The sequence below is a fragment of the Ammospiza caudacuta genome, chromosome 8 (assembly GCF_027887145.1).
Source record: "Ammospiza caudacuta isolate bAmmCau1 chromosome 8, bAmmCau1.pri, whole genome shotgun sequence".
Lineage (NCBI taxonomy): Eukaryota > Metazoa > Chordata > Aves > Passeriformes > Passerellidae > Ammospiza > Ammospiza caudacuta.
This window is the reverse complement of record NC_080600.1, coordinates 16,308,749-16,419,025: the sequence shown is the minus strand read 5'-3', so window position 1 is coordinate 16,419,025 and position 110,277 is coordinate 16,308,749. Positions and strand designations below refer to the sequence as shown.

The window sequence follows — 110,277 nt, the reverse complement described above, 5'->3', positions numbered from 1 at the left end:
TGATGCAGATGTTAGATTGTTGATAATGAGTTAATTCCATGGCCTTTGCTTCAGAGACCACTCACTTTGTTTTAGTTGCATGTGAACTTGATTGTTTGGAAGGTTACTCAGTGTCAGGCACTGAACTATCCCTGCAGTGTTCCCCTGTGGGGTGTGTAACATCAGTCTGGAGGCACTGTTAGTTAGGGTTGTATCATCAGGTGTTAACAAAGCTTTGTTTTGGTTTGAGAGACTGAGAAGAAACCAAGTAGCTCTGAATATTGGTTTTCCTCCAGGAACTGGCAGTCACTGTTGAAATACTGAGGCCTTTTCATTTATATTGCAGCTCATCTTTGTTCAGAGTGCTTGCCAAGAGCAATGGCATGACATCAGACAGCAGTGACTGAGCCAACCTTCCAGGAGTTGAATCTCTGTAGGAAATGTACCTGACTTAGCTGGGTGAATCCCTGTAGTTGAATTATATGTGTACTGGGGAAGAACCACATTTCCTCAGTGCCTAAAGTTGTGCTGTTTTGATGTTCTGGCATTCATGGCTTCTTGTTCCTTTACACTGCACTGTCCTATTGTGCTAGTTCAGCTTTCTGGAATGTGGAGATTGCCATGCTGTTCAACAGAAGTCATTTAGTTAACCATAGATCTTCAGATGAGGGTTTTGGGGGTTGGAGAAAGGGTCATGTTCTTTTTGGCCTTCTGCAGTTTCCCACTGATAATAGTGAGGCTCCACACTCATGCTAGGAGGGAGTGTATCCCCATGTGCCCTGTGGGCATGCAGTAACTGATAGCAAATCACCTTTGTGCATTGGCTTTCACATTCCCATATTAGCAAACTAGGTTAATTTTCTGGCTTCCACCCCTTAGAATTTAGGAGAACTGGTTGGTTTCTTCTACTGAGAACCTGGTTGGTTTTCTACTGAGCTAGCTGTTACAGTATTTCTAGCAACTGCTGTCTGCTTATGTTACATTTCCACTGCAGAAGGTTAGTTCTAGCATTTTCTATTTCATAAAGTAAGTGCTGGATAAAAGCTTGGACAGGCAGAAAGTTACTGAAGTTGTCTCTCAGGTATTTTTGTATATCTGTTTGGCTATTGTTTCTTGTAAAATGTAGAATTCTCTGGTTTATTAGTACTTTTGGTTCCTGCTTCAGATCTTTTGCAAAAGAAGTCTGTTGTTCCTGAAAAACTGTTTACAGTTTTAATTTTAAATTAGAATTTCTTTATATTCAGATACTCATTTTCCAAAAGAGCTAAGAAGTCATTGAGTAAACTGCATTCCAGTAGTAACTAGCAGAACACATGGCTCTCTTGAAATGTTTTTGTCTGTTTAACAAAGTTATAAAATGTGAAAAGTTGTATGGCTGCAAAATAGCTTTTTTTTTTTTTTGTAAAATAGTTTTGTGCCTTTGTAATGTGGAAGTACTACAGCAGGTTCAGTTCACCTGCTTTAAAAACTTCCTAAGTTTCCTGTTGAAATAAAAACTATTCACCTTAAGTCCTTATTTTAAGGATGTAGAATACAGTGCTATGTGTGCAGTCCTGCACACTAGTCCTTATATAGCTGTTATACAGAAGATCCAGATCTAGCCCATCCAGTTTCTTTCTAGAATCCATGGGTTTAGTTGGTGGCTAACATATGGCTGAGTGTTTGATACTGTATTGGAGATACAGATGATACACTTGCTACTGCCGTGATAAGTGAGACACTGTGAGTGCACAGAGAGAAAAGTTGAAGAAATTTGCAGATCTCATTTTAGAGAACTGTTTACAATTTTAGAAATTAAAAGCTCTTTTAATTGAAACTGCTTGTAATACAGCAATAATAAACAAGCTTCTGTATTTTTGGATTTCTAGTAAAGTTCTGAGTTAGTAGCTACAAGTTTAATTCTAGCTGGTCTATATTTACTGTTTGGATTGTAACTTTTGTTTATTGTAGTGTCAGAGTTTTAATATGGGTTGAAAAAAAATGAAAAAATGAAATTTGACTTTGATCATTAAACTATGTTTTAATGACTGCAAAAGCAAACTATTGTTGTCATCTCTGTTCATTGGTTTTAGAACATTTAAGTTAAAGCTTACAGCAGAAAAGCTGGCTTTTCTGCTCAAGTTAACCTGTTTAACAAGACTGTTCCTGTCACATTCACAAAACTCTTCCTTCAAAGGCAAATCAAAGGCTGAAGAAAAAAAGCAAATTGCCAAACCTCAGAGCCTTCAGAATGGAATCCTGATACTTCGTTGGTATCTTTAAATGGAGTCATTCTAGAGAAAAAAGAAATGTCAGTGTTTTAGTTAAATCAAGTGCTCTTGGGAATGGGGGTGTGAAAAATATTTGACAACTGAGTTGCAGAATTCTTCTGATGGAAGCTTTTTGCTTTTTCTGTCATTATACTCACTCAAACAAAAACTTTACATTTGCTTTAAGTCATACAACAAAGGAAGTAAGCCTGAAAAATTTAAAAGGGGAACTAAAGTTCAAAAATGTTGCAATTTGAGGTTTTTAATATTTAGGGGGGTTTTAAATGTGCTAAGTCCTCAAACTAGCTGTTCAACTACCCTCAGGTTCCAAAGAAATCTGACTAATTTAGCTTGTGTTTGTAATTTGTTTCTTGTATCTTATTTATGTCTATGCCCTCTGTTTACATTTTGTCAGTGATGACTGATCTATAGCCAGTACCAATGCTGACTTCTTTATTGTTTTCCATGTATCCTTTATAAGCATGCTAACATTTCAGCCCAAATTGGAAATGTGCTTGATCCAAATATTTTACATTTTGACTTTGTTAGACGGAGTTATTTTTTTATTGAGTCAATTTTGGTCCTAATGAAATCTTTTTTATTAATAATACTTTAGGTAATTGGTAGAGGTTTAAGGTATTTGCATTTCTGCTGCTCACTACATCACCCTTGAGAACAGGAATGGATCTTAACTGGTGGTACATCCATGAGAAGGTTATTCACTTAAAATTTTTCACTGATGAGCTTACCTGTAACAAATTCACTGATACAGGCTGCCCAGACTAATGTTTTTTGTCCCAGTGGTGGCCTAACAGGCTGGAAGATTGGAGATGTTCTCCTCTTGGAGTCCTCATCCAGTTCTAAGTCATGGGATTGAGCAGGAGTCATGTCATGGTTGTGATACACCTTAAATTTCATAGCCCTTAAACAAAGTCTGTGATTTATATTTCAAAATGGAAAATTACAATACTACTGCTTTTGCTTATTTTTGGAGTTAATGTAGCATTAAAGCAGTGTGATTCCTGTTGCTTTTAACTCACTAGCCAGTGTCCTAACCAGAGAGAGAAGGGTTGTGTCTAGGATAACATTAGGTATTTGGTATGCTGGTATAGCTGACTGAACTGCAGATTCAGTAATTTAGGATCTTTCTTGAGTTTCAGTTTAGATACTGTTCATACAGGCAAGAAACATATTTTGTGTACTTGTATTGTTTTCATAGTTTTCCTTACATTTTATTATTTCAGTGAAGGGAAAACTGATCCGGTATCATCTCCCATTCTTGATCTCCTAAGGTAATGGGGGAGGAAATGTTTAAACTGCATTATTAAATGGCTTATGCAGATCCTGGGTTTTGGAGAAGTAAATATTTTTATTCCTGTAAATAGGCTTTGTGTTCAGATGGGTTTGTCACAGATGTTCTAAACCTCAAGAAGGGTTGTCTTAACAATTGTCTGAACAATTCTAGCAAGAGAGATCAAAAAGGGATGCCAATGCCACTTGTTTGGCACCAAGGCCATAGGCAGAGCCTGCCCTGGCTGTCATATTGATTGCAGCTTAGCAGAGTCAGCAATAGGAGACATCTGTTTCCAAACTGCAGTTTCAAGCAGTTCCAGTCCTTTTGTTCAATAAGCCTAGTAAGGTAATGAGAAAAACAAAAATGCCTCCCACACAAAAGCTTTTAAACCTCCCTCAGACAAGAGGGAACAAAGCAGATCATGAGCAAGGGGAGGAACAGCCCTGAGGTGTGGGTAGACAGCAAGGCTTATTTGTCTCACAGTCTGGTCAAAGCTGCTGTGCACAACTGCTGCTGCTGCTTCTCATCCTGTGCTGCCAACAGGCAGTCAGTAATCCAGCATGGGACACACATCCCTACTGATGTGCTTCTCTTGCTGTCTTGGGATCATTTTTCCATTCGATCAGAATAAAAACTGTTGGGGATCCTGGAAGCCTTCCATGGAGGCAAAGTTCCTTTGGACTCATTGGCCCTTTGTCTGGCTGTCTTTACCTTCTTTAAGGTCTAAAAATTATATCAAGCTTCAGTGAAGGAGTCTCATGCCCTTTCAGAGATGGCACTGTAAATACAACTTGCTGCTGAATCACAGGATAGTTTGGGATTTGCTCTTTTCTGGTACCCATTCCCAGAGCCTTTGCATTTTGCGTCACTGGAAGTAGATTGTTTTGTAGTTTGTATCCACTTGGTAACAGGAAATTGCAGCTCTTTAGCAGCTCTTGAGTCTTAAGAATCTTGTGATCCTGTGTCTCTCCTGAGTCATTCAAGTGTTTTGATGCAGTTTTAAACTCCAGTGGGAGATGCTGCTCATTCTTGCTGATTTTGTTTTGTTTTCTTTTTTTTGGTCTGTGCAACCTTTGGTTTTATTAGTGACTTGAGTCAAGTCTGCAGTGACAGCTGTTGACTGACTTCCAACTTGGGAGCTTATAACTATTCATACTTATCTAGGATTGCACAAAATATGGACCATTGCTTTTATCTGGAACTGTTATTCTTCCTGGTGTTGTAAGAGTTGGTTTATATTATGGAAAGCCCTATCTTGGTGAAGGGGTTGTAACATTGTGTAAGCCTTGTCATGAAGAGTTCAAAATACATATTCAAAATGGCCTAATTGCAAATGTAGTTATTTTAAGTTAAATAAAAATGAAAAAGCAGCCTGCTGACAACTGGACTGGTGCTGCAAAAATGTTGTTTTACTTGCAGTTATCTTAGTCATGCCATGGCTTCATACAAGCAGTTACAATGGAACTTAAGGGGAGTGTAGAGTGAAGCAGCTGGACTCTCAAGGCTGAGTGGACACTTTACATGTATGGCTGATATGGCAACAGTTCAGGGATAACCTTTACTGAAAAAAAAGTAGTGTTTGGGAGCAATTTCTGTGTGAGAAGACTCTCAAGAAGTTTAAGAATTCTGCATATTTGATGTGTTTTCTTAGGTTTTAATTGAGAAGACAATGCTTGAGGATTTCCTTTCTGTTTCAGCACCTGGGAGCGTGTTTTAAAGACTGCAATAATTGCAACTTCAGTTCCAGGCTCTGCACTAAGTGATTATAATTTTTTTTCCTAGCATTAAGTGACTATAATCTATAATGTGTGTTTCAAAATGTTGTAGTCTCTAGGCATATAATTCCTGATAAGCTACTTAAATAAAAAGTTAGATCACTGTGCTTGCAGGAGGACAGAAACCTGCAAATAGTTAATGTCTAACTTGAAGTTATTTTTATACAAAATTATTAGCATTTTTAATAAGGTATATATATTTCATTTTTTTCTCTAGATGACTGAATTTCTTTAGGTGCAGTCTAAAAATAAAAAGGCCAATTTCTAACAGTTCATCCTGGGAACAGCAGGGCCACAGAAAATAACTCAGTGTTTTTTTCTTCCTATGCATTATTGTGATCTGCATCAGGTATAATGCAGACCACAATAATTACAAATGACTTGCAATAGTTAATGGAAGAGTAAAGAGAGCCCTTAAATTATACTGAATTTTTCGAACCTAAAGAAGAGTTAACATAGAAAACTTTTTACAGTGTTGAAAGTCTGTGGCTGTACCAACTGAGGTGAATTTAATAGAAGAGAAAAGGGTTCTGTTTGTTCAATACCCATGAATAATGGAAAACAAAGTTTTGTAATTTTTTTCATATGTAGTATTGACCAAGTCTATACCATTTGAAATGAAGAATATTTCAGTGTGATTATTTTTGGTGTTTTTCAAAACCAGTTACATAAGTTAATTTGCATGCTGAAGATTCTTATTGATTTTTCTGGACAAGAAATTACTACATATTTTTACACTATTACACTGTGTTCATGTTGTTTTTGTTTGGTTGGTTTTTTTCCTCTGTAAGAAAGTCTGTGTAGAAAGGAAATAGGAGCCAACTCTCAAATCTAAAATAAGGACTAAACAGCTTTTCATTTGCCTTTCTACCCTTTGAGATGCCAGAAGCAATTTCCTCTTGAAGCTGACTTCCTTTCTGGAAGTGATTTTCATCTCCAACCATGTTGAGGCTCTTTTCTCATTCTTTCATTCTGACTAACTTGCTTTTTTCCTGTCTGACTTTCTACTGCAGTTGGGAACTTCTGGAGGTAAGTAATGACAGACAAGTTTCTGTATAACTTTGTTTTTCAGTTCTTCTTCCCCCCTCGCCCCCCCTCACCCAGTCAGTCTAGAAGGACAAACAAAGCACTATTGGTGTCCTCTGCAAGAGAGCACTGATAGGGGCTGGCTGTAAATTGACGTGGCATGGAAAATCTCTGCTAGTTGGGAGCAGCTCTAATGTTGCTGCGAAATCCAGCCTACTCATAGCCAAGTTTGTAGCTTGAAATCATCTCGAGCTCACTGCTTCTATATTAAAAATGAATGGAAAGTACCTTTGCTTTTCGGTCTGGGAACTGGACTTTTTCTCTGTTTGGATTTACAGCTAATAGGGGGAAAAAAAAATCGAGGGGAATTATTTGGTTCCTTTTTTTTCCCCTGTAGTAGGAGCGACAGATCTTGCTGCTCCCCCCACCTTTTCCTGCGACTTAATCATTTGCAGATCTTGCCATGGGGTGCGGACTGAGAAAGCTGGAAGACCCAGATGATAGCAGCCCTGGAAAAATCTTTTCTACGCTGAAGAGACCACAAGTTGAAACAAAGACGGATTCTGCTTATGAATATGTATTGCTGGATTTTACCTTAGAAGGTATATTTTTATGCTGTATCTTTACTGTTTTGAAGTAAGAAGGAACAGGATTTAACTTAGTTTTCTCTTGTTTGATTTACAGTAAATCTTAGGCACTTTTGTCAAAGCTAGCCAAAATGTAAGACTTTTATTTTGAAACACAAATCACGATGAAGCTTCTCACTTGTATAAAATTACAATGGAAACTGCTGAAGTATTTTTAACAACCAAACCCTGCAAATTATACAACTGTCCTCGTTAAGGAAGCTGGCTAGAAACTGTTAAGAGATTTTTCCTGGTTTCCTGTGAGTCACATACTGCCGTCTGTACTGGCTTTGAATAATGGTTGTCTGAATTCAGTGTGACGGTTCAGAAAATACACTGTGCCTGAGCCTTAATTGAATAACAATTTTTTAAATGCACTCAACTTCCGAAAACAGGCTGTCATTGTCCTTGTTTCTTTATGCAGAAGTAAGTCTGTTCCTTAGTTGTATATCAGGAGTAACTTCCCCTCTTACGCCCACCGCAGTCTCTTGGTAGAAGTTTCTGTTATAAGAGTCTGAGTTTTGTCTTGCTTTTTTTCCCAAATGCTGTACTTGTAGTTGTTGAATAGTCTTTTGAAATTGTGACTGAAATGAAACTAAATCTGTATGCATAGCTAGAGGCAGACAGTGCTCTGTGGGATACTTCCTTCCCGAGGGTGTCCCATCTCTAACAGAGCAACTCCCTGTTCCACAAAGTTGAAAACATAAACAAGCCCAGATGGCTGCCCTCAGAGCACAGACAGCTCACTTTTACAGTCACTTTATAGTAACTTGCATTTTGTAACAACCTAGTGTACTGGAAATGCTTAATAACAAGGATTTGAAGTAAATGCTGTTACTAGAAGGGTTGCATAAAGGGAAACAGTGTAAGTGCAGGTCTTAGTGCAATTGCAGGAACTTTTTCATAAACAAAATTTGGCTTTTGATTATTTTTTAGTGTTGTAATATTTTTATTTTAAATATAAGAGTCTTTTCATTAAAAAGCTATATGCGACTAATAGAAGATATATTCTGCTAGGTTACATAGTACTAGAGATCTAACTTTGTTCTGTTGATTTACGTAAAATGTTTTTCACTGGTTTTTTTTCCTTTTGAAGAAACAAAACTATGAAATAAGTAGTGGTAAGATATTGGAAATAAAGCTAGGCTACCTAGTGCATACATTAATTAACTACTGATACAGGAAGGATAAATTTTTTGGAAACTGAAGAGCATTCAGTGTTCCTAAATAGCCTCTGTTCCAGATAGTTGTTTTTTTTTGTTTTCAAGTTACAGTTTCTAATAGTGTTTTATAAATTACTTGTTTTAAAGGTGGCTGTGACCTTTGAAGTAATAGCCCATTGAACATGTGCAATTAAAGGTGTAGCTCTGTTTTAATAACCTAGCACTACAGCAGTAAAGATTAATTTTCTGTTGTTTGTCTGATAATCAGAATTGCTCTGCTTCAGTGGAATTATGTTAAATAACTGAGATCAGTTTCAGATAGTTACCTCACTCTTTTTTAGGTTTCTTACTGGAAGAAAGGGGATTTGTAAACAAAGGTATCTTTCTGTTGAATCATTCTAGATATGTGTATATAACCTTAATTTTTTTTTTTGAAGTCTCTATTTTTAGAGCTAAGATGAATACAGAAAAAGAACATGGTACATATTTCTACTGCCTTGGAGGCATTTTTCAATTCTGAGTGTTTCTGAAATGGGTGGACTTGCTCAAGTATGGTGGAGAATATACTGAGCTTTTTTTCTTTTTTCCTTCAGTCAGCTTGCTCATGTACTTGTTGCTATTTGAATGTCCTTTGGCTTAATTAAACTGGGACCCCTTTATCACTTCAGACCAAAGTTTTTCCTCTGCTGTCAAGTTGTGTATTTATGGCACTCATTCTGCTTAGCCTACTTCCAGAACAAAGTCTTCCTCTGCATAGGGGATTTACGTGTGCCCAAGTGATTTCTTGTCACTGGATCTTGCACCAAGAAAAACAGAACGTCTGCACTTAATAATATTTTAAGATCTTACAGTAAACCATGTCCTGCATCAGGATAAAAATATACAAGCGTAAATGTGTTATTTCAATTTAATATGCCTTATTCTGTGCTTTATCAGGTGATCATGTGCTTTATCATATGCAACATGAAGTCAAAATGAGCCTGCTGGGGAAACTTGCATCAGTCCCTGATCTTTTCTCCCAGGCCAGGATGCAGATTAGGTCAACCATGCTGTGGTCTGAATTTGCTGGCTGGAGTCCCTTTGCATCTTAACTACTTATTAGCTGTGCACTGAACCTTGGCTTCTCCCTTCCTGGTCCCCAAAATGCTCTCATCCCTACTGTAAAAATTAGCTTTGAGTTCCATGGAGGATGAGGGCCATCAGGGGAATCCCAAACAAAAAAAAACCACAGCAAATCTTTTATTTTGGTGGACTGGAGTAGTACAAAGAAGAGGGAGCAGTGGACACTGAAGTGTAATTTTAAATGCTGGTTAGTGACTGTAAATCCCAAAGTCTCAGTCATGAATCATATCCCAATCACACAAACAGCTGCTATTTTGTGAAGTCAGTCTAACCAAAAAGTAGGGATAGTTTCTATATTTCTTCTAAGCAGAAGATAATGCTTGTGCATTATCCACTATCCTCCTATTAGGGAAAAGAAGAAATATTGATGCAGCTTGCTAAGATGACATACTGTCAAGTTCCTGTCATTCTGAATACCAGTGTGAATATGTGTGAAATAGCTGTTTTGTCATCATCTACAGTATCCTGCATCTGAGATTTACCATGCATCTGGAAAGTTAGCTGGAGTTCTTATTGCCACAGTATTTTGGCTACCTGTTGAGAGCACATCAGGAAGGGAACTTTTGTTATGAAAAAGGATTTAAGACATTCATAAAATCAGGGATGTGGTGATCAAATTGCATCATTCCTACTTTTTTGGTCTGTAGGCTATGGAGCAGTTATTTCTCAATACATGGGCTCTTGGATTTACAGAGTGGAGTCATGGGATGGGAGTATTGCTAATGACAAAATATCATCTGTTTACAAAAGGGAAGCTGTGATAGTGTCAGCTTAAAGAAAAAGTGCAACAGCCTTGTCCTTATGACTGAGAATGACAGTTTAGTTAATAGCTTGAATTTGCTGGATATCAGCAGTAAACCATCAATATGTGTGTTGGTGATAGTTTTTGGTAGTGTGTGTTTCCCTGGTATAAATTATCCTGGTTCTTCTTGATAGCTTTTCTGTTAAGGTTCTTACAGTGATAAGCAAAGTAGCCCACCATTCCTTTTCCCATTAGTAGAAATTGGTGTTAAAAAGCATTTGAGTGTTGTAAAATACTAGTTTCTGATAGTTTGTGGGGGTTTTGTGGTCTTTTTTTAAAGCCCTCAGTAAGTGTATCTATGTCAATATTACCTACATTTTATAGAAAGCAGTGTAGAGAGGCTTTACAAAGCACTGCTTGTGAATCAGCAGAGTTCTAATTCAATTTATTAGAATAAAACATTTGTGCAAACTAAGGAGTCATATCTCTGGTTTATGATAGTTTAAAGCAGTAGGATAGACAAACTTAGTGACTTCTGTGTCTTAGGTCCTTAAATTCCTTGCTATTGCCAACCTGCACTATAATGCAGATAGACAAGAGAAGGCAGGGACAAGAAATTAACTCAGCAAAGTGATGAGAGATTTATATAAATGCTTTTACTTTATTTTTTTCATGCTTTTTTTTTAATTACAGAATCAAAGAAGAGTTAGTGTATTTAGTTATTTTCAGTTGTATGGTTCGATAGGGAATGTTCAGGGCAGCACATTACACTTGCTTGTATATATATATATATATATATATATGTATATATTGGAAAAAGTGTTGCTTAGTTTTGACTCAGGCATCCTTTGATGCAGATGGGCACTGGTATTAATGCACAGAAAGTCCTGCAAAGAGGGATCCATCAGGATCCAGGCAAATAGGCTGCTTGGAGCAGGGCTCACCAATAGACCAGCACATTTCCAGCCAGGCTGTTTTGTTATCAGAGTTCCTAAGTGCAAAAGATGAAAGCTTTGGCAAATCCGTACTGGTGTAATGACTCTTCTGCTGCTATTTGTGTATGAGTATTGATTTCCTGCTTTCTGAGGGCATCTAGAGTTCCAGCTGCACTTGTGAGAAACAGGAATTACTGACCCATCAGACTGACTGTAGCAGAATATTTATCTGTTACCAGTGTGGAATCTTTCTTTTCTCTTTGCAAAGGCTGTGGACCATTTTAAAAAGGTTCTCCAATAAGTTTTCCCTTTATCTCTGTAGTTTTCCCTAACAATAATGTATTATCCAGTTGCTGCCTATTGATGCAAAATCCCTGCACATGCTGAGCGGGACCCTCCCTAGAAATCAGCTTATTTAGGTGATGTGTAAGTTTGGTGAAAAAAGGAACTGGGACTGTCAAAATGTCAACTGATACTCCTCCAGATCATTTCTAAGTGGAAAAAAAAATTAATGGAAACAAATCAATTGTCATTGGCTTAAATCTGTTACGTGGAAATTTACCTGAAAACTGGAGTTGAGGGATACTGCATTAGTATGTTTAAGGCTTGGACTAGACAAAATAGTTGCTTTGTTAAGTTCAACTCTATTATGTGTTTAGATGTTAACACAGCTTTTAAATCAGCTTGGCAGACCTTGATCAAACAGACAATGTTGCCAAGTACGTTAAAAATAGATTGTATTAAGTTGTAAAAATAGGTACTTGAAGTAGTTGAATAGTGTTGAATCATCCGTAAATCTGCTTTTTCTTGTATAAATAGGACTGTAGGTTTTCTGGGTTTGCATAAAAGGAACTCACCCAAAGAGTTTATAGACATACACAGTATCATGTGCTTCTCTTCTGCTTTCAATGCTTTGTAGCTTCTTCAAATCCAGAAGTGATCAGGATCAGTTCTGTGTTGGATATAGCAGCTCGGGTGGAAGAGTATTACAGCAAAGGCTATGTTGTGGGAGCTGTGCATCCCATTCTGCTGCCAGTGGGACGGAGGAGGAGCTTCCCTGCAAGTCACATGTATCGAGTGGTGCTCTCCCGGTCAAAGCTGAGGTAACAGGGAAATTACTTGAGTACATTGATCCTTTACTGAAGCCATTTGTGTGTGGGCTGCTCAACATTCATTGCTTATCAATTTGAAATGAGCACCTCGGATTGGCCAGTTAGTAGTGTCTTTAATTAATGCTAAGCACACGCTAAGCTAATGTTTCCTTTGCCTTAGTAAATAGCCTAACAAAATCCAAAGTGTAATATCATCTGTCTTAGCACTTGCAGCAAATAAGATTAACTAAAATACTAGGAGAGTAATAAGGTGCTTTAAACTATCTCATGCTTGCTTTTTCTTGGTTTTCAAAACTTTTGTCTTCCCCAGGGGAAAATGACATAGATTGTGAATTAATTTGTCAGGGATAGTTTGGGCTTTTCCTTATTAAGAAGAAAATCTTCATTCTGGAGCAGAGGTCATACAAAAGCTTTGTTTTGACACTGAGGGAGAGGCAGGAGCTTGTTTATGTTCCAGATCCATGGTCTTGTTTATTACTCCTGTTTTTACTGCATTAAAATCACCATGTGATCCTAAAAACACATGCAAAGCAATGTTACCATTCATTAGTTCCTTTGAATGCAAAAGAAAATAACCTCTTCTTATTTTGAATAACTAGAAAGTGGATTTCTTACAGCATTAAAAGCTGTGAAGCTTCCCCTTCTCTTCTGAGTCCTTATGTGATGCACAAAGGTGCTTGTCTTTATTTGAGGGCTGGGAAGGTGTGAATTGGAAGCTGCCTTGCTGCCACTGCAGTAATGCTTTCTCTAAGTGTTCATTTAAGAGAAATTCTCAAACCCTTTGATTAAACAAGCATTTTTGGGAGTATTTGCTGTTCATGCAACTTAACCTTTATAGATTCATCTGCAAACAAGGTGAATGCTGTTCCTGTGGGCAGAAAGTTGAGTAAGAAAGCAAAATGCTTGCCCTGGAGCTGAGGCTTCCAAGAGCTGGCACTCCCAGCACATGGCTCCCATTCTTTGCCTTATCCCTGTAGATGTGGCATCCTTTGGAAGTTGTTCGAACCTTTAGGCCCTGAATGGGTGAAGGATGAGACTGTAGCATACCTGTGGAACTGGTGTAGGTTCCAGTTTCCTTCCCAGGTGCCATATGTACCAAGGCTTGTTTTGCTGTGGGCAAATACACCTTCTCCAACTACTGTTTGGAAGGTCAACTTCTATATTTGAATGTGTCTAATCATTTCATTTAAAATTGATTTTCTAAATGAAATTATTATACAAAGAAAGCATCAAATAAAATCCCATTATATTATTGGCATACACTAAATATTGTCTGACTAATAACTGGCTTTAGATGAAACATGAGTGCTATTCTATGACTTTAAATGGAAGTTGGGGTTTGTCAGCTTCAATATGAGATATTCAAACCTTATTTAACCCTCAGTAAGTGTTTTTGCATTGTGTTCCTTGAATTTGCCTATACTGTTTCATTTAACAGCTGCAACTCTCCTTTAGTTACAAAAACTAAGCAGCAGCATGTTAACAGTGTTAAAGGACCATTTCTATTCACGGTGTGTTTTCTACAAAACTGAATCTGCTTTGTGCTTACTAAATTTAGTTTTAATTTGTGTGTTTTGCATTCTCAGAGATTTTTGCATTTATTTATTGCAAAGGCAGAGCTGTTTATCAGTAAAGCTTCATTTCCAAAATATCTCTCTGCATGGTCTTTAGATTAAATTCCTGTTAAATATTAATATTCTCATCCTGGCATTGAAACACATAGTACCTGTCACTTTGTGTAAGAAACAGAACAAAGCACCAAAACCCATTGACTTCTAAATAGTATGAAGAAGCATTGTCAGGATTTCATTCATAACTATTCCTAAAGAAAAGAATTCTATATGCAAGCATTTGCTCAAGTTAGCAGCAAACTCCTGACAAAGACTGCTTTCTTTCTGTGTTCTAGCCAGAAGCACGCAGCACCCAGAGCACAAAGGCACCCCAGGCTGGTGATTGAGGAATGTCCTTTAACATATGAAACACTGACAAATGAAGTAGTGAAAGAACTGCTAGAAAAGGTAAGGGAGGATTTTTCCAACTTCTCTTCAGATTTTTGTTTCTATCATAAGTGTAAGTTACATTTAGTGGTTGTGGTTTTAGTTTTGTGTTGATTTTATAGAAGCTACAAAATTTCTCTCAGAGTGAGAAAAGAGTTACTTTTTGTCAATATCTCTGTAAAGCTTTGGAAGTCTTCACTGAAAGCAAAATCAAGCTCAGTCTCTCATTATAAAACACTTGTATGATATGTGAATTTTATGTTTTTCCTGAGTTAAGTACCCAAGAATAAATGTTCTTTTCATTCTTCAACAAAAAATACAACATGACTCATGGCTCATGAGAGATACTGACCTCCAATACTACAGAAATGTTTTTAGTATGACTGGCATCACGTATTTAGAGAAATATTATTTATTGCTCTGCTATGCTGCTTATCAATACAACACAGTAAATAAAGTACTTTGGGTTTGTTCTAAATGAGGGATTTTGTTTACTCTGAAGTCATACCAGTGTTGGCCACCTTTCTTGGCCTGACTCCAAAGGCATGCTGGAAAACTTCCATTTACTTTGAAGCAGGAGCAGCATCAAAGACCAGTCACCCTTCTGTAATACAGTGTTAGGCCTTTATGTCCTCAGCAGTTTAGTAAAGTGGTTCATGTATGTACAAGTTTTAAAGAAGAAAAAGATCTATGCAATTGTAAAATGACTTTGCAGCTAAGTTTATGTTGTATTGCAGGTTAATGAAGCTGCTAAAAGAGGAAAGAAGTTTGTGGGATTTGTAACACAACATTTTCCTCATCCTAAAGCCTGTAATGGAACAAGTGCAGATGGAGGTGCAGAGCTGGAATCAACACTGGGCAGAAGAAATAGGGAACACAGAAGAGAAAACTTTGAGGAAAACTATAAAAACTGGAATGAAGGGACATTGAGTGGTCACTCGTCTGAGAGTGGGATAGAGGAAGAAATGCATGGAGAAAGCAGACTGTTAGAGGATTCAGATTTCCAGTTTGGAAAAGAAGTCAGCCCTTCTAAACCACGGAAAGGAGATGGTAATAAATGCTGCTTGTTTGTTGCAGAAATAAGGTATTTTATTGAGGCATTGGAAAAAATAAAACAGTGTTTTCTGTTGTATCAAATACTGGTTTTGGAAGATACCTCTATGCATGCATATGTAAATGCATACTATTTCTAAAAGAGTTGCCAGTAAAAAAAGCAGAAGGAACACTCACCTTCTGTTTTATGTATGTGAGCTGTAGTAATATATTAAAATGATATTTCAGTTTTCATATAGACTATTGTAGATGTGCTGTCAGAATTCTAGTTTGCAATTTAAAGAAAAAAAGAAAACCAAACGAACACCCCAAGATCGCCCACAGTGTAATTGTGGATTGAAATGTGGCACATTTCATGGTTTTTTGCTCAATATGTGTATAACAAACATGTGGCAGTAAAAATCCTTCCTTTTAGAAGGATGCAGTTGTTATAAAATATTTTCTGGAATGCACATGTAGGTTTACTCAATATAAAATTATAAACACGTAATGATTTCAAAGTATACATTGTGATTCCAGTTGTGCCTGTTTCAAAGATGACAACAAAGAGAGCCCCTTCCAGCTAGAGCCATAATTTTACATGCTTCCAGGCAACTCACATAATGTACACCAAATAAATCCGTTCATAATGGATTCTTTCTGGTTAACGTGCCTTCAAGAAGTGTCCTGAAAGAGATCACTGAAATTAATGCCTTGACCATGAAATTGAAGACAATAATTGTTACAAAATGAATTTCTTAGAGAAAAGTAAGCATTAGACGTATAGGAAGGAAAAACATAATTGAAAAAATGCTGATGCTGTGATAGACTACTTTGTTGTAGAAGGATGAGGTGCTTGGTGTAGTCTGTGCAAAAAATGGTCTGAAACATTGACTTCTGGTACTGAAACTCTTAAGGCCTCCTGGCTGCTAAGAGGAAAAGGTAGAAAGAAAGAAGTCATCTGAGTAAGAGAACTAATGCAAGACAGAATTATGTGGAAAGCAGGCAGCATGAAACTTTCATGTCAGGCTGCATTCCCTGATGAGCCAGACATGTTTTAATTGCTCTCAAAAGCCACCTTTTCACTTTCCTGTTAAAACAGCTCTTCAGTTTGTAGACTCTGAGAATGATGACTCTAAGCACAGAGATAATCAATGTCCCTCTTATTTTTAAGGCTTGAGTAAAAGCAGTTTTCCTACAAGTGAGCCTTTATAGCATAATCTGGTAAAACTTAACTCTTCTCTTACAGCTTTAAATAGTGGGTTTGCTATATATTAGCAGTCCTGTAAGGAAGAAGTGGAAAACTGGGTTCTGTTCGGGAGCAGTGTTTGTGTGGCTGGTGTGACCAGGTAGATCAGCAGTCAGTGCATCCCCTACATGCAGTGTTTTCAGGAAACTTCAAAAAGCTTAGGAAGGATATGCCAGGCTTCTCTACACTAGTCAAATAGAAAGTCACTGGAGTTCATGAGATAAAACTTCTGGAAACTTAACCACCTTTCTTTGTTTTATGTAATTGTCATTTTGAAAAATGCTGATGTGAATTTTCCAAGGCATTCTTGCATATGTGTAGGTATATACTGCTATGCCAGTGTGCCACTTCCATTTACCTCTGCTCAAAAGAGGCAAGAAACTATGCCCAAGTTATAGATTTGGGGATTTTAAGTATGAATTTTTACTGTTCTATTGCTTTTTGAACTATTTTATTGAATTTTGACTATTGCGGAGGTAAATTTCTGGTATATGTGAGGAATTGAATAGTTTTATTGGGAAACAAGTTCCTTTTTCTGTAGAATAAGAGATCTTACTTCAATATATGGTAAAAGAAATTAAGGTTTGTCATGATAAACACATTACTTGGGATGTAAGCACCTGTGAAAGTGATAAAACTGTATAAAGAGTTATCTCTTACTGAAAGCTCAACATTTTGTTCTGAATTCCCCTTATTCTAGGCACATGATGTCACCTGCAGTGAGTGTAGTAACGCTACTCAAAGCAGCAAGAGATTCTCCCAGATATTGGTTCAGATTACTCAGAGTACAAATCCTGTTTTGGAAATTTCTGTTTCTGGAGCCTAGAGAGACTGACTTCTTAACTGGGGTCATCTTAGCAAATTCCTTTGTTTTGACAGTGCAAAAACTTGGATATTTAGAGGTTGGTTTGCATTGATTTAGGCTGCCCAGCAGTATTGGGCAATCCAAGAATATTTCTGGGCAGCTGCTTTGTTTTACTTCTCTACACCTGTGACAGACAAGTGTATTTGTAGAACACACTCACACAGTTGGGGTTTTGTAACTTGCACCAGTGATTTCCTAATATGCTATGGCTATGTCAGTTTTTAGTGAGTGCTTGTGTGTGACTGGTTTTGTTACAGCACTGGATTAATACCTAGACAGAAAACCAATTTAAAGATAAATTGGTTTTGTGTCCTTAATTTCCACTGATCCATCATCATTTTACTGTGGGAAAATCCCAGTCAGCTAAACAACTAATTATACTGGTACTTCAGAGAATAATGGGTTAAAGTCAGTGCAATGCATTCCTTATATTTGCAAGCTTAGAAAATTGGCTTTTGTTTTTATAGTTGCTAGTATTTGTAGCCAGAAGTTCCACAAGTGGCAGAAATGAAGGCTGTTTGCACTGATTTTTCTTAGTCCTTGTATGTTTTCTTTCTTGTATGCAAACCCCAGCTACCTGAAGAATTCAGTGACAGCCCAGCTGTAATAAGTTCCCATTTTCCTTATATCTCAAAGTGTACCTCCCCTCACACCTTGTCCTGAGTGTGTTTAGGTCTTAAGCAGAGCAACATTAAGAACCAATTATTAAAACTGTTGCATAGAAATAGAAAATTATGTTAAAATAGGAGATTAGTAATATTGCAAATTTTGGAGCACTGTCTTTGAAGTTCATTCTTCCTTTCTCTCTCCTTAGACAAGCTCTATACAGTCTTCAATGTTTTTGATGATGATTCTACCTGCTGGACCTACCATGAAGGTGTTTTGTCTATGAAAGTAACAAGAAAGGGGCCAGTTGTTAGTACACTGGAAGCAGACTGGCTAGAATTAACTACATTTTATTATAAACAAGGATTGGCCTTAGTTGATTCTTTTGTACACTGGGAAACTTCTAAAGGTGAGTACTGTCTCCGGGTATTATGAAGCTTTTGCTTGTTCACATAGAACTATGCAATTTGAAAAAATTATGGCTATATTTTGCTTCTTGATGGGAGGGCATATATGTGAGTATGTCAAGATGGATCTGTAACTGCCCAGAAAATCAATTACTCCCTTTTAGGTATCAGATTCCACAAATTTATAGTAGACGAAGTAATTGAAATTCTTGCTTTGTTTTATCAAATTGCCAATTTCCAAAGCAGCAAACTAGAGCAGCTTTATAACAAAATAATCAACCTTTTGTGCTAGTTCTTCTGGTTGGGTTTTCCTTTTTCAAGGAAAAGACAATAGGATTAAATGTGTTTAGAACTCTTGAACTCCGTTGCTGGTAAAATATGTAATTAAGAGATTCGTTTCCATTTGAATTGGATTTGTCTGAAAGCCAGAAGTTAAAAGTGTGCAAAAAACAGTAGTAACTACTGTTATACAATTACTTGAAAAAAAGTGAAGAAAATTGTAGTTCCCTAGTGTTAGGAGTACAGACCAAAGCAAACTGAGATGATTAATAAATTCCAAAACAATTAACTATTTTAACAAATGTTGTTTGATAGCAAACCTACACTGTATACTTCACCAAGGTGATGCTTTGGTTGCATTTGTACCTGTCTTGCTTGTACTAAGTTGCAATTTGTTGATCTTCCTTTAGAATTAATTATTGCAGTGTAAGCAAGCAAAGTACGGGGTTGCAGTAGAGAAATGTCTTGTCAAATCTTAGTTGAAAAGGCTCCAGGGACCTTAAGCAGTTTTTTGTAATGCTCAGGATGATTAACAAGTGTAATAGATAATTAATAATGTATTAAAGTGGCTTTCATAAGTCACTTTGTCTTAATTATACGAGGAGGTAAAACTACTGTCAGTTTGAGCAGCTGCTGTATTTACTATGCCTTATGCTTTTTTCTCATAATTTTGATTTAAAACAATATGAACTCTTGGATTATTGAAGGCCTTAAATGAAAAAAAAAACCTGCAAAACACAAGATCTTTGCAATTTAAATTATGATTCTTAAAAAACAAAAGCCTGACACTAATGACAACTGTTCAGTTTTCATTGCTCTCTATGGTTTTGAGTGTGAATCACTGTGTTTCTGTAGCTCTGCAGTAAATTTTGTGACTCAGAGGCGGATAAGCTCATCAATGTAGATTTACTTCTGATGGAATTTGGCAGCTAGTCCCTCTCAAACTGCATATTTTGTGCACATGAGCAGTCTAATGCCACAGTTTGTAGCAGTCATCTTTTTTACTCTGAAACTGTTACTCCTTTTTATTGAAATCAGTGAAACAACTAAATTTCCTTCAGTGGAAGAGAGGTGAGAATTCAGACCTCTAGTTTTCATTATGAAGTTTTTTTAGAGCTGGAAAAGAACTCTCTGGAGATCTGTTACAGTTCACTGAAGGGTGGTTTTGCAGCTGTTGAAATTAATCTTTGCAGCTGTTGTCCAACAACAGTTTTACAGTGTTCCATTCCCCACAGAGAGAGCTGTCTGCTCTTCTTTGCTTGAATAACTCCCCATCTTTAATACCCAGGTAATAACATGTCTCATCCAGTATTGGAGGGGATTTAATGCTGATATTCTGAGGATTACATGATTTTGCTGTACCAATTTAGTTGGTTAGTCAGCTGTCAATGTGAATCTCCATGAAAGGCTTCCCAAAGGCTGTTAGGAGGAAGAGAACCAGAAACTGAATCTGTATTTGATGCACAGCTTTAGTTTGGGCCAAACGGATGCTACCGGCCTTTGACATGTGAGTCAGGCACTTGTGCTCTGAACTTCCTTCCCATCAGGAATCCTCCTACAATTACTTGTTCAGGCTCTTCCTGTGGCCATTTGTGTATTTAAGTGGCTGTAATTGAGCTTTACACTTCATGGTTCACTCATTTTTGTGCTCTCTCCCACCACACCAAAAGCCACATGTCTTGTCAGGAGGACAATATTGAAGTTGAGGAAAAAAGGGTTGTGCCCATCCTCTGTAATGGATATGTTGAATACAGGGAACTGGAATTCATACTAGAGTATGGGAGGGGTTAATGCTTTTGACACAGTTGTTCATAGTTCAATTTGTGTAGAAAAGAAAAAGGAATTTTAATAATAAGTTGACTTGCACAGTCCATAAATAACCACAAATTTGAGTTTGCTGAGTCATTTAATTTTATTTTAGAGAACTGTTCAGTGAGAAAGAAACATCTTGTGTACATCTTGGTAATCTATCAACCTAAAACTTAATGCTTATGTCTATGTTCACAGGGGATTATTTGCCCAAATCTTTAGAGGGATTATTTATCTATGAAGAAGAAGGTGCTGGAGTTCCAGGTTCTACCAGGAAAGGAAATGATGCAATAGTTGTTGAACAATGGACAGTCATTGAGGTAAATAGGTGATGATTTAGCAGTGCTATTTCCTACTGGTATTTTTCTTTGTTTTTTTCCTTTAGGATGCTGGTACCAGTGTTCCATAAGCATTCAGGATGGTTTCCTGAAGTCACCTGCATAGGCTTTACTAAAGCCCCAAATGATAAAAATAAAATCAGATTTGTGGGCATTGGTAAATGTGCATAAAAGAAATATGCCAGAGGAATTCTGGCCTGACATTTGTAAATGTTCATACCAACAAGTACAACTACCAAAGAAGACATCTTGGGGGATTTTTTTGTGTGTTTCAGACCAATTTAGGTGTAATTTCAGCAAGTGCTGGTCACCTTTTTTTAAAAGGGGGAGAAAATAGCCAGATCTAGAAAAACAAGAGAAAATTGATAGTAAATTAATTCAGTGCAATGTTCAGATATGTATTTTTACTGCTAAATATGGAAGACTTGGGTTTCCTAATAAATTTACATCTGCTGCTGTAGTGGGTTACAGCAATAAAATTACTTAAATTACTCTTTAGAAATATTCTTATCATTTAGGATTATTGCTATGAATGACATCTGAAAGCAGTTGTTGTTGGATTATGTTGTTGGATTTTCTTACTTGTGAAATATCCAATGATAAACACGTTTACAAATGCAAAAAAAATTAACATCAAACTGAAGACTTGTACATTTAAAAAAAAAGACCACCACCAAAAAACCCACCAAAACCTTAAGTATGTAGCTAAGTGATATGCTTATTTATCATATGTGGAGTAAATAAAGATGTCAATTGAGACACCTAATTATGATGCTTTAAAAGTTTTAGGCACTAATTTAACAAAGTGACAAGTTTAATGGGTGAGCTGCTTTGAATTATGTCTTGATGAGTCAGAGCTCATACCTAATGTTAATAAATTCAGTTTTCCATGGATTTTGTAGTCTTGAACTTCTTAAGTTGTTTTCAGTTTGAAGTAATGAATCTCCACCAAACAACAGTTTGATGTCATCTCAAAGGATTATCTCATTAAAAGTGAGAGGGGAGGTGTTGTAATTGTGTAGAAATGCCAATAAAACCTGTACAGAGTCTCTTTACTACTTTTTATGATTATTAATGTAGGGGTGTGAAATTAAAACAGATTATGGACCTTTACTGCACACGCTGGCTGAGTTTGGATGGCTGCTGACCTGTGTCCTGCCTACACCAATTGTACGACATGACAGGTACCCAGACTCTTGATTACAGCATTCTTGGTGTGTATGGCTGAGAATTATTCAATAATTACTTGCATACTTGAATGTCAAAAGAAGAAAAATACTGCTGATGTTAAATGTGTGTAAAGCTTGAGATGTAAGTAGCATTTTCATGAGGGCTTTGCCCTATCTGCTTAGGACTACTGATTTCAGTGAGTCTAATTCTAAATTTAAAATACATTGTGTAAATCTAAACATGAAAGATTTTATGTAGGAAACTTTTTATCACCTACCCAGTCCACAGCAATGGGGCTTACTCATGCTTCAACTAGAAACAAGTGTTGAAATGTTTCACTAGTTTTAGGACCTTGGTGAATGACTGATTTAGACCATGGAAAAAGTCATGTTGTCACATGACAGTCATGGAGTGTTTGTTGCAAATTAGGGCAGAGAATATGCTAATCCAGCAAGCTATTGGGCTGTTTCTCCTCTCTAATATAGACACTATGGTTCAACTCAAATACAATACCAGACTACTGGATTTCAGGTCTCTAGCTGTAATGCTTAGTTAGAGCATTGATGGGACTCTTTTCTACATAAGAAGAGCTAAACTGCAGACCTGGATTCCCCATAAGGTTCCAGACTTGCTTTTTTTCTTCTTTTCCTTAAATAACCCTTCCCAAGAAAAGATACAACACTAGATGAAGCATTCTTAATGCCTCCCTTCTCTCATCTTTTTTTTTTTCTTTTTTTTTTTAAGTTCTCCACCCATTAGATTAAGATTGCCAAACTTCAAAAGCAAACAAATGTACTGAGGCAGGTCTTAGGGCTCATTAACAGCTGTGGAAAGAGTGGATGGCTTGAGTAATCTTTGGATCCCAGGCCTCACTGTGTTAAATCAAGTCATGAAAAAGATGTGCATGGAAGATTCTAAGAAAACTGTTGCAAGAAAGTAGACTTCTGCTTAAGTGATTTGGCATAATTAAATCAACTCACCCCATGTAAGAAGGAGGCTTTTGTGATCAGGAAATAGGTGCTGGGTTTTTTTGGCAGTGTTTTTTCTAATAGTTGACTTTTACCAACTGGTTAAATGCAAAGACAAAAGAAGTTTTGGTAAAATATGGCATGTTCTGTACCTTTTTTTTTTGAGAGTCTCTGTTTTGCTTTCCTATGGAAGAAGTGGTTTCCAGAACATGAAACAAATGGTTATCCTTTAATTTCTTCAATAATTTTGTAGTCTAAGTGTATTAGCTTTGAACATAGTGACTTATAGACTATATGAACTACCAGGCCTGGTTTTCATTAACAGCTGAAATTTGGCCACATCTTGGTGCTTGAGAGCAAGTCTTCAGAATCTGGGTATAATCTTTGAAGGATGGCAGGGAGATTTTTGTAGTCATGGTGTGTCCTGAGTCATAGGATGAGAGAATATTGAACTTCCAACTTTTTGTGTCCCACAAGCCATGTAACTGAACCCATCCCAGAGGGTTTGGACAGCAGGGTCAGGAATGTCCTGAGCAGCTGCTGAGTGACACTGGGAGTGTCAGCCTGTGCTTGCAGCACATCAAATGGTGCTGGTTTGTACCTCAGAGATCACAGAGCCAAGGCAGGGCCAACTAAAAGAGACAAAGTGCTGTAAGGGGGAAAAAAATAGGATGCAGTGCTGTAGGAAGCATTAACTGATTGATTAGGCTGGGGCTGTTCCTTGGACCAGTGAGAATGTACCAGGAAGATATTCAGGTCTCAAGCAGTGCTGTATCCCAGATGTGAAACAAGCAGAGCATTAATTGCAGTGCCCATGCTAAAGGGGTTCTATCCTGGCCAAATCTGAAACTGGATTCGTTTTGTACCCACACCAGAGTAACTCAGCCTAAGAAAAAACATTTGTTTTCTGGCCTAAATGGTTGAGTAGGACTTTGTATGAATTGTCTAATGCTTGTTATCCCACTGTAGCTTGTGAGTTACTCTTGGAAGAAATAGGATGAATCATGCTTTGTGTGCCTGTAGTGTATCTCATATACGGCAATTCAATTTGCTTTTAAAAAATGAAAAAAGCTTATGAACAAGAATTCCTAATTAGGGATTGAAAACTCATGAGAATCAGAAAATGAATGTCTTCCTGTTTTGATAGGCTGAGTTGTGATTAATAACTACTATTTCTAAGCAATGATGTTGGTATTTAAAGAGGAGAAGAAATTCCTGCATGGTTGCTGTGTCTGCTGTGAAAGATGCCATTACTGTGGTGGTGGTGGGTTATCCTAGGAATGCAAAAGTCTTAATAAAGAAGGACACTTTATGCTGCTCAACAGCTGGTTTTTTCCCCAGACTCAAAACTCTGACCTCAAAACCCAGCCTGAATATTAAGTGGTTGCAGAAACAGTGAAGAAACTAAATAAGCAACAACTTGGAATGATCTGACAAAATTATGTTTTCATGTTTACTTTTAAAATAGATTTTTTGCATAGCATTTAAAGAAAACTTATCTATTATCCCCATTTTTACTCACTATAGTATTTTCCTGTGTTCTGTCTTCCTTTTCTCCTAATTTATGGTAAAACTTTCCCTCATGTCAGATCTTTTGTGAGTATTTGCTTGTAAATTAGTATTACTGCAGTTTTTAGTAGTACCATGAGTTTGTAGAAGTCCATATATGTTTGTCATTGAAAACTAGAATTACTTTTAAGGCTTTTTAAATTTTTCATTTAATAGAACCTTTAAGCCAGGACACTTAGTATCCCAGGCTGGTATCTGTCTCTAAACTGAAAGTCTAGATGCTACCCAGTTCCAAAGGAGTGCAAAGTTATATTTTTTTGAGAAATGAAAATACCCACAAAAAGCACACCTGCATACATGAAAATAATTTATCTTATTCCCTTTGGTCATTTCCAGAAAATCTTGTCTAATATCTTTTCTAAATGTTTTTTACATCAAATATTCATGCATTAAAAAATGGATCTGTAAAAGCCAGAGCCATTGGCAGTAGTACTGAGCTTGTAGCTTCATGGTGTTTTGGAGGACTTGCAGACGTGTAAGAGGACACAGTTTTGCCCATATAGCATAAGCAGACAAACAAATTGCTGGTGTTTCAACAAAAGAGTCTCTGTTGCCCTTCACCACTCTTAAAAGAAGAGACAGGAAAAAGGCTTCAGCAGCCTTACTCTGCAGTGACCTTTATTTCCCTTCCCTGATTGCTGTAGTCCCTGAAATGGCCAGGGCAGGCTCTGGGCAATGCACTGCAGAAACACTGACTTTATGGTTATGCATTTATCCTGGCTCACCACTTAATCTGTATTTTCAAAATGCCCTGACTTATGAGGCAAAGAGGGGATGTAGAAATGTGAGAGAAACTGTGGAGCTTCCCTTGCTCTGAGCACTTTTTCTCATTTAAATTCTGTGGAAATCCCACTGTCATTGAGTTCTTTGTGAATTAAGCTCATAGCTGCTTTGTCGTGTGCGGCATTTTAATAAGGTCAGACTTAGAAATTTGTTAATTTACTTCTTGTCTACTCACCATCATGTCCTTTTTCTGTTCTAGTAGAATTTGTACAAGCTGTAGCTCAGTGTTTGGGTTTTTTTCTTTTCTCTGTAGGAATGCAGACACTGTTACAAAATAAGCCTTAGGCTCTTCCCCATGCCAGAGCCTGTGCTCAGCCTTGTTGCTTGGAAGAGACATTTTTCAATTGATCAAAAGAGACATAACTGAGGCACAGAGAAATACCTAACCAAGTGGAAGAAGGTTGCAGGATTGCAGATTTCCTTGTAATGACATAAAATCTAAACACTGTCTTTTAATGAATGCAAATAGTGAGGTAGGGACTCTTGGAACAGGAAACCTTGTTAGGCTTAAGGAAACGAATGAATTTGTTCTCCTGCATTTTTGTTTTTCCCACAAGCTGGAGTTTTAGTTCTCTGTTCTCATCCAAGGAATACATGCAAAGATATGCCGTGACCTGAGTTGAGCCAGACTGAAAAAAAGATTGTGAGGGGCCAAACAAAATCACAAATCCATCATCACTAACTATTGATCTGAGTGGCTGTTTATGCTGAGAATAGTACTGGTTTGTGTACTTTCTCAGAGCTTACTTCCAGAAGCTTTACTGGGGCAGGCTGTTGACAAGCTCTTCTGAGCTCATAGAACAGTTCTAATCCCTGGTTTTTCTTGGAGCAGGTCCCTGATGTTAAATACAAAATAGTTTTCAGTTGTGAAACATGCACCAGTTGCCTTGACTTCATATGTGTGGTGTTTGATCTTGTGATATATGCATACTGAAGTAAAAGCTTACATTGTTTTAGTAGTTCTTAGAAATGTTATGCATAATAACACAGTTTTATGGTTGATAGAATAGGTAGAATCATAAACACTTCAAATGAACTGCCATCTCTTTGGTGTTACTGTTTTGCTACTCATTTAGTGCACTATTAAATATGTAGTCACCCTTTGGCCAAACAATTTCATTGTTTTACCTTTATATGCTTAAAGATCTTACTGAATACTGGCCAAAAGCAGCTGAGGGGAGAAGAACTTATAAAAATATAGTATCTGATATTTAGAAGAAAACAGGATTTTTTAAAATCTTCATATTCTGGAGTTCTTGTCCTGAAATTGTTTCACTTTCAGTGACATGGAGTTGGGGTTTGTATTACATGTCCTGTCCATGTGGTGACATGTATTTCTGGTGGAAAGCTGATGGAAATACATTAAAACTTACAGGATGTATTTATCACCACTACTAAGGGGGTGTAGTGCTTATGAAATATCATATCAGTAATATCTGGTCTGGGGAGCAGCTTCACTTGTCGTGTTTATTTTTCTACAGAATTCCCTTTTGGGAAAAAAACCAACACCTTTGCTTTGTCTACCATAACAGTATTAACATCTGTAAAAGTTCCAGGACTGAAGTTGCTCTTTTTTTTTTCCCTTTCTTTATTTTTCATACCAAATATTGTCTTGTCCTGCCTATGCTGGTACCTCCCTCATACAAAACACCTGGTGTCATTCATCTCATTCTTGATGCAAAGCTTATTAAAACTGAGCTGCAGCCCTTTATCCATAGGTGATGAAGCAGCAAGTGTCAATTAGATGACATTTTACAACTTTTATTTAGCAGTAAAGAATGTTAATTCCCAAGTTTCATACCACAGAGTATTGAGAGATTTGCTGAAGCTATGGATCTATTAAGATTGGGCCTGGTTGTTGTGATATTAATAGGTAGTAATGTGTTGCTGTGTATTTAACAGTGAAGGTTAAGTTCAAAAAAGACTTGTGAAGGTTTGATTCAGATGTAAATGTGCAGACTTGGATTAAAAGCAGGAGCTCTGATATGTAAACTTTCAAGAGCACACATGTTAAATAACTCCAGTCATGGTAATACAAGTTACTGGTCTGTCCCTATTTTCATGTGCATCACTTTAACCAAGTCCTATGCTTCTATTTTTAAAAAAAAATATCATTATAGAACTATTGAGGAGTTAATAAACTGGATAATACTCTAGTCTGTCCTCTTCTCACTTGTGAACTTACACCCACCCTAAAGTTGACTTCAAATATGTTGGTGACAATTACTGCCTTGAAAACCTGGAAAACTATTTTCTTTAAATTTCAGTGAAGGAAATCTGGCCACAAAGCAAGTAATTTTTCTTCAGAGACCTGTTATGTGGAGTTCTGCTGTCCAGACACCAGAGGTGAGTAACATTTTTGCGGTATTAATATTAAAAAAATTAGTACTTCGCATAATGGTAAGATACAGAAACAAACTAGACTTGAGAATTAACAGGGGAAAGAACTGACAGAACATGGTTTCCCTGCAAACGAGTTCAGGTTTGTGGATGTTTTTTGCAGCTGGATCACATGTTATCTTTTTTCCTCAGCTTAAGAGATATCTTAAGCCATAGAGAAAAGCATGAGCAGGCTAAAAACCTGTTTTGTGCTAAGGAATTACTGTGTCTCAGGTGAATGTGTTTGGCTATGCATTATTTCCTTGGAAGTCTTTAGGGAGTCTGGTCAAAATCCTGCATCTCTTGCACATAAAACAGAAAATTGTTTTGACCTTCAAAACGTCAACTTTCACATTTTTAGAAGAAAGGAGTGTTAAGCTATGCTCTAAGGGAATACAGTAACCTGCAGGTTATCAGGGTGAAGGGCTGTTGTTGCATGAAAATTTGTGACAGAGACAGAGGCTTTAAAATTCCTGCAGCTGAACCTCAACAACTGCAGGAATTGCAGTTAAACCTCAACAACCTTGTCCCTTTTGGTTGGAGGTTGTATCAAGTGCTTTGAGGATTGACTGACAGTCTCCACTGCTCCAAGTCAGTGTCACAATTCTTGCACCAGCACACTGCTGCAGTAAATCCTGTTGTGGCCAGAGAAGAGTGAACTCCTGGTGGGCTTTTCTTTGCCAGGTCTTTTGACATACTGTGATGGGTTTCCATTTTTGGTTCTTTCTCAATTTCAGTGGCTCATCAGCCTTTCTCTAGTCAACATGTCTTTCCTGTGATAACCTTAAGCAGTTAGGAAAGCTATGAATGTTTTCACTCATGTCCAGCAGTGGAGTGGTAACTTCACAAACTGATTCATGGCATAGAATTATATGGCAGTGATACCTAGCTGTTTCTTTCTCTATTTGTATGAATATTTCCATAATTCTTCAAATTTCTTGCATTGCTATTTGATCTCTCTCTGTGGTTTTTTTTGACTGTCTGTTCAATGTGTTGCCATCATCTGTGTTTTCCTTTGTTTAGTGCTTCTAAAATATACTCTTCCTTTTTTTGTTCTTCTCCAGGCTTCTGCTTATCTCCAGCCTAACTTCCTTCTCAGTGTGTCCCCTGATAATTAGTACTTCCATGCCTGGAAGAACTTGCCTTCAAGATGTACACTTCAAGTCCTGTTTGTTTTTGTCTCTGCCACTGTCTCAGTTCCCAGATAGTTCTCATATGCTATAATTTATTTCTTCATTTTCAGAATTGGAGCTTTTGCTTTTTTTCTCTTCTGAGTTCTGTGTAGTCTCCTTTGCCAGTGTCTTTTATCTCTCTCCATTCATACCCTCTCCTAAATTCTGCCAGTGGATTTTTTTCCCTAACCACCCACTGTGTCAAAAGCACCTCCAGCTTTTATCTTTAAAACCTTCTGACTTCCTCCCACATGTCTGACTTCGTAGTCTTTACTTCTTTTCCTAATTAATTTCTGAAAGTACATTTTGGACCACAATTTTTGATAGCAACATTGTAAATGTATAAAGCAAAATCATGCCAGCCATAAAATAATGCTTCTCCTGATGCTTTCCTACTTCTTCAATACTCTGTATATAATAAGGGCATGAACTCCTGATACTTTAACCCTTGGGAAGGCATAATGTCCCTTCTAACTATGTCTCTTAAAAGGCAGTGTAACTGTATGTCACAAGTTGGATTCTGCCAAGAGATGTAATACAAACCAGTTCTGTAAAAACATTCAGTCTCAGGAACTGATGAATCTTTGAGACATGGCTTAAATTAAAAATAGGAAGCATTGTAGTCACTGTTTAAATTCTTTCACCCTCTTGTAGGGTGATGAGCAGCCTTGGGTATACAAATAAAATGTGTTTTGTAGTTGTTTTATTGTTGTTGGAATGGGAAACATTTGACTTAAGCATTAAACATACTCAAAGTAAACAAGAAATACCTGATTTGCAGCTGTTTACATCAGGATTTCTATGTTTGAAATCTAAACAAAATGTGGTTTTTTCAGTACTAGTGAGTGTTTTTCTTCTCTACCAGAAATTTCATTATGCTGAGGTCATTTAGCTTGGGATAAATAGGTAACTGGGCTGAAGCTGAAACATTTAGCAGAGTTACATTTTCCTTCTGTTTTGCCAATTGCGTTGGTTTTCACCATAATTTTAATCCTCCATTACTTGGTTTCTTAGTCTCACAGGGTCTCTTTTCTGAGGATGGAGGATGTTATGTCCTCCCAGCTCATCTCTCTGCCTTCTTATATATCTGTGGGGCAGTGAGTTATGGCCTGGTTTGTGATTTATGTGATAGCACAAAAGCCTCTTGGGTTTCAAGGGCTGTACTGTCTCTGTGGACTTTGTTTGTCACAAACCATTTGTTTTTCTAAGAAAGGGTTCAGAGGATGAAATGCAAGATTGAACCATGCAGTGCTTGAGGGGGTTGTTTTTTTTCTTTTCTCTTTTTCTTTATTTCCCTTAAACAGATTTTTCCACCCTCTTTCTGTGACGTCCAGGCAAAACTTATTTCCTTCTGTTTCTCCTGAGGCAGTGCTGTTTCCCTTTGTTTAATTTCCCAGTGTTCCCTGTAACAGCTTTCCTAAATATGTTTCCTTTAGCCACACAGGCCATTGTTTTTACTGTTTCAGAAGCGTTTGAGAAAAAGCTTAGCAATGTACAAAAGGGGGACACAAACTTGCTGAAGCATAGTAAAAGTCTGTAAAGTGTTTGTGGAGGTTTTTTTAAGTGTCTGCACTGTGTCCTTCTTGCACTGAAATGCAGCTCTGTGCTGAGGCTGGATTCCCTCTCAGCTCCATGTGCTCCTGCTGTGGGCAGGGCAGTGTCCCCTGGCAGACATCTCCTGGTGTAGCTGTGCCCGTGCTGAGAGCAGGTGGCTCAGGGCACTCCTGCCTTGCTGGCCCTGCTCCTCTGTGTGGCTCAGGGCACTGACATTATCTCTGGAGAGGCTGCACCATCACAGATCTCAGGAACTCAGGTAGCTCTTGATGCTGAACTGAGATAAGCCCTTAATTTATTGTTGTGCCTCAGAGAACCCTCAGCACAGTCTGGTAGCTCTATCATTTGCAGAAATCATGATCTGCTGACTTTCCTTTTTGACATTGGCAACCATCACTTCAACAGCAAAGATGTCAGGGAGTCCCAATGATAAAGTCAGACTGTATTAACCCTGAGTTCTCCTGTGCAAGGACTCTGTAGATCCCATTTCAAAGGACTGTATAGAGCAGCCATTGACTTCTATCTGCATAGATTTACTATGGGAATGGGAATTGCCTCCTAAGATAATGGCAATCTCTTGTTTCTTGAGAATTGCACTCGTGATTAAAATGCGGCTACACCAAATTTATCCATGATCCATTGCAAAGTGTTTGGCTCAGTTGTTTTTCCCCTACATAAACTAACATTTCAACTTTCTCTCATTTTTCAGAGGAAATCCTTAAGACAGATAACTGGGGAAGAAAAAGGCAGGGTGTCCAGCAGAAGTGTTGGATCAGACACGGCTACTTTCTGCCCTGTAGAAACTGGACAACCACCTGATGAGTTTCACCTGTCTCCTTCTAAACAATGTTGGATCAAGGAGGGATCTTCCCATTATGGAGGCTTCCCAGGATTCAGTAGCAGTGATGGAGTATTAAGGGAACTGGATGATGGACAGTTTGACCAGGAGGATGGAGTCACTCAGGTCACATGTATGTGATAAGTACGTAACTGCATCAAATGGACATGTACATAAATCACACAAATGGGTTTTTTTAAAAAAAACTACACTACTTTAAATACATTGGTATAATCCTATGACTGTTCCCAAACTCTTTTTTGTATTTTTGTCATTTTCCATGTTGAGTTAATCCTACTGTAGTAATAATACTACTGCAAAATAATTTGTTTTTCTGTCTGTCTTTAATAGTATAACTACATGACTTGGGTGATCTGCTAACTTGTTAATGCTTTTGACAAGCAAGGAAGCAAAAGCTGCAGAACAGTGACAGTTTGAATTGTGTGAGAGAGAAAGGAATGAGGATGTTCAGAATTTTCCACAAGCTGGAGGAATGCTTTTGGGTTTGTTTGGTTGTTTTATTGTTGGGGGTTTTTAAGGATGTTGTAAATATTGGTGGGGGAAAATGAACTGTCTGACTGTTGTTTAGTTTTTTTAATATAATTTTCACTTTTTTTCCTTGCCTAAGTTCAAAAGCCTAGAGAAATGTCAAGTCTTACAGTAGAGTGTTAATAATTTAAGCTGCATTCAGACTTGGTATGGACAGGAAAACTCAGGAGGCTGTAGGTAGGTAACTTGTTCCTGGAATATAACTTCACCTATGCAGTTTTCACAGAGTTCCTTGTACTTGTAAGCCAGGAGTTTATAACTTGTATTATAATGATGTATTCATAATGTACTTCTGAGTGGAAATTAAGAACTGCTCATCCCCTGAAAGATTAACTTGCAGTCTGCAAACATGTAGTTTGAGAAGCTCCCTAGGAAGCATTGAGAGCAGTGTGATGCTGCTAATGCATAGGAGGAAGACGTAGGCTGAACTTCATAGGCAGTATTAGATGGATGTATATATAAAATGTCTCAGCTAAATGTATCTCACACTGGATAAAGTGTATTGAGCTGCATCCAATACCAGACTTGATGTTCAGAGGAAAGGATCAAGTTGCTGTCCTTCCATCCTTGCTATGGGGACGGGCTGCTTGCATTAAGGGAGATTAGTGCTGGCAAGGTGCTGTGGGGAGGGGAACAAACAGCAACTGCTTTTATGCTGCTGTCTGGAAGGTGTATTTTACAGAGGACAAGCCAAATAAAAATGCATCTCCAGAAGGTAAATGTGATTATAACTACCATGTGCATTTTTAATTTAGTTCTAGAAGAAAAAAAAAAAAAAAGTTTATAAATGCTCATCATTTCTAAGCTAGTGTAAAATAATTTGGTCAAAAGAAGTCAGAACTGAGCAAATGTATTCATAACTCCACTCTGTGTTTGCAGTTTGCAGTACAGCACACACATCACCCAGGGATTTTGGTACCTGTCTTTGTGTGTTGTGCTGCAAACGTAGATGTCATTAATCATTTACCTACAACACCCCATTCCCCTTGGATGGCATCCCACCAGCTGCTGTGCACTCTGCCTAATCCACAGTGGTAGATGCTGGCACTAAATGCAGTGGGCAGATTAATGCAGTGACTGGAACACCAACAATTAACTCCAAATAAGCACCCCAGGAGATGGCCAGGATAGTGGAAGTTCAGCTGCAGTCTCAGAGCTGTTCAGCAAGAACATAGCTGCTTATTTCAGTAAGCAAAACTAATTAATGCAGAAAAAAAATATCATTTTATAGGGCAGGGGGTGTAGGGGGAAAACCCATTCTACTGACATAATTAGTATAGGGGAAGCTTAAAATAATATTGCTTTAGAGCTGCTTCCTGAGCTACTTAGAAAATTCTTAGTGGCAGGCTTGCTTATTTTTTCTTTGAAAGAACAACTTTTACCTGTAGCAGGTTGGGAGGTTTTCTTGCCAAAAAATCTACAGCTCTGGAGATGAAGCTTCAGCTACGTTTTGCCGTTGCGTGCTGTGGGGAGTGATGGGAGCACCTCCAATAGGAGGTACAGTAAGGAACCCCTCTGGCAAAGGCTCTTCTCCCAGCTTTCCCACCAGCACCTCCAGGTCAGGGATGTGGGGCATGAGCCTTGTGCTCATTCCTGGCTGGGGCACTGAGGGAGGAGGATCCCTCTGCTGGGCTGGGTGTCCCTGCAGAGCCCGCCCAAGTGCTGCTTTCTCTTGTGGCACTTCTCAGGGAGCACTGGTCATGCTCACAGGCAGCAGGGATCTCCTCCATGGGACACAGATGGGCAAGAAATATGAAATACAAGTTACAGCTGTCTCTGGCAGAACGCCAGGGAACTCTAGCATGTTAAAAGTGGAGCAACAGCTGGTCTCATATAACCTGGAATATGTTGCTCTACTTCTAGAAGTATTTTTAATGAGTTATCCAAAACTTGTGTGTGATTTTAACCATTGGTCATTCTCCATACAAGTCCAATCTGTAAAATGGGCAAAAATTGGTCCAGAACTCCAGTTCTGAATAGTTCAAATTAGAGCTTTTAAAGTATATCAAAGAAATAACCTTTTATAAAGCAAGATCTGTGCATAAGATAGTTGACATTAGTGAACCCTAAATCAAAACTGAGCTGTAAGTATTTAAGTTACAAAGTATAAAGTAGTACATTTAATACATTTAATACAGTTACTCTTTCTAGAATGCAATAATTGGATAAAAATTACTTAATTTTTAACTGAGATCTTTCCATATCACCTGTTGAAAGGGCAGAAAATTCAAATAAAATACTATCTTTCTAAGAGAAATATTCTCCTTACAATTAATGGGATGTACACAGGAGAGACTTTTGGAACTAGGGTGGAAATTGAGTATGCCCTGGATGTCCACAGGTACACTAGAACATCACCACTTTCAGCAAGAAAGGTTTCTTTTAAAATTAAATAAAGCCATATTCTTTTTTAGTTATAGCCCTCAGTTTTGACTATGCTTTAGTCCTTGCTCGTGAATCTCACGGGTGTTAACAATGCTGCAATCCTCTGGATCCTTTTCTGTCTTTTTAATGCAGTATAACTATGCTAAATTGTTTCCTCTGAACCCACAGAGCAATTCCTGGATTGTTAAGGACAGCTGGGCTTTTTTAATGTAATTTGTCTCATAGTATCAAAGTTGCCTGTGCTGTAGAATTATTCATCTGCATTGTTTGCCTTTGGCAGTCAGGGCAAGTTGTTTGCTCAGCCTGTGTGAGGGCAGTGCAATTATCTGACTTCATGCACTTGACCACTCATCTTCCTAAGGCTTGGATGCTGAAACTGAAAAAATTGAAAATGCTACTAAAACGAGTTATGGAAAATATTCTGGTTTGTTCCGTGTAAAATTTCTGAGAGACAACTCTTACCTTACTTGGATGAGTGAAAAAGGGAGGGTGCATTTTGGGTATAGGAAATTTGATTTCAGATCCTCCTCACCTGGCTGGCACAAACCAGAGCATTAAATTTTGCCTTTACTGGTGTGGTGACCAGTACTGTCCACTAAGTAAAGCAGCTTTGTGAATCAGAAGAATTCTCTGAAAAAAACAGTAAGTACACTTTCTGTAGTCAATAACAAGGCTTCAGCCAGGAGCCCTTGTGTTTGAAACGTAGTAGGAAAACCCCATTCCTGATTGTGACAACAGAAGTGCTCTGCAACTATTAGAAAGAAGGCAGCCATGTTCATGAACCTCTGCAAAAGACTGTTTATACTTTCTGATGCTTAAATTGTTTGGAGAGGGAATAGTTTTCTAATGTTTACAAACAGGAAGAAACTGTCCACAGTTAAATATTTTGTACTTTGCTTATAACTGTCAGAACAGTTTATTTACATACCTGGTCAACTGCAATAAATGGCTGCTTCACTTGTTTTTGGTCTGTAAAATATTTTCTTTTTGTAAAAAGATCTTGTTCAGATCTCTTCCATAGTTCATATAGGAAGGTTCTCACCATTAGAAGTACTTAGCAAATCAGTTCCCAGTTTATAGTGTTTGTCTCACACTGACATTGACTGGGTTAGATCAATGTATACCTTGCTTCAAGTTAAAATCACCTTTTTGCAGTCTTGTCTGAACAGCAAAGCCTGATAAGAGTTAATGCTATCTAGTAAAAGCTCATTAGGTTTTCCCTGTTCTTAGTATATTCATCTTTTGAAGGCAAAAAAAGGAGATTGCTGTCTTGACAGCCTAACACCATGGCTGATGTGCTGGAAGATGTGCTAAGCCAAAGGTGAGGAAAACCCCCAGTGACAAAGGAAGAGGTAATGTGCCAGTGAGTGTTTGCTTACAGCCTGTGTGACATGCAGTCAGAAATGTGATTATTCTGTGTCTAGAGGGCCTCGTCTAGACCTGCCATATTTTCACTGTGGAACCACCATGTTCTGATTCGGAGTGTGTAAATCTGAGGTCTGACTTGCAAGTTCCTAATGAGTATTTTATTTCTCTGCTTTGGAAAGAAAGACAACCTGAGTTGAGCACACCTTGGATCAGAGAGGGGGGAGCGCCCAAGGGTCTGTTGCAGACAGTTGCTGTGTTCTCAGACAACATGAAAAAAGAGAACAACTTGTCAAAATACAGTGGTATGGATAAAGAAACAGTTTAATTTTATCCTTTTTTTACAATATAATTCAAAGACAGTCTCAGTTTCCCTATGATGTAAAGTCTAAATTAAAACTGTTAATATTTATTAGACAAATCAATGGTTTGCTTAGGTTAACTGAAGTTTTATGGTACCATCCAGGCACATGTGTGTACACAGTACTCATGTAAACAATAGCAAGGGAAAATACAAGCAGTGTCTCACTTAGGCCTTATATAAAATCAGCTTAGTATAGCAAGTCAATTTTACAGTGCAAATCTGAATGAGAATAAACAGGATTCAAACTTCCAGAGTTTTGTTTTGAAGTTAAACTCTTAAAGCATAAGAGGAAGAGGTTTAAAATTTTAATGCAGTCCTGAGCACCACATCATTTTCTTCAATTTTGTAGAGGAAATGTAATTAGCAACACCAGTCCCATGTTTTTGCCTGTCCCAGTCACCACAGCCAATATACACATGCAGAGTGACTGTACAAAGGAGCCACACATGGATGGTCCTAGAGCAGACAGCAACGAGCTAAATACATTTTACTACCTCCAGAAAACATCCTCCTACCTGCAGTACAAACTCCAAGGTCTCTATCAAAATCAGGTAACCTGGTCTATACAAGGCAAGTTACAGCTAAGTGTATAGACAGTAACTAAAGCTACTTCACTCTGACAACATCTCATGCAATTACCCTGCTGACAGTTAAATACAATGATAAACATGAGACAAGAAGCTGCTGAAGAACACAGCTGTTGAAGTACTTAAGCTTAGTCTCTCAATTTTCTCATTGTCCATATTCCCTTTACATCCAGGTGATAACAGTTGCTTGAGGTGTGCTTGATTCATATAAAGAATAATAGAATTTAAGGCATGTTTAGTATATTATGAAAAAACACTTAGTAAAAATATGTGGACTCCCTTCTTTCCATGTAAATGTAATGCAGAAAACAAAGTGTAAATTACTGAAACTAGCTGAGCTAGCCCATTGTGACCTGCTGAAAGAAATAAAGGGGGCTCCTGTCAACCTCAGAGAAACAAGCTAACTTCTTAAACAGCAAAGCAAAATTCATTCAAGAACACTGCTACTGCTTTTAGATCCTGCATTCATGTACACTTAGCAGTATTTCTCTTATATGCATCTCTAAAACATTTAATTCTATCTTTCTAGACAAAACACAATTAAGCAGCACTCATGGAAATTGTCAGTTATTGCAAATCTGCAAACACAACTTGAAACAAACAGGGAAACTGATAGGGAACCAGAAGCATGAATCCAAATCTTTCTGTCAATATGGTTAAGGTAAATGAAGAGAAACAAATGTACGTTGAAAACACAATTAACTCTTGCAAAGAATCGGGTTGGATGTTTCAGGTATGTAGCATGTGTTGACTAGGAATACAAGCAGAGACTGTGCCAGGGTGTTGTGTAGTGTAACATGAACAGCTGAGGTATAATCTGTAAGCAGTTGCCATAAATATGCACAGGTATTCTTTAGAGAGGTTGTGGACTGGAAATGGCAGAGGTCTGCCTTAACAGGACAACACCTGTCCCCTGCTGCACACAAACCTCCACTGCTGACAAAAGGAAAGTCCAGAAAGTGTGTTAGATACATCTATCAAGAATATATATGTTCAATACCATAGTGAAATTGTCCTTTTGGTTAACACTATAGATCCTGTTAGTATCTGGATGTACACATACAGCAATATGCATATCCAGAAGTAAATCTTCAAAGCCATTTTAAAAAAATAAAAGGTAAATTAGGAATAAGCTACATTGCAGGAAGCTTCCTGCAGAATTATATATTTAAGGTGATAACCTTTGAACTAAGACTTAATATAGCTACTGCATTACAAAATGGCTTGCTGTGAAATCTCACTTTTGCCCCACCCAATCAGACACATCTTCAGGATTGTAATTCAATGATTGTTTAGCAGCATTTTTAGAGAACTGTAAATTCTTTTATTAACAGGCATTATAAACAGATACTACTACTTTTATTTAAAAACCATGAGTGCCACATAGATGAATATACAGCTCATGAATAACTTAGAAGTATTTCCCATATTAAAAGGCAATGCACACAGCATACAAAAAGTATACTAAACAAAGCTATGAAGATACGTGATTGAAGTGTCTAAAGTGATATATACAGTACATAATTAATGTGTTTATATTCAGTACAGGATTCTGTACTGCTCTTGCCATTATGCCTCACTCTCCCCTGACACTGAATTTTGCACTTCTTCTTCCAAAATTGGTACAATCAGGTTATCCTTGGACATGAGATTATACTTCATCACAAACTTAGTGAACCGGTGACACAAGAAAGTTTCATTCTGGAGGTGAACAAAGGGAAGAAAACAGTATGTACAGAAGAATTATTTTACACCATTATGAGGAACATGCTGAACAAAAAGCCTGCTCTATGTAATTGTCTCATTACATTTATAGGTCTTAGTCAAACTTAATTTGTAAAGTCATTACTACAAATACTAAGAAACCTACTGAAATTGAGGCTTCAGCCACAGCTCAATTTAACAGCACTTAGTGCATGTAGGAGGAATTTCAGAACCATACTTTTACATATTTAAATATATTCTTGTCTATCTCCAACACAACAGGGCACAATCATTTGTTCCAGAATCCTTCAGTGAGATTTGGCAAAGGTTCCCTTTTATATTTAGCTGTACCCCTTATCTCCTTTCTATCTATTAGTTTCTACTTTCCTATTAAAAAAGAAAAGTTACTGGTTGTGCACAAGTTGCCCTCAATTACTCTGATTCTTTACAATTACACAATTAGCATTCCTTAACTGTTGTGCAACATACACAAACAAGAGATTATATATATTTGTAAGCAGTACTAACTGCACTCAGTGCTTGAATACATTCAGGATTCTTAAATACAAGCTGAATTTGAGTTGTCTGTAGAAAAACCTCCAATTCTGGCCTTTTATCTAAATGAAGGGAAACCATAACTAAATACACTAATTACATAAACGAATTTTTGTGTGTATATGTAAGTATAACAGCTTTTCAGTTCTTACAAAACTGGACTGTACTCTAATCAATCCTTCATTTGAATATAGAGAGTCTAGTAGGACTAAAATTATACAACTCCATCACAGCTGTAACTTTAGTAAATACCCTGTTTTCAAGATGTAATTTCAGACTACTTACTTCATATTCATCAAATATCTGCCGGTGATGAAAGTAAGCGTGTGAAAATATCCTGTAAATCCTTCGGCACACTGATCCTAATTTAGCTACAGAGGATTCCTTTATGCTAACCCTGTAAGCAGCAGGAGAAAGGTTACACAACTGTTCTAGTGAAATGACTACTAAGGTACATGTTGACAAAAATCTTGATTGTTAAAACTAGTCTGTATAATTGCATATGAAATTTAGACTTGTTGGTGCAAGCTCCACATTTACAAATTGTACTCTGACTACAAGTTGTACTACAACTACAAGAAGTTCTGCCTGTAACTAATCATCATCAGTTATTCTGGTAAAGGCTGGATCTCTGGTTTCTAGGCTTTATGGGCAAAGAAAAAAAAAAAAAGAGACTTCCAGTTGCACCTCCTTTTCTATGCCAAATTCCTCGAGAAGCACATTTTTGACTTCTCCAAGTTCTCTCTGATGTGCCCTGCTCATTCAGTTGCCTGTCTCTTGTCTTCTGCAATTGCCATGTCCCCCAGTAGGTTGGTGTTGGCTTCTGGAGGGTTTTGGTGCTATCCTGTTGAAGGCATTTGAGGTGCAGCATCTGTCCAAAGGCCATCCTCTTGTTTAGGTGGGCACTACTCCAATGGAAGCCCCATACCACTAACAGGTATGACTAAAACAGTTTTTCCCTAAAAAGCATCCCTTAGCTCCAGTAAATGGCAAACTTTGAATAAGCCAGAATTCTTCCTGGGCTTAGAAGTGGCAATAGGCCTCCCAGCTCCTCAGAGCTGCAGGATTTTTGATAGTTCCAACAGTAGCCCATGACACATGCATTTCATTTCTCCCTGGGCTTTGTCACTGTCTTAAGTTCCAGCCCCTTCCCTCCTCCCAAGAGAAAATGTTTTTACCTGCTGGGGAAATATTTATTGCTATTCAGAAGACATGCAGCTCCATCAAGTGTGTGCCTGGTGTAGTCTATAGCAGGACACTACAGAAACAGACAGTGAGTGAGCACATGCATGACATTGTCAGAACTTGTTTAAAAAAAACATCATATTTTCTGATGCTTTGAACTTCATTGGTCTTTTTTATTCCCAGAAGTTTCACATAGCTTGTCGAAAGGTATAAATATATGTGTGTGTATATATATATGTATATATGCATATATATATCTGTGTGTATATATATATATATATATATATATATATATATATATATATATATGTATAACTACATTTCCTCCTTGAGTTATTTCTTTTCTCTGCTTCACAACCCATGAAAATTATTTCAAGAAAAGGTTACTATGGCAATGCCATTATGCATGTGAGTAGTGAATTCTATGCTTCTCCTTGAGCAAAGCTGTATAATAAAAACACATGCTAGGAGTACACTGAAAGGAAAGATGATTGTTACCTCACAGCTCATTTGTTTCCCACACAGTCAAGTTGCCAGACTTGTTCTTTTACAGGCTCTGAAACCAAACCTAAATCTATCTGTGCTTTTTGATTTGGCAAAGAAAACTAAAATCATACATGTAACTAAGTGTGTAACAAGCCATCCCTGGCTCTGCAATCAAGTACACCTCAAGGAAGAAAAGATAGACTGAGAGGAAGTATGTCCATTGTCCATTCACCAATTTGAGGAAAAAGATTTGTCAGTTCTACATTTCTCTCAGCAGTTCAAGGTTCCATCAGCCCCTCTCTGACCATAGTTGGTGGCTACTGCCACGGAAAACAGGAGATGAATGCTGCATGCTCAGAGATAAAAAGAAGCCTGAAGTTCTCCAGTCCAGCTGAGGACTACACTGCCAGACATGCCAAGGTGCTGACTAGGGGCAGGGGTTAAAGGAGAGAGTGGGAAGTTGGCTAAATACAAACATCTCAGGAAAGTAAAATCAGAACAAAACAAGAAAAAAGATCTTACAGGACAGGAAAGATGAGGTTAAAAAGAATCAATACCTTATTCTGGAAGGTGAAATACAAAAATAAATATGACAAACTGCACTACCATCATTACCAAAAGCAACAAAGACTTTCTGAAGGCAAAAAAAAAAAGATGTGTCAAGTGTTTTAACAGAAAATTGAACAAAGTTTAAACTAACTGGACATGGAGGAAGACAAGCTAATGCCATGCTGATAAACCCACTTGACTAGAATCATGACTCCACCACCTTTTTGGAGTACCTGCCCTAAGAATGAGCACATGCAGTCAGGTTTGCAGTGTCAGGTTTACCCTGTGGATCAAGGCCAACGTTTGAAGATGAGAGCCCATTCTCAGCATGAACTCTTTATCAGTTAAACAAAGAGCTTTTTTCCTTTGAGTTTGAGGCAGGGTCAACACCAACCCAGAGAGAAAAGGGGAATGTGCAAAGCTGCTAATACTGAGGTAAAAAAGCAGTTTCTTTTACCTCATCCTGTTCCTCTGTAAAACACTACAGCATGGTAAAGAAGAGTAGCTCAAACGATATTCTTAACCCACATAAGCTCTCAGTTTGACTAGAGAAGCCACCTTTAAGAGGCTCCTCATGAACCTATTAACTGTGAAAGAAAATTCCTGCATCACTGGAGTCAGTTTTCCAAAATACATCCATACCTCTTTGGGAGTTTTATGAGCTGCACAAAGAAAAATCCACTGTTCAGTTGCTGTCATCTGAGTACACGTGTCAGGGTGACATTCACTCTGTTAAAACAATTGTTCAGTTAAGAAAAAAACCCCAGCAGCAAAAAGGAGCTGATCTTTTCAAATAATTTCCTTGCCCTGTCCACCCCCCAAATGGATTATTTGCCATATGCCCTTAAAATACTACAAAACCTCCAACCACTGCTTAGCCCTGCATGTATATATTTAGAAGAAAGCTCTGCAATCTACACAAAACTAAAGAGTCTCCTCCCTGACAAAATGTCTCAAGAAAAGAATTACCTGAAGCTTGACAGCCAGTCCATTGAGCTCAAGGCAGAATTGTCTAAAAGAAATTGAACACAGCAGCATCAAAATCAGCTATTTGTTTCCTCACTGCAAGTATCTCATAGAAAACAGCTTAGACACTCTGATCTTCATACCAGCAGATGGTTTTCTTACCCAGCTAAACAATTATATTTTAATTCTTCACAGACAGCAAAGCTTGAGTTTAACATATCATTTAGTGGAAGTATTGTACTGCAACTTAAAAAACCAAAAGTGGATAAAAAGGTTTGTTTCCTTACAAGCAGAAAAAGAACTGTAAGACACTCCTGCTGTGCCTGCCTATTTGCCTGCTAGTTTCAGGAAAAGCACTGGGAGCATCTGGAAATCACATTACCCATAATGGAGATGGAGAACTGACAATACTATGAGAAAGTGCTATGGAAATTCATGACTGTATCTTCCTATTCCAGAAGTGAGGTGCAAATAGTTTCTTTTAAAGGAAACAATAAGATCAGAGCATATTATAAATCTTTAGAAGTAAAGGGAATTCAGAAAATAATACCAATATTTAACAGTGGAAGAATCAAATTTCATTTAAGTTAGTTTTGATGTGTCACTTTCAAATAGATTCACTACCAGCATCAATGAACAAAATTCAGAACCAAGACAGAATATTAACAACAGATGGATTTTTACCTTAGATGTTCATACTTCCATACACCTTCATCCTGGCCTTCAGGAGGTTCAAGGATCTTATCAATGTTGGAACAGTCTGCCCTTATGTTTTGTTGAATATACTGGGGAGGGAGTAGAAATTAAACTAGATCTTGTTGTAATAACAGTAAGAAAGTATATTCAGAACATTACATCTTGGAGGGGCTTAATTTTTACTTAAATTATTGACAGACTAAAAAGTTCAAAAGTAGATGGGCAGGTTAAGGAAATGGTATTAAAAATGCCAGATCTGAAAAATGGCTTTCTTCAATTAAAAAAAAAGTATAAGAATGGAGAAACCCCCACCATTTTCTTTAATCTGTTTAAACCAGACATGGGAATTTAAGTTATTTCTGGAAACAAAATTAACCATTAATTTGTTAATATACATAGGTGCTTAGCAAATTCACTGCTGTGCAGCAACACCCTAAGCAGATAAATAGCAAGCCCTGTTCAATTTTATATTCCAGAACACAAAACCTGGGAAACTGCACTCATTAACAACCTTTCATGTAAGCAGCGATACCTGCTGGACAGCTAATGTACTATCCATTTCTTCAAAGGATTCATCAGGCCAGTTGTAGAAATCCTGTTTTGAAAAAAGAAAATTTAAAGCAATGTAACAAAACCAGAGGGGGAGGAAGAAAGGCACACAGCCTACAATAAGCCTGAGCATGCAGGAAAATAGAAGGAGTTGATACAATTCCAGGAAGCTGCATGTGAACAGAAGCAGCACACAGTCCTGGCAGGAAGAGGGAGAGAGGATTTGCACTCCCAGCCCTGCAGCAGCAGCAGCAGCATTAGCACACTTTGAAAGGAAAAGCTCTGCATGGCTCGGCAGGTGAGCAGCCCCGCCGTACCACCCAGAGCCTGCGTCTGTTCCATGAAATACAGCACACAGCACCCACTGCAGGTGCCACACCAGGCAGCAGCAGGCAGGAACAGGTCTGCAGAGAGCAGCAGCACACTGCTTATGAAACTCAAACTCCCAGTGGTGACACAGCAAGAAAAACATCTCTGAACTGAGATCACGCAACGCTGTGCTGGCCTAACCTGGTACCACGTTCCCACCTCACCCTTGGTATGGTCAGTGTGCCTTAATTAAATTTTCTGGATGCTCATCAGCCTTGTTAATGATAAAGCCTTGCTGAAGTTTCACCTCAGATCCAGCTGCACCTGTGTGCTGCAGCAGTCCACCTGTGCTGCACCATGATCATCCCAACCACAGGCATTTTCTTACTGTGCATTTTTCACATCTAAAATCTGGTGCTGCTCCCTCATATCATGCAGAGATGCTGCATGTCAGCTTGCTGTAGTCATCCCAGCAGGTGCAATGACTCAATGAAAATGTCCCAACAGCAAAGCTTGGCAATCTGTTCCTGAGAAAGCAAGTCAGCTCTGGCAGAAATACCTCAAGTGCATATCCACTGTTGAAATATCATTACCTAATTGTATTTGCAAACTGAACAGCTATACCAGTGTCATCCAAAATAAAACATTAAATACAGCAACACACAAAGAAAAATCATGTCTATGGAGAGAAATTATCATCACTGTACACAAAACTCTTCAATCTACATGAATTTCATAATAGTTGACCAAACCTAGGTCTATGTCCAGCTGTTTTTCAGAATACCCCAAATTTATCAAAGGCACAGATCTCCTTCTCACACAGGAGACATTCTGTCTCCTTTACAGATTAAACATGCATAAAATGACCTGATTTACAGGATTGTGTAATAATTTTACCTCTCTGCTATGACAAAGAACAGGAGAAGACACTTGTCATACACAGCTCCTTTCCCACCATGAGATCTCCTCCCAAAAGCACAGGGGAAAGCCTCACATAGAGGTTTGACAGATCATCTCTCTGCAATAATCTAAAAAATGCAGTTTCCGTGTTTGAAGTGTGCCTGTTCCAGCTGACCGTAAAACCTCAGAAACAGATTAATTCCATTTCGATTAAGAGAAGCGATGTGACAGCAGAATTTCCCTGTGTGCAGTTACGTAAGGGAGGGATGACATCCCTCTGGGAGGGCAGGCAGGTACGGTCGCTCTGACGGTGCCGAGCTCCCCGCGGAGCCCAGTGCAGGGTCAGGAGCTCCCTGCCGGTATTTTCAGAGCAGGAACAGCCGCAGTGCCTGACAGCACCGGGGAGCCGCCCTGCCCGCCCCAGCCTGCGGCGCTCCCGCCCGGCTCTCGCAGGTGTTCGTTCTCCGCCCGGCCGAGGCCCCCGCCTCCCTCGGCCAGCCGGGCCAGACGCGACCTCCGCTCCCAGCCCGCAGCCTGGAAGCCCCGGCGGCCTTTCCGCCGACCCCGCGGGGAAGGAGCCGCTGCCGGGTCTCGCCCTCTGCCCCGCGAACAAAGCGATCCCCGCAGCGGGGCCGCCGCCGCCCCGGCCTCAGTAGGCCCGGCGCGGCCCTTGGAGCGGCCCTCGGCGCCGCCCCGCCGGCCGCTGGGCCCCGCCGGCGGCGCTGCCCGTGCCCGCTCGCCCGGCGGCCGGGGCGGCGGCGGCGGCACCACCGCACAACTCACCTGGGCCTTGGTGCCCGGGCGGTTCCGCCGGAGCACGGCCGTGCCCTCCGCCATGACCATAGCGACCGCGGGGCCCGGATGTGCCGTGGGGCCGCGCGGGGCGGGGCGGGGCGGGGCGGAACAGCCGCGGGGCGGGGCGGGAGCGGGCCTGCGGAGGGAGGGGGGGCACGGCCAGAACAGCCGCGCGCGCGGCGGGGGCGGGCACGGGCACGGCTCTCGCGAGAGAAAACGGGAGGGGTGAGTGGGGGTGGCCGTGAGGGGAGGCGGCGGTGGGGCTGCCTCGGTACCGTCCCTGCCCCTTCCCTGCCGGCAGCGCTATCGCGCTCTCCTCCGCGCGGCGCTGGAGGCCACGGTTCCTTCCCTGTGAGCGCGGTGTCCTGCAGGTCCCTCTGTCAGAGCCGAGCTTTGTATTCCGGAGAGACAACACTGACACCCCCACACCCACAGAGCCGGGAGTGGGGAGGTTTGGGGCGGCCGCTCGGTGCTGCGCGGCGGGGCCGGTGTCGCAACGAGAGACCCGGGTTGCGAGGCAAAGCCTCGCACAGAGATTGAGTGGTTATTGGGAAATCCATCGTATTTCATCCCGTTTCATCAGCATCCCCTGCCAGCCTCGGCTGTGCATGCGCTCACGCAAGGTTAGTCCTCGCTTGGGTCTGTACAACCGAGCCCCTGATGCTATGTGCGAGACCAACTATAAGGATGTGGAATTAAAATTATTCAGAGTTTAATATTCAAGATTAATTTTTAAAATAATGAGTAAAACCCTACCCTAGCGAGGGTTGTTTGGGGCCAAATAATTTTAAAGTAGGTAGGAAGCCTTTCTAGGTTTCCACAGGCAGGATTGAGACCCTGTGAGCTCGGTGTGCAGAGGGCACAAACTGCTGCGCTAATGGCAAACAGAGTTAGCCCAGGTTTCAAGGGTTACTGAGCCGGGTGTTGACTCTATTTGCGAAGAAAACAAAAAAGACTGGCTGATAACTGGCTGATAAATACGGCTCCCTTACAAGCAAGAAAACATTTTGAAAGACTGGAGTGACTTATAGTATTTCTGTAGTGTGAGAAGAAAATTATTTGAAAGTTGTTCTATTTCTACCACGTTATAAACACGTGGTAGAAATGAGTACAGAATAAGGAGGGGTGAATTGCTTCTGCCTGTGTGCAAGAACGATGAAGCAGCGAGGTATCGTGAGACGCCTCCCTCACACAACCAGGGAAAAAATGGTGGCAGCTGTGGGGTATTTGCTGCAAGGTGGAGGAGGCTGCTGGCTCCCTGCTCCCGTCCCTGCTCCCACCGCATTCGGGGTGAGTGCTGGTTGTAGTTTCCTCCTTCACTCAATTATTTTGCTATAAATAACACGTTAAAACCCCTTCCTTCTACCCAGTGAGAACTACAAATTGTGAAACATTTCTAGATCGAGAACACTGACAAGTCTCTAACTAGGCTTCCCCGTCAGAAAGAGAAGTGCCCTATGGATGCTGACTGGGCTTGGGCAAGGCCGTGAGCAGGGCCCTGCCTCGTCCCGGGAGCGGGACCATGCGCGGGCAGCAGAAATGGGTGACGGGGTCAGCAGTGACCGACCCGCGGGTTCTGTCGCCGGCAGGGCAGCTCCTCTCACGTTACACTGTAACGCGGAGCTCGGCGTTCCCGCCTGCAGGCGCCTGAGCTCGGCTTGCACTGGTTACTTTTTTACTCCTGGCCCGCATTCCTGCCCCAGGCACGTCAGGGATGTCAGCTCTTCGGGTCGTGTGGCGAAACCCAGCTTGTGTAAGAAACCATCAAAAGGTTTAAAATTCTGAGAGAAATTGGTGTATTGGAACGAGGAGTAGAAATGTCCTAGTACCTCTTTAGGCCAGCTGTATTCCAACATTATTTTTTTATGAGATTGATATTATTATTAGCCAGTTTTGAAACACAAGCGGTTCTAGCTGCCTGAGTCCTTCAAAATTCAGCAGCTTGTTTGCATTATTCTTTTATTATTGTGGTTTGGTTTTTTTCCTATCACCATATTCAAGGTTTAACCTTAAAGCACAGAAAAATTGGGGACTTGATATTTCCATTTGTCCCTGACTTTTATTTCATGGCCATCTTGCTTTTAACATGGAAACAAATCTGACCGTGAAGAAATACCAGTCAGAGAAAAATATGTCTCTGTTAATTCAGTCTGAAGATGGTTCATGTGTCTGCAGAAAAAAAAGGAAAGAAATCTGCCTCGTTTATTGAGATCTTAAATTCTATAGGGTTATCTTGTGCTGCTCCTTGATAATTAACCCTGTATTCCTGGAAGATGCTTATTATTTTTATTTCATTCAATTTCAAGCTGTTTTTGAACAAAATCTGAACAAGGGTAATTTCACTTTTGGGGTTTCAGCTGGTCTTCCTCTTATGGCCTTCACTAATGAAAATTTGAATATTTGGCCAAAAATTAATCAGCCATGCATGTGCTGTTAGGGACCTGTCTTGTCCTTTCTTTTCTTTTGGCATATAAATGGTCCATTCTTTTCTTACTGTGGCAGGATGACACAACCAAGGTGAGAAAACTCTGAAAACACTACAGCTGCTGAGAATGGAAGCTATTCTGAAGTGTTAGGAAAAGAAAGTCACAAAAGATGGAGTCCACCTGGTTTCCTTGGGATTCAGACAGACTGAAGAAAGACTGAAGACTGTATCCCCTCATAAAAGCAGGGGCAATATGCAGCATTTACACCAAAACTACAGTTTTTAAACCATGTAGAAAACAGTGGAAAGAAGCCTGGTTTCCTACAGGAAGAACACAGCAAGGAAAGAGGGTTTGTGACTGTGTGTCCTTGCCTGAGGAACCCGAGGGATATGGGATTTGGCACACTGTCATGGCCTGACAGGCGGTGACACAGATGGATCCCCTTGGCTGGGTGGCAGTGGCCTTGTCCTTGCTCCCAGTGAGAGCCTTGTGGTGCAAGGATAGAACATTCCTGTCACTCCAGCAAGTGTTCCACTGTGTCCTCCATTTAATTAGGCCTAGGAACACTATTTTCCCCCCACATCCATCAATTACTTATTCCCACGAAGTGTGACTTCTGTTTTAAATCACCTACATAAACTGTACTAGATACAGCCATGTTAAGTTTAATAAATAGGCATTTTATATTTTATTTCTATAATGAATAGGCATTTTATATTTTAATAAATAGGCATTGTATCAAGCTGCTGAAAACCTACTGGGCTGAAAGTGGAGCTGGGGGCAGCCAGGTTGTGTGGTGAGGGCTCAGAGTCATCCTATGCAGTGTGTGTCTTTTAGAGACATTAGGGAAAGAAATGCTGGAATTTTAAGCCTAAACATTTCTCTGTTGGCAGTTAACTCCTACTGCACCTTGAGATGGGGTACAGTGTCTCTAAGCTGTGTGTAAATCTTTTAGATACCTTCTCCTCTTTGCTGTGTGACTGCAGCAGAGTGCCTGCCTTATCCTGGGAGATAAAGGCCTGCTGGCTGCAGTGGGAGATAATGCTTCCCAGGGAGTTTGTGTTTCCTTGCACAATCAATTGTCTTGCAAGGTCCTTGGGGTGTGATTATCTGAAGTTTCAGCTTGAAGTTGCAGTGCTGTAACTACTAAAGTAAAACTGCAATAGGGCAGATTTCAAGATGTAGGTCTTTTATACTAAAAAGTGTATTTTGATTAATTTAGCATCTTCTCTGTCTGTCCACAGTTCAGTGCAAATTTAAGCCCCAGAGCAGTGCCTGGTCTGTTTTCAGCTCCAGAGCAAGCAGAGGGAAGCAGCCAAGAGCAAGCACCCCACAACAAAGGGGAGCAAAAGCCATTGCAGCCAAGCCTGGCAAGTGCAGCTCCTGCTGGAATGGCTGGGTGACCAATGGCACCTAGGGAAAGGCATGGCTCCAGCTGACCTCTGTGCTGTGCAGCTGATGGCAGGGACTTTGTGCTGGCAGAAAATACATTGTGTTACTGTGTCAGAGCTTGAGTCCCTCACTGCAGCATCTGAGTGGAGATCTGAAAAATATTTTGTTACAGTTCTTTACTGGTACCTCTGGCATTAGGGTTATAATGTATCTAGCAGGCCTGAGTTCCAATCAGCTCGACTAGAGAGAAAAGTGAAATTTAACTCCTGCCATTGAAGTTTCAGCAGCAAGAAGCCATGTTCTGACTGATTTCACTGGGACTACCCCAAAAGCACTTTAAGGCACTGTCTGTTCTTGGGCTGCACTAATCCCTCTGTGCACTCCAGCTTTGAAAGCCTCCTCAGAAATAGTGCAGATCTGGGTGCTCCTGCACATACAACCCCAAATCCTTGTCAAGGCAAGAGGAGGTGGCCAGGAATATGCAAATTTAATTGCTTCAGCATTACCTAAATCAATGTCTTGCTATTTAAGAATAGTTTGTTAAGGGTAAAGGAAATGTAATTTGTCAAAGCAGGTCTCTCTTGAGTTAAGGGAAAGTTCAAGGTCTGGGTGTGATGGTGTGGTAATCAGTAAAGAAACTTCATTTAAGATCAGCATCAGCCCCACTTCTGCCTGGTTAACAGCTGCTTTGTTTTTTTTTTTATTTTCTATTGACAAAGTTTAGTGAGTGATAAGTGACAATAACCATTAATTCTTATCTGCTTCATCTGGGAACTGGATGAGTCTGTTCCAGCACAGACATGACTGGTACCAAGCTCCTTCCAACTGCAGGGGACAGGCTGTTTGTGTGCCTTAACCTTCAGTGTTTCAGGGTCTGCAGGCAGAAGTTACAAGAACCCATCCTATCCCAGGAGTGCAATGTGCAAGGGAGCTGGATAAAAGTCCTCAGCAAGCCTGCATCAGTCTGGTAACCATTTTAAGGTCATTTTATATAAACTTGGTGAAAATAACATATTACTACCACTGAATGGTGCAGAGAGCTCATTACACAATTGAGACTCAGTTTCACTGAGCAACAGCAGAAACTGAGACAGAAGCAGATTAGTTTTAGCAGTTTATTGTAAAGACCTTTACAATCTCAGTACAGAGATAAGGATATAAAATGATGTTGTTTGGGATAATTAAGGCTGGTTGGTGGTCATCCAAATTTCACTGTTCAATGGAACTCAAGCAAGAGCAACTGATTTCTGACTGTACATATTTTTATTTGTGTTCCATCGTTACAGTGAGATCATGAGTTATTTCAAAGACTCAATGCCTGTTTATTATAAAATAAAGGACATTATTTACATGATGAAAGAAAAATTTCAGCTTTTTAGTGGAATGGATGACTGATACTGCAACAGGTTTAGTCCACGTATTTCCCAAGAATGTCACCATCTCTAAACAAGTAGTAGTCCTGTAAAGAAAAGAAACATTAGCTTCGGTCATGTAAATATTTTTCTTGTTTTGCAAATACTGTCTTGTTCTGAGTCAGCATTATTGCAGTCATTAAGTACAAAATCAAAAGCAAGCCAACCAAAAAGTCAACATGCAGAGCTAGTCTCGAAAAAGTTCTTTTTCTTCCTAAGATACTCCTTGGAAGCTATCAAGTTACTACGTCTAGCAGTGGGAAAGCACAAGAACTGCTAGAAAACAATTCTGCAGGCCTTCCCTGCCAAAAACAAGGATGCCCCCAGGAACTCCTAAGCCTTTTTGGATTCCCTCTAATATGCACTTGACATGTGGAACATTTTGCCCACCCAGCAAAGGTCAGGTCAGAGGTTCCTGTGGTTGCTTCCCTTTAAGCAGGGGCAGAAATAGCAGTAGCACAGCTGTCAGAAGGTGGCTGGATCCAGCTGCTTTCTTTCTTGAATGGTGCCAACAGCACAAAATACCCACAGTATTTATTACTGCTGTTTCAGGAACCATTCTGCTTTGCACTTACAAAGCTGGGAAACTTACCTTATCTTCCAGTACGATCTTAGTACCACCATATTCTGGGAGCAAAACCTTTTCACCAACTTTTACACTCACTGGCTGAATCTCGCCATTCTGAAAAAAGAAAAAAATCCTTACTTTTCTCTAACAGAATTCCTCCAAACTACAACAGTCCATCCATGCACAGAAACATTCAGGAAATCACAACTCTGCATTTAGTTTTGACTGTAAAGACAAGTGTGAGGTCTTTGCTTGACTTCACTTAAGAACCATGAAACCCCCTTGTAAAATCAAGGGACAAAGTCCATCTCCATATTCTATAGCCAAGGATAATTTCCCTAAGTGCCAGTTTAAAAAGTACCTTCCCATTTCTGTAACTTTGACCAACTTGTCTGTTGCCATCAATTCAATTGTTTAGAAACACCTGATAGAGTTTAATTATATTTTTTATTATAAGCAAAACATTAACACATTAGTCAAACATTATCACCCTTTCACAACATAGGCTGTTAAAAGTCAGATCCTGACACAAACCAGCCTGGGATGCAGAGAGGGACTCATGGTAAAGAAAGGCCAAAGCAATGTGCCCAGGTTGAAATTTAACCAGCTTTCCACTGGACACTGCTCTGGTGGGGAACCAGCCCTTCTGCTGTGGAAGCCCCCAGGCACTGGCCTTGGTGTGAGCTGTCTTATTTCCATATACATATCCAATGTGCAAAATTAACAAGCACTTACTCAACACTTATTTGATTGCTGACTTTCTTTAATCCAATAAGCCTAATCCTTATGGACAATGATATTTTGCACAGCACAAGGCAGCCAATAAATAGCTATCTTATATTTTGTGGAACCCCCACATTCTGGGGTTCCACCCTGCTCACAAGTCACAGACATGTGAGCATGTAATAATTTTAACAAAGAAGTCTGCTGGTCCCTCAAGGTTTTGGCTGAGATGTGATGAAACAGGGTATCACACAAAACACTGTCTACATATTTAAAATAAACTAACACCACCAACACCTCCTGAAAAAACCCCCACCACAACAGCAAACAAAAGAAACCCCACTCCAATTTACAAATGATTAAAGGAATTCTGGAATTTATTTCAGGACAACTTGAGATTTCTACCTGCTTTTTGAATCCCTACTTGTAATTTCAGCCATCACAGTCATCCATTTTTGTGAGCCATCACCACTTCTGCACTATAACCATCCCACTCCTATGGCAATATTCCAGCTACCACCACCCCATTCATTACTGGTTCTACCCAAAGGGAATGCTTTGGGGAATTACCTTTCCTCTGCCTCCAGATCCAACTGCTACTACTGTTGCTTGTAGTACCTTCCCTTGGGATTTTTCTGGTATCATGATTCCTCCTTTGGTTACTGTCTCTGCTGCACATCGCTCAACCAGTACACGATCAAAGAGGGGAAGAAATTTCCTAAATGCTTTTCCTGCCTGTGGAAGCAATTGTACATTGTAACAAGAGAGCCATTACAACAAAGACTGCAATTAAAAGGAGTTTTAAAACCCCAACACATAATGGTTTATTTTGAGAGAGATGAATAGTGTAAGACAACTGCTAGGCACTTATTTAATAGCAGCAAATACGAGCTCTGATTGCATCAGAAACTCCTGAGGGCACAGGCAGATGCTGGGCAATCCTGACAATTCAGCTGCAGGAAGATGTACTCCAGCTGGGGAATAAAGCACCCACGGATAAGCAGACTCCTCTGCCTGGAAAGGCCTCTAGGCTTTTAACAGCGCCCCTTAGTTGCTATGGCTTGGTGAACACAATTATTGATGATTACAGGAACTGCATTTCTCCAGTTCACAACCAGATCTAATGAAGATTAAGGACTCCCTGGGAGAGCTGCACCTGTACTTGTGAACAGGTTTAGAATACAGGTCTAGCCAGGTGCCCCACTGTCAGTTTTTCTTAGGTGCTTTGAAGCATTACCCTTTCACCAAAAAAATAGTGAGAACCTGAAGCCTGAGCCACAGTGCTAGTACTTACACCAACTTCTACAGAGTCAGAAAAAATTACAAGAAAGTTTAAGTCAAGGCCCTGAAAATGAGAAGGTAGGCATCCTTCTAGCTCAACTGCTTCAGTATCTGCTTCTGCTTAAGCAAAGTCAAGGTGAAGGGTTTTTATTAAGTTGTTGGATTTTTCCCTCACAATTGGTTTAGGTTTGGAGTTTTTTTGCAACTACTGTCTGCTATCTCTGCATTTCAGAACCAGCAGTCTAACTGCCATAGGCGAGATAAATGCAAGCAAATGCACTTATCCCAAACGCACGGGGGTCAGGAAGAAGGAACCTGCTTTGATTTAGAAGGAGAGATATGGCAGGTTGCCAAGTCACATGGACATAGAGCTCCAGTGGACAGGTACAGAGCCCACGCTCAGAGAAAGAGCTGGAAGGGCCTGGCATCCGTGTGCCCTTTGCTGCCACTCATCGGCATCCACACACCCTTGAGCAGCGGCAGAAAGCAGAGTCACGGGCAGAGCACATGGAAGATGCTGTATTTGACTGCTGCCAGCAGCACAGGGATGGAAGATAACCAAGGGAAAAGGCTGCCAGTTCTGTACGTTTCCATTCTGACAGATAATATCGCTGACACTCCTTTTTAAGAGCTGTCTACGTTTACCAGAAATAAAGCTGCCAGACTTATGACCATCAATATTTTACACTAAGTTTTAATTCTTCACGATATTATTATCCTAAGAATCAAGTATCACTGCGAGAACAAGGGCAACTCAGTGAAACTCTCCTTCTTCTCTATAAAAAATTTTACAAAACTTATAGAAAAGAGAGTTCCGGAGCGTGGCACAGGTTTCTTGCCTATCTCCGCAGAGACCCGCCGTGGCCTGCGCGGCCCTGCCCTGCAGCGCTGCTGTCACGGGGCCGCTCCCGTTACTGCGGCGGGAGGCACCCTGAGCTCCGGTGTGCGCGCAGCCAAAAGCAGCCCCGGCAAACCGCCCGCCACGTCCGGCCCGCAGCCCCCGCGCCTGCCGGGGAGTCGCCTCTGCCCCGCGGACTGCGTGACCTTGCGGCGCCGCCACCCCCCGCCTCCATCTTCTCCCGTCCCCCCGCGACCCAGCGCTGCCCGCGGGCGCGGCGGGGACCGAGCACACCCGTGCGCGGCTGCTCGGGGCCCGGCAGCGACCCAAGCGCGGGGAGGAGCAGGGGCGCCGCCATGCCGTGCGGGCTGTGTGTCCCCGCGCCGGCGGGCACGCGGGTCGGAGCAGCCCGGGAGCGGGGCCGCGGCAGCGCTGGGGAGATGGCGGCGGCCCCGGCACTCACCATGATGCTCCCGCGCCGCCCGCACCGAGTGACCGCGCCGCCGCCAGCACACACGTGAGGAAGGTCACGGCGTGCGCATGCGCGACCGGCGCCCCGCCCCGGGGCGGAGCAGCCCCGACCCCCTCCCCCGGCCCCGGGGACGTTTAGCGCCGCCGTTTTTTTTCAACTTCTGCGGCACCATCCCAGTCCCGGGAACGGCTGCGCCCCGGCGGCACCGCGGACCCGCCGCACAGTTCCCGCGGCGCCCCAGGCCGGGCCCCGCACGGAAGTGAGGTCAGCTCACCTCTGACCCGCGGCGGGCATGAGCGTTCCAGAAGGTTCTGGAATCGCCGGGCCCCGGAACATGAATGGTTCATGCTACAAGCCCTTACCGCATGCGCACTTGTAGCCCGCGGCGCGGCGCGGCAGGCGGGCTGTGGGCGGGCACGGAGGCCATGCTGGTTCCGGGGCCGGGCGGCCGGAGCCGCACATGGGCCGGCGGCGGCGCGGGGGCGGGGCCGAGGCGGTGAGTGCCGAGCGCCGCCCGCCGCCGCCGCGCCAGACGTGCCCGCGAGTCCGCAGAGCCGCGGTGCTACTCCCGCGCTGCCGCAGGTGAGCGGGAACGCGGCCGGGCCGCCGGGCCCGCGCCGCTCTGCCCGGCTTGGGGAGGGCGTGGGGGCCCTCACCCCTTTGGCCGCGGTTACCGCGGGGGCCGCGCGCTGGGAGCGGCCGGGCCCGAGAGGCGGGAGCGGGGGGCGGCCGTGATGCAGGCGGTGCGCCCGGGTGGCGGGAGCGGGGCCCGCACCTCCTTGCGGGCCGCTGGTGGCGCGGCGGGCCTGGCGGGCGGCGGCGGGGGGCGGGCGGCGCTGACCTTGCTGCGCGTGTCCTGCTGCAGCGCCATGTGCCCGCGGGGCCCTGCCCGGCGCGGGGGCTCCGGCGGGGCTGCGGCCTTGTCTCTCTTTGTGCCCTTGGTGGCCTAGCGGGGTGGGAGCCGTACCCGGGCTCCCCTCGGCACGGCCCCGCTGCTGCAGCCGCGGGCGGGCGGGCGCGGCCCCCGCGCTGAGCACATGGAGCCGCGGGCGCTCCGCCGTGCCCTCGCCGTGTCCTGCCCCGCTCCGGGCGGGAGGCGCTCGGCCGTGCTGCAGGCCGCGCAGGGAGGAGCTGCTCCCCGCGGGTCTCGGCGGCAGGATCGGGGACACCCGGCCCGGTGCTTGCTCAACTGATGGTGTGTCTCCATTTCAGCCGGTCGAAAAATTAAAGATTAATCCTGCCTGCTTTACTTCCTAAATCTGTTCCCGCTGTTTTCCCGTAGAAGTAGCTGTGCAAAATCATAATGCCTTTTTTTTGTTTTGTTTTTCTCTACGTTTCTTTTAATATTTTAGACATGCTCCGTTTACCTACAGTACTCCGTCAGATAAGACCAGTGTCCAGAGCCCTCGCCCCCCATCTAACACGAGCCTATGCAAAAGATGTGAAGTTCGGAGCAGACGCGAGAGCTCTGATGCTACAAGGAGTAGATCTTTTAGCAGATGCTGTAGCTGTCACCATGGGGCCAAAGGTAATGGAAGACTCGGCCTTTATGTTAGCACAGACCCGGCTGAAAATACTCTAACAGAGCAGTTGTTGGGTTTCTCTCGGTGGAGCTGCGCGATTGTATTTGCAGAGCTGCAACGCAAAGGGGTTGGGGAATGGACAGGCTCCTGCCAGCAGCTGTAGTCTCATGTCCACCAAAAGCGAGACAGTAGTGCATGTGCTTTTTGTAGTAACAAAGTAAAATTGCTTGGATTTCTGTGAAAGGTATGTTATATTCGTCTAAACAGTTTGAAGGTTAAGGAGATGTGCATAATGTGTTACCAGCTCAGTTGATAACCTGTAACAGTGCAGTAGATAATGTAACTGTGTGTGTCGTCGGCTTGTTTAATTAGCATGTGGGTGGCTTGGTTGGATTTTTTTATGATACTTGTTTTGTTTGTTAATTTTTTTACTAATCACAATTTTGTATTAATTTACCTTTTAAATATTAACAAGCTTTAAAAAATATCCAAAGTGTAATGTGGAGTTCTCAGTTGGCTGGTGAATATTACCAGCCTAAATGAAATTTGTGGTAGAAGCATTCATTTGTGTTACCCTATATTCTGTCCTGGAGAATAGAGATCTGGGAGATCTGGGTCTCTTGGAAAACCTGCTATGGTATTCTGCATAGTCATGCAATGTGCAGTAGGGCTTGAAATGAGATCCCTCTTTTTGAGGAACAGACACTGATTTTCTTGGGGTTTATGTGAATATCTGTTCCCTGTAACAGCATGTGCATGATAGTTCTCCTGAGGGCTGCTTGGTCTCTGTAACATCATTTCATGTGTTTTCTGCACATTTTTAGTGCTCTACCAGCTTCATTCAAAGGCAAAAATGCCATAAAGCTCATCAGGTGAAGGTTAAGGAACAGTTGTGTCAGGAAACTGTGGCTACTTCCACAAAGGAACAAAGTTTAAGTGTAGTTGGTTAATTTAACTCCTGGTTTTTTGGATCAGGCTACTCTGAATGCTGAAGCACAGTTCTAATCCACTGGCTAAAGGGCAGTTGCTGATGCAACTTCATGCAACCTTAGGGGATTTTTGTTGGTTGTGCTGTTCTTCATTTAAAAATGGAGAGGTTACTACAGTGCCTGAGTCAGCCTCTGGCATTTTTAAGAAACATCAGTGTGGTGAGGAAACCTCCTTTGAGCCTGTTGAACACTTTAAGGAGCCCAGTTTGCAGTCTCACAGAATCTTTTGGTATTGCTCCCGCAAGTTGAACGGAACTGGTTTGTGTGGGGGCTCAGCTTCCCAATACGCCAGACCATTCTAAATGCCTGTGCAGTTACTGGTGGTGTTTGTTCCCTTCTTCAGGAACACAGGTGTTTTTGCTGAGAGCAAGCCCCTTCGTGTGATTTGTTATCTGTGGGTTTTGTTGTGCCCCTCTTCCCAGAGCTGCAAACCAAACATTAGGAATAAGACCATATCAAAGTACAAAAGAGAATTAAGCAAACTAGGAGACATTATATGAAAAACGTACTGGTAGCATGCTCCTCCAGAGAGGAGTTTTCTTACTCTTGATTCACCTTTATATTTAGAAGTGCAGGTCAAATAAGATATGAGTAGGGAATGCAATTTGGCACAACTGTTCCATGGCACAGAGGGGAATTTCCAGAAGCTGTTCCCCAGGTTCAGCCTGAGGAACTGAAGCAGAACCTTGAGGCTGCTGGGGTGGTTGTGCCTCAGGAGCAGCGAGGCCTCGTGCCTGGCGGGCAGCCAGGGCTGGTTCAGCCATGGAGGCAGATGTGGGTGGGCTCTGAGCAGGGAGGGGCACAGGGCACCACAGCCCTGCACGGAATCCTTGCCCGGCTCCCCTGGCGTGGGATCCCCCCCGGGGCTGGAGCCGAACCTGACACACAAGGGAGGGACCTGGGACAGTGCAGGGACAGTGCTGAGCTGGGCACTCGCTGTGCCTTCCCTCTCCAGCAGCTCCAGCTCTCAGCACAGTACAGGAGATTCAGGGCAGCAGGAGACCAGAGGGGCTCCTTGAGTTTCTGCTGTCTCCAGCTCAAACTGGAGCGTGTTTGTTTGGGGCAGGTATTGGCTGTTGGAGTCACCTGTGAACAAGCAATGGCCTTGTGCAGGATTTGCCTTGTGCTCCCTGTATGGTTCACAGTTTCCCATGTTAGCTGTCTGTTAGTTATAATACTCCAGCTTTCCAGTTGGATCCAAGTGTGAGCTGAGATGAGGAAAGCTTGGTAAACTTGCAGTGTTTGAGAAATTACTGTAACACATGAATACAAATTTGAAGTGTTCTCAGTTGTCTTTGCTAATCACTATTGAAGTTTGCAAGTCTGCTTTTTTTCTTTCCAGCACATGCAACAAATTGAGATTTCTATTATTTGTTTTTCAACCACAAAGAATGTTTATTGTGATCTGATGAAAATTTTGACAATTTATTTGAATTGCTATATTTTTAATTTTGGGCTAAAATATTAGCATTAGAGGGAATCTCTTCAGTTTTTTCTCTAAGGTCAGTGTTAGTTAATTGCAGACTTCAGCAGTATGGCTGAAGAATGAAGTCATTCTGTGGAACTGTAAGGCCTTTGAGCCATTTTTCTGTTTTTGGAGAACCTTGGTATTAAAGTGTGTGTTTGAGAAGTCCCAGCTGAATGCCCTGTGTAAGGTGTTCAGCCGTGACTGTTCAAAATTCTCAGTTGAGCTCTTGATGGTAACATGCTTTGGGTTGGCTTGGATTTAAAATTTGGTTTTTGTCCCCCTAGGGAAGAACAGTTATTATTGAACAAAGCTGGGGAAGTCCCAAAGTGACAAAAGATGGTGTGACAGTAGCAAAGGCAATTGACTTGAAAGACAAATACAAAAACATCGGCGCCAAGTTAGTCCAAGACGTTGCCAACAATACCAACGAGGAGGCAGGAGATGGAACCACTACTGCAACAGTCCTGGCACGAGCCATTGCCAAGGAGGGCTTTGACAAGATCAGCAAAGGAGCCAACCCCGTAGAAATCAGGAGAGGTAACTTCTTCCTGTTGTTTTTAATGTTTGATCGCTGTCTTTTATTTTTCATGTCCTAAATTCGACTTGTTTTCTGTTTGAAGAGCCACCATAAAGGGTTATATGATCTTTAGAGAACACAGTTGATGTTTTTTTATACTGCAGACTCTGAGCAACCATTAATTTGTCTAATCATTGTACTATTTTAGTCAGCCTATTTAATTTGTTGTAAGTGAACTACAATTAAAGCCGTTTCTGCATTTAATTAATACAATAGCCATGTTAACAAATCTGTTAGGAATCTTGATCACGACAATATTTCGCACCAATTCCAAAAAAACCCAGCACTGCATACACAAGTGACAGTATGGAACAAGAATTATTGGTTTTGAACATGCAGACAACGCATTTTTGCAGTGTGGATTTTTGTTAGAGAGGAAATCTGTTTGTTGTGGTGGGTGGGTGCTTGGTTTGTGTTTTCTGTGCTCTGTACCTTGCTTTGTTCACTCACAAGTGCCCTGTTCATCCTCAGGGGTGATGCTGGCAGTGGATGCCATCACAGCTGAACTGAAGAAGCTGTCGAAACCTGTTACAACTCCAGAAGAAATTGCACAGGTAGGAAAAAACACAATAAAATATAACCCAAATTTAGGCAGCTGTTTCTCAGAAAAAGTTTTGTGAAGTTATGTTTGATGAAGTTAGGTTGTGTGCATCTTGACACTGGGTACTTTTCTTTATACGTCAGAAATAGTCTTGAATTGCACTGCTAGAAGTGAGTTCACAAGTGGGCAGATTTTTTCATCTTCGAGTTTCATTCCAAAGTGTGGTCTTAAAACATAAATGTGTGTACTTGGGAAGAATTGATGAGAGCAAAGCTCTGTTGTGAATGGAAGTGATGGCGGAGTACTGAGGGTGTGGTGGATCTGCTGGCTCCAGGTGTGTTGGTGGTGCCAATAACAAAAGTTACTTGTGCCTGTGCCTGGAGGTGGCCTGGGTGTGAGTCCAGGCAGGGAGTCTGGCTCTGCTGCAGCTGCCCAAGGCCCTGAGCCCTCGTGCTGTGAGTGTGCTGTACTCTGCTGCCCTGCCTTGGCAGAAATGGCAGTGTTGCACATGGTTATTCTGATTTTTTTTCTTTATCATGAGGAAGCTCCTTGCGCTGGGAAATGATATTAAATGTCTTATTCTTTCAGGTTGCCACAATATCAGCAAATGGAGATCAGGAAATTGGCAATATAATCTCTGATGCAATGAAAAAGGTTGGACGAAAGGGTGTGATCACTGTCAAGGTAAGAACTGGCCAAGTGACTCTCTTCTCCTGTTAGGGATGGCTTCTGCAGCTCCCATTCCATAATTCCTCCCCAGCTGCAGCTGCTGCTGCAGCTCCCCTTCCATAATTCCTCCCCAGCTCCTTTAGATCAGAGTTTGATCACTGTTCCCTCTTACATTCTTCCTGTTTTGGAGAGAAGCACATGAAACTGATGTGGGATCCAGAGCCTTTCAATCTATTGTGCATGATATGCTAAAGCTGTACTTGTGCTTTTGCAGCAAACCAGAGATTTTAATGCAGACTTCCTTGCATTTAACAGGATGGAAAAACTCTAAATGATGAACTGGAAATTATTGAGGGTATGAAATTTGACAGAGGCTACATCTCTCCATATTTTATTAACACAACTAAAGGTGAGTTACAATAAGTTAGGTCAAACACCTCCAGTGGTTTGTGTTAAAGGCTTTACAGTCCCGTATGCTGTGCACCACAGCAAATAGAGCAGGGGCTCCTTGCCCATCAGAAACTTGAACTTGCTAAAAGCTTGGAGTGTCAGGGTTTCCTTTTCCTTCTCTGCAAAGTGTTCCTGTGAATATCAGGCTGGCCTTGCAACACAGCAGAACAATGGAGAATTGAGAGTGGAGTCTTGGAGAAAACAAGTCGTCTTTTTCTTAATGCAGTTGGAAAGTGCAACCATTGCACCAAAGCACCTGCTTAAGTTAAGTTAAAAGAATGCTTGATATGTTTTTGTAATGGAACTGTTCAGATAATGCATGTTGTTTCTGCAGGGCAGAAATGTGAATTCCAGGACGCTTATGTTTTAATCAGTGAAAAGAAAATCTCTAGTGTACAGTCCATAGTTCCTGCTCTTGAAATTGCCAATGCCAACCGCAAACCTTTGGTCATCATTGCTGAAGATGTTGATGGAGAAGCCCTCAGCACTCTAGTTTTGAACAGGTGAGACTTAATCCTTTTTTTTTCTATGGTGTAAGGCTCGTTCTTCTCTTACCTGTGCCAAAGAAACAACAGCTTTTAACCCCACCATGCTTTGTATCAACTCAGGCAGAACTCCAGTTGTGTCTAATACCTTTTTGAGAAAAACCACCTCAGTTTGTGATGATCTCTTTGTTTGCTTGACTGGTAGAGCTGCACTGAAATAATTTGGCATACTAATTAGACTCATTCTCTGAATTTTTGTCTTTAGACTGAAGGTTGGCCTTCAGGTTGTTGCTGTAAAAGCACCAGGTTTTGGTGACAACAGGAAAAACCAACTTAAGGACATGGCGATTGCTACTGGTGGTGCTGTAAGTAATGATGTTTTCAGTGGCTTTTTGCTGCAAGGGATGTTAATGCTTTTCAAGGAGGAAAATACTGTGCATTTCTAGATCTTTAGCTTGTATTTGCTGGGTTGCAGGCTGTATTCTGTTCTTTCAAAAATGTAACAGTAACTGATGTTCGAAACTTGCTGTTTTTTAAAATGCAGACTCTGATAATTGCTGTGTAATGCAGTCCTGGCCAACCATATGTCCTTGTAACTGACTAAGGTCACATGAGATCTCCTTGCAGGATTTAGGTTTTCAAGGGAAAGGAGGAACTCCAAGGCAATTGTTGCTTCCATAAAGAATTGCCTGGACTCAGATGTGGCAAATATAATTATTTTAAATGTTTGGAATTGACTGAATGATTTTTCTTACTACTAAATTTTGCATATAGTTGATGCACTGATTAATGTCCCTTTATGCTGCCCTTTTTTAATATGCACTTCAAAATCATAGCATGATATTGGGACCCAGAGGAGGCTGTTGAAATAAAACTTCATGTTTAAGGTAATGGCAGCACAAAGTAACCAACCAGCAAACTGTTCTTCAGTCAGTGCCATGTCAAAATCTGCAACTCGTCAAAATACAAGGAGATGATGGTGACAGGACTGAAGGAAGCACCATGAAATGTGTCAGGGGAGGTTTTCAGGAAGAGGCTCTTCACCCAGAGGGTGGAACTGCAGCAGTGTGGTTATTCTGCACCAGTAGCCTGCTGTATGGGTTCATGTACTTGTAGATAAAAATATCTGATGTGTGAGGTACCTGTGGATTGCAGCTTTTCACATAATTTCTTTCAGGTGTTTGGAGAAGAGGGTTTGAACCTAAATGTGGAAGATATTCAGCCTCATGACTTTGGTAAAGTTGGAGAGGTCATTGTGACAAAAGATGACACCATGCTCCTCAAGGGGAAGGGTGAAAAGGGTCAGATTGAAAAACGCATTCAAGAAATAATTGAACAGCTGGAGGTTACCACCAGTGAATATGAAAAAGAGAAACTGAACGAGCGACTGGCCAAGCTCTCTGATGGAGTAGCAGTATTGAAGGTATGAAGAACTTGGTAAAATCATGATGAACTAAAGCTTAGGCTTCTTGATTGCTGAGCTACAGAAGAAGACTTGCCAGTGTAGGAGAGGGTGGGTTGGCTTTCTGGCACTTGTTAGGCATTGGCAGCTTAACCTGGTGGCAGCAGTGCTGTCCCAGCTGGGCTCCTCCTGCAGCCCTTGACGTGTGGCTTGCTGCTGTGCTCGCAGGTGGGCGGAACCAGCGACGTTGAGGTGAACGAGAAGAAGGACAGGGTCACCGACGCCCTGAACGCCACCCGTGCGGCCGTGGAGGAGGGCATTGTCCCCGGGGGTGGCTGTGCCCTGCTGCGCTGCATCCCAGCCTTAGATGCCTTAACTCCAGCCAACGAGGATCAGAAAATTGGTAAGCACATGACTGGAGATGGGTGTGGAAGTGATACAAGCACACTTTCCCCTGTCCTGAGGCTTCATCAGGTGGCTTTCAGTTTGTTTTTAGTTACTTGATCTTAGAAATATCACATTTCTTTGATGTGCTGCTCTTTGAGTGGGAAGGAGCTTTTTCACTGCATTGCTGACTGGACTGTGTAAGACCCAGTAGCAGTAAAGCAGCAGTATCCCAGCACAGAGAGGCAAATGTTTAGGGTTGGGAGCTGGCTGTTAAAGGCTTTGCAGACAGACAAAGTCTAATGCTCAAGAGACTGTGAGGCAAATCAAATGGAAAACGGCTTTGTGTCATGTTGCACATAGAGGGTAATAATACTTGTTACTATTTTTTGTAGAATTAAAACTTAAATGTGCATGAATATCCTGCAGAGATTGCATTTGTTGGCAAGTGTCAAGTAGCAGAGAACCTTCCCTCCTGGAACTGACAAAAATAGCTTATGTTCTTGCTCAGAGAGTTTTCTCTTTGTATTGATCTCCAGCACTAGGGCATTCCTTGGCAGTGGGAGTGGTGTTTGTACAAGGAGCTCCAGCTATCTGTTTCTTGCAGGCATTGAAATAATCAAGAGAACACTGAGAATCCCAGCAATGACTATCGCAAAGAATGCCGGTGTCGAAGGATCATTGATAGTTGAAAAAATCCTGCAGAGCCCATCAGAAGTTGGCTACGATGCAATGCTTGGGGACTTTGTAAATATGGTAGAAAAAGGAATCATAGACCCAACTAAGGTAACCTAAAGCTCTTAATTGTCAGCTTTGCTTCCTCCCACCTCCTGTGATGGTCAGCAGGTTTTAAGTAGTTTCTTGCTTATTTTTAGGTTGTGAGAACTGCTCTGATGGATGCCGCGGGTGTTGCATCTCTCCTGTCAACAGCAGAGGCAGTGGTGACTGAAGTTCCTAAAGAAGAAAAGGAGCCAGCAATGGGAGGAATGGGTGGGATGGGCGGAGGAATGGGAGGTGGCATGTTCTAATTCCTGGCGTAGGGATGCATCATGAGCTGTGCTGTTGAAGACTGACAGTTCTGACTTCAAAAACTTGAGCTATCAGTGTGAGAGGATGGATAGTGACTGAAGTGAGGCTGGTGTTGAAAAGAATCACTGTAACCATCAGTTACCGGATTTCATTTAACACACGTGTAATTGTTTACAGTCATTGTCCATGCCTACAGATAATTTATTTTGTATTTTTTGAATAAAGACATTTGTACATTCCTGATAACTGGGTTGCAAGATCCATCTACCAAGGTCCTGATTTGAGCTTAATTAAGGCACTTGATATTCTATTTCAGAATTTCTTGGTGCTTGCCAGTACTAGAAAGAACTTGGAAGCCACTGTGCGTGAGACTAGACAATTGTGTACAAAGTAGGCAAATAGAGTTATGTGACCTTTATGTAATAAACTGCTCAAAAGTTACAAAATGTATCACCTCCTTCATCTGCACACCAAGCCATAGTTATGGGAGAGCCTGGACAGCCTGCTGTTGCTTCTAAGATGTAGTAGAAATTGACACTTATGCTTGAAAAAATGACAGGGCATTTCACTCCGAGAAACATTCCTTTGTCTAGAATGTTTCTCAGAAATGCAAGTGCTTTAATTTTGGTAAGAAATATCTAAGCTGAACTGCACTTACAGTTCTTTGAAATATTAAACTGCTCTGAAAACAAGGCACGTGCACTGACTTTATTTTGCCCTGTCTATCTGGTTATTTCACGTGCTGGAACGGGCCCAGTGCACCTTTCACACTCCCAGGGGATGAGAAGTGCCCTGAGGTATCAAACAGGTGAGTCTTTGCTAAGAAAGGGTTCTGGGGTTTTTAGGTCCTTCCTTCGTTCAGGTGTAATATGTGATTACCTCCTCACCTTGAGCCTTCCATTCTTACCTTCCTCCTTTCTGGGGTGCAGGATTTTGTGATTTTGCACTAGAAATGTTGCTTTGCCTCTTTGTGTTCTTTGCCCTGGCACCACCACTAACATTGTGCAGTCTTTTCTGCTTTCCAGCCTGCAGAATAATGGTGTTCCCAAACTTGTGTGTGTTTATACCTGATTACCTCAATCAAAACTGCTTTACAACTTCTCAGTTCTGTACAAATGACCTTTATCCATCTGTTGCTTTCCTCAGCTTCCTGCCCTTAATAAGAACTATCCTTCCACAGATGGGATGTGTGACATTCTAATTTTAAGTAAAATTATCTGAAACTCTTTCAGGGGTGTCTTTATTTTGAAACATACCTTTCTATGTTATTTAATATGCTGTTCTTCATTAACCATATGGATTACATGTGCTGCAGAGAAAGGACCAGCTTCAGCACCTGGCCTGAAGCTTCATCTAATATCAGTAAGAAAATTTGGTAATGCAAGGCAGCATAAAGTAAGGATTTAGAATCTGTTCAAACCTATTCACTTGGTTTTTTCAGACTGGGAAGAGAACATTCAGGAGTAGAAGTACTGAACATGTATGTAATCAGGATGATGTTATCACAGTGGGAGTATGGTACTGAAAAACCTCAAAGAATGGAGGTTTACTGCTCTTTTACATGATGTATGATGACAGCTGGCCTGGGCTGTTTTTGTCTGCAAGGAAGCACAGGGCCTCCTGTTACCTGCTTCCAGGGAGGACAGCACAGGTACCTGGTTCTCAGAGGTAAACCTTGCTTTGAAGTGTTCTGTTTGCATTAGGTGAGATGGAGGTAACCAAAGTGCAGGGTGTACCAGGGAAGGAGTGGCAAGGAGCAACTTCAGCCTGCCAAACGTACTACAAGCTCCAGAAGACAGGTGCACTGGGCACCACTGGCTGTAGCTGAGACTGCTGCACTCAGATTACAGTGCTCCTTATGCATTTCATCCCTGAAAACAAGGGCAGTGAGAAAGCAGTTGCTGGTCACTCTAGGGGCAGTGGGAAATCCCTGACTTACCTCTGCCACTCATTTGAATTCAAAGCACCACTCCTCAATGGCAGCCAAGCTGTGCCATTCTCTGGGAAGGCAGTGTGTCAGTTGGCCTCTGCCTTGGGCAGAGCTGGCCGAATTGATGCTCTGAAGTTACACTCCCACCAAGCTGAGTTAATAAGTTACAGCACTGAAAAACGCCAGGAGCTTGGCTAGGGCAGAGCTGGGGCTGTGATTCCAGGAGCCGTTTGGCGTTAACGGCAGCCGAGATAGCCTGGGTTACAGCAGCTGCCAGGTGCCTGGTACTGATAAGGCTTTAAGCTGCACTTGATTGCAGCTTTTGAACATTCTATGTCTGTCTGTCTGAGCAGGTGTGCTTGGCACAGGGTGAGATCACACCCGAGCTCAGATAAGAAATGAATGCCCCAAAGGAGGAGCAGGGCACTTTGTACAAGTGAAGTGTACAGACAAGTTTATAGCTGGGGTTGTTACAGTTTCCCTTTACGTCTGATGAACTTCATGCAGCATCAGCTCCCGAGGAATGCTGGTTTCTGGGCCGTGGAGTTTGGATGCTCTTCTTTCAAAGGCAGCAACCATCTGCTTTACAACTTCATCAAAAAATAGCGTAGCAAGTTTTGAGTGTAGAAGTGAACGAAATTCAAAAGAAATCTGTTTAAGAAAATAAAGATAATTATTTTTCCTATATATACTGTTGTAAAATGCTGTTACAAATAGACAACTCCTCTCATTCAGTTCTCTGAAGTAGTCATTTATATTTACCTAAAATGTCTTTTCTTTTGTAAATGGTTCATTACAAAAGAGGTTTGGGAAAATGAAAAACTACTGACAAACAATAACTTATTTTGTGCACAGAATTCACTTGAGGGAAAAAGCTGTCTGAGGAAAGTCCTGCGTGGCAAGACAACAGACTAACAGGTAAGCTGGAGCATGCCCAAGAAACTTAAAAGCGACTTGAAATAGTTACCTGTTAAATGCCAATATTTTAAATCAGTCTTTCCTTTTGGTGGCAGTAGTTCTGGTAGGTTCAAACAAGCAGTTTAATGACTAAAATTACAGATTTGTTTGTGTGTCACAGCTCCCACTCCTGACCTGACACCAGCAGTCAGTGAAATGGTTGGGAGTTAGTTAATTTTTGTTATTCCTGAAAAATCAGATTTAATGCCACAAGGAGCAAATACAGCTTCTCCCCAACTCCTTATGAGCAATGCATATAACTGCAAAGCAGTAGCATAGACGTAATTAAACAGCTTGGCCCATAAGCCAAGTGTAGCTTCGTTTACATTTGTTTGACCTCAAGCATCAATAAAATTAATGTGCCTCTTGCAAGTCTGAGAGCTGTCATTGAGGGCATGCAGAGCTCTGCACAGTGGGGATGTAGAGTCTGGCATTGTGCTCAGCAATTATGTCAATCTTAAGGTATGCAATACATTAATGAAGTTTGCAGGTGGTAAAAAGGGTGGTGTGCTTCAGTCTATGAACCAAATCATTTCAGAGCTGAAACCAAAGTAAGAAAAGTTCCCTGCTGTATGTGGATGTCTCCTGGAATCAGACTGGCAAAACAGGATTCAGCAGCTTGTGGGAACCAACATAGCTCAAAACTCAAATAACGTTTTTTAAAGCAAACAAGCATTCTTGAAGTTTTCTCTGGAATATCTGTAATTGCAGGGCCTGTTTTGAGGAGTTTGTTGTGAAATGTTTATCATCGCGGCCTGCACATGCCCAGAGGCAAGGAGCAGCAGGGCAGGCACCGGCAGAGGTTCAGCTCAGCCAACTGCACTTCCTTCCTTTGCTGCCTCCAAACAGGCTGAGCAGTAAGATGTGTTGATAGTGTTCCCCCCAGAAAATGAAAATGTCCATGTCCAGTTCTGTTTTTATTCCATTTAACTGAAGTTCTTGACCTGAAATGTCAAAATGTGGCTTTGGTTTGTGAGGTGTGGTGCTGTTTTCTCACAGAGCCTGTATGTAGAACGTAGGCTTTAAATAGTTGTTTAATTAAAGTTTTTTAACTGATTTATGGCTTGGGTTAAAAGATAGCTTATATGTGTTAGTAGAAAGAACTGACACTTATTTGCCTAAAGAAATACAAATAACATGAGCACATATCATGCAAACCATTAAAAATTGTGGTTCTTTGAGCACCTGTAGATTAATTCTTACTGTTAAACTGCATGAAGTGCAATATAGTATTAAGCTGAAAGTTAATAACCCAAGGAGGTTAATGTGCTAGTTTAAAAATACTCCAAAAGCTTTTTCCTATTCACTGAAGATAATTTTCAAAGCAGGGTATTCCAGCAGATGGCAGCAGAATTAGCCCAGCTCTGTGTATTTTAGCAGCCTGTTCCAATCCCCAGCTCAGTGCTTTGTTACACACTTTGTTAAAAAATGCAAGAAAAAATGTGATGGCAGACAAACCAGAGAACACGGAAAAGCAGTAACTGGAATGGAAACAGCTTTTCTGGGAGTTAAATCAGGCTAAATCAGGTACTGGATTTAAAGAGCAATACTTTTGGGCTGCAGTGATATCCCATCACAGATTAGAGACAGCAAAAATCTATTACACTTGTGTTAGAGAAGGAAGGAGTAAGGCTTAAAAAGTGAAAGAGTAAAACTGGAAGACAGGAAATTAAACTGACCACACTGCAGCCCAAACAGGACAGATGGCAGGACACTGACTTTCTGGTACCATTTAGGTTGCAGAGTGATTAAAGAATATAGCAAAGTATATTTAGCATTTCTCCTGCACTGGGCTGTCTAAAACCTTCACTGTGTTTAGTACTGTAGGGTGAGAGGTGCCTGTCCCAGACTGTTTCAGGACACAGGGACACCTCACAGAATGCTGTTTCTGAACAATACTGAAGTGGTTTCCAACAGTAAAGTTTGCAAAATATTTTTTGGACAGAACTGACTAAAGCTAACTTGTTTTCTGTGTTTAAAGAAGTAGTAGAGGCATTTTAAAAAGTGCTCTCAGTTGAAGATAAGTGTCTCTATGTTCTGCTCCTAGCATGTGGCACTTTAATTACCATACTTACTGAAAAATCCAATGTACATGTCCTTGGATACCCAGGGATACCAGGGCTCAAACGCCACACTGTTTCCAAGTGATTAAAGAGTTTCCCATCTGTGCATGATGCCTAAAATAAAGGTTTGAAAATCAAGCTACAATTAGGCTTTTACAAATGTGACAAACAGGTATTACTGAAGCTTGTGTTTACATTTTGTTAAATAGTGATGGTTGTGGCATAGTTAAACCTGTTCTTACAGCACAGCCAGCATGAAATCCAATATGCAAAGATGGCAATTATGGCAAAGTAACTGAGGTCCTTCCAAGGCAGAGGAAAATACTGTGTCTGAGTGTCATAACACAGATCTGTGGCATGATGCATAGAACATCCAAATACATAACCTCAACTGGTTTGGAATTTGTAGAGAAAATTTCTGTAACTTTTTCTTGGGTCATTTTTGTACAAGTTCCCATTGTTAGCCCAAGGAGCTCTGCTCCAAGAGACTGCCCCCAGGGAATAGGTGTTGTTTGGCTTGGAGAGCTGTGCTGAGGTGACTCATCTCAGAATAATCACCAGCACAAAAACACCGACATTTCTCTTTCCAGGAATGAGATAATGCATGGCCTTGCTACTTCTATATCAGAAAGGGAAGGAGTAGAGGGAAGATGAGATACAATGAGCTGGGCCTGCTTTTCCCTACTGCTATCAAAACAGCAGGAAAAATGGGAAAACTGCCACTGTGTTCCTCCTTCTCCCAGTCTTAAAGTAGCAAACTCACTCCATGCTTTCCCCCTCAGCAAAAACTGCTGTTACCAATCTGATTTTTCCATTGTTTATGCCCTAAAAAGGGGAAAACCTTAAGCAGCAAACCCATTCCCATCTTGTGCCTGAGCAGCACACAAGGTTCCTTTGCCTGGAGTTACTTGAGAGGACAGTGAAATGGTCCAAGCACACAATCACTTCCCTAGAAATGTTCCTGCACTTCTGTGGACATCATGTAAACCTCTAGGAAAAGTAATTGCAGCAGAGAAAAGGCTAATGAGCCTCAGGGAAGGCAATCTGAAGAAATGGCTTTCCTCACCACTTTTGTGAGTCTTTTTTCTGAGACAAGAATTCTTCTTTTGAGTGAATTAAGAGGGAAAAAGAGTTGGTAAGCCAATCTGATAGCTGTGTGAAAGAAAAAAGCCTGTCTTCTCAGGAAACTGTAGAAAAGGAAAGCTCTCAGATTTTCCATTATAGCTGCTCAACTTTTTTTAATAGAGAAGTTTTCTTTTCTTTCCAGAATCAGTAAGGATACTGAATAAAGGCATTTTGCATATTCCTTTTTCCAATTTCCATATCCCCTGTACTTCAGAAACTCATTTTCTGTTAAGTGTCTCTTATTAGGAAGCCTAGAAAAGAATAGTGAAATAGAATTTTTAAACAATTATCTTGAACAGCAATCAAATGCTATAATTTCCACTAGTTATTCCAAACCAATCAGGATCTGCCAAGGGAGAGGCAGTTTTTCTACAAGGAATCTGTTCTGAGCCATTATTTACCAAAACAGATTTGAACATATAAGACAAATAGAAGATCCAGGCCTCATTTAACATATTTTACTTGACACTTTTCTACTTTTCTCTTAATTATTGCTCTTGAAAAGCTGAAAGGAAAAATAGAACTGCTTCTCTTGTGAAAAAATTAATTGTAAAAAATTGACTTTAAATCCACATTTCCTTCTTCTCATCACTATATTGAATAACCATCTCTTCAGCACATTGTACTGCAGCTTAGCTTTTTTTTAGACTTTTCATATTAACTAGTTAAAACTGTGAGAAGAAAAGTAATGACAGATAAGTCATTATTATTCACGAAGGCATCAGAAGCTAGAGTTGTCTGACAACTTTTAACTGGGTACTTATTTTGCATTCAGAGATGCTTGGACAAAATAAATTAAAAAAAAAAAAAAACTAAGCAAAAATGTTAATATCTTCATTTAATGCCTGCCAGCTTTGCAAATAAAGACACATTAAAGAGTGATTTCCTCTCCTCCCTCATGTGGCAGGTTGTTTCAAAACACATTCAAATTCTCCCCAGTTTATCTAAAGTCTTTAAAGAAAAGCAACACAAGTTTTGAGCCACACAAAGAACTTCCAGCATCGATTTTGTTTTAAGGCAAGACATTCCTGGAATACTCAAATTCCAACACACAAAAGTTAAGGAAAATTATGGTTAGGAGAAAAGAAAAATACAATTACCTTAACTAAATGTGGTCTCACTAGGGTTACAATGGATGTGTATCTCTCTACTACAGGAGGGAATCCTATTTCTAGCTCTGCTTTGCAGTACCCAGAGCGCCTCGAGAGTATGTCGGACTTTTTACACCAAGGAACAAAGAGTTTGTAATTCTCCACAACAGCAACAACTTCATACATCTCCTGCATGGAATACCTGGAAATGGACACAAGAACATTACAGTTACAAGGTATTTAAACTTCACATTACTATTCAAAATCAAGGATGGTTTATGTGGCATAGGCAGTTGAAAGGTGGACATAGTCACTACCACTGATTTTGGAAATTGAGAATGCAGCTTTGCTAATTAAGAGGAAAGCACTGTAATACACTGGTAATTGTTTTTTGCATAAAGAAGCAAAATATCACACACCATCCAGCAGTAGCTTTAGTGAATAATGAACCTAGTGCCTGCTACTTCCTTCATAGAGCCCAAATAAAAAAGCTTAATTAAAAAAACAGATGCAATGGGAAAACCTTCCAGCATCACAGAATGGCTGATGTTGGAAGGGACCTCTGGACCTCATTTATCCAACACCCCTGCTCAGGCAGGATATTGAAATCAGATGAAACACTATTAGGGCAGCATTTTAGCTGATTCTGCTGTAACATGGCAAAGTATTACACAGTTATGGGTTTTAATTTTTCATTCTGACTCTGAAACAGATGGGATTAAGCATGTGCCTAATTTCCTTTAAAATGAAGCATATGTTCAACAGCACTTAGCAGTGAGCACTATTGGACAAAGGCCCTCTTTGAGTGACTAGGCAAGATCTGTTGCAGCTCAAGAACTATGAAAAAAAGGATTGTTAAGTATAGTAATAGTAAAAAAAAGCTAATAAACAGTTCATACTGTTGTGGACCAGAAACTGGGAAAATCCCAGTATCATTGCATAAACTGGGATTTTCCCACTAGCTCTAAGGCAAACAAGGTTTCAAAATCTTTGTCTGTGTGAAGTTTGTTCATCACAGAACTAATTACTTTTCTTCTTTTAAAGAAATAAGAAAATCTTGAGAAGTATAATATAATGTAAGTGCAAACTTTAGCATGTGTTTGGGAGAGAATGGAACAGGGTTTTCACACCTGTTGAGTTATTCATATTTTACTAGATGAAATTCTTAAGTGTATTACTCCATTTCAAGGTTGGCTTTGTTTTGTCATGGAATGGAACAGTTATTTCTGCTGTTTCTTGCTATGGGCCAAGGGCTTTGGGTTCCTACATTTTTAATATTATCTTTCAGGCTGGTAAACCTAATCTCTACAAATTCTGAAAGTCAGAACTCCTTTCTATGCTCCAGAGTCTTACATGTGACTTCAGGGACACCCAGTCTTTTGAACTACTAGTGTTTTGGATTAATTACAGCAAGCACAAAATCAATAAGCATTTAAAGCATCTTTCCACAGTCTTGTACCAACCCTATAATTCTTCTCTCAGAATACTCTTTTCTTTTATTTATTAGTGGTGCAGCAACATTGAAGAAGTTTCTTGAAAAAGTGTGGCTCATCACAGGAGAAGTTCTGGTCATCAGAATACCACAAGAAGCCAAGTGCCTGAGAGAGGGAAAATGCTTTTAGATGTGTTTCATATCAGCAAAATAAACAACAATGCATTCAGGTACGACAAACCATCTCTTGTATAACATTATAGAAAATGTCAGCCAGATGGAAAAACAAAGGCTTGTAACAATATAAACTGTCAAACACACAAGGGCCACCCTTTTTTTTTTCTCCCTAAGAGGAGCTAAAAATAGCCCCCAGTGATGCCAGCAGTAACTGGCAGAGTGCAGGACAAAGGGCCCCATTAACCACTGGCAGCTTGAGTTCATGCCCAAGTCTCACATGCACTTAGCCTGCAGAAGAGGCTTTCTAAACAGCAAAAACGAGGCACAGTTTGCAATGCTTTACCCTTTTGGAATACACTAATTAGAGAAGGGTTCACTTGGAAACAGAAAGCTGAACTCTGCTATAATCCCTCTGCTGCCACCCTTCTCTTAAAAGGACAATTTCATTTGCAAGTCTTTCAGAAGGTGCTTTGTTTACCCACCTTTCAACATTTTCTTCAGAAAATATCACTAGAACCTTGGATGCAGTGTTTTCATAAGTAAAACTCAACAAATTACCTTTAAAAGTACTAGCAACTCCAAGATTGCACCTCGGTGTTCTCAGTGAACATCTACACTAAAATCTAACAAATATTCACTGTGTGTAACAGTTCTGCTAAATCACTGATTTTCCTCAGATCAGGTCAGTCAAGATGCAAAATGCTGCCTGAGGAGCTCTGAATTTTGGCAGCAGGAAAGTAAAAATGCCACTATTTGCCCAGAATGACTCTACAAACATAAGCTAACAAGTAACTCAGGTCTTTTACTGATCTTCCTCTAACTATACAATCAGGACTATACTTCTGATTCACATGGTTAAAAATGGAGCCAGCCTCTTTTACTCAGAACTAGGCTTCTTTGGGTTTGGTTGGTTGCTTTGTTGTTTTTTTAGACACAATGAACAGGTAGATGCCCTTTTTCTTTTTTTTTTTTTTTTTACCAAGCACCAAATTAATCAGCAAATTAGTTACCAATTTTGAATGAAATTTAATTAAAATTAGCAATATGTTCTTTAAAATCAGCATAATTAAGAATTCTAATGAAATACAGTAGTTTATCCATGACTGAGCACATCAGCTTACATGGTCACTGTATTAGGAGTCAGGTAAATAACAAACTGGTAGAGTTTAGAGGAAAATAATCATTATTAGCAGCTGGTTAGAAACAATCTACAAACTTTTTAAAAACCAACTCTGCAACTGGGATATGAAGCATGATGCCTGAAAACACACTGTAATCACTGCAGTTGAAAAGAAACTAAAATGGGACAGAAGTATTGCATCAAAATTAAGAGAGAATAGGTCCACTTTAAAAGCCTTTAGATTCTGCAAATGTTGGTAACAGTATCTCAAGGGATGTGGACAAAGTCTGTTTTTTTCCAGACAGACCATACGAGACTGTTAAGGAAAAGCTTTGGCAGGAATGCTGGAAGAGTGCCAGTAACATCGTAGCTGCCTCAACCAGATTCTCAGAAGGTGTTCAAATGTGTGGAGCAGACCTAATTCTGCACAGCTGATTTACATTCCATTTTCTGGGATATGTACAGGACACAGTCCAAACCAGTCACCAGGGTTTGTCTCCTGGTTTGATTTTTACTGTAATGCCTTGCCAGTCTATTGTTTCATGCAGTTTTATCTGAACTTGTTTCAGCCACAGGGCTGAAAAACAATCCCTCCAAATAATCTCTCAGCTGCTGAAAGACTGTGTCCTTGCCACTTGAGGAAGGCAAGGTTAAGAGGCTGTAATGCTAACAAAGTATGGTGAGACTCCGTCCCTCTCCCAATTTTATCTGAAGAACAGATGCTGTGAGAATGTGCTGGGCTGGCTCCCAGGTCAGGGAAGCAGATCTCTAAGAAATCCCTTGATTTCCATGGACTGTCACGTGTTTTTGTGAACCTGACCTGGGCCAGTGAAGAAAAGCCAAGCCCATTCTAGAATTCAGACACACCTGCCATCTCTGTATTTATCTCCTGCCAGTGACAGAAGCATCTCCACTCACTCCTGCCACTCGCTGCTTCCTCCCTGAGCACCTGAGGAGTGACCACGGCATCACCCAACTCCCATGGCCTGAAAAGGAAGCATTTCTGGAGTATGACATGCACATGCAAGTGATCCATATTCTGTGATTCTTTTAAATTTTATTTTTTTAGTACCTACACAATTTTCTAAGCCTGAAGATTAACTTTTTTGAAAAAAATGGCTCTCTTAACTCCTCAGTGCAAACATTTAAATTAGTGCCAGAAGCATGCCAGGGTAAATGTGTTTACAGTACCCCAGCTGATACTTTCATCAAGTTAGCAATATCTGACTTTATGGTCTGTGAGGCACGAGTTGATCCCATTCAAATTCTTTGCCAACAGCTGCTTGTATCCCAAAAAATGAGTGTACCAGCAAGTGCGCTCACTAGCATCTCAGTCTGAATAAGCACACGAGACTAATTTCCCACCTGAGCCCTTGAAGCCTGCTAGTGAGCACAGTGAGGTCCCGCCGAGCTGGCAGCAGGTACAGAGTGCATTCCGGGGACAACTGCAGCGCTGAGGCGTCCCCAGCTCCAGGGCTTCAGTAACCCAGATCACTGGGTTTGATCCAGCTCGTGCTTGCTTAAAGCCAGCTGCCAAGATCCCTGCAGCTTCCACTAGAAACATTTTTAAACTGAATTTGCAAGCAGTTCCTTAATGGGTTTCCTTATACCAAACACCATCCCAGCAATTGATTTTGCCCTGGAGACTCTAATAAATTACTCTTTAAAACAGCAATTATGTTGGCCAGGACTGAACGAATTTAATATCGCAGACACAACACTGAGATTATACCACAAAGAATATACAGTAAAAAATGTGGTCCAGTGTTACATTTTACCACTGCACAGTTAACAGTTCTGTTAACAGTCAAATGGCTGCATGAAATTTGACATCATGACCCAATCTCTGTTTCACTTTTTGACAGTTTTTATGAGGATGACAGAGTTCGATAAAGAAACACAGCAGCACTGCCACGGTGAGACTCCATCCCTCTCCCAATCCCTCTCACAGCGGCACTGCCGTAACTGTGCTAACAGGTGAACCTTTTACACTAAGATTTTCAAATCGCACTCTCTCATCTGCTTGCTTTTTTTTCTTTCAGATGAAAGGTTAACTCTTCACCAAAGCATATTGTTTTTCTGAAGCTGTTGCAGCCAGCCTTACACACGCTCAGGTGAGAAGGAACTTGTTGCATTATCCGAAGCGGAAAACATCCGGGCGCTCCCTCAGCTTTGGACGGGTTGCTCCCAACTCTGCCACTGTCTCGGCAAACAGGAGGCGAGTTTCTAACCGGGCACGCGGCCCCTCTCAGTCACGCCCGCGGTATCCGCGCCTCGCCCCGCGTACCTGGCGGCGGCCGCCGTGGCCATCGCCCTGCCGAGCGCCGCGCCGCTCCGCGCCATCCCGCCCGCGCTGCTGCGGCCGCTGTGCCCCGCCAGGCGCGGGGCTGCCCGCCCTGCCTGCGAGGGCGCGGTCACGGGACAGCGCGCGCGGCCGCGGCGCCCCGCCTGATTGGCTCGGCGGCGCGCGAGCCCCGCGCGCGGCCATAATTGGGCTGGAGCGCGGGGGGCGCCCGCGGCGGGAGCGGCTTCGACCCCGTGTCCGTCCCCGTGTCCGTCCGCGTGTCCCGCCCCGTGTCCGTCCCCGTGTCCCGCCCCGTGTCCCATCCCCGCAGAGCGCCTGACCCGGGCGGGTCCGGGTCCGCGGGAGGAGTCGCTGGTGCTCGTCCCGCCTCTGCTCGGTGCGTGCTCAGGGTTACAGTCAGCGGCAGCTTCACAGCAAGGCCACAGACCTGTCGGTAATCACAGAGCACCGTCTGACCACAACTTGGGCCAAAGAAATCAATTAATTAATCGACTAATTAACGCTTTCTCGTAATTCACCTTTCAAATAACCTCTCTCAAGGAAAGCGTGTGTTACAATTACTCTGTGATTGGAGACCTGCTGTTTAAACACAACTCATCACACTTTTCATATTGTGTGTAATACGTGTTTACATAAATTGTTAAAAGGTAAGACTGCAAAATCTATTTCCATAAAAATAGTTTGGGTTGGCTCTTTTTTTTTTTTTTTTTTTTTTTAATTTAGAACCAGGTATAGTCTTGACTGGGAATCTTGAATTAAGATTGGTATTTTCACATCCTGAACTTGACTTGTGTCTGGGCTGCATGCACTAGAAAACCAGCCTGGATATATTGCCAGCAATGTCCCTCCAACTACGGGAGGAACCCATTCCCTCCCATTTACTATGTAAATGAAGCAATGCTAGTTAAAGCTGTTGGACGCTGAATGCATTAAGAAGTGAGAAGATTTCTGGGCAAAAACAACAGTTCAATTATATAAAACTACAACAACATCCTCTTCAGAAAATTGATCCTTTTAATTATCCCAGCCTCCTTGCCATTAGCAAAACCACTCATCAATAAATAAGCACACCACCAATTTGGATGACAGACTCAATGGAGCAGCTTTTACTTTACCACCTCAGGGTATGGAGTTTTTCAGATAAGCTGTCCTGCAGCATGTCTCATTGACTTGATGAGAAACAGAAATCAGTAAAATCCCATGACCTCCAGTGCAGGTGAAGAACAAACTGCAAAGCCAGAAATACAAACACAGCCCCAGTCCTGTGCTGTCCTCCCCTCCTCTAGCCCTTGTTACCAACCTCATCTGTGTGTTGTGCAACTCCCACGAGTGCTGCTGGTATTGGCTGGGTTCTGTGTCTGTCGTTCTAGCTTGCTCAGTGCATCAGGAATTACCTCTTACAAAGACTGATGTAGTTCAGTGTTAGAATATTTGAAGAGCATTGAGAAGTTCAAGGTGATGGATTCCAAAGGCACTTAAAAGGGTTTTGCCTTTTTTGTTCTCTCTTGGTAGGCTCAGGATTAAAGTTCTTAAACCTTGCTTGATACCTGGTGCTGGAAGAGAGAGCTGCATTTACTGACTCTGACAGGAAGAGTGGCCCAAATTAATCCTTAACACCAGAGGGATGCAAGACATTTCTGATGCATCAGAAAGAGATGTACTGTAGGATCACACAGGCTGGGTTTTTTTCTAAATGTTATTTTTTATAACACTACCATCATTAGAAGGTTAGGTTTAAATTCTGATTATGAGGTTTATACTATTAAAAACAATAATTTTAATGACACGTTTCAGTGGGCAAAGAGTCAGTGTTTGACAAGGAGAGCATATCCCTGTGGAAAAAAAGGCTATTTTTTATTCAGCTCTGTTCCTACAGATGAGTGAAAAGAGCAGCTGGTTTACCATGTTCCTTAGGCAGCCAGAGATATGCTGAGGAAAACAAAAGTATTGCCATTGTGTTCCTGTTTATACATGAGTTTTGAATAATACTTGCCTTTGAAAGATCTCAAAATACCTCTCAATTATACACGTAGGCTGGGAAAAATTATCTACATAGGTGATTAATCAGGATAAAAAAAATCACATAATTTTTTTTATATTTCATACAGCACCAGTGAACTTGGTGTTAGTAATAATTGAAGTATTTGGCTGTAAAGGATTAGAGTTGTTTGATCTTCATAAGGTTTTGGTGGACTAAAAAATCCAAAAGATGTTTAAAATCTCAGTGCATATTTGCTCACAGCCAGATTTGAAATCCAGCTGCTCTGTTCTTACTCTGTCCTACTTCCAAAACAGTGCTGTGTGTATGTATTGAAGTGCTCAGGAAGAACATGATCTGCACCAAACCATGCAGAGCCCGGGCTCAGCTGGGGCAGGCTGGGGATATTTCTGTGTGGGGAGGGGCAGGTGTCTGCAGCAGCCCTTAGCCAGCACCCTGCCCCTGCCAGCCCTGGGACTGTGCCTGGCTCCTCTTGGCAGAAAATCTACCAAAACACCCTCAGACTCCCTCAGGGGAGCCCACAGGACTGTGGGAGCACAGATGACCGTCCCATCCCATCTTTGATTTCTCTTCCTCAGCCCACCCTTACTGGCAGTGACACAAATGGCTTGTGTTCAGGTTATGCACATCCTACAGAACACCCTCATGTGAAATCCTCCAAAAAGTTTATCTTCCTGTGTGTTTTTTAACTCACTGGCTTGCCAGTGACAAAAAGGATCCTTTCTACATTTATTTCTTCTTGACATCAGAAAAAAAAAATGGGACTGGAAGAGATTTTATTTTGTGCTATTTTTTTCTTTTGCTCATATTGTTTGAGAAGTTTCTACAGAGTTGAAACAGCTGCTGTGGTTAAATATTTCCTCTCTTTGTTTTAAGAACTTGTGCCCTTACCTTTAATAGACACATGGATGTCAGTGATCTGTCCCTGGCACCTGAAGCTGAGCACAGGCCTGGGCAGAAGGAAGCACTAGGAGTTTAGCCCAGCTTTGTAGCTTTTTGCATAATGTCAGCTCGTTGTACAGCTCTTTACTTAGTGGGTGGGGGGAAAAATGGATACAAATAAAAAGTTACTTTTGGAAGAAGCAGCACGAGGATGTAGTCAAAAGCCTGCCTTCTTTGAGTGGACCAGTGCCAGAATCTTCTGCTGGCACAATAGCTGGGGTCAGTCAAGGACAGGCAGAGTCTGGATACTTCTTTCAGCAGCAGTGCCAGCTAGTGACAGCTTAAGCTGCCCTTGAAATTGGACCTGAATCTTACATAAAGCAGGAGCTTGAAGGTCTGTTACTTAGGTAAAAGATCTGCAAAGCTTGAGGGCTCTTAAATCCAATCTGCTTCAAATCCATCCAGGAATTTCTGTGAACTCTGTGGTCACTTGTATGTGTGGGAGAGGGATGGGAACTCAGTAGGGCTGGTAAAGCACCAAGTAACAGCCCTGTCTGAATCCTGTGGAAGCTGTGGGATGGAGTTCATGTTCAGGAGGCACAAGTACACATTCAGGCGTTTGACAGCCAAAAAGAACCCAGGGCAGCATACAGAATTTGGTGGAAAAGCAGGGAAGAGACACAAACAAAAGGCAGTTCTCTCATTGTTTCACCACAGCACAAATTCTGTTAGCATTCACAACACATGAGTCCCTTTAATGTGTGAAATGGCACATTCCAGAATGATTACCTTAAAGCGTTCCTTGGGACCTCATCCCTCACTCAGGTCTGCTTAATAACAGCAGAAATGAAATATTGTAACTGTTCTGCTTAGGAGAAGTGAGGCTGAAGAAACAGGAGAAAGTAACTGCAAATTGATCTTCATAGTGAGCATGTGACATTTCCTTAAAATAGTCACATGCATTCAATTCTTGCAGTGGGGAATTAGTTTGCCTCAACCTTACAGTCACATGTCCTGGGCAGCTTGGTAAATATCTCCTTTTGTGGCCTATGAGTATGTGCAAGTGCATCTTCCCAGAAATGCAAATGTGAGTTTAATAACACTGAGAATAAAGGACAGAGGACTTTCTGCACCTTCAAGTGACAGTTCCTCTGAACATTTGAGTACATTTAGTTAGTAAATTATTAAAAGCAGAACTGTTCAGCAAACTCCTGCAAACCAATCAACACAAAGCAAAGACTGACAGATCTTTAGATCAGTTGGTCAATCAAATAGGCATGTTAACACAAAAACATGAGCTTCACATTATTTTCTTTAAGATAACCCTCAAAAAGCCATAATGTAACTACCAGCTTACATCAGGGGAGTGGTTAGTGAAGAGTCAAGATGAGTTTTGCCATCATGCATTTATCACCCTATTCAGAAAGAGTTTATGCATTTTACCTGATGGAAAGTTCTCAAGTCGACTTCACTTGTTGCAAAGGCTTCTGAGGAGATTAGGGACTTAGCAGGTGTATAATGAAACATGATAATAAATAAACTATAGAAATTTACACGTTACACTGTGTTATGAAATACCATTGATGTGCTGAATCATTAAGCAGTTGTGGACTTTGTACCTAGGTTGCATAACCAGCCTTGGAGTTTTACAAAGTTGAGACAATAAAAAACTAGCTTGTTCACAGCACTTGACTGTAAGGGGGAGTTCCCAGGGCTTTGCATGTGGACAGAATCAATCCTAGTCAGTTATCAGGTATACAATAGACAGTGATGCTGAAATCTGTGTATATCACATCAACAGAACAGGGGGAAAAGTTACTAATTCCCAAATGAAATGTGGATGTGGTGTGAGGGCAGTTATTGCAGAACAGCTAAACAATTTGTTTACATCCCCCACCTAAGTCATGTTCATAAACATCTGATTGTTCCTCCTCTCTTCTAGACTATACTGAGTTTGCTCAAGTCTCTGATAAAATGCCATCAGTGGCTTTGACTGAGGTAAGTAAGGTGAAACAATTGCTCTCCAGGTTTTGTACACAACACAATTTTTAATGGCCTGGAGTTAGACTTAATTCCACTGCAGCAGCATATTGCTATGGATAGTTGTATAGCTTTGATTTCCCATGTCATCCGTTCCTGACTATTTTTGCCACTTTGAATTAATATAGTGACTTAAAATTCCAAAATGTAGTAACTTTTACTTTTTGTTGAAGCTTACCTCTGTGGTCTTAGATTATTTCATGTGTGAATAAATGTCAGATGATTCTTAATTCCTTCTTCCACCTGCCAGTTTGGTGTCATCTGCCAATTTCGTAAACACAGTTACCCTTCCCTCTTTCGAGCCCTTACTAAAATATTGAACTGCCTGAAGGGCTGCAATGCGGTTAACCCCCATCTTGTAGCAATAAACACATATCCGCTTTATTTCATCTAGCGATCCGCCTGTTGGCACTGAGCCAGTTGCTCTGACCAGATGAAACCCACGTCAAGCAGTTTGGCAAACAGAGGTGAGCACCCAAATTCCAGAGGGGCACCCCTCAGTGGCTGTGGGAAGGAAGTTTTCAGCAATCCCTGCCATATTTGGCTCCTCCACTGCCCCCGCCCTCACCGGAAGTTCCCTCACGGCGGGCCGGGCTCAGCGCGCGCCCCCGCGACTTCCCGCACGGCCATTGGCTGAGCGTACCGTCCATCAGGTGGTGGGCGGGGCCTGGCTCCCGGCCCGCGGGACGGCGGCCGCGCCTGCGCGTTGCGGGCTCTAGCGGCCCCGTGTGGCGGAAGCGGCGGGGCCGCGCCAGTTCCGCCTCGGCGTCGCTGGCGCTGCACAAAATGGCGAAGATCGCCAAGACCCACGAAGGTAAAAATAGCCCGGAAAGCCCCGTGTCCGCGGCCGCCCGCGCCTCGCTTGGGCATCGCCCGCTGCGTGTGTTGCTCCCCGGCTCCGGGCAGCGCCAGGCGCGGCTCGCCGGGCGCGGGCCGGGCGGGCAGGGCCTGTGTGTAATGGCGGCTGCGCTCGTCACCACCGGGCCGGGCGGGGGACGGGCATGAGGGGGAGCTCTCGCCGTGCTGGCGTGGGACGGAGCGGCGGCCAGGCCTGTGCGGGGCAGCTCGGTCATTGAACTCCCCTCTCCCGGCCTCCTTCCTCCCATCGAGCCTCGGCCGGTGCGCCGTGCAAACCCCGCGGGGCCGGTGCGAGTTTCGCATCACAAACGCCGACACCGCGCGTTCCTCCCCCCGCCGAGCCCTTTGGCCTCGGTAACCAGGGCTGCGGGGCCGGAGAACGGCGCGGCCGTGCCCAGACTGACCCGCCGCGGTGCTGGCTGAGAAAAGTGCCCCGAAGGAGGGGAAGGATCGTGAGGTGTGGAGCGTTCGCGCTGCCATTTTACACAGACTTCCTGCGGCCGCCTGTTGGCGCAGGAACGGGGCTCTCTCGGGGCTCTCTCGGGGCTCTCTCGGGGCTCTCTCGGGGCTCTCTCGGGGCTCTCTCGGGGCTCTCTCGGGGCTCTCTCGGGGCTCTCTCGGCTCCCGGGGCTCTCGCGGGGCCGTGGAGCCGCCGAGCGCTGTCCCAGGCGGGCTGTGCTTCTCCAAGGGGCCCTGAGCGCTGCTCTCCGGCTCTTCTCTGAGGGAATCAAAGCGCTCTCTGTGGGCATTGCCTGCGGCTGGCCCTGCGCTTAAGGATTTTCAGGCACCGGAGAAGAATTTGTAGAATTACAAATTACACTGCTTCTGTGTTTTTGCTTCGGGGTTTTTCACTCGTGTTTCTGTGTGCGATAGGTGTTCTGCTGTGTTTTGTTTTAATTTATATGCGTAATTCACTGATCGCAAACTACCTCTGGATGGTGGTTGTGCACTGTGAGGGCACCCAGACATTCGTTGCCTTTTAGTATTTTTTTTTTTTTCAGTTTTGCACAGAAAAAGCTTTTCAAATGGAAATCCATCATCTCCCGTGGAAGTGGGGTTAATATAGTGCTTAACACTACAGACCTAATCTGAGCTTAGGGATGAAGAAAAGCTTAAACTGTTGTGCTTACTTTTTTAAAATTTAATTTGATTTCTTTTTTTTTAGAATTCTAGAGTATTTTGGTACAATTACAGAAATTGTCTTGTCCTTTGTTTATATGCTGAGACATGTGTAAGAGATGTGTGAGATAGTACCCAAGTGAGTATTACCCATCACAGTGCTCTGCCTCTCCTACTACCTAAAGAGATTTTTGTCTTAAAACAGTAGAATTGTTGAGGTTTGGTTGTTTCTTTTTCTTTTTTTTTTTTTTTTTCCCGAGCTGAAATTGCTTATTTATTGGAGCAAATGGTGATGATGCACTGACTTCAGTGAAGATGCTGACATGCTTCCAGTTGCATGTGTTTTGATTACTGTTGTGTCAGAACAGGTTTGAAGGGGGAGGGTAGTTAAATTAAAAATATATATAACAGGGTATGATCATGTGAGGGGCTTTCCCAGCATGGAGGCATCAGCTGAGCAGCTTGATTATTTTGCTTCCAAGTTCTGTCCTGTCTTTTTTCAGTTCCTCACTAATCTTTCAAATTGAGTTGTTTGTTACTAAATCATCTTAAAATATTTTAATATATTTGTATTGTTTGTTAAATACTTATTGATTGTGCAAGATACAGCTTGAGAGAAGCATCAAAACAGTTGGAGTTTGTGTCAGCTACTTAGTTAAAGGAGAACTCTGAGGCTGAAAAGTGAAGTTTCAAGTGGCAGCTTATAAAGTAAATACGTGAGCTTTCAATGCTGTTGAAGGTCGTTTTTAGTTTAAGGTTTTTTTCTTGCTGAGAAAAGAACAGAGATCTTCAAACATAATAGATCTAACATGTAAGAGTGCTAAAAATAAAGCCATGCAAGGGCAAGCTAAATGTGCAAAAATATGATAAGACATGAAAACACAGAACGTGTTTACTCTGTAAAATACCTCTCCAGCACAGGGTCTTATTTATTTTTTTAATGTTTAGAGTAGAAGTACATGTGTGGTAGCAGAGCACATGGTTAGAGAGAGCCTCTCTTTGTGCTAGATGTTCAGTGACTTGAAATTCACATATGTTAACTTAAATAATATTCAGCATTTGTGATATGTTTCAAATCAACTGCTTGTCAAAGTTACTTCTGCTAAAATACAAAAATATATAAATAATAGAGTAAAATACAGGAAAGGAATGATCAGGAGAATATTATCCCCTTCCTCTTTTTTTCCCCCCTATATCCCCCTCCCTTTACTGTTTCTCTGTGAGTGAACTTTCCATTCTGTCCTGCTTGACTAAGCCATTAAACAAGTAGTTTACTTTGCACAATGTATCTTTAGGCATTGTAATTACTCTTTCTTAATTTGCTTTTTATTAAAGAGCTTTGTTAAACATGGTGTGAACTTTTCAAAGGAAATGCCACTTAGCTCAGGGAAGCTAGCTGGCACGTCTTGAATGTCAGAATAGCATTTTCCACCTAAATATGTGATGCTTTCCAAACACAGGCTGCCTGTGGCTACAGCCTCCTGGTTCAAGGGCAGGTTTTGTAGGATGTTCTAGGTGCAGGGTTCCAGGTGGGATCTCAGAGCAGAGGGGCAGAATCCCCTGCCTTGCCTTGCCCTGCTGCCCACGGGGCTTTGGGTATCAGGACACGTTTGGCTTTCTGGGCTGGGAGGTGCTTCATTTAAACTGGCACCTAGAGGCTGGTATTAATTGTATTAATTAAAAATTAGGGGGGCTATCAGTAAGGTTTGTTGAGTATATATAGACTTTTTTTTAAAATAAATAACCCAGTAGATTTTGCTGTAGGAAAATGAGAATGCTCCTTACCCTGCTAACAGATATAATTTAAAAGAGAAGGCCAATTATGAATGACACCTCTACTCTCTTAAAGAAATATAACTGTTTTAAAGATAATATTTGAGGACAAGGTCTTAGTATGTTAAGTGTTGGTAAGAACCATCAATAAGAAAATATTTTTGTGTTGACAGTTTCAGTGCAGAAATCCCCCAGCTGTTTCACTTAGCTGTTGGTGATAGTGGAGGTGGGAGGCCAAGCACGAGCCAATCTCGTGTGGATGTGGCCCATCCTGCAGTGCAGGGGACTTTTCATGTGAATTTTGGTGTGTTTGCTATGTGCTGGAGCTGTATGCTCAGGTTGATTCAGTGGACAGCTGATGAAGATCTGTAGGCAAGATCCATAGGCTTTTGCATGCTGAAGTTGGTTACAGCTGTGGAGTTTCAGCCAGGCCACGGAAGAGGCAGGGTGTTTGTTGTCCCGCTGACTGCCCTTTGCAAATAAGGGAAGCAGTGGGCTTGTACCCTCACGTCACCCCCTCGGTGCTGGTAGGGTTGTCCTTGGCAGAGATGGAAGCTCCAGGTATGCCCTTCCACCCCAGTACTGCAGTGCACCAGGCTGCAGAGGGAATCAGGAGCTTCATCTGCTCCTCTCTGGGACAAACAGAAATAACTAAAAAATCTGTGGAGAGGGTAATTGAGTTTCCTTGGCTCCATAGCTGTGCCATAGGATCATTGCTCACAACCTTAACAGGACGCTGCAAGCGCCTCTGAGGGCAACAGACAGATCCCTAATTTGGAAGTAGTTTCTTTCTGCTGCTTCACACAACTAACACATTGGAGAGCAATGTATTCCAAGTTCTGGACTCAAAGGAATCCCCTGGGCTGTGCAGGATTTTCCAGGCAGCAGATGTACCCCCAGGCTGGATTCAGGAGGTGCTCATGCCAGCAGCACAAGGCTTTTGTGAGCTTTCAGCTTCTCACGAGTCTGTAACAGAGGTGGCTGAAGTTATTCTGCTCTAGAAAGCCAGTTCAGTGGAAGCGCTGAAATGGCCAGAGCAAGATTCTCCTTACAAGCCTTTAGGGTGTATCTTCTGTGCTTGGGACTCTTAATGACTTCAGAAACACATTTGTGCTGGGTTTCCTCACTGGACCAGTGCAGGAATTGCTGGTTTGCTGCCAGGTTTGCTGTGCTTCACACGAAGGCAGTGCTGCTTTCTGCCTAAGTGAACTCTTAGTTCTGCTCTTCGTAGCTATATGGCAGTGTGTCAGGTAAAACTCTGTTGAGTTGCCCCTCTAGAGAACATGCCTTTGTACAGGAATCATAATTTGGCTTACTGTGGGGTTGTGGTTGGTTGTTGTTGTTTGTTGGGATATTTTTGGGGTTTTTTTTGGTTAGTGGCAGTCCGTGATAAGAAAAGGACCCAGCTGTGACGTTTAAGCTTGAAGTTTGCAGTGTTGACATTTTAAACTTTTAAACAAAGTAATTTTGATCCAGTAATTTGTATTATAATGCTAATAATCTTAGCTTTAGAAAAAAGTATTCTTATTTTTTGTCAGGTTTCCTAACGGGTGTTGAATAACGTTGTGTAGTGTCTTTTGGAAGACGGCTTGATGGTAAAAACATGTCATGTTTATTCATCATGAAAAGAGAAGTGAGCAACAGTAGTAAACAATTATTGAATACTCAGGATTTAAGATATTTGTGAACAAGATTTCCTGTAGCTTTTTTGTAAATTGACAAATTTCCTTTAAGTTAAGGTAGCAGGCTATAGCACTTCAGGTGGGAGAGGGAGAATCCCAGAATTATTCATGTTGAAAGGGACTTTTGCAGTCCAAAAACAATGTAATGCAATTCTTCCTTCCAGCCATGCTCCTTCATATTCCTGCAGCCATAAAATGCAACTCTTGGGGGTTTTCTTGGCCATTCAAGTAATTGTTTGATCTAGTGAAATTTACATTGTATGGATAATTGTTATTCCATATCTATTAACTCCAAATTCACATGAAAACAATAATAATTTTTACACAGCTGTGCCTCAACATAGTACAGTTGCATTTGTTGAAGATAGTTGGATTACTGCAATTTATTTTCCTCTTGCATTACAACAGGTGGGAGGAAGGCATGATTTAATTTTGTTCCTTGTTTTTTGGATTAAGAAGTTAATGTTCTTTCTGAAAGTACCGAATTTCTAGGGTCAGAGATGGCCACCAGAGTTGATTAGAGTCAGATCCTGATACAGTACAAGAATGACAAAGCTCCCATTTGTCCCATTTGAGGAGTGTTTTGTTGTCCAGAAGAATAGCAGTCTTCAAAGATGGTGGTGCAGGCAGGAATAATTATGAGGAAATAACATTTGAGCATCCAAAGTGAAAAGACAGTCCCTAAGTTTTGGGGTTTTTTTATTAACTTGTTACCCAATGGCATATTGGAGTTGGATTTTTTATTTACTTATTCAAAGATAGTATAGCTTTGCAATATGTAATGAAACAAATACAGTGTTTTATTAAATTTCAGTTCTGAGAACCTGTGCAGTAATTCTTTTGAACAGAGTTGTTTAAATTAGCAAAATTGCTGATAACATTGTGAAAGGCTTTTTTTTTAATGAGAGGATGACATTTGTTGTGAAAGGGTTTTGTTAGTGTAGTGTTGAGAAATACTGCAGTGGTGTAAATTAGCTTCTCTGCTACCTCTGGCAGAAGATGGGATGTGGTAACAGTGAGTTAAATAGTTTGCTTTAAGCCACATAATTAAAGTACACTTACTGGATCATACTAAAACATGAGGAGGAGCTTTTTTTGAATACCAGCTTATGAATTGTGATTTTGTAGTTTTGTGTGTCATATGTTTATTTCTTTAAAAATAGTCTTTCAGGTTGGGCAAAAATCTGTTTGCTGTACATAGTGACATGGCTGCTGTATTTGGCATGTTTGTGTAACAAGACATTGTGTGTGTGTCTTTACCCTAGATATCGAAGCACAAATTCGAGAAATTCAAGGAAAAAAGCCTGCTCTTGATGAAGCACAAGGAGTAGGCCTTGATTCCACAGGATATTATGATCAAGAAATTTATGGTGGCAGTGACAGCAGATTTGCTGGATATGTCACATCTATTGCAGCTACTGAATTGGAAGATGTAAGTAATTTTATTTATTTTGTTTGTTTGGGGCCTGCATTGTAACTATTTCAGAATCGATTTTGAGTTACTTTTAGTAGCAGTTGCTTGAAGTAGAACCAATTTCCATTAAAGCCACAGTGGACCAAGTATGTCTTATGTTGGAAGCACATAATCATGAAATAATTGGGGTTGGAAGGGCCTTTAAAGATAATTTTGTTCCAACCATCTTGCCGGGGCAGGGACACCTTTCACTGCACCATGTTGCTTAAAGCAACCTCCAGCCTGGCCCTGAACACTTCCAGGGATGGGGCATCCACAGCTTCTCTGAGCAGCCTGTGCCAGGGCCTCACCACCCTCAAAGAAAACCATTTTTTTCCTAATATGCAATCTAAACCTCCTCTCCTTCAGTTTACAGCCATTTCCCCTTGTCCTGTCACTACATGCTCACATAAAGGAGTCCCTCTCCCACTCTCTTGGGGGCTCCCTTCAGGTACTGGAAGGCTGCACTTAGGTCACCCCAAAGCCCTCTCTTCCCCAGACTGAACAAACCCAGTTCTCTCACCTTTCCTCAAAAGAGAGGTGCTCCGTTTCTCTCATCTCTTGGTGGCCTCCTCTGGAGTCACTCCACCAGGTCCCTGTCCCTCCTGTGCTGGCCCCAGAGCTGATGCAGGGTTCCAGGTGGGATCTCAGAGCAGAGGGACAGAATCCCCTGCCTTGCCTCGCCCTGCTGCCCACGGGGCTTTGGATGCAGCCCAGGGCAGGTTTGGCTTTCTGGGCTGGGAGTGCCCATGGCTGGGTCATGGCCAGCCTCCCTTCCACCAGCTGCCCCCAAGTCCTCCTTATCAGGCCTGCAGTTCCAAGTCTGGCTTGTACTTAATGAATTTTGCTTTGAGAGCCCTGTAAGCCCAAGCAGAAGGCAAAAACTTGTGGCCTGGTACTTGTAGTTAGCCTTGGCTGGAATAATTTACTTTGTTCTGTTACTGCTGCCAGGATTACAAATGACAGTAAAAAATTTTAAAAAATTTTAGCCAGCAAATTGTAGTGACTGCTTTAAGATTCCTGGTTCAAATTTCAGAGCTGTTTTTAAGAATTGGCTTTTTCACTGTGTTGTGTTTTCCTTCTGTATCCTGCTTGTAAGATTACCTTATGTTAATTTCTAATATTAAACATTGGACCATATTTTCAGTTGCAGGAACCATCAGATCTATATGTCTTATCATAAGTACAGAAGGCTTTATAATAGGTACAGAGGCAACTACATCATACACTGAGAGAATTCTATTTCTAAGAATGAGGAAGATGTTTTAGTTTAGTACTAGTTGATACTTGAGGGTTTTTTTTGTGATGTACTTGTGTCATCTGCAGACTTCTAAGAATGCCTTATTAAAAATTTCCATTGCTCTGGGGCTCACTGAAAAAGTTCCATAGTTTTATGAGCAGTTTTTCTTTTGGGTTGCTGTAAATAACTGAATAGAAACTGACTGCTGATGTGAAGGAATAGCAAAGGCAAGTGCTTGTTATTGCCATTGTGATTGAGTAAGTATAACTAAACTAACTTGAATCTGTCTCTGAGTAAATATAACTTAACTAACTTGAATCTGTCTCTGAATTTTTCGCTGTTTCTGAAGCCTTTTTACAGTTATTAAGTCTTGTTCCATATATATGTGTGTATATATATGTATATATATAAGCTGACTTGTATGAAAATTAGTTTGAATATCTCTGCCCCAGTTCTCACACACCAACTAGGGAACTAGTTAGGTTCTAATGGTAACTAGTTGGTTCTAATGGTGCTGACTAATGGTAGTGCTGATATGAAATACAGACTTTTTGTCTAATTAGTGCAGATAGCATACTTGATTAAGTGTAGCATGCTGAAGATTACTTGAGCCTTCTTAGTGATATGAGCAGGTTTATCTGATGCACCAGTTTAGGAATAAGAAAAGCTATATGAGAAAGCTTGCTAAAATTTTGAATTAGCTATTCTACTTGTCCATTTTCATCTTTTCTATGACCACAGCATGTTTATTTGATGTTAGTTTATCTAAATATAATACCAGCATGACCAATTCACCATGTCTTTACTGACAGGATGATGATGACTACCCTTCCACAAGTCTGCTTGGCCAGAAGAAGCCAGGATACCATGCTCCAGTGGCATTGCTTAATGACATACCACAATCTACTGAACAGGTACGTTGTAATTGAAGGCACAGTAAAATACTCTTGTAAGCACTGAGGAAAAGAAGTGTTAATAACAGGTTTTGTTTGCTAGAAATAAAACATGTATGTAAAGAGCTATGTTTTTTTAATGTTGCTGCAAGCTTGTTGCTGCTTTAGTTTGGAATTCCACAAGGTGATAAAGACTGGCACTTGTGCATGTAAAGCCAACATGAATATCGAAACTAAACTATCACAATTCTAAAAAATTGAAATCCAATACTTTGTTAAATTAAAATAACTGGGAAACTTAATATCCTTTATACGTATCATTTTTGAAGGAAAATGTAATCACCTAAGTTTTACATTCCTGGAGTATTTTTCTGTAAAATCTAAAAGCACAAGAAATAGCATTAAGTCACCCTGCAAAAAGAAGGGGAAAGGTCAACAGCATTAAATGCTTTGGTAACAAGTGAATAAACTCTTAAAATACCAAATTTTATCAGAAATTATTTCATAAGAAGTTCTGTGTTTAAAAAACTGGAATTCTAGTTATGGAAGTAAAGTTTAGTGTGGTGTTTTGACATTTCCTGCATAGTGGAGGCAAAAAATAATATAAGTCTTTTTAATAATACTTAAAATGAATACAGTACCTGACAATTTTCATATTAGTCTTCATAAATGTGTGACTAACAGGCTCTCTTGGTTTTTAGTATGATCCTTTTGCAGAGCACCGTCCTCAAAAGATTGCAGATCGGGAAGATGAGTACAAAAAGCACAGGCGGATGATGATAATTTCCCCTGAGCGTCTCGATCCTTTTGCAGATGGTAATTTATTTTGGCTTTTCTATACCCTGTATGAAATTTTTGTCTTTAATTGTCTTTAGCCCTTTGATTTCTGTTGGCATGCTTATAAACTTAGTTTTGTTTTAAACATCCCCTTTTCATAGAGATTTGGTTGAAAATTTAGATGCCATATTCTTCATCTTTATAATACGAGTTTTCTTTCCAGGTAGAAGGACAAGAAACTTGTCAATGAGCCATTGCCATAGAAACACAAAGGGTTAAAGGTTTCTCTTTTCATTTCGTTTTGGGTTGTGCGTTGTACTTTGAACAACTTGTGTATTGAGTGCTCAGATTCATTCAGTACCTTGATAGTTTTCATTCCAAGTTATATAGACTTACAGGATTACTGCTTTTGAATGCTAGTAGAGCACCTAATTCTTACCATCCTATGTAAATTTTAGGTGGTATAGCTAAAAGAAGCAAAAGCATATATAAGACTTTGATACTATTAATAGTTCAAGTCTGTTCTGATAATTTTAGAATGCAAGTCAGGAGAAGGGGTGTTAGTGGGTCTGAAATTTTCTTCAGGTGAGTGAGTTTCACGTGTGGCAATAAGGTGCCTGTTGGCTTAAAATTAGTAGCTATTTTGCAGGTTTTACAAATGAGAATTTCAGCCTGCATGAATTAGTAGGGATATTAATTATTTTACTTGCTTAATTGTAATTGATATAAACATGTATTGTCAGAATTCACAGGCCCATACTAACTGTCCTTAATTTCTTTCCTACAGCAGTACTGCTATATGCCAGTCCTGTCTGCATTCTTAAGGGTGCAGTTCAACACATCCTGTGTAGATTATGGTGAAAAAGTATTCCAAAGGAAAGTCCTATCAAAGCTAGTGTCAGAAAGACACAGCCAATTGGGCAGTGATCTTCAGCATAGAAATGTTTAAGAAGTTTATTTTTTTCCCTAAAGTATAATAGCTATACCACTTGTATAGCATATCAGCACATTTTTCTTAAAGAAAAGTGTTTTTCATGACAAGTCTCATTTCTATAAAGTTGGGCTTCTTTTAATGTATTTAAAAACTCAGTTAATGCAAGATACAGAGCATAAAACAACATATGGTGTACAAAACCCATTACCTGTGAGTATTGTGGTGGTGTATGTACTGTATTGAATTCAGATCCCAATCACAAGTGTCCCTTGAGAAGAGAAGAGGGGGAAAGTGTCATCAAACAGTATTTTGGGGTTTTTTATTTTGTTTTATTTTTATTTTTAATGAAGCCCTGTTACAATATGACACTAGAAGGTGTGTGAGACATGTCCAGATTTGTCAAACTTATAAATGGGTCTTTATGATAAAACAATTTAAACATTACTTAGGTATGCAGTAGTTATTTATAGTCAGATAACAAGTAGGATTTAACAGCTTACACAAGGTAATGTTTTGATGATAAATATCTTTCCAAAGTGTTACTAATGGTAAAGAGATAATTTTCTAGGCTTCTATTCTGCTGCTTGAAGTCAGAACTGCTGATGGAGACAAAGGCACGAAAGTGTACGTATTCCGGATTAGCAACCCAGGAACCCATCACTTCTGAAGACTCTTAACTGTGTTGTCATTTTATCATTTTTATCGGCTTTAAAATATTTGTTTGAAACTGCAGTAGTTATGTTTGTGTTCAAACAGGTTAAATTGATCAGCAAACTGAATAAACGTAAGATATATGTAATTTTAAAAAATTTCAATCAAAAAGTAAAATTAAATGATCATGGAATAATATAATACTAGAGCAGGACAGTAGAAGTCCATAGTTTCTGCTTATCCTGTACTCATTGTGCTCCATTCCTGTTGCTGTTCTCTTCTGCAGGAGGGAAGACTCCAGACCCTAAAATGAATGCCAGAACATACATGGATGTTATGCGTGAACAGCATTTAACAAAAGAAGAGGTGCGTGCAGGGGAGGGTTTTCCACGTGGGCTGAGTTTCATGTTACAGCCTTTGAAAGCGTGTTACAAAAGTGGGAATGTAAATTCTCTTGACTTTGTCTTGACTTAAAAGCCCCTTTCTTTGGAAAATCACATTCTTCATATGTTGAAAGTCAGTAGAATGTAAAAACATCAAAAAACCATCTTTTCTATGTAATAGTAAAGCAATGCAGGGGAAAATAGTCTCAATACATTTTAATCTGGATTTTTAAATTTTTTTTAATAGAACTTGTACTTTCTCTTGTTTATTATTATCTTTCAGAGGAGGAGAGAAAAAACTGAGAATTACTCAGTGTGAGAGATGTTTGTTTTTCGGAGCTCTATGTATAGGAAGGCAGGAAGGTTTTAAAAGGCTTTTGATGAAGTACCTACAACAGTACTGCAGTACTGAGATTGGGTATAAGATTGGCATTTGGTTTGAAATGTTAAAAAAAAGGAGAAAACCCAAAAACATGCTTTAATATTTATTTAATTTAAGTTAAAAAGATATTGGTAATATAAACAGATCTCTTGTCTGATACCTACAGTACCATCTGGCTAATTGGAACGAGACCTTGTAGTTCCAGTGACTTCTAACATTGATTTCTTTTATCTTAAGTGAGGAATTATTTCATAATTTTGGCAGTCTTACTGCTTGTGGATCCATTGAAGAGTGCAAAACAGTCTCTGTTAGTGTGCTGTTTCAGCAGTATCATCTCAGGATTTAAAATAAGAATTTCAGGGCTTTTTAATGTCATGGGATGTAGCTCCTGTGAACATATTTTCTAAGTCATCCATCTAGTTTACTGAAGTGGTACTAATTTGAAACAGGTGAGTAGTGGTCTTAAAGCATATACCTATTGGTGACAGAAACTGATAGCTTCAAAAATTCCCTGTGCAGTTGCTGTAAGAATGGCTTTTATTGAAAAATTAATTTAAAAACAGCCCCTCAAATACAGCTCCTTTGGCACTATAGAAGAATTTGGAAAAAGAGTGGCCTTGAAATGAAAGCAGTGGCTAGCTGCAGGTTATTTGAGCAAAACCGCAAAAAAAGCATAAAAAGATATTGAAAAAGCTCTTTTAAAGGTATAATTTGAAAAATTGTTATGTTTTTGTTTTTGTGTTCTTGAACAGAGGGAAATTAGGCAACAACTAGCTGAAAAAGCTAAAGCTGGAGAGCTTAAAGTCGTCAATGGAGCCGCTTCTCAGCCACCTTCAAAACGCAAACGGCGTTGGGATCAGACAGCTGATCAGACTCCTGGTGCTACACCTAAGAAATTGTCCAGTTGGGATCAAGCAGAGGTAATGACCTATTGCTCATCAGCTGTCTACAGAAGGCGTTATTGCTAATCCTCTTGAGTGTCAGAAGTTTGTTGCTGTGCTTAAGAACAACTGGCAGTGTTTTATTGTATAGGATGAGATACTGACACTTTAGGTTTTGTCTCATGCAGACTCCAGGGCACACCCCATCCCTGCGATGGGATGAAACCCCAGGCCGTGCAAAGGGAAGCGAAACTCCAGGTGCCACCCCAGGCTCCAAGATCTGGGATCCCACTCCCAGCCATACCCCAGCAGGAGCTGCGACGCCCGGCCGGGACACGCCTGGGCACGCAACGCCGGGCCATGGAGGGGCCACTTCCAGTGCACGCAAAAATCGGTGGGATGAAACCCCCAAAACAGAAAGAGGTATTTATGCAAACTGGGAGGCGCATCATAAGTTTGGAATGGTTAATTGTGCTGGGTTTTTTCACCTTATGTAAACGGTGAGTTCAGAATCCAGGCAAAAAGTAATTATATTCTGACATCTAGTGGTTGATGTGAGGAGTTGTTCTTGTCTGAGTTCTTAGCATCGGGTTCTGCCTGTGCCCTAGTGGCACCCATGAAAGTATCTCAGCTCCAATATGGAACAACAGTTTTGTCATAGCTAATGACTGCTGCAGGTTGGGTTTTTAGTGTATAAAGGACACAGTGAAAAAACACACATCAAATTACTTTTCATAATATGTTTGTGTGTTGTTTTTTAATTGTTAGGGTTTTTTTTAAGAGGTTGTTATTAAAACAAGTTAGAGAAGCATCTTACCTGCCTAATTTGAATTTGACTGTGGTGTCAGAGAACAGTGAAACACTTGTTACCTGCTTTATATAATGCTTCTATCAAGGGAGTACATGGAGTACTCTGCTCAATTCCTAGAATATCTGAGTTGTTCTTGTTTTTTTTAGAATCTTTTTATGCTAAGGTTCAGTAAGAAGATGACACTTTTCTCATAAAACAAATTTCTCTGTTAGATCTTTTCAGTGTAAAGCCTAGGTTTTTTTGAATATTCAGTGAAGTATTTGTTTCAATATTTAGCAAAAAGTCTTTACTTTTAGCCTACTATTTGTTAATATGATACTGAAAATGGATTTGAATGTTGATAGTAGAATTGGAGTATGTACTGTTCAGCTTTCTGAGAGGATTTGGTTTGTTTTTCCCTAGATACTCCGGGCCATGGCAGTGGCTGGGCTGAGACACCTCGTACAGACAGAGGTGGTGACTCCATTGGTGAGACACCGACCCCAGGAGCGAGCAAAAGGAAATCCCGCTGGGATGAAACACCTGCGAGCCAGATGGGCGGCAGCACTCCTGTTCTGACACCTGGCAAAACACCCATTGGAACCCCAGCTATGAACATGGCAACCCCTACACCAGGTGAGCTCAGTCCCTTGTCCAAGGCTTCTCTTAGTGTTGTGGGAATGAAGCATTTCCTTCTGTATTGTCTTTTGAAACAGACTTCTGCCCAGCATGCTCTCCTGCCTGTATGAAAGCAGTCAGTGTATGCTCAGTATACTATTTTTGTGGCAATGCCCACAGCAACTCGTTTCTGGAGAGGAATTGAGACTAATGCTACTTACCTATTGCTGTTCAGTTTAGTTGGTAAAAAAATGATAAAAGGCTCTGTAAAAGTTTGATATCTTACTTGGCTACAGAGTTCAGGTGCTATGGAAACTTTGACTCAAGAGAGCATTAAAAAGTTAAGTAAACAAGTAATCTGCTTCTGCATACAAAAGGATTTTTTAAAAATACTTATTTTTTTAAAATTTGAATATAGGTCACATCATGAGCATGACTCCTGAACAGCTACAGGCTTGGCGCTGGGAGAGGGAAATTGATGAAAGAAACAGACCACTTTCTGATGAGGAATTGGATGCTATGTTTCCTGAAGGATATAAGGTAATTAATCTGGATTAAAATAACAGCAGACCATGATGAAGTTTTTTTCCTACCAGGGATTACTGGGTTTTTTTTCCCCAGAAGTAGAATGTTTCACATAAAGTATTGATTGTACACACTTGCTTGACTTGATTTATTGTAAATCCCTTAGAAAAGGGGGTCTAAAGGTGTTCTCACAGGCAAATCATTGCTGTGTTTCTCAGTGCTGGAAATGCCTGTCAAGGCCAGAAATGTACTTTGTATGGGCTGATAGAAGCTGTAAGTCCAGATGTAGACAAACATGGAAGAGGGTCACAAATCCTGAGACAGCAAGAATACTATGTTGATTCAGTTATTGAAGTACTTCTTTAATCCTTGGAGACTTCCCAGTTTATTATCCCAGCTCTCAGCAATGGGAGTGAGCTTTCTTCTGAAACGTTGGCAGTACAGGATAAGTGCAAATACAAGCTCTCAGGGTGAGTTTGTATTGCTGGGAACATGGGATCTGTTGTACACAATAACACACAAATAAATCCCCAAACAAATAAAGTGAAAGCTACAACTTCAAGCTTCAACGTTTTGTGTTTGATGGGTTCTTCTTTTCATATCTGTTGCAATTAAAATGAATTTTGTTCTTCCTTCTCAGGTTCTTCCACCCCCAGCAGGTTACGTGCCCATCCGTACCCCTGCTCGGAAGCTCACGGCGACTCCCACGCCCCTGGGGGGTATGACAGGGTTCCACATGCAGACCGAGGACCGCACCATGAAGAGTGTGAATGACCAGCCATCGGGCAACCTGCCCTTCCTGAAACCAGATGATATCCAGTACTTCGACAAGCTGCTGGTAAAGGAGATTTCACTCATGCCGATTGAACTTCACTGCTTTCTTTTGATTATGTAGCAATGCCCATTTATTTGTCTGGAATTATTTGCAGGTTGATGTTGATGAATCGACTCTGAGTCCTGAAGAACAGAAAGAGAGAAAAATAATGAAATTACTTCTGAAAATAAAGAATGGCACGCCTCCCATGCGAAAGGTAAGATGAGTTGTCGGATGCATTTATGCAATCTAATTTTTCAAAAATTGGTGTTTTCAGGTTTAGCTTTAGTTGTCCATCCATGGGATTGTCTTGAAGATAATTTCCTAAGCTTTGCTATCTATTGTGATTTAAACCCAACTGTTAACTAAGCCCCACACAGCTATTTGCTTCTCCCCTTCCTTCCTGTAGTAGGATGAAGGAGAGAATCAGAAGAGTAAAAGTCAGAAAACTTGTGCACTGAGATAACAAGAAATAATAGTAAACTAAAATAACAGGAAAAAAAAGGATAAATAAATCCCAAGGAAACAAGTTATGCAGATGGAAAACACTTGTTCACCACCAACCCAAGTGATGCCTAAGCAGTCCCCTAGCAGCGACCCTTGGCCAGCTTTCCACCTGGCTTGTATGCTGAGCCTGGTGCCATATGATGTAGAGCATCCCTTTGGGCAGTTTGGGCCAGCTGTCTTTGGCTGTGTGCCCTCCCGATTTCTTGTGCCAATCCACCTTCTCAGTGGTAGGGTGGGGTCAGAGGGAGAAGAGGCCCTGACTCTGTGTAAGCCCTGCTTGGCAGTAACTAAACATCCCTGTATGTTTAGTTTCAGCACTGTTTCCAGCACAAATCCAGAACACAGCCCCGTACTAGGGGCTTGGTAGAGAAAACCAACTCAGTTTCAGCCAGAACAGCACACTTTGTTTAGTGTTTTTGTTCTTCCTCTTCTATATCTGTATGGCTTTTTGTTATTCAGTATAATTTAATACTGCTGCTCTTTTAACAGTAATGTCACTCACTAAATGGTGTGGGCCTTGTATAATTTTTTTGGTTTTTTACAATTATGAGAAATTGGATTTATAGTGTGTTTTGCTTACACGGCTTTGTAACTTTCTGGATTTTGCTTCTTTCACTTAAATTAGCTACTTAGTGTAGCTCTTCTTTAAGTTTTGGCCTTAAGCACTAGGCAGCATAATAAGTCTTTTCTGCAAATGCTCTAAACTGACCAAGCACCGAGCTGCCTGGATGCAAACAAGGGCTGTGAAGCTGTTTGCCAAAGGGAGCCAGTATCAGCTCACAAGTAGGCTTCTCTTGAAAACTGAACACCTGGGCACTGACAACACAGTGTTTGTCACCACACATTTGTATTTTAACAGATCAACTTAAAAATGCTTGAAATAGTTTTGTGGTGGTTGGGGCAGATATTTGGAAGCCTGTGGATGCAGTGAGTTACATTTTAACTTGGTTGTACCTGTTTTATGATTGTTCAGTGTTGCTTCCTTAGTTTAACTGGCAGGTTTTCTGGTTTTGTTCAGGCTGCGCTGCGGCAAATTACCGATAAAGCTCGGGAATTCGGAGCAGGGCCGCTGTTCAATCAGATCCTGCCCCTGCTGATGTCTCCCACACTCGAAGATCAGGAGCGGCACTTGCTTGTCAAAGTCATCGACAGAATTCTGTACAAATTGGATGACTTGGTCCGACCATACGTACACAAGGTCTGTTGCATTTTGCTATTTCATCTCTGATTTGCATTTGCTATTTCATCTCTGATTTGCATTTTCTGCATTTTATGTGCATATGAGAAGAGAATGATGCCACTTTTTTAAAACATATTTCACGTTCATATTTCTTAAACCACACTTTAAAGTTTTTATAGTGTGATTGGAGTGTAGGCTGTACAGTATTGAGGCATGATGTAAATATGATATATGCATATTTGGAGGTGGGAAGGACCTTATCTGATGTAGGTAGTGTCTCCAGGCTACATCCTTAAGAGACTTAAGAACTATAAAAAACAATGCAATAGATGTAATTTTTTCTGATCATTGTAAGGCTTTAAGCTTGAATTAATGGAATCGTCTCTGTTTCATGGACTCTAATAGTGCTAGAAATACTATAGTAAGTATTAAGAAAAGGAAATATTAATATGTTTATATTTTTTAGATCCTTGTCGTCATTGAACCACTGCTGATTGATGAAGACTACTATGCTAGAGTGGAAGGCAGAGAAATTATTTCAAACTTGGCTAAGGTAAAACAGTATCTTTTATTAAAGCACTGAGTTAGCTTACATTTACCTGCATGTTTATAGGCATGGCAGAAAAATTAGCTGTGCTGTTCATAAATCCAACTGCTATGTTTTGTGTTTTGTCCTGCAGGCTGCAGGTTTGGCAACAATGATCTCCACAATGCGACCTGATATCGATAACATGGATGAGTATGTCAGAAATACAACAGCTCGAGCCTTTGCTGTTGTTGCATCTGCTCTGGGCATCCCTTCTCTGTTACCCTTCCTGAAAGCTGTCTGTAAAAGCAAAAAATCCTGGCAGGCCAGGCACACTGGCATCAAGATTGTACAGCAGATTGCTATTCTTATGGGTTGTGCTATCCTGCCTCATCTCAGGAGCTTGGTTGAAATTATTGAGCATGGTAAGTTCTGCTTTCCCAGACTAAGTTTTTTTTTACCCACTTTCTGTCTGAAAGTTTTTATATCTCAGTAAGGCACAATGACAGTAAGGTCCTGGTTTTGTTGTTGCTGTGACAGAGAAACATTTCAGCTGACTCTGAAAGGTGAATAAAGACAAATAATTGTTCAGTATTCCTGAAAATAAGTTAATCCCTTTTACACTGCTGATCTATTGTTGCAAATTTGAACTTAATTCACGAGTACAAGAAGTGGTACTAAACCCTGATCTCTTGCAGGGCTGGTGGATGAGCAGCAGAAGGTTCGCACCATCAGCGCTTTGGCCATTGCTGCTTTGGCTGAGGCAGCCACTCCCTATGGTATTGAGTCATTTGACTCTGTCCTGAAGCCCTTGTGGAAGGGTATACGTCAACACAGAGGAAAGGTAAATCCAAAATGCTTTCTTTAGTTTGAACTGAAATGGATGTGTTCCTGCTGTAACTTATTAGAGACATATTTTGCATTTCCCTAGGGTTTGGCTGCGTTCTTGAAGGCCATTGGTTACTTGATTCCACTCATGGATGCCGAGTATGCAAACTACTACACCAGAGAAGTCATGCTGATTCTTATCAGAGAGTTCCAGTCTCCTGATGAAGAGATGAAAAAAATTGTGTTGAAGGTATGTCACAATGATAGTTCTGCGTTGATACTGAACGTGTATAAAAAAAATTCCAAACAAAAGCAAAAAAACCCACACCCTACACCAGATTAAAATTGTTGGATTTTTATTTCCTGTCAGGTGGTAAAGCAGTGTTGTGGTACAGATGGTGTTGAAGCAAACTACATTAAAACAGAAATCTTGCCACCCTTCTTCAAACATTTCTGGCAGCACAGAATGGCACTGGACAGAAGAAATTACAGACAGGTATTTTTGGTCTTTTTTTTAGCTAGGAAATTATTATTATTATATTTACAGTAGAAGAAAATTAGAATATTCATTCAGGCTAAATACTTATTTTTGTATGTGTCCTGAAACTTGATTTTTGTTTTACTAGCAATTTAGAAGTTGTGTAGCTAAGAAGATTTTCAGGTTCTTAGGAGGTTATCACAACATTTTACATATGTGAATGTCTTCATCACTTGCAAGGTGGGGTGGTTCACCCCATTTATGTTCTTTAAAATACTAGATGATTGCTAAAGCTAAAACTAGTTTTTTGTAGTTGACTTAATATGTTTCTTCAGACTAGGGAAATTATTTTCAAGATGTAGAAAGTAGATTTTTACTACTTTTCAGCATAATTTTAATGGTTGCTTATTTAACGTTTCTGTATTTCAGTTGGTTGATACGACTGTGGAGCTGGCAAATAAAGTTGGAGCAGCAGAAATTATTTCTAGAATTGTGGATGATCTGAAAGATGAGGCTGAGCAGTACAGAAAGATGGTCATGGAAACAATTGAGAAGATCATGGGAAATCTGGGGGCAGCAGACATCGATCACAAACTGGAAGAACAGCTCATTGATGGTATTTTGTACGCCTTCCAGGAACAGACCACAGAGGTAAGGCCTAGGGTTGGAGTATTCCATTCACTGGAATTGTAAGCCATCTCACTGAATACAGAAATGTGTGCTTCTGAGTTAGATTTTAGAATCCCTTTTTAGATGTTAGTGCTCTAATCAGTGAAATCCAGAAACAATCTCTGGAATGTGTTAGCATTTTAAAAGCAATTTTAGATTAGGGCAAGTTTAGGTAAAATACAGTGATGCTGTTTGTCTGATTGTCCTTTATTGTTTTTTTCCCTCAGGATTCTGTGATGTTGAATGGTTTTGGCACAGTGGTTAATGCTCTGGGCAAAAGGGTGAAACCCTACTTGCCACAGATCTGTGGTACAGTTTTGTGGCGTTTGAACAACAAATCAGCCAAAGTCAGGCAGCAGGCTGCTGACCTGATCTCTCGTACTGCAGTTGTCATGAAGACTTGTCAAGAGGTATGGACTTCTCTTCCAGATTTGCTCTAGCAGGTCACAGTAATGAGAGGGGAGGGGAAAATTACCTTCAACTCTTTTTACTTGCTTGTAGGAAAAACTGATGGGACACTTGGGTGTTGTTTTGTATGAGTACCTGGGTGAAGAATATCCTGAAGTACTGGGCAGCATACTTGGAGCGCTTAAGGCTATTGTGAATGTTATAGGTATGTTTTTGTCTTGATTACTTGTCTGTTCAAGAGCAAAATAGAAAAACCACTGTAAAACTAAATGTGCCTCTTTGAATTCAATAGGTATGCACAAGATGACACCACCAATCAAAGACCTGCTGCCACGGTTGACACCTATTTTGAAGAACAGACATGAGAAAGTACAGGAAAATTGTATTGATCTTGTTGGGCGTATTGCAGACCGGTAAGCTGAGTAATGTTAAAATAGCTAACCTTCTTTGTGGGCAATTACTGTAGCAAAAGCTCAACTTTGGCTTCTGGGTACTCGTTGTCGTATCTCTTGGTATTTCTGAAGTTATGCCCAAAACTTGAAATATGTAGCAGACACACTGTTGAATTACCTAATAAAGGAAATGCTTAAGCTTAGCTCTGTGGATAGCAAATGAATAGGTGCTACAGTTTGTGGCTTTATGTAAAAATCTCTAGCATCACTGAAGAGGTAACTCACTTTATTCTCTTTCAGAGGTGCAGAGTATGTTTCTGCAAGAGAATGGATGAGGATCTGCTTTGAACTGCTTGAGTTATTAAAAGCTCACAAGAAAGCTATCAGAAGAGCCACAGTGAACACTTTTGGTTATATTGCAAAAGCTATTGGGTAGGTTGGTTTAATGCTTGTCCACTTCTTCACACAGTTACCAAATATAGTGATGATTGTTAGTTTTCTGGTGGGAAATAGTCAAACTTCTCTATATTTTATATGTGCAGACATTGTTTTACTCATTTTGAAAACTACAATTACGTATTCTTGATTAACATAGGATGTTGCACTTCTGAACAAAATTTGTGGACTAATAAGGTTAAAATCTTATTTGAGAGTAAGAGCTGTTGTCTCATGAATCACTGTGGTGTGCATTCACACCCTCTTTGTATTATTTCATAAACTCCTTTTAAGAATTTATCTTTTCTCTCTTTTTTTTTCCTTCCTCCCCCACCAAATCACTAGTTTTATCAATTATTTAAGGTTTGTTTCCACTAAGGTCATACTCCAAGTCAGCACATTGTAGAATGAGGCACAGTTGCCACCTTTATGTGTGTTCTGTAAGAGACTGATGACTGGCTGAATGCAGATAGAGCAAGCAGCCAGGAGAGTGCTGTAAGTGTTCTCCATGTATAACATAACTTATCTCTGTCAATACTTGTTTTTATACAAGTCTGTAATTTCCTCTGGGATCAGAGTAATAGTGGGGAGGCTCTGCTGCTCTCCAGAGTTCACAAGTGGAAAAACAGAGGGCAGGGAAAAAGCTGAGTCTAGACAAAGCAAAAATGTTGCTATGAAAATAAATCCTTTAGCTGTTCTAGAGTTTAGTGTTTCATGTTTAGCATTCAGTTTGTTTCCTAGTTCTCTAAACTATTTATGAGGGCTAAACCATGTTTCTCTGCCACTTTTTTGAAGCTTAACTAATTTTTTCCAAATCCTCACTGAATCTATTGACATGGATGTCCATGTTGTCTCTTCCAGACCTCACGATGTATTGGCCACACTGCTAAACAACTTGAAAGTACAGGAAAGGCAGAACAGAGTATGTACTACAGTAGCAATTGCTATTGTGGCTGAAACATGCTCACCCTTCACAGTGCTGCCTGCACTCATGAATGAATACAGAGTTCCAGAACTGAATGTCCAGAATGGTGTGTTAAAATCACTTTCTTTCCTGTTTGAATACATTGGAGAGATGGGAAAAGATTACATTTATGCTGTTACACCATTGCTTGAAGATGCTTTAATGGACAGGTGAGTGCACTTCTGTGGTACAGTTACCCATAGTGACTTTTTTAAGGATATACTTGATTGTTAGTGATAGCAGATATGCATATTGTCCTTGTTTGCAGAAGCCTTTAAGTGGGCAGCATAATTTGGAAGCCATTATTTGCAAACAATTTGGATTATATATGCTTCAATTTTACTAATAATTCTGAAGATTAAAATTATAAAAGCATCTTCAGTGAGTCAAGACTTCTTCCATTAAAACTGCTTTTGATAATTTCTATTGTTGATACTTCTGTGGAATTGGAGTGCATTAATTTTTCAGAAAATTCCCATCTTTTTTCACTTTACTGATTTTTGATACTGTGCCTCTTGCTGTTAGTAAGTATGGCTTGAAATGTTATTAGTGCTTTCAAGGAAAGTGTTGATGACAAGAAACAGTATGCTTCTCCAATCATGTTGCTTCTGAGTCTCATTTATTAATTCCCATTGTTCTCTTTGCAGGGATCTGGTGCACAGACAAACAGCCAGTGCTGTGGTGCAGCACATGTCCCTTGGTGTTTATGGGTTTGGCTGTGAAGATTCTCTTAATCACTTGTTAAACTATGTGTGGCCCAACGTGTTTGAAACCTCTCCTCACGTCATCCAGGCAGTTATGGGGGCTCTGGAGGGCCTCAGAGTGGCGATTGGGCCCTGCAGGATGTTACAGTACTGCTTACAGGTATGGTCTGTGTGCTGGGGCAGCAGAGAGAGCTGTCAGGCAGGACTTCTTTCCACCAGACAGAAAAGTCAGCTGAAGATGATTTCCAACAAAGGAAAAACGGCTTTTTGTCTCCAAAGTATTTTGTAAACAAATACTCTGTGCCAAGGACTTGAATGGCGGAAATAGGCAGCAAACAGAGGGTCTGGTATAGGGAGATAGCTGATTACATCACAGAACTTGTGTAGAAAGAGCAGGTAACTTAGAATATCAGTTGACTAAAATAGCCTGGCACTTTGATTTCTAAACTGGAACTCAAATTTTGAGGATGTGAACTAATGACTGGGGAATAAATTAGCTGTGGGAGGGGTTATGACAAGTAATCAGTGAGATAAATGAGAGGAGATAGGATTAGTAGTTGTGATTTGTTGTTAGCCAAGAGAAAAAGTGAGATGTTTACAAGAATGCAGCACTATAAACAGTGCTTTGATTAGACTTGGTACTGCTAGAGCAACACTGGGCAGTTCAGCTTTTCTGTGTTATTTTGTGTCAGAGCATGTGACAGTGGCTGTGTTGGCTATGGAATTAAAGCTCACCTAACAGGTGGGGAGAAAGGATTAAAGTCATGCAGGTCTGTGTGGAGAAGGTGTGACAGCATTTTAGTAATAATTTGCAGATAGGAAATTTCAGACTTTTGCAGTGTGGGGACCTCAACATGAAGATACTGAGGTCAGTAGTAAGGTGAAAGTCTCTTGCAGTGCATATTCCTGCAAGTACTGTTTGTATATTGTTAGTACATAGAAATGTTTTTCCCTAGAGCTTGTATGTTCTGTCCATTTATTAAATGCTTGTTCTGCAACGCTGGATTAAATTCAATAAAGGAACATTTGAACTGCAAGCTTTTATTACATTTTGTTCTGTTCTGTTTTCTAGGGTTTGTTTCACCCTGCCAGAAAAGTCAGAGATGTTTATTGGAAGATCTACAATTCTATCTACATTGGCTCACAGGATGCTCTGATAGCACATTACCCAAGAATCTATAATGATGAAAAGAACACCTATATTCGTTATGAACTTGATTACATCTTATAATCTTCTTGTTCAGTTGTTTGTGTTTAATGCACAGCTGTTGTTCAGTTAAATGCTTCGGATTTCATGATGTAAAATTTTAAAATTTTGGAGATCAGTGTAGAGCTGGTCAGAGGCAGAGCTAGGTATCCAGTAGCATGATTTTTTAAATATGTCCTCGTTTTTTGATGTTAAACAGTTAAAGCCAGTAGTGACCAACAAAACAGTAATTACAAAGTACTGGAGGGATTTTGTTTTGGATCCATCTTTACGAAGATTTAGATTTCATTCCTTGTGTTTAAAGGGGAAGTTTATTTGAGAAATAAACATTTGTGTATAAAAACTAATTTGTGTGTGGTTTTTGGACAGAGGGGCTTGTAAAATAAGTCCCTTTGGATTAAGTATTTGTTTATGTAATGAATAGGTGGTATAAAACATTTTAACCCTTTTTGTCATCCACTAGCTTTTGAATAAATAAGAAAAATGTACCGACTGTAGTTAATGTGTGTATCTTTGTCATGCAATAATGTAGCTGTAGCCTGGCTGATGGCTGCAGTAGTATCAGTTTATTTTCATGGAAAAAGTATTTAATTTCTTCTTGTTACTGCTTCATTTGCAGTATCCTGGTGGACATGGCTTGTTAAATTTTCAGAAGTGAGCAGTTTTATTGTGAATTGCATTTGTAAAACCAGTTGTGAAAATTATGCGTATTGATATATTTACAGGGTGTGCTGTAATTCAATTAAAGAGCTAGGAAAGTTAAGTCCCAAGCACCTCAGATGAGGCAGTTTCTAAGAAAAGCATTCTATTTTCTCATTTGCTTTTTGCCTTTTGTGTGTGTACTACAAAGAAAAAGGTTTTGCTATCAGTAAAGCACCTAAAACCCAAGGATAAATGATTTTGCTAGTAGTGTACATTATACCATGTTTGTAAGGTAGCAGGAGGCAGTAGCTGGCTATCAGACACCGTGTTCTGTGAGTGCTTGACTTCAGTGATTCATTTCCATCTTACAAGTTCAGGGCAGTGGTGTTACCTGACTTGTCTCTGTCTCACATAAATGTGAGAGTCTTTAACTGTTCAGCATATAGAAAATTTGACCCTGCCTTTCAGGTCTAATTTTTTGTTAGGGGTTTGGGATGGCACAAAAGCAACTTGGGGCCCTTTTGTTAATAAAGGTGCCACTGCTACTTAGGAAAGGGGAAAAGTAACTTTTTTCAACAGCTGGTTTTATCTAAAACTTAGGTAAAAACAAGTTGCAACTTGTTGAAGTCTTTATTGCTGAACTATTTCCTCTGACAATAAGGTGCATTCTAGTCTATATTTAGTGCTTTGTCACTGAATAGTATTGTTTGTGTTACAGATAGCCTGCCATCTTCCTTGCCTCAGAAGTTCTGCAAGACAGAACCAAGCAAGTGCCAGTAGAGAGGGAGAAGGGCTGGAAAAAAGCACTGAATTTTGAGAGATGAGCCAAAAGAGAGCTCTGAAACAGGTAGGAATAGATGATGGCTCCTGACTTCTAGATATGCTTCAGCAAATTCATTATTCTTAGAAATAAGAAGTGAAATTGTAAAAATTTTCTCAAAGTGGAGAGCAGCTTCAAATTGTTACCATTTTTGTATTTTTGAAGCTTATCACTTTTAAATCTCAAATACTTTCATAAATCTTTTTGAGGAAGGTGCAATGTTTCCCTTGTTTCCTCAGGAAGACAAAAAAGGGAAGGAGAACTGTGTGATGAAACAGAATCGTAATAAAACTGATGTTCATGTTTGGGTGTTTTGCTATCCCAAGTATCTGGTATGAAGTCAGGTTTGAAGTGGCAGTATTTAAGTGCAGCTCTTGATATGCAGAGTCATCAGGAAGCATTTTTATCCTTGAGACTTTGTGGGTCTGTGGAACTCTTACCTAAAGAGGCCATCTCTGGATCATAGACTGATGGGATTTTCTGGGAGCCTACAGCAGCTTGTAAAGGATTTTGCTTTTGTTGTTTAGCAAGCACATTGAGTTTTATTCAGCACAGGAAGATTAAGGAGGAAATTTGGGGGAAATAAATAACTACCTAGATACAACATTTGTCTATGTAGACAAATATGTTTATTTTCCAGTACAAACTAAAGTCATTAATGAATGGGAAAGTTTTATTCTGAGGTGGTGGCTGGTATTCACCTGCAGGCTTCTGGTTCTGGACAGCAAAGACCAAGGAGTTTAAATTAATGGAAAGATTTGGATCACTACTGTTTAAATTCCTTTAATGGATAATTAATTGTGCCATTGATGCAGAAAAACAGGCTAAGTGAACAAAACATCAGCTGTTTTGCTACTTGTTTATGAAATGGGAGACATTCCATGGCTTGGCAAGTGAGCAGTTAACCTAGTCACAAAATTTGTTTGATATTTGATAAATATAAATAACGAGCAGACAATCCCTCAACTTCCTTAATTAGGTTTTCTTTTAAAGGGAACCAAGTTCCTTTCCAGTTGTCCTCTAACCCCCTTTCTGGATTTACTAGAGCTCCTAGCTTTCTCAGTGAATTTCAAAAGAGGCTCTATGGACAGAAGCTTCACTGACAGTTGATCATCCTGAACAGGCTCATCCAGCATCCAGAAAGAGGTGGAGGCACCTATAAGAAAAAAAAAAGGTATGTGATCTTTTATTTTAATCTATTTTTAAAAATTAATTACAATTATGTATTCAGGTAGGGACAGTGAATTAGGAGAATATAAGCCATACTTCTTTGGGCTCTTCCTAGTTTAGAATATTATATTTTACCACTTAATGTGGGTTCTGATTTCATCAATTTTTTTTCATTTGTCCTTTTTAATGGAAAAAAGGATGCATTGGTTGTATATACCTACACTTCCTTACAGTCTAAACTTCTCTATCAAAGGATGCCATGCCCCTTTACAGCTTGAGCTGATGGAGCTAAAATTAGCCAAGGCTAGCAGTTATCCTTTAAGGTATGCTAATGTTAAAAGTTTGGCAAAATTTTTTTGGTTTGTCCAAGCTTCTTTCTGAGAGCAGCTGAAATAAGGATCTAAAATGTCCTCAATTTTATGTTTGGTTTTAGTTACATTTTATTGCTTACACTTCTGCACTCTTACTCCTGTGTCAGACTTCCCTTCACCTTGTCTTGGCACAGTAGCAGTGGTGGCAGTGAGAGCACTGAAGAGAAATCCTCCCACCTTCCTGGTTGCCCTTGCAACTGCAGCAGTTCCTGGATGTGTGGAGAATCACTCACTGCTGGAAAAATCTCACTCTGATTCTGCTCCTCATGCTGGGCCAGATCCAGGGGGTCTGGAAAAGCACAGCTGCCAAATTTTAATTGTTTTAGAAAATACTAGGGAGTGCAGTGTGCAAATGTAGTCTGGTCTTTCTTGCCCAGCCTGAGCAACAGGGGCTCTTCCTCTGCCAAGCAAAGTGGAGATGGAGCCTGGTCAGTGGCTTTTTACATTAAACTTCTTGATCTTACAGTGAAATAATTTTAGGAGTCAGATTGAATTTGTCACAGTGTTCTGTCCAGACAAGGGAATGGGATGCCAGATTACTGAAGTGCTGCATTTTCTGTGATGGTCTTTTCTGTGTACCTCCAGAGGGAACACTGCAAAGCTTATTTCCAGGCCCAGCAGAGCTTCCAACCTGAGCTGCTGCTTGAGGCAGAGTTAACAAGTTCAGATTCATAAATAAAGGTATGCAAGTAACCCTGAAAGTATTTTTCAGGTTGTTGTTACAGACATAAGGTCAAGTTTAATTCACCTTTTTTCAGAGATCCTGAGATGGCTTAAGGAATGGCAGTTGTTTTCACAAGAACAGGATTTTCATGCCTAGAATAAGTTTTGAGATTTTTTGAGAGAATTTCAAAGAATTGTGAGCCAAGTATGAATGTGATCATTTTAAAGTAAAATTGCATGTAAGAGTCCTCAGTTTTTAGCCAGACTCCCAATATTTTGTTCTTGTCAATGAAGTAATTCCACTCTGAAAAATGGTCGATTGTGAAGTAGCTTCTGACATGTAACAAAAGAGCTTGGAGCCTGGTATGGTTGTAATAAAGAGAATGTTCATAACAATAAATGCCAGGAATCATTAGGAATGTTTATTATCAACTGTAGCATACCTTCTATTTACTGGCTTCACAGGCAAACTAAACCAGAGGGTTTTCCTTATCAATTTTACACCCATGTGATGCCCAGAGATTACATGGCACAAGTTTCTATTCTGTTACTTTTTACAAGTTTGTTACTTAAGACCACTTAAACCTTTTGGTGCAATGACTGTTGTGAAATCAAGTTTCAGCCAGTGTTGCATCACACTGATAATTCTACATATTTTTGTCCAAGTTAAACTGAGGGAAAATATGTTCCTTAAGCTGCTGTAATGAATACCCTCATTACTAATAGACTGGGGTGGGACGGGAAACAGCTTTCAAATTTTGGTTCTTCACTAACTGTGGGAAGTGTTGATGTGCAAGTAAAGTGATTGCTGTTACTTAATGTACATCTGTGAGCCAACTGCAAAACCTCATTCTTTGTCAGTTTAATAAAAATGGAAGAGATGAGTGTGAGAGTCTCTGATCCGAAGTATAAATTTGTACATCAGTGTGATGCCATATGCTGTCTTGAATCTCACCAGCAGTAATGGAAAGATTTCTGCTCCCCCTGGCCTCCAGTGGTTCCTGTGTGGTTTGAAGTGCACCCTCCCTGCACTCCCCTGCCAGCTGTACCCCTGGAAATCATGGTAGGGCTGGTAAAGCAATCTAGCACACCCCTGGGTAAGGGGTGCTGCTTCTCCACTCCTAACATGAGTCCCAGGCCAGATGCTCTGGAAGTTATGGATAAGCTGATCTATTTGCAGGCTAAACAGCAGCAAATGTTTTGTGAATTCTGAATAAATGAGGAGGGAGTAAATTAACGGACCTGATCTATTTATCCCAAGATTGTATCAGATGGATCTCAAAGCAATTAGTGTGACTGACTTAGTGTGACTGTCAATTACTAGTGGTCATAATTAGAGTTTTGGGTTTTATGAAAGTTTGCTTTCTTGATGGGAAGAGATTTTGTTTGCTTGCTTGTTTGTCTTAAAAATCATCTCCAGAGTCTGCACACATTTGTTTCTTCACTGGAAATCTGTTCCTTTCAGAGGTAGGAGACATTTTGGTCACCTTGATAGACAAATGTTTTTTTGTTTTATTAGCAACCATCTTCTTCACTGAGCTGGCCAATAAAATGTTTCAATACACTGTACAAGTCATTCCCCTTGTGCCCCATTTCCTCTGAGGGCTTGTGTTTCTTGCTGAAGAATGCCCCCTTTCACTGGTCCTGCTGCTCTGGAGCAGTGGTTTCTGTTAAAACCATCTCTGATCCAGGCCTGGGAACAGGCTCGCCCTTCACTGTTCGCTCCTGGCTGTTGATTGAGACCAGATGTGACAGCTGTTCACCACCGTAGGGTGACAGGGTCTGAGGTGACTTATTTCTAGACTTTT

At 40.8% G+C, this 110,277-nt stretch overlaps 5 protein-coding genes across 11 annotated transcripts; 3 read left to right on the top strand and 2 right to left on the bottom strand.

Moving 5' to 3' along the window:
- Positions 1 to 5,128: 5,128 nt before the first annotated feature.
- Positions 5,129 to 34,935, top strand: RFTN2 (raftlin family member 2). 2 transcript variants are annotated; one of them, XM_058809178.1, is made up of 10 exons: positions 5,129 to 5,281; positions 6,779 to 6,925; positions 11,831 to 12,014; positions 13,930 to 14,041; positions 14,758 to 15,070; positions 17,981 to 18,181; positions 20,466 to 20,587; positions 21,686 to 21,789; positions 27,363 to 27,441; positions 30,910 to 34,935. In XM_058809178.1, the coding sequence occupies exons 2-10, from the start codon at positions 6,787 to 6,789 to the stop codon at positions 31,177 to 31,179; spliced, it is 1,524 nt and encodes a 507-aa protein (XP_058665161.1). In that variant the 5' UTR covers positions 5,129 to 5,281; positions 6,779 to 6,786; the 3' UTR covers positions 31,180 to 34,935. The 2 variants fall into 2 exon arrangements, with proteins under 2 accessions (XP_058665161.1, XP_058665162.1); XM_058809179.1 differs by lacking the exons at positions 5,129 to 5,281; positions 6,779 to 6,925 and adding an exon at positions 7,735 to 7,814.
- A 715-nt stretch (positions 34,936 to 35,650) lies between these two features.
- LOC131560454 (MOB-like protein phocein) lies at positions 35,651 to 54,323 on the bottom strand. Of its 2 annotated transcripts, XM_058809180.1 has the most exons (8): positions 44,971 to 45,067; positions 42,962 to 43,024; positions 42,418 to 42,518; positions 41,737 to 41,779; positions 41,410 to 41,496; positions 39,726 to 39,805; positions 38,833 to 38,944; positions 35,651 to 37,989 (listed from the first exon to the last, which is right to left on the bottom strand). In XM_058809180.1, exons 1-8 carry the CDS (start codon positions 45,028 to 45,030, stop codon positions 37,858 to 37,860), a joined length of 678 nt encoding a protein of 225 aa, XP_058665163.1. In that variant the 5' UTR covers positions 45,031 to 45,067; the 3' UTR covers positions 35,651 to 37,857. The 2 variants fall into 2 exon arrangements, with proteins under 2 accessions (XP_058665163.1, XP_058665164.1); XM_058809181.1 differs by lacking the exons at positions 35,651 to 37,989; positions 38,833 to 38,944; positions 39,726 to 39,805; ... (3 more) ...; positions 42,962 to 43,024; positions 44,971 to 45,067 and adding exons at positions 49,902 to 50,259; positions 50,805 to 50,894; positions 52,074 to 52,238; positions 54,086 to 54,323.
- Positions 54,324 to 54,559: 236 nt separating this feature from the next.
- HSPD1 (heat shock protein family D (Hsp60) member 1) lies at positions 54,560 to 64,057 on the top strand. The gene is made up of 12 exons (XM_058809177.1): positions 54,560 to 54,676; positions 55,447 to 55,622; positions 58,359 to 58,611; positions 59,123 to 59,205; positions 59,781 to 59,876; positions 60,177 to 60,270; positions 60,646 to 60,814; positions 61,062 to 61,161; positions 61,974 to 62,219; positions 62,427 to 62,601; positions 63,190 to 63,368; positions 63,458 to 64,057. Exons 2-12 carry the CDS (start codon positions 55,449 to 55,451, stop codon positions 63,608 to 63,610), a joined length of 1,722 nt encoding a protein of 573 aa, XP_058665160.1. The 5' UTR covers positions 54,560 to 54,676; positions 55,447 to 55,448; the 3' UTR covers positions 63,611 to 64,057.
- Positions 63,759 to 75,901, bottom strand: COQ10B (coenzyme Q10B). Of its 3 annotated transcripts, none has more exons than XM_058809182.1 (5): positions 75,794 to 75,901; positions 72,241 to 72,375; positions 70,787 to 70,979; positions 68,574 to 68,675; positions 63,759 to 66,192 (listed from the first exon to the last, which is right to left on the bottom strand). In XM_058809182.1, exons 1-5 carry the CDS (start codon positions 75,847 to 75,849, stop codon positions 66,025 to 66,027), a joined length of 654 nt encoding a protein of 217 aa, XP_058665165.1. In that variant the 5' UTR covers positions 75,850 to 75,901; the 3' UTR covers positions 63,759 to 66,024. The 3 variants fall into 3 exon arrangements, with proteins under 3 accessions (XP_058665165.1, XP_058665167.1, XP_058665168.1); XM_058809184.1 differs by lacking the exon at positions 75,794 to 75,901 and adding an exon at positions 75,611 to 75,777; XM_058809185.1 differs by lacking the exon at positions 75,794 to 75,901 and adding an exon at positions 74,374 to 74,418.
- Positions 75,902 to 81,477: 5,576 nt separating this feature from the next.
- On the top strand, positions 81,478 to 105,292 carry SF3B1 (splicing factor 3b subunit 1). Of its 3 annotated transcripts, XM_058809970.1 has the most exons (25): positions 81,478 to 81,546; positions 87,430 to 87,596; positions 89,670 to 89,771; positions 90,452 to 90,566; positions 92,399 to 92,478; positions 93,630 to 93,797; positions 93,947 to 94,181; positions 94,972 to 95,184; positions 95,585 to 95,706; positions 96,332 to 96,529; positions 96,621 to 96,722; positions 98,031 to 98,210; positions 98,659 to 98,745; positions 98,873 to 99,143; positions 99,417 to 99,562; positions 99,650 to 99,796; positions 99,917 to 100,042; positions 100,454 to 100,675; positions 100,921 to 101,103; positions 101,195 to 101,306; positions 101,394 to 101,514; positions 101,794 to 101,925; positions 102,790 to 103,062; positions 103,540 to 103,756; positions 104,669 to 105,292. In XM_058809970.1, exons 1-25 carry the CDS (start codon positions 81,519 to 81,521, stop codon positions 104,825 to 104,827), a joined length of 3,906 nt encoding a protein of 1,301 aa, XP_058665953.1. In that variant the 5' UTR covers positions 81,478 to 81,518; the 3' UTR covers positions 104,828 to 105,292. The 3 variants fall into 3 exon arrangements, 2 of the variants coding, with proteins under 2 accessions (XP_058665953.1, XP_058665954.1); XM_058809971.1 differs by lacking the exons at positions 81,478 to 81,546; positions 87,430 to 87,596; positions 89,670 to 89,771; positions 90,452 to 90,566 and adding an exon at positions 91,388 to 92,085; XR_009275027.1 differs by lacking the exons at positions 93,947 to 94,181; positions 94,972 to 95,184; positions 95,585 to 95,706; ... (14 more) ...; positions 103,540 to 103,756; positions 104,669 to 105,292 and adding an exon at positions 92,030 to 92,085 and having other exon boundaries at positions 93,630 to 93,786.
- Positions 105,293 to 110,277: the final 4,985 nt, after the last annotated feature.

What these genes read in the sequence shown, in the direction of transcription:
- RFTN2 (XM_058809178.1), top strand. Translation starts at nt 6,787, where the DNA reads ATGGGGTGCGGACTGAGAAAGCTGGAAGACCCAGATGATAGCAGCCCT. An exon ending in CCAATTGTACGACATGACAG is followed by an intron (nt 21,790 to 27,362) that starts GTACCCAGACTC and finishes TTTAAATTTCAG; the next exon opens with TGAAGGAAATCTGGCCACAA. An exon ending in CTGCTGTCCAGACACCAGAG is followed by an intron (nt 27,442 to 30,909) that starts GTGAGTAACATT and finishes CTCATTTTTCAG; the next exon opens with AGGAAATCCTTAAGACAGAT.
- LOC131560454 (XM_058809180.1), bottom strand. Translation starts at nt 45,030, where the DNA reads ATGGTCATGGCGGAGGGCACGGCCGTGCTCCGGCGGAACCGCCCGGGC. An exon ending in GCCCGGGCACCAAGGCCCAG is followed by an intron (nt 43,025 to 44,970) that starts GTGAGTTGTGCG and finishes TTTTCAAAACAG; the next exon opens with GATTTCTACAACTGGCCTGA. An exon ending in GACTGGCTGTCAAGCTTCAG is followed by an intron (nt 41,497 to 41,736) that starts GTAATTCTTTTC and finishes TTGTTTTAACAG; the next exon opens with AGTGAATGTCACCCTGACAC.
- HSPD1 (XM_058809177.1), top strand. Translation starts at nt 55,449, where the DNA reads ATGCTCCGTTTACCTACAGTACTCCGTCAGATAAGACCAGTGTCCAGA. An exon ending in TTTTATTAACACAACTAAAG is followed by an intron (nt 60,271 to 60,645) that starts GTGAGTTACAAT and finishes TTGTTTCTGCAG; the next exon opens with GGCAGAAATGTGAATTCCAG. An exon ending in CGATTGCTACTGGTGGTGCT is followed by an intron (nt 61,162 to 61,973) that starts GTAAGTAATGAT and finishes AATTTCTTTCAG; the next exon opens with GTGTTTGGAGAAGAGGGTTT.
- COQ10B (XM_058809182.1), bottom strand. Translation starts at nt 75,849, where the DNA reads ATGGCGCGGAGCGGCGCGGCGCTCGGCAGGGCGATGGCCACGGCGGCC. An exon ending in TCTGAGAGAAGAATTATAGG is followed by an intron (nt 70,980 to 72,240) that starts GTTGGTACAAGA and finishes GTCCATTTCCAG; the next exon opens with GTATTCCATGCAGGAGATGT. An exon ending in CATGTACATTGGATTTTTCA is followed by an intron (nt 66,193 to 68,573) that starts GTAAGTATGGTA and finishes TTTCTTAAACAG; the next exon opens with ATTTCTTTTGAATTTCGTTC.
- SF3B1 (XM_058809970.1), top strand. Translation starts at nt 81,519, where the DNA reads ATGGCGAAGATCGCCAAGACCCACGAAG. An exon ending in TACCACAATCTACTGAACAG is followed by an intron (nt 89,772 to 90,451) that starts GTACGTTGTAAT and finishes CTTGGTTTTTAG; the next exon opens with TATGATCCTTTTGCAGAGCA. An exon ending in GCACGCCTCCCATGCGAAAG is followed by an intron (nt 96,723 to 98,030) that starts GTAAGATGAGTT and finishes GGTTTTGTTCAG; the next exon opens with GCTGCGCTGCGGCAAATTAC.